This window comes from Lytechinus pictus, chromosome 11 (assembly GCF_037042905.1).
Source record: "Lytechinus pictus isolate F3 Inbred chromosome 11, Lp3.0, whole genome shotgun sequence".
NCBI lineage: Eukaryota > Metazoa > Echinodermata > Echinoidea > Temnopleuroida > Toxopneustidae > Lytechinus > Lytechinus pictus.
The window spans coordinates 29,051,906-29,196,084 of record NC_087255.1 but is presented as its reverse complement, the minus strand read 5'-3'; the positions used below and the strand labels follow the sequence as shown (position 1 = coordinate 29,196,084).

General features: G+C 36.5%; 5 protein-coding genes across 5 annotated transcripts; 2 read left to right on the top strand and 3 right to left on the bottom strand.

Annotated features, from left to right (window-relative positions):
• Window positions 1–33,138: 33,138 nt before the first annotated feature.
• On the bottom strand, window positions 33,139–39,051 carry LOC129272090 (uncharacterized). The gene is made up of 5 exons (XM_054909324.2): window positions 38,622–39,051; window positions 36,778–36,924; window positions 36,451–36,591; window positions 36,031–36,138; window positions 33,139–34,832 (listed from the first exon to the last, which is right to left on the bottom strand). The coding sequence occupies exons 1-5, from the start codon at window positions 38,682–38,684 to the stop codon at window positions 34,602–34,604; spliced, it is 690 nt and encodes a 229-aa protein (XP_054765299.2). The 5' UTR covers window positions 38,685–39,051; the 3' UTR covers window positions 33,139–34,601.
• A 3,330-nt stretch (window positions 39,052–42,381) lies between these two features.
• LOC129271650 (uncharacterized) lies at window positions 42,382–51,916 on the top strand. Its single transcript, XM_054908946.2, has 8 exons — window positions 42,382–42,745; window positions 45,501–46,217; window positions 46,928–47,239; window positions 47,857–47,992; window positions 48,351–48,515; window positions 48,999–49,147; window positions 49,552–49,628; window positions 50,196–51,916. Exons 1-8 carry the CDS (start codon window positions 42,616–42,618, stop codon window positions 50,442–50,444), a joined length of 1,935 nt encoding a protein of 644 aa, XP_054764921.2. The 5' UTR covers window positions 42,382–42,615; the 3' UTR covers window positions 50,445–51,916.
• LOC129271649 (alpha-N-acetylgalactosaminide alpha-2,6-sialyltransferase 3-like) lies at window positions 51,442–59,014 on the bottom strand. The gene is made up of 5 exons (XM_054908945.2): window positions 58,589–59,014; window positions 56,758–57,099; window positions 55,686–56,113; window positions 54,146–54,253; window positions 51,442–53,302 (listed from the first exon to the last, which is right to left on the bottom strand). Exons 1-5 carry the CDS (start codon window positions 58,658–58,660, stop codon window positions 52,876–52,878), a joined length of 1,377 nt encoding a protein of 458 aa, XP_054764920.2. The 5' UTR covers window positions 58,661–59,014; the 3' UTR covers window positions 51,442–52,875.
• Window positions 59,015–61,232: 2,218 nt separating this feature from the next.
• LOC129271645 (retinol dehydrogenase 8-like) lies at window positions 61,233–65,061 on the top strand. Its single transcript, XM_064106288.1, has 5 exons — window positions 61,233–61,360; window positions 62,361–62,626; window positions 63,049–63,228; window positions 63,510–63,603; window positions 64,384–65,061. The coding sequence occupies exons 2-5, from the start codon at window positions 62,362–62,364 to the stop codon at window positions 64,739–64,741; spliced, it is 897 nt and encodes a 298-aa protein (XP_063962358.1). The 5' UTR covers window positions 61,233–61,360; window position 62,361; the 3' UTR covers window positions 64,742–65,061.
• A 5,617-nt stretch (window positions 65,062–70,678) lies between these two features.
• LOC129272084 (serine/arginine repetitive matrix protein 2-like) lies at window positions 70,679–132,677 on the bottom strand. The gene is made up of 7 exons (XM_064107084.1): window positions 132,659–132,677; window positions 131,960–132,003; window positions 94,059–94,210; window positions 85,003–85,143; window positions 76,358–76,425; window positions 75,223–75,394; window positions 70,679–74,023 (listed from the first exon to the last, which is right to left on the bottom strand). Exons 1-7 carry the CDS (start codon window positions 132,675–132,677, stop codon window positions 71,137–71,139), a joined length of 3,483 nt encoding a protein of 1,160 aa, XP_063963154.1. The 3' UTR covers window positions 70,679–71,136.
• Between the last annotated feature and the right edge of the window lie 11,502 nt (window positions 132,678–144,179).

Below are 144,179 nucleotides of genomic sequence, written 5' to 3'. Positions count from 1 at the left end.
TTCCAACAAACTAGAGATAAATTACAACTGATTTCACATATTGAAAGTCATAAATACCGATCTTGACGAGACTATCGCTTGCCTTTCACTCTGTGCGGATCAGCAACGCAAGAATGATCAGAGAAAAGAGTGCTTTGTAATTTTGTGTCGATCAATATGCGAGCAACAGCGTGCGCCATCTGTGCACTGCCTCACGCACCGAGTGCATTATCTTAGCAGACTGATTTGCATTCTTAGCGGTTACGTAATCATAAGTCAGTCAGTCCTCATTTTTCTTCTTGAATATCTTTGCAATTAAAGGCTTCCTGTAGCCCAACTGAAGGCCAAATACAATCTCCAAGAATGGTCCCAGAAAATGTGAGGGGTTCATCTCTCGAATCAATAGGAAAAGTCCAAAATCAATATTAAAAACTGATTTTGAAATATTTTTGTAAACATGGCTCAAAATTAATGTCGCACTACCTTTTCCCTCTAATGTATGATCTGTCAGTCGCCACAAAGTTGTCCGATGCATTATCAAATGACAATATGTAAGAAGTACTGAGGTACTATTTACCCCCATGGTATACGTGCAGGTCAGTTGAACTAAAACACCCACTGGAATTTCCCGACATAGCGATAAAAAATCGTGCAAACTGGATCCCGAACATCAACCCTCATGGACCACCAGTATGCCTGAAATTTGCTTGCATTTAATCGCAATTCATGTCAGCGTTAAACCGAAGATTAAGGCCTATCCGTTCACGAATTGTATCCACTTGGAAGTATTCAATATAAAGTGGATAAGGCACAACAGTTTTAATACTGAACATGAGTTGAATTTCGTCAGCGGAGATTTTAAACCATGAGCTATCTTGGAATTGAACTATTATATGTTAAGCCTTATTAACTAGAGGAGACAAAAGTCAATACAGAGGTTTAATGTTTTATCTTTGTTTCAGTCTAATATAAACAGGTTCGCAGCCACGAAGATACATGCATGTTCACTGACCGATGACGTCACTGCAAAAGAAACATGAACGTCGGAGTGATCAGGTTTGAAGTTGTAGCTCATCATGATCGTGGAATGTTTGAGAAAAATATCAAATAATTGTATATTTAAAACAAAATATCAAATTTGTCCTTCAAGTACAGCGTTCGGAGAGTATTACGAGTGGGGCTGCCTGGGTAGCCCCCTCCACCAACCTCCGTGATTTTCAGTAAATTAAAAGATATTGTACTGTTATCATCTGAATCATCATGACAGCATGCATGAGTCAACTTCATGTTCTGTAAGTATATAAGGTGACGAAACCGAAAAATTCGTCTCTGATTCATACACGTTTGTGTATGTGGTAAAGACAGTCAAGAGTTTATTACTTTTCGATGCCTCAGGCATGTCAGAAAAAAAATATTTACTACAAAATTGTACACTGACACCCCCCCCCCCCCCCTCATTGATAATTTGTGTTCCTTTTCGTTCCTTGAGTAAATCTTGTATTGGGCTAATCTCCTAAATAAATTGAATCTCTCTTCCTTTAATACACTCTTAAAGTTATCACTTTTGTATATTAATTTCATTATTAACTGTCATGTTGGGTGACGTACTGCACTAAAAAAACAGTTTACCCAATATTTTTATTTCACCCAATGTTGCGTTGAAATTTACCCTCTAAAGTTTAAACTTGCATTTTGCCCGACATGGAGAAAAATCTAACAGCAAACATGCGTGTTCCCTTTCTACCCAATGATGGGTGGATTTTTAATCAATCTTTTTTAGAGTGTGACGTTCATTATTCCGAAGGTTCGATTACTCCGACACTGTCATAAGTTTCGTTATTAAAAAAAAATACCCTTACCTCACTTTCGGACTATCAAACCTTCGGAATAACAAACTCCGAGACTCGTTAAAGGACAAGTCCACCCCAACAAAACTTGATTTGAACAAAAAGAGATAAATCAATCCAACAAGCATAACACTGAAAATTTCATCAAAATCAGATGTAAAATAAGAAAGTTATGACATTCTAAAGTTTCGCTTAATGTCACAAAACAGTTATATACACACCCTGGTAGGTATGCGAATGAAGAGACTGATGACGTCATAAACTCACTATTTCATTTGGATTTTATTATGTGAAATATGAAATATTCTAATTTATCCTCATTGTCAAGTGAAACAGCGATTAATTCCTCCCTGAACATGTGGAATTAGCATTGTTTAATTCTATATGGTTCAGTCAAGTTGGTCCTTATTGTCAAATCTGGAAAAGATGAAATATCGTATAATGCAAACAATAAAAAAAGAAATAGTGGGTGAGGGACATCATCGACTGTCTCATTTGTGCATATCACTGTTTTGTGATAAATAAGTGAAACTTTAATACATGTAATATGTCATAACTTTCTTAATTCAGGCCTACATCCGATTGTGATGAAATATTTAGTCTTATGCTAGTTTGATTTTTCTCTAATTATTCAAATCAACATTTTCCTTGGATGGACTCGACCTTTAAGATTCGCGATATCGACCCTTCGGAGTATTCGAAATTTTGGGTAAACTGAGACCACAATCTTCCCAGCATGAACAGATTAATGTGGGTTGTCTATTATAATGGTTGGAGGCCCAGCACAAAAACGATCAACTGATAATTTTGGCGTGGGCCCAGGTAAGAGATAAATCGATGAAAATAAAGCATCTTTTAACGGTATTCTCCAGGAAAATGTCATGTTCGAATAGCATTGAAGAAAGCAGTATAAGGAAGAAATAAGAGACGCAGGATGTAACTTAAAATAGCCTCAAGTAAAAATATACTTTTTGAAATTACAAGTCGTCTCTAAGGAGTGTGTTCGTTTTCCTTCAAAGAAGAACAGATAGATAGCGATATAAATAGGTCGATAAACACGGACATTGAAAGATGTTGAGGTACATGTCTTTAAAATACGTCTTGCCTAGGAAATAGAAACAATTAATATCCCATTGATTGTGACTTTATCTTAATGCCATTCTAGCTGTCTAAAGAATGATGTTGATTATTGGTTGATACTATCATCCAGTGATCCATTCATTGATATCCCGAGAAAAACATATTTTTCAGAAATAATTTTGAATTATGTTGTATATATATTTTGAATTCTGTTGTATATATACGTTTCGAAATTATTTCATTGGCTATATGAACATCAACTTCATTGGAATTTCTTTTTTGCCCCATTCATGCCTTTGCCATGCATATAAACCTGATTTAAGGAACCTAGGAGGACAATTTAATCATGTTAATTGAATACAAATGATAAAGGGAGGCAAATGTAAAAGAGAAATCATGAATAATTCATCCATACTAGGAGCTATAGAAAGTTTGAATTTCGTATTGACTGATTTATAACATTACAGGATTTTTTGTGGACAACTCTGCAAAGTCATCATGGTCATTGACTTCGCTGTTAACACTAACGATGACGCCTTTGAATTTTCTCCCAAACATATTATAATGGGAACATTGCAATGGACTGCACATATCTGCCGTTTTGAAGAATAGACCAGTTCGTAGTTACTCATGGACAATTTTGGTCAAATGACCTTTCATTTCTTTCATTATGATAGGCAGATTTCAAAGCAAGATATTACGTAAGCTTGCCTTACATAGCAGGATGAAGAAATTGAATAGACCAGGTGACTAGAATAGCACACCAATGAACACTTTATGAAGGTATTTGTTGCATTCCTACTTTGAATGCATATCATAGCATGTTGCACAATGCACTTGGCAAACTGTGAAATACCAGTCGTTGTGGACGCATTGTTGTTTTTTCTGGATGTAAATGAAAAACACAATTCAAAAGAATATATGAATAATCAAGACATCAAAGTTGGTGCTTATCTCATTAGATTTTAAACCACCATGTCATTTTAGTACAAATGACCTTCCTCTGATCATGCGTAGAATATTTTGATCATGCGCAGAAGGGAACTACGAACTGGCTTAAGAGATCAAAACCATTGAACTTTCTCAAACATGTAGGTCAATTGCTTGTATATCTGAACCTCCTTCGATCGAAATATAACAAAACATATCTTGTATGTTTTATTTTTCTAAAATAATGTCCAAAAATTGGAAACTATCTATTGGAAAAACCAATTCAAAGGTGCAACCACTTAGTGGAAAATGAACTGTGCATTCTCATATTCTGACTATTACTTATTAATCACACAGTACAGGATTTATCATTTCTCTAGCGTGGAAATTTCATTTCGAAAAGCATGGCATCGATATTCTGAAGCACTTTTCCCCGGTTGACAAGTGGCTAAAATTACAGAATAGGGTGTTTTCAGAATAAAAGCAAACAAATAGACGTATTGCAATTTCGTCTTGAGAATAGTCATGACCAATAATTGTTCATTCATCTAAACGTCTTCAGGATTTTCAATCTTGTGACAGGCATCTGAAAGAGGCCACTTATTATTCGAGAAAATGTTGAAAAGTAATCATGCTCTGCATGCCTGGCAGGAGTGTGGGGGAAAATTGGCTAATCATGTATTTCACCGACCCAACTCTCAAGTATTCTGAAACCATTGACTTTCTAAATAATTGTTTGGTTAGAATCGGGCTATTGCATGCCATCTCTCGCACGTCAACTGTCCACAGAACATTATGAATGGCACCCAGCCCCCCCCCCCCCGAATACAGGGAAAACACTCGGAGAAGTCTTGATTAGGTTGATTAATTATGATTATTGAATTTAAAAAAATTGCCCGTTCGTTCAAGTTGTGAATCGATGAATAGAACAAATGATTGATAATCATCACTCGATTCACGATCGTCTAATATCAAGAATATAATAAGGGTTTTAGATAAGAAAACAAAAATGATAATCACGTTTGTGGATGGTGTTGGCAGGTAGGGTACTGAAATAATACAAGTTTTCACCTCGATAAGTCCCCAGAGGCGAGTGATAAATTGAATATTAATGATAATAATGATGATAAAAAGTTAATAATATTAATAATAACAATAATATCAATAACAAATACAAAAACAATTATAGTAATAATATGATGATGATAACAATAATTGTTATAATAATAACAATAATAGTAATAATAGTAGTAGTAGAAATAATAATAATAATAATCATCATCATCATCATCATGATAACAATAATAATAATAATAATAATAATAATTAATAATAATATTGATAATAAGAACAATAATATCAATATTAATAAACATATTAAATACAATAATAATCGTCATCTTTCTAGTTAACAACAATGTATATACGATACTGAATGAAAGGAAAAATGACTTGCAAATAGCCGAGACGATAGAGCACGAGCATAGAAGTCACACACCTGATGTTTCGCGAAGATAATCATCACAATTCACACGTTTAGTTTGGATTCGTGACGGGAAAGGTGACGATTCATTAGAGACGTGTTGCGATTAGTGCCACCGATTAATGAACGCATTCAATGCTTACCGCCACACAGCAAACCGACTCTAATCGTATGCCGTTGGAAATGACGTAATATATTGTGTCATTCTGGAGTAGGTTTCGCCAGTGGGTCTTCGACCGTAAGCTTTGATACTGGTATAAAATATGACCATGATAGTGCTGATGGTATTGTATACTATGATGAGTGAATGTGATGAATTAGAATTCCATGGATATATGAGGATGTAGGTGTGGTCCTAAGCAACGAGAAAATACGAGGACCGTAAAAAAAAATCAATTTACATTTGGAACTGAATTGAATCACATTTAAATGTATAACAAGGAACATTTCCAAGTAGCCAAAGGTTAAATTGCGATTTTCTTTAAACAGCCAAATAGAAGGCATCAATAATATAAGAATAAAATAGCATGTAAGAATTAAAAAACACTGATTGAATATAATGTTTCACAATAAATTGTAAGCATGGAGTGAATATGGTGAAGATGGCGTGGGATTTATCGTCCATTCTGCGTTGAATTAATGTACCTTTAATTATGAAATTCACCCTAACAATTCCTTCTCTTTCCCATTTTACTATAGGGAGTGATGATCATTCAAATGCAAAAGATAAATAAACAGTACTTAATGTAGGAGTTATCGGCGGTCATCAGCGGCCATCGGCCGAATTACGTTCATCAATTCAAACAATCCTCACCACGCGAAAGATTCCAAAAACGTCTTGAAAGTAATTCCAAAGCCATTCTTTTTAATCGCCTGCCCCCCCCCCCCCCTCCCAATCCTCTAGAGTGCTCCGTGCAGGAGAAACTCATCTATGTTGAGGGGAAGCTCGGTGTAAACATGCGAAAATAATACCACTCGGGGTGACGTGCGCAGGGGAAATGACCAGATTCATCGATGCCATATTTCGAGAAATGCGCAGATGTTTGGACATTCTGGAGGCGATCTTTTCCAGAATAAGGAAAAAATATGGTTCATTATCCGACCCAATCTCAATTTAAATCGTCGCAGAGTCTACAAGGATATTAATCAACATATTCATATTGAAATCACCTAAACAAAAACAAGTAATTAGTCATACTTCATTACCCTTTCGGCATTTAAACATCCTGCTAATATTGTTTTTACTTTTGCGATTTACTTTCCTATCGCTTGCTATCAATAATTATCTTCCCTTTTCCATTTCCTTCTTTTCTTTTCTTTATATTAATGTTGATTTTTTTTCATAGTTAACTCTTTTGTTTTCATAACATCACGTTTCCTACCTCTCCCCTCCTTCGGCATTTCATATTTAAAGGCCAAACCAGCAAGGAGAAAAAAATCCATAAATAACTATGTATGTATATATAAAAAATACCAAATGATGACATTCATGACCTAATTGATTACTGATGCTCTATAATATCGGATAAATACTTAATGAAATATAGCCCATACAATAATGCTGCAAACTGGTGTGTTTATGTATTATCATAATAAAAGGCCGGTGCTTCATCAACCAAGATGCTTTTATACAATACTTCGACATCACATATTGTCGCTTTATATAATCATCCTGGTCTAGTTTCTACGTCATTCTTGTGCATACATAACACAAAAAATAACTACTTACGGTAATCAGCCTAGATAGAATTGGCCCGAGGCGTTCCGCGGATGTGTAAAAGGACGACGAACTTCCAGATACAGGCGATATTTAGCTCGTTCTCGACCATTTCGAAATACTTTATGCCATCTCAGGCATATCTTATTTCTGGTATGAATCCATTGATTTTTTAATTTAAAGGGGAATCCAACCCAAATAACAACTTGTTTTTAGAGAAAAAGGAAAATCAGACAAGTTGATAGGTGAAAATTTGAACAATATCGGACATAAAATAAGAAAGTTATGCATTTTTTTTCAAGTTGTGAGTATTTGTAATCACTATACCCATGGAGACTTCAAATTGGCCATAAAGGTATAAGGTACGACGAATATTGCGGTAAAAAGGGTGACTTTAGACATGGTCAATGGGTTAATCATGATTATCATAATACAATTTAGGCGTCTAAAACGTTCGACTAAACGGTCAATTTATAAATTTCTTCTTTTTTTGTTGAAGAATATATTGATTTTTCTTGAAAATTGTATGTTTATTTTGTTCGAGGCTTCGCTTTATCGCAGATTTCTCAGCAATCGAGCCCATCATTACCGATTGTACCTTCCTTTTTACCACCAATAGATCTCTTCTCGCATGATTAAAGGTTTATAACAGATATTTTCCGAAGAAAACTTTTCTTGGACTCATAAATCTGGGTGATCAGATGAAAAGAGAATTAATAATAATCAGCTTTTATATAGTGCTTAATACATCGAAACGACTTTACCTCTCTAAGCGCTTTACAGAAACCCCGGTTATCATGGTCATCGGATCCTTGCATGCCCGCATACAATGTATGCACTTCTCCACTTCCTGGGGAGCATTCCAACAAGAGTTCCAAGACTCAATTGCTAGGCATACTGCTACATAGGCTTTCGTATCCCACCGGGTACCCATTTAACACCTGGTGGGGGTTTCATAAAGCTGTTCGTAAGTTAAGAGTGACTTTAAAAACGACTGGTGATCTGCCCCCTGGGTGGAGAGTGGCAAATTGTGGATTGACGCCTTGCCAAAGGACGCTAGGCCATGGTGGGATTCGAACACACGACCCTCTGCATTGCAAGGCGAGAGTCAGAACCGCCAAACCACGACGCTTCCACATTTGGAGAATTGTATTCTCCACATAGGCATGTGCCACTGCATTATGGGGGCGTCTTTATTTTCATTTCTATAACTTTTAATAGATGTAAGATAAAATATTTTCTCCAGGCTTATAAACAAACTCGAACATAATTTTTCCTGATATCAGAGGAAGGCGCGCGGATCTGAAAGAATTTTTATTTCTCGTTTGACGTATGTAGATTTCTGTTTAATCAAATAGCTGTTGGCGTCCCTTGTCTTTAATGAGTGCTAAAGTGTTATTATCGACGCTTTCTACGACTGCACGTTGTTTATGTACCCCAAGGTTCCCTAACGTTTTAATTCCAAGCTTTCTCTGTTTTTTTTTTCTTTTTCTTTTTTAGTAAAGTCGGTGATCACAAATTAATGGAGAGATTGTGTTCGTTAATCTTCACAAGAACAAAGGTAATAATGAAATAAATTAATCTCTAGGGTATCAACATTGTACCTAATGGATTGGTTTATTAGATATTATTGATAAAACATAATATGAATATTTCACTCCTATTCGAATAAAATCGAATAAAACAAACGTATGTATTTGAGTAATGTATAAATGTTGATTGTAATTAATGCTTTATTCAAATTTAGTATAACCATATCTCTCTTTTGTCCGAATTACTAGGATTTTAATTTTAAATAGCCTGAACACGAAAAGATGATTGTGTTTGTGTGTGCCATGTATTAGTTGATATATTAATGAATCTATATATTTTAATCCCTAATAAGATTCGTTGAATGACTGACTGCGTGACTACAAAAAGAAGAATGAGATTCCTATACATTTTCGTGTAATTTTAGGTAAACAAATCGTAAACAAAAGAGAGAACACTATTTGTTCTTTAAGGCTGAGTTAACAGTAATTATAGAAGTATACGATATTCTCTATTTGATATTAGCTATTCGCTATACACCATAATTACGGACATGGCGGATCACATGAGGGCAAGAGACTATTCTGATTTACCGTTTACCACTTGCGTACGGACTGGTATATAGGCTTAGAAGGCGTGGAAGTGCATCGGTGTTTTTTCTTTCGTATATTTGTAATTCATTCAATTGTGATATTTCATTTCGTACAATACGGTTTCTTTGAATGATATTGCATGATTTTTGTAATGAGTTCAAGTAATTGGTTCGAATTATTTTTTACAATTAATTTTTGAACTGTATTGAATGAATTTGATTTGAGAGAAGAACAGTAAACCATGTTATTGAATATTAACTACCCTGAGGTTTAACACAATAATGGTTTATCGAAGTATTTTTAAGACATTTAACCAGCTGCATTTAAAAAAAATCTACATGTCCTAAGAATCGTCTTTATTGCAAATACACCCCCACTGCATCACAATCACCTCTGTCCATCCGTAACTGTCTAATTTCCTTCAATCAAATGTAACATTGTTTGATGAATACATCCCTGCACGATTGATCACACCAATATATCATGACGAGAATGATCAAACTTCTCTCCTCTTTTTCAGAGGTTTTTTTTTCAATGTATCATTCATGAAAACAATCGCTTTCTCGCCTCTAGCGATCATGGGCGATATATCGTGTATAGAGGTTCGATGGTTCTATCGAAGGCGCGCAAAGGGGAGAAAAGTATGAGGCGCCGAATGTACCAATATTATATAGAACAATTCTCGCTACCCCAAATAGGAACAAAAATCTCATAATGCGCGAGACGAGATAATTTTCACTCCGTCGGGTCGTCATCATCACTTCCGGTTTAGAGTCATGCTCGCGCGAGGTTCGCGATACTGAGTTTTCCACCACGCTGAAATTGATGCCAATCAGCGTAATATGTACAGAGTATAATACTTTTTATTACATTTGGTCAGTTTTGATTCCATTTGAATTATAAATAAAAATAAAAAATATATTTCACGTGAAAATAATTTGTATTCATGTTTTTATTTGGTTATAAAAAAATCAAACAAATAATGAATATCTTAAAATTTTGCATGTAGCGACCGGCCTGACATCACGATCGTATTCAACTAGACACTAAATATATACAGCATTCATTTCGTTCAATTTTTCGTCGACCACAAAATGGATAAAAATCAGTTTCGGAACTTTAAAAAATCTTAACTGACAGATGAATACCGTGTCCGTGCAATGGAAAGCGTCGGGCAGAATTAGTGACTTTAGCAGAAAAGGCTGTAAAACTGTTAAACTGTATCGTGAAAGAGAGGGTTGTGATCATGAACTTTCCGAGCGAAAACGCCGTTGTGTTGTTGTGCATGACGGCACTGTTGATCTGAATGGCAAAACAGTGCATTGGACTTCCGAACAGGAAGTTGTAATACCGAAAAAGCTATCCCATAATGCAATGCACGTTACAGGGATTTTCCCGGATCTCGGCGAAATCGCTATTTGGGGTAGCGAGAATTATTTGTTATATAATCATTATTTATTAAATAATAACTATTATTTATATATAATTTACATTTTATTTGTAAATAACTACTATTATATGAAATATCATTTCTAATTATTTATATATAATTCCAAGTAATACTTCATTATTTGTAAATAATAATAGTTCGACATTCCATTATTTATAAATAATGATTATTTGTTTTTCATTATTTATAAATAATGATTATTTGTTTTTCATTATTTATAAATAATGATTATTTGTTTTTCATTATTTATAAATAATGATTATTTGTTTTTCATTATTTATATATAATGATTATTTGTTTTTCATTATTTACAAATAATGATTATTTGTTTTTCATTATTTATAAATAATGATTATTTGTTTTTCATTATTTATAAATAATGATTATTTGTTTTTCATTATTTATAAATAATGATTATTTGTTTTTCATTATTTACAAATAATGATTATTTGTTTTTCATTATTTATAAATAATGATTATTTGTTTTTCATTATTTATAAATAATTTGTTGAGTTTTCCATTATTTATAAATAATGATTATTTGTTAAATAATGAAAACGTCTACTTCATTATTTATGAAAAAAAATTTCGAGTGCACCATTATTCTCATTATTTATAAATAATCATTATTTAATGTTCGAGTTTTCCATTATTTATAAATAAAGATTATTTGTTAAATAATGAAATATCTACTTCATTATTTATAAATAATAATTTTGTTTCAATATCCCATTATTTATAAATAATCATTATTTATAAACAATTTTTACAGTTTGCCATTATATACAAATAATCATTATTTATATACAAATAACCATTATTTATTAAATAATGCCATTATTTATTAAATAATGCCATTATTTATTAAATAATGCCATTATTTATTAAATAATGGAAAACTCGCTATAACATGCAAATGTGGGACCGCCCATGATATGAATATTCATGATGCGATTTCCTTTTTCGTGATTTTTCTTCACAAATTTTTGTCCATTTCCTCTTCATAATGACATTTCTTGAAGCAATTTTCTAGGGATATGGTCTGATTGTAATATTCTTCATTTTCTATACAACTTCGTCTTCGTAGAAATATCAAAAAGTGTAATTTTATACGATTTTTCCTACAGTTCACAATCCCCATAGGCGCGCGTGTACGGTAGGGACAACCGGTGAATCGACGGAGTGCTCTTCATCGAAATACTACGTTGGTTGGTCCCCGGAAGTGGCGGGCGGAATTTAGCCCGAATCCTCGATGGAAGTCGATCAAGTGCATATGAGCTGAGAGAGTGAAATATCAGTGTACTTGTACAGGCCCTTCTACTTTTTATAAATATTTCTTGTTGCTTTTTTTGTTAAGTTAATTTTTCCTGGTGTAGAGATTGAAAGCGAGACAGCCACGGGACCAAGCCCAAATGACAAGCTTTGTCGCTTTGCTGTCTCGCTTTCAACTTTAGAACGTTTACACGCGTCTGCCCCCACCCCCCGAAAGAAATTCTGTGAACGGCCATGCTCAAAAGAGCATATGGCACATTGATTTATATGTACTTTTCATTTTCATTATTTTTATCACATTATCATCATGGCCTTACACAGAATTTTTACCGGGGGGGGGGGGGGGGCAGCTAGGACGCGCGTAAAGTTTCTCAAAAAAATCTTGAAAGCGAGACAGCGACGCGACCAAGCTCAAATGACAAGCTTGGTCGCTTCGCTTTCTCAAGATTTTTATGAGAAAGTTTACGCGCGTCCTGCTCCCCCCACCCCCCCCCCAGAAAAAATTCTGCGTAAGGCTATGATGATAATGAGATAAAAATAATGAAAATGAAAAGTACATATAAATCAATGTGCCAGGCTCTTAGAGCATGGCCGTATACAGAATTTCTTTCGGAGGAGGGGGGGGGGGGGGGGGAGACGCGTAAACGTTCTCAAGTTGAAAGCGACACAGCGAAGCGACCAAGCTTGTCATTTGGGCACTTTTCGGAGTTTTAAAAGTGAAATACGAAGGCTTTCGTGCACACTTTTGGTGAATTTTGTGATAATTTTCAATAGAAAAATAAGTTTTTAAAAATTTAGGGGTCATCATGCCCCCGTATTGTCGTTGCGAGCATTTTGGGGCCAGGGTGAAATCGCCCCAAACGCCTCAAACAGACACTCCAAAATGTATTTGAAGTGCATTATTAGAACTGAAACTTATCTCTACACCAGGAAAAATTAACTTAACAAAAAAAGCAACAAGAAATATTTATAAAAAGTAGAAGGGCCTGTACAAGTACACTGATATTTCACTCTCTCAGCTCATATGCACTTGATCGACTTCCATCGAGGATTCGGGCTAAATTCCGCCCGCCACTTCCGGGGACCAACCAACGTAGTATTTCGATGAAGAGCACTCCGTCGATTCACCGGTTGTCCCTACCGTACACGCGCGCCTATGGGGATTGTGAACTGTAGGAAAAATCGTATAAAATTACACTTTTTGATATTTCTACGAAGACGAAGTTATATAGAAAATGAAGAATATTACAATCAGACCATATCCCTAGAAAATTGCTTCAAGAAATGTCATTATGAAGAGGAAATGGACAAAAATTTGTGAAGAAAAATCACGAAAAAGGAAATCGCATCATGAATATTCATATCATGGGCGGTCCCACATTTGCATGTTATAGCGAGTTTTCCATTATTTAATAAATAATGGCATTATTTAATAAATAATGGCATTATTTAATAAATAATGGCATTATTTAATAAATAATGGTTATTTGTATATAAATAATGATTATTTGTATATAATGGAAAACTGTAAAAATTGTTTATAAATAATGATTATTTATAAATAATGGGATATTGAAACAAAATTATTATTTATAAATAATGAAGTAGATATTTCATTATTTAACAAATAATCTTTATTTATAAATAATGGAAAACTCGAACATTAAATAATGATTATTTATAAATAATGAGAATAATGGTGCACTCGAAAAAAATTATTTATAAATAATGAAGTAGACGTTTTCATTATTTAACAAATAATCATTATTTATAAATAATGGAAAACTCAACAAATTATTTATAAATAATGAAAAACAAATAATCATTATTTATAAATAATGAAAAACAAATAATCATTATTTGTAAATAATGAAAAACAAATAATCATTATTTATAAATAATGAAAAACAAATAATCATTATTTATAAATAATGAAAAACAAATAATCATTATTTATAAATAATGAAAAACAAATAATCATTATTTGTAAATAATGAAAAACAAATAATCATTATATATAAATAATGAAAAACAAATAATCATTATTTATAAATAATGAAAAACAAATAATCATTATTTATAAATAATGAAAAACAAATAATCATTATTTATAAATAATGGAATGTCGAACTATTATTATTTACAAATAATGAAGTATTACTTGGAATTATATATAAATAATTAGAAATGATATTTCATATAATAGTAGTTATTTACAAATAAAATGTAAATTATATATAAATAATAGTTATTATTTAATAAATAATGATTATATAACAAATAATTGTTCTATATAATATTGGTACATTCGGCGCCTCATAGAAAAGTATCATTTTATGTTCTTGGAAGACCAAATGGAACAGGGGAGTGAGAGGCTGAGAATGATATGGAGAGAGACGATGCTAGAGCGCATCTCATATGATACGATGTCTCTAGGATATATCCTGAACATTATCCCTTAGACATGTTAGACATGGGGGGAAGTCAGCTTAGGTGTCGCAGCTCCACCAAATGCAGCTTCCTCAAAGATTTAAGGGGAGGGAGCAGGCGGGGATCTATAGGGAAGGGAAGGGGGCACAGATATGCAGACAGGGGTCAAGTTTCATGCATTGCATGCGCCTGCAAGAGATAGACGAGTGATGCACCCTCTTGCCCTTTCTTTTTGAAGTGATAGTGATAGTGTTTTGGAGGGACAAACATTTTCAATTCTTTGTATTATAAAAAGGAGGGATCGGATATGATTAGGAGCTACGACCTTTTCTCCCCCCCCCCCCTTACTTCCTTTTGGGTCATCTAAACACGAGATTGAAAACTAAGTGAAAAAGACGTACCAACGCGAAGACAAAGTAGTTAATTAGATATGAAGTTGTACTATTGTGCGTATTTTGTGTGGGTGTTTATGTGTAGGGGAAGGCGGGGTAAGTTGTGACACCGTTTGTATTCTGCATGGTAAAATTGATATGACTAATAATCTTGTAGAAAGAATTAAGTACCTTGCCTTTGAATTTGATTATTGGGAAATATTTTTCACCTATATATAATTTTCTACCCCCACACTGAATGTCATTGTGACCTTTGGAAAAACTACGTCAAATGGCTCAACTTGCCCCATCTGTGGATTAAGTTGTGCCACGTTCTGGGGTAAGTTGAGCCACAAACTCTATGTACAAATTGTAAGCGGTAAAACCAGCATGTCAATTTTTTATTCAAAGTCTTTTCAGTTGCTAATTCTCAATAAATACTAACATAAAAGAACTGTCATGTGAATTTGCTCCTTTATGCCTGCATATCAATGGCTTTATAAGGTTTGATTTTTTTTATATTATACATTACCATAAGAATTACCCATGTTGGCTGGCTCAAATTACCCCAGTCCGAACTTCATGCGATATTTTCACACCCACACATTTCTTAAGCATCCATCATGTAAAAGACTAGAATGAGAATCCATACCTGGACTAACAGTATTGTTCTTATTTCTTTATTATATTGAAAGACGTGTGTGAGTAAAAAGCACTGATGTATTTCACACTTTTTTTTACTTTTTTGGCTGAAATTTGTATTTTTCCCCATTGAAAAAGTACTTTTTGTTTCAAAGTTTAAAACGATGTGGTGGGGTTAAGGGTTTTCATCATCAATACATGACACCACCACAATGTCTGACTCATTCATTATTGGCCTGGGGGTGGTGGCTCAACTTGCCCCTATGCTCAACTTACCCTGCCTTCCCCTATTGATAAATGGGAAATATAGATAGAGAGAGTAGGGAGTAAACAAGTGGAGAAAACGAGAAAGAAGACGTTTTTCGAAATTTTATTTGCTTCGTGAGTGTGTGCACAAATACACTTACATGTGTGTGTGGGTGTGTGTTGTGTGTGTGTGTGTGAGTATATCTGTGTCGGGTGCCCGCGTGTGGGTGTGGGTGCGTGTGTCTATCTGTGTAGGAATCTACTCTGTCTACGGAATTCGTGCTAACACTATTGAATTTATTTTTTTCACCCATTTATGGGTTTTTGGCAATCATATTGTATTTTTGCGCGCGTGCGTATTTGTGTGGGTGTGCGAGGGTGCAATGAGCTTCGGAGTGAGGGGGCAAAGAAAGCGAGTAGAAAATGATGAATAAGATGATTGATCGTTTGAGAAATGTGAGCCTATATTGGGGCAGGTGAAACAAGAAGAATGTGCCGTTGGTGAGATGAAATCAGGTGAAGATGATGAAGTAGGAAGGGTTGAAATAACAAAACACGTGAGCGTGAGTGGACAATGGTCGATCTAGCCTTGCGCGGCTTTAATCACTGGATGGATCGCTTATAACAACACCGGTAGTCTGCTAAGATAAGAACCGTCGGTTAAGTGCAATTGGATAAGGGAATATTTACCTAAGAAGTAATACTTGTGAAAGAGAAAGTTTTAAAAATGGCCATGTTGAAGATAAATTCCAGCCTGGCCAGAGTGTTTTACACATTTAGAAACTTTTCACTGCGATAATGAAAGTCCTATATACGCAAAATTGCTTGAAAACGTAAAACTAAAGATTGGTGTACTATATATTCTGATTTTTAAGTGGTAATATCCCCTGGCCCCCATCAAAAATGTTCCTCCAATCTACCACTCAAATTTAAGACTACATGACCGATACAAATTTGGTAACGAAAACTTTGGCATATTACCTGTGAACCCATACACTTGATTTGAATAAAATTGAACTTTGACATTCAATGTGTTGCCAAACGATGATTTACATTCTTGGAATTCGAAAAAAAAATATGACGGTTAGACAAACCTTTGGTTTAGTAAAGTTCAAATCTTTTCATAATCATCATTATTGTAACACTAGCTTCTGTTTGTGATAAACGGGAAAACAGGACATATATGTATAGACCGGTGGAATTGTGTTCAAAGATATGGGACATGTACTGAAATATATCTACACAACAACCAAAATAAAACTCTACTATTTCACTGCCTAAGGGTTACATCAGGTCACCTCCGCCATTGATATATTACAATAGTCATATAGGCCTATATCCTCTTTTCTCTTTCTATACAGCATTCGTCTGGTAATTTCGAGAAATCTGAGCATACTTTCTTGAAATTACACAGTAAAACGAAATTGACAACAAGAAGAGACGTATATATATGTATCAAATGCAACCTTTTTACTACATGAACTTTACTACTACCCGATTATCGATCGCTACGTCACTAGGTCAACTCGGGTCACCTCGGTCATCGCTGAAGAAGGCAGCAGTTATGAGCAGCCGAAGATTACGAGGTAATTCTGTGGATTTTTCTTTGTGTTGTGAGCAAAAGGTTAAATTTTACTTATTTACTAAACATGATTTTTTTTAAGAGAGTTGAAAGAAATATCCTAAAAATATGAAGTAATGGTAAACTTTTAAGCAATGAATATTAGAAATTGTATCCTCATGGTTGGATAATGTTGGATCTATAGTATTGTTGAAAAATAAATATTTCAGCTTGTATGCATGAGCAAGGAATCATTGATCGCGGAAATTCCAAACAGATAAACAAAGACAAAATAAATTGAACAAACGAACAATCAAGTCATAAACAAAATTAAAAAAAAAGAACTCAAGTTATATCAATCTACACGTTGATATTTCTTAATTATTTCAAATGGACATATTCAATCATCCCGCCTACGTCATGTCATTCGTTCAATCATCTATGTATACAATACTAATGCTACTCAGGGGCAGCTAGTACAATGCAATGGCGAAATGAGTCAAAACAAATTGACGGGGCATAACATGGCGTATGTGGGAAAATTTCTATAAAAAAAGTCGCGATCGAGCGAAAATTTTGGCATTTAAACTAAAAACCTCAATTTGATATGGACTTCGACATAATATTAAAAATGATACCACTTTCCTTTCTTTTTCTTTCTTTTTAGTTTATTTTAGCTTTTTGTTATCCTTTTAGTTTGTTTTCTTTGTCGTGGAAGCCCTCCCCACTCCCATTCGTAGATCAGTGGTACAGGGGACTTTGATAGAATTATCTGGATGTGAAAAATAGAGATATCAGGAAAATTCATAACATCAGGACCCAGATCTGACATTCCAACCCCCTTTACCTTCTTCCTTTTATTCTTCCCGTTTTTTCTTCCTCCTATACTCGTATTTTTCCCCTATCACTTCATAAATCAAGGGGGCGGTCACCACCCCCTCCCTCGCTGCCCCCCTCGTATGGCCGCCCCTGCAGTCAGGCGCCCCTGATATGTTGCCTTGGGTGAGGAATGGTAGACAAATTAGCTCCTGGAACATGATAAACATTTGCGTTTACTATCCCTCTTCACCTAGCAATCACAATGTGTGCAGGGTGTACATAGCCACTCCATAAGTGAAGAGTGATTTTCTGAGATGAGCACCTGACCAAACCCTTTTTCACATTTTGTTTCTTGTGGTTCTCATTAGCCTGCTTTTGCCCCAGTCACATCAATGAAAAGGACTCCAAACCGACCGATGGTATGTCATTGGTAATAACGTAATAGATTTGATCTTACCATTTCGTCTAATATTGGGCCATCTGGTTATTAGACGAAATGGTAAGTGGACCAAATAGAAATCAGACCATGTGGATAGTGTATAATCTGATGGTAGACCTAATTATAGTAGACGAGTTGGTAATTGGACGAATTGGCATTAGACCAATTGAAAAATAAACCATGAACGCCTACCATAATAATCCTACTATTTTGAAAATAGGGAAACATTTTAAGGAGCTATCAATTAGACCCCAAGACATGCAATAGGTGAATCAATATTGTTTCATTTCACTCGCACCATGTTGATTCAATATTGCGCAAATTTTCCGAACCATAATTGTAAAGGCCTACGCATCATCTGGGGCCCGTTTCATAAAGATTTACAACTGTTGTAACTTTGCCATTATGGCATATACCATGGCAACCTTGATTCTGATTGGCTGCTGAGCCATGTTACCATGGTAGTTGCCATAATGGCAAAGTTACAACAGTTGCAAGTCCTTTATGAAACGGGCCCCAGGTCCATCATCATGGTCCATCTTCATGCACGGCAGTGAGACATGGGCATTAAACTCATATATAGAGAAGAAAATAGAGGCCTTTGAAATGTGGCCCTATATCGCAGGATGTGCAGGATATCATTGAAAGAAAGGAAAAACGATGATGTCCTAGAACTAATGGATCTCACACGGAAAGAACTATTAATATCAATAAAGGAACACAAACTCTTATTATTATGGCCATACCAGAATAGACGAATCTTTGCCAAAGACAATCATGGAGGGAAAAATTAAAGGCAGAAGAGGAAGGGGATGTAAAAAGGAAAAGCTAGCTTGGAAATATTGAAGAGATGACAGGCAGAAAGATAAACGAATGCTGCGAGATAGCTCTGGACAGAGACAAATGGAAAACCATGACATCCAACCTCTTTAATTACACCGGTTAGGTTAGTCAGGTACACAATACACATAGTATAACTTTACCCCCATGATCCCCAACATATTCCGCTTACTCAGAGTTTATATAAAATAAAACTCCTTCTTTCTGGTTCCGTGTTAGTTGCTTCAATATTCTGAACAGGGCTTTTTCATCACATTTTGCTACATCCATAAAATTAAAAGCGTACCAAATTAAGAATATTATCAGCCTAGGCTTTAGGTGGTGTATCTGGGTCTTCAGTACCCCCCTGTTTCCAGTAAACATGTAAAAAAATGAAAATGACTATCAAATTGTGATCTGAAAGGCATGCTCCCCCCCCCCCCCCCCCGATCGATATCGCTCCTCGACTCCTGAAATCCATGAAATCTTTGCATATATTTGAAAATAATTCTTCAATCCTCCGAATTGTTGTTTTTCGGATTTATCAGATGGGCCTAAAATGATAATCGAAATGCTTTCCTCTTTTTTTGTCCAAATGACCACGATCAATCTACTGCCATGATTCCTGAAACTGAGGCTATTGGCGGAAAAAAACATCACCCCTGATTTCTCGTCTTCTGAGGATCTCGTAATGTTGTCATGGCAACTGTTTCGAAAGAGTATAGAAAGTGTTTTCCTCTCAGTATCGTTAATACAAAAAAGCGATGGAAATACTGGAGGAAAAACAAGAGTACAATGGCAACAGTGACATTGATAATTTAGTAGGTTGCGTGTTGTTCAAGAGACGGAACATCATGAACATGCATCACAGGATGGAGTCGACCAAATTCCACTTTTTCTTAAGATATTCTTGTACCCCGATAACAAGCTGATTTAAAGAAAATCGATATAAAAAAATCAAACAAGCCTATATTATAACCCGACGTGAAATACGAAAATAATAACATTTCTTGACTTGTAAAACAATCGTCACGACAACAATTAAAGGTGCGGGGGAAATCAAGGAACTGATGAAATTAGATATAGGGGACACGACAGTAGTGAGATGGAAAAAAAAAGGAAGACAAGAACAATCCCTCTACAAGATTAGAACATTAACTTGGATCCTTGTTATTTTGTAAACATACCGCTATCTCAAAGCCAGGTCTACACATAATATTTTACACACGATTCGGCCAAAGTTGCTCTTGAATTGCCCTTGAATCGCTCTTCATATTCATGTGCTTCATGGTAATTGCCTCCACCCCCCCCCCCCGCAATCGCAATCTACATTAAGATACGGCTTATTTGTCCGAATTACTAAGATTTTAATATAAAACAAGCAAGAATGATTTGAATGATATCCATCTTAATTTAATTTCTATTGAAAAATAGTATACATATTTAAAACCTACAATGTGTTGCCCAAATTGTCTAAGTGTTTTTTCACAACATATGTATCATTAATTTTTTTTGCAACGGATACAAATATTTATGTTTAGATATGGTATACAAATTGTTTTTGTTTGATGGAAGTGAAATAAATAAATTTGAATTGAATTTGAATTTGAATTGAAGTGCTCCCAAAAGAATGGTCCGATATGCATCAATTTGGGCCCAATTTAGGGGCATTTACCACGAGGGAGGGGTCAACTTCAATGTGCCCCCTCCCCCTTCCCCCAAACATCATGTATTTACTGCTATAAGAGTAGACACACGACATACAAAATACATACAGGGATAAGCTGATGGTGATGAGCCGTAACTAAAAAAGGCAGCATAGATTTTGCAACAGTGACAATTTAATGAAAAACCTGCGCGCCACTGTATGTATTGCTGACAGTGACATTTGTGTCTTGCTGCTTGCAAGTAAACCTTAGATGATTACAACTGATGTGAACTTCAAACTTCCCGTAAAAGCCATGACATTTCCTCGTTTTTTTTCAAAATATCGTAATTTTAATCTCTCCTATAGGTTTGAACTTAGAAGACCGGTAGCCTTCTTGATAAACGATATGGTGGTAATGCCATGAGGTAAATCGAGGCTAACATGTTTGTGTCCGAATGTTTTTTTTTCTTATACAAGTTGGCCTTACATTCAAATATTGGTGATATGAATAACGGCCCTTGCAAAGACCCTTCTCTAAACACTCCTCCTAGGCTTCTCCCGAGTGTCTGTCTCGTGTCAAGAAAGCAAGAAAGCGATACTTCTTGTTCTCAGTGATAGCGCTGATAATAGAGACAGGATGAGATATTGTTACGCGAAGAGGCAGGGGACCTATTTAATGATCATCGAAGAAAATCTCAAGACATTCCCCCGGTGGTCACGGCTGAAGGCAAACCTGATATCCGCTACTTCAACAACAACGAATATTATCAAACCACGGCATCGTGAAGGGTCCATAAGGGGAAATCCGAAGTCGGGACTCAAGTGCCTAAAGTAGACATTACATGGAGCCTTTACCCTTTTGGCGACAAGGGAATCTCCCCTGACAATGCACTGATTGTATTTATTGAATTTAGGGGCGGAGCATCAAGGGCCGGGAGGGGGCACAGACACCTCAGCTCCGCCCCCATGATTTTAGGCAACGAGAAATAATGGGGAATGGGTAGGGGAAATTACAAAGAGAAGGCAAACCATATTTTTATTGTAGGACATGAGGTCACATTGGTCATGTCATCTTAATCCCTCCGCTCCTACGATACCATAGACATTGATGGAGTCGCCCCTTTATCGTGTTTACAAAATTTAATTGGGGTGGGGGTTGAAGAGATGACCCCCCTCCCCAAAGAGGGCCATGGTCACGTTGGTTTTAATATATAGGCCTACAGATAAAATCAAGCAAGAAAAAAATAATTTTTCATCGGATGAAAAAAAAAGCAAACAAAGGAGGTCATGGGTGACGACCCTGAAGGGCGGGCGGGATTTTAACATTGTACGGTAGCTAATGCGAGAAGGTCGTCCCGTCCACTCCCCACCCCCCCCCCCCTCCCCCCTCACCGCCCCTGGCTGAACGAAAAAAAAGTAAAATATACGAAGCCTCATATCGAATCTCAAGATAAATCGACAATTCAGAATAAAATATCTTTAATTTGCCGCCGTTCCACACCTTTAAAAAAGTCGTAATTTGAATGATGATTTCAGTGAAAAATAAGGCTAATGACGAATTTTTAGCACGTGTGAAACCAATCTAAAATCTCGAACGCTAATCACAATCACGAATTCAAATTCTACTCCGGAGGTGAATTCTAGTTAAGGTTCACTCAAATTAGAGTAAGAATTTTCCGTGAGAAAGGTCCGATGATTCTTAGGAAGAATTGCAATCATCATTACAATGATGATTCAAGATTCACGTGTGAAAAGGCCCTTACTCTATCAAAATAACAACAAAAAATGTATTCAGCTCACCTTTGGCGATTAGTCTTTAAGAAGACAGTTGAATTGTTGGCCTATGCGTCGCATAATACAAATACATATACAAAATGAGAAGAGGTGTAAACTGACGTACAATTCCTGCTTTCTTATCATCTCGTAAGAATTATTACTCGTGCGCACGAAAAGAGTGACCAGACCCGTAAAAAAGTTGTTGAAAAACTATTTCTACTTAGCCTCTTGAACAGGCTCTCAAATTGGGCTCATTGAAGAAGGTGATTCGAGACAACATTGGTCATTCGATAACGCCTGGCAATCAGACTACCAACTGTGTTAATTTCAGCATCGATGAAGCTAGTCGAGAATTGACCAATCAGCGTCAAGAATTGAATGTCAGCATAATTCCCTGCGGATGAAACCCACACTCTATCAATTTCCGTCGCATATTTTTTCATATCCTCCTAAACATACATTCTCATCTATAAAATATCCCTTGCCCGCCGTATCCTAAAGTGAGCAGTGCAAACTACACTCTAAAAAATGTTGGGCAACATACGGTCCACACAACAATTGGTTAAAACTTTATCCAATTCTGGGTAGTTTTACACCAATAATATGTGCTTTGGGTGAAAACTACACAGTATTGGTTGAAAACTACCCAGAGTTGGATAAATTTTTTAACCAATTGTTGTGTGGACCGTATGTTGCCCAACATTTTAAGAGTGTATCCTACCTTTCGAGAAGTCAAAAGATACACTAGACCATGGGTGATCGTGCAATAGTATACAGTAAACGTGTGACTACTTTCAAGTGCATAGTCAGGTTCACATTCGAATTCTTGATCGAACGTACAAAAAAAAATACACGCAGAGCCTCCCTGACCATTTTGAATGTTGCTGTTTTTCATGTTCTTCAAATACATCAGTTCAGATTTGGCACTTGTTTGTATGAAAATGATCAGATGTATTTTTTTACAAAAGACACCAGACATTTCCATTGATTTTTTTGGTTGTTTTTTCGCTTGTTTTTTTGTTTGTTAGATTGTTCAGTTGTTTGTTTGTTTTTGCTGAAATTTGACAACAATGTCAGAGGCAGAATCAGAAAAATTGCAGACAGGGATGCACTTATCTATTATGAAAATTAAAAAAAAACGGACATATTTTCTTTCTTGCTCCGAAGGTGGCGCAAGAGGCGCCATTTTGGAGAAAATATGCATGGCTCACTAATTGGCTCACTATGTGTGCCCCACGTGCTTCCCATAGACCCCAAGCTTGGACCATTATCGTCCAAAGTTCCTCCTCAAATTACCAAATTGAATTAAGTACATTTATTTCCAATAATAAAAGCATCATACATTTTATAAACTTGAACAAAACAATGGAGGTAGCAACTCAGAAAGCACAGCTTGTGATGAGTGCACCGTGACATAAACAATAAATATACATAATACATGAAAGAAACTTACCTAAACAGAGTACAATACAAAACAAGGGGGAAAATTGGGGGGGGGGGGCAGGGCAACTTTATACAAAATACTAGTATGTCATTTGAAACAGAAAATAAATCGTCAAACCAATAATTCCACAACTAAATATATAAGGCAAATCACAAAATTTAGGGACCAGACGTAAGTTTTTTCTTAAGTTTTGTCTTAAAGTTATTCAAAGTTGATGCATTTCTGATGTCTGTAGGTAAATTGTTCCACTTTTTTAGACCTATAAAACGAATATTATGTTGATAAAAACAGGTCCTGTGTCTTGGCAAATGAATTAAAGAAGAGGAGCGTGTACTAAATATAAATTGTGATTTGTATCAAACAATTCAGAAAAATTAACAGGCATAAGCCGATTGATACACTGACAAATAAAAATACATTGCTGGTAGGTTGTAATTTCTTCTAAAGTAAGCAGTTTAAACTCAGAGTATAATGTGCTAACTTTAGATCTTGGGCTTGCTCCAGCTATGATTCTAATTATTTTATTTTGTTTTGTAACAAGTTTCTTTAGGTTAGACGGAAATGTACTACCCCAAACTAAGTTACAATAAGACAAATACAACATTCGCAATATATAAGCTGGTAAAGAGTAACTTAATCTGGATATAATACCAATATTCTTTGATATTTTCTTCTCTATATTCTGTATGTAAAATTTCCAAGTTAATTTTGAATCAATGGTTACACCAAGAAATTTTGTTTTTTCAACCTTAGGAATCTCAATGTTATTCAATTGTAATTTAAAACAATCAGTGTCATATTGCTTGTTACGATTACTGAAAACAATGAAGTTACATTTACGGGGGTTGACAGATAGCCTATTTGCCTGGAACCACATGCACAGTTTAGAGAGATTATCACTTACTTGTTCTTGCATCAGATTGATCTCATACTGAGTGCGAATCAATTCATTTACTGCGTAATTAATGATTTAGAAATTAAAAAAACATTCAACATTCAAACCCTTACGGGATGCAGATCCACACATCACAAGCCTTCATTTTAGGATTTGAGAGGAAGATTAATTATTCAAAGCAAAATAAAACCTAACAACAGAAAACAAAGGTCCAACAACCTCCCATCGTCAAGGGAATACTCGTAAGTAACGATTTTGACCTTAGCTCTGGGCAAGCTATTAAATATATCAACTACTCCAAGGTTTACAGACAGCCCATTTCTGGGGTGAATGGAAGTTGACATATTAAAGGGGCGGTTTACCTTGATTCTGAATGCTATTACGTATTAGGCCCGTTTATTGAAGAAAATAAAAATCGTTAGAAGAGGGTAGATATACTATTTATGATATCAAACTATATTAGGTTTATGGTTAATTTTACAGTGATATCTTTTCTTTAGGATGGCATACATGTGACAACATTCTATAAGAGGTTCAGCTAAATGCTGTGGTGGTGGTAGAGGTTAAAAAAACGCCTAAACTCTGTGTAAAAGCTCCGTGAATAAAAATATTTATCCATGATACATTTTGTTAACCTAATATTTTTGTCAAAGATCCTACATAATCGATTTTCAAGGAAGATTGGGCAGGCCTGCAGCCTGCAGGTTAAAATGATTTCTCAACTTTTTTATTTGGGGCTAGGCCTATACTCTATAAAAGTGGATTGAAAAAATTCAATCAACACTAGAGCACCTTAGGAACATGAGTGGTGCGACTGCATTCGAACTTTCGAACCCACAACCTCATAGTTCATGTCCCTTGTAGAGACTTATTGACTCAACAATTACACCATTTCACAATTATAAAACACAATTCATGCATGCCAGTCCATTCAATTAAGTCATGTATTCTATACCACTCTGGCTATGATCTTGTCAAACGCTTGAAAGAATCATTCACTGTTGAAAATAATATCCTAAGGTTATAAGTTAAATCATCTACCTCCATGGTTAAATCTTGTGTTTTTATCCATTCATCTTTCATTTAGGATAATCATGATCGCTTGCACAACCGATAGCTGTTATCACTATCCAAAACTACTATTAAAAAAATGATCCCCTCATGTATATATATTATCTGCATGATTATAACAATGACAAATGTTATGTAATGTTCACAATGATGAACAAAATCAAATCAATAAAAACAGACTATATACACCATATATTCGATCCCATTATCATGGCTATAGCTCCAATTGAAATAAAAATGAACGAAATTTGGGGGGGGGGTTCAGCATGGGTGATTTTACATCTTTCAATGATTTTTCCACTGATACAATTTCGTGTCATCAAGCGCTTGACCCTTCTAAATATTTATGTCAAAAAGCCACTGACTGACCAAAGAATTTTAATGAGTCGGGGGAGATCGAGGTTTCACAAACCTGGAATAATGAATACCTTTACAAACGAATTAGGACCAGCTCAAATTGAAAATTGAAATATGCTGATTGGATAAATGTACATGTAGATATTTTGGATGTATCTTATTGAGAATATTTTTTTTGCCATTTTGAGCCAGTGGTTTAATAATTCCACTTCTCAAGGTATCAAATCAATAAAACCATGAAAAAATCATCAATTTCATGAATATATCCTGGTATAATTCAAACTTAGTGAAAATATTTATGATGTTACATTCTTAGTTTAAATGATAGGTTAAACTTTTGAAGCATTTGATAATTTCGATGAAAAATAAACACACAAAGGGGATGGCGTTCGTACATTTCCTCCCCATTACGCCTGCATACGATACGAAATAACAAAATAAATTTAGACGAAGAAGCGAAAGTGCAAGAAATAGGTCCTATATAAATCTCTAATTAATATACACAACGGTTGAAAAAGCAATCTGGTGATATCTGTTTCTGTTTTATGCTAACTCCCGTAGAAACTCGGCAGGACAATTTAAAATAAAAAAACTCAAAAATTTGGTTCATAAAACTAACTGTGGTTTCACAAATTACATTCCATTCTCATAAGACGAAACTAACCCTTTCTTCGTTTTCTAGGAAACCGAATTATGAAATATATCTATGTATTTTTGTGAACAATCCAGAATCCCGGACATGCCGGATAAGGATGGTATGTCTTATGAAGAAAACCTCGAATAGATGTCCGTTTATTTACCCAACCAAATACCAGTATGAGTCCATTAACCTTTCTCACTTCTGGATAAACGTTTTTCTGTTATTCCGCTATAAATAGAGGAATTCTTCCAAACGTGTGGATTGATGTTCTTATTTGAACTTGTCCAAACATACATAACCCTTCTTGACTTGTAGTCCCACAAAGACATCCTTGTTGGATGTCTCAAGAAAGGCGCTCTTTTCATTTTCATTTGGTGTCAATTAGGGTCCGTATCCTGAACACGGGTTTAATCTAAACTCTGGTTTAAAGTTGTGGTTTAACTATGGACAGCCAATTGGGGCACAAATCCCTAACTTTACACATCCAATTTATTAACTCATATGACATCAACATTGTCTGCGAATGATAACTGAAGTATTTTAAAGACTTTTTCTTCAATATAAAAGCAAAAGGAAGCGAAATATTAAACATTAGAAATATACAATTTTTTAATCTTTTGGCTCCCCATAATTTTAGCACAGAGTTAGACCGTGGTCTAAGTTAACCTGACTTCAGAATATGGGCCATAAAGTCACGTCCATGATCCAGGAAGATTATATAGACCAATTGTGTGTATATAGGCTCTATCCATGGTATTTTTTTAAGGTTTGTAAATAGTCATGTAAAACACGAACAAAATCTACTTTAAATCAAAATAAAACAAAGACAGGACTTGACATATGGAGCTTGCAAATAAAAAAATGATTTTCATCATAGTTTAGAAGAGTGCTAGTTTTATGTTATAATATAATTCAAATTAAATTATTTGGGGAGGGTTTCAACTTACCAGAGTAACATTAATTCATAATAAATTGGAAAGACAATGATGATAGGCAAATGATCAATCAAAATGGAAAATAACGTCTTCATCCTGCTGCTACTGCAGTTTTCACATGAAGTTGGTTCAAAAACTTAATCCTATTCGATTACTTTGATGGGTAATCATCTAATGAAGGCTATGGGAAGTTTGAAATGTTAAATAGGAAAGCAGACGACATGAGTCCAGCGAATTCGAAATAAGTTCTGGCATTTCACTGTAATGATTGAGGTAAACATTCACGCTGTCAACATCTTTTTGAAATCACTCACGCTAACTCAATCTCTCCGTGAGTCTCGACCCCTGACCCTCACTGAGGGACTCCCATTAACACACATTGTGGATTTAGAGGGGGTCGACTCAATTACTGAACATACAAGAGGGCGTATAGGATACGGGTTTGTGCCCTTTAGTCCCCTAGAACACAATTTGAATTTCAACTTGAACACCTGTACAAAATATAAATTTACACAAACTATAAACCTTTATAAGAATAAACAAGCCCCCCCCCCCCCCACACTCATACAAACCATACACCCATACGAACACTTCCCCATACCATAGAAAATACACAAATTGTATTATTTAACAAATAATTGTGTATTTCTTAACACAATAAATTCGTCGAATTTCTATTTATCCTAATATCTAATCGATTTGACAATTTGCCCTTTATCATATTCATGATATGATGCCCTTACATTCAGTTTCAGTTTCAGTTTAGTTTATTTCATTTCCATTTTCTGATAATAAACATAACAAACATATATATACATATGTATAAATGTACAAAACAAAATAAGTGTTATAAGTATACTTCAATAATCAATTAACAAATTCGTAGGAAATAGATGAAATGTATACAATTTTTGTTCAAGATACATTTTGATGATTAGACAAATTATAGATTACATAGAGCCTATCAAAATGTTCGTCAGTATATTGAAAACATGACTGTTTATTTATATGTTTGTTTTCTTTTCATTTTTTTAAACTACTTTTATTTCACTTTATTACAATTTCATGAATTTTTTTCTTTTTGGGGGGTTCATTTTAATTTCATTCTAAGTATGTACTTCATTTTCTTATATCACGGGGGGGGCTGCCATTTTATCCACGCCAAGTTCCCCTAAATGTCCTTGTATTGTTACACCTCTGCATTCGTGATAAAAACTATATAGATGCATGGCGACGTTGATGACGACAGACGGTCAGCATGGTCAGTGCGGTCTTCCCGATCGTCGAGTAGCAGGGCATCGCGGTTCACCGTAGCAAGCTCGACATCAAGAGCCAAGGCGGCTGTTGCACGGCTGAATAAGCATCACAAACGCCCATTGCATACCATTGTCATCTGCTCCTCAATCACAGGTGTTTAAAATCTAATTTTCCAACTGCTTGTGGATACAGCAGCTGCCCCTTTCACAAGAGTAATTTTCAAGATGTTCACTTTTTTTCTCCACCGACTGCATTCACTCCATCTCTATACCCCCCCCCCCCAACTCTCCCCTCCCTCTCTTTCTCTCTCTCTCTCTCTCCCTCTTTCTCTCTCAGTCTTGTGACGTACTTGAATAACCGGGGGGGGGGGCAAAACAATTAAGACGAGCGAACTTAAAATTTGGAGGACCTTTCCACGTTCTCAAAAAAGAATTCTGTCAGAGAGGGCACACTTCCGCCCCCCCCCCCCCTCCGGTGCGCTAGTGCCCATGTTTCTAATCCATTCGAAAGTACATGTGAACCGTCTATAAATTCGTAATCATTGCCATAATGTGATTCTGCTGAGACATAAAAACATGATGCAGTTCAAGTTCATTCTGCGACTTTGTCTTTGACTTTCACGTATTAAAGGGCTGCTGTTGCTACAATCATGGATCTGTTATAGATTGTAAAAGGTTACGGATATGCGTTACGTTTCCTTTACTTCATGAAAACCATATGCTTAAAGGGGTTCTGTTTTCAATAAAAGAGGGAGAGTGGGCTGGAGAAAAATAATCATGAATATTCAACGAAAATCCATCATAGATGTGTTTGTTATGGTGGTGATATTTTTACCTGATTGCTAAGAAAGTATAAATGCTTGTTCCACTGAGCAAATAGAGGACCAAAGGCTTAAGGTCATATCCGAGGGACCTGGATAAATGCCTCACGAAACCTTAACATGCCAAATGTCACGAATGCATCATGTTGTAACCGTACCCGGGTCACCGTATTGCGAAACATAGTTACGTTCAACCATGGACCTACTACAACGGTTCAACCTATACCTATCAGATGAATTGTACGAAAATTGTTATTCTCTATTTATTTTGTGATGTTTTCTGAAACTGCAAGCAGCTCTTAGGTGTTTCGTGTAGACCTATCAATAACATTTTAAAATATATCAGTTTGGGGGAAGCTCCCTTCGCTTGCTCGCAAATTTTCTAAAATCGATATGAGTTGAATTAAACTAAAATTACAGTATTCAAGCCTTTATATATTTTCAATTGCAGTCTATGAAGGAAAACCATCTGGCTATTCCGTCTAGTCGCCTATATCGTTCGAAGAACATGATTACTTTTCTTTTGTTGTCCGGCGCCTCGTCTTTACACCTTACACTTAATTACGTAATCACTAAGGCCTAATGCGTAATCAACTTTAGTTTATAATTTTATCAATTACTTTACAATATTTAGACCAAAATTGGCAAACTCTTCATACTAATCAGTCCACACTGAAACGGAAATAAATAAATCAAATTAAATACGGACAGGATATAGCATAATCAATTTCAGCTCCGACACGTGACCTGCGTAATAAACTGTTTGAAACACAGGTTGATAGTTTGGGTTTCGTATTTTCTACTGTTATCCTAGAGCTTTTTGTTCTATCTTGTCTACAGGAAAGAGGTTTGAATTTACGAATTGGTAGATTTTAATACATAAGTCTCAAACGACTAATATAAAAAGGAGTACCAAAATGTACGCTTATGTTTTTTTCACATTTAATTTGATACTGTTTCTGAAACAATCAAGCACTTTACCTTTGCATTTATCTAAAGGTCTACATACATCCACCTCTCTATCCATACCCCCTTTACGAGACACAAAATTAGTTCAGATGGAGGAAATATCACTTTAAATGAAGATTGAAATGCGGGGAATGGGGAAAAAGACAGCACTTTGAGAAGGAAAAAAATATATTAATATTGTCCACTATCGGACTTAACCGCGGATACATGACGGCATTTCCAAACAAATGGAATATTTGCATTTTTAGGGCTACACACGAAACACGAATATCGCAAGAGAAAAAGACGCACAAAGACGAAGAAAGAAAAATATTTCAAAAAATAATGTAATTATAACAACATTATAAATTCAGTCATACTAAAATTTCATTATAAATATTCAAAGACACCCCAAAATATGAATTGTCTCAGAATTTCAGAGCATGCCCTGTCTCAAATGGTATTCGACCTTGGTGGCATTAGCAAGTGCATTCATTACCAGAAAATGTAACTAATTATACATTCGAAGGTTATGGAGTCCTATATTCACACACAGTAATATCGATTAACCTGAAAAATATATAACTGATATAGGCTTGTTCTGTGATATTGATTATTGAGTAAATCGTTTATGATTACTTTACCAGACTCGAGATTGTACCTACTTGAAAGAACAATCCCATCCAGTCAGTTCGTCCAGAAACGTCTCAGATAATCTCCAGTAACTCCTTGTTTCATCTGATTGAAAAGTCAACAAGACAGGTTGTGGCTAGGAGCACGAGGAAAGTACAAATAACCCAGTCAATCAGCAGTCATCGCCGTCACACACGAGTTCGTTCGCCCTCCGCAAATATCGGCCTCGATCTAAATGCACCCACGGTCCACAGCGAGATCGGTTGCCTCTGTAATGACAACTTCTTGCTTAATCGTTGATTATAAAAATGTCTCGAAACCCAGATGGGAACCTTACAATGATGTTCAGAGCCACGTCACAAGTATGATTTTTATCTATTTTCTGAGGATAATAAGCACGCTTGTTAGCATTCCGTGCTCGATGTGGTTTAATGTGAAGCAAGGGTCACCCGTGTACCCCCGTGGTGCTGTGTCTCTTGTCGGCTTTGATAGCTCACGGTAGGGGTAATTTCCTGGAGACGTACCACCAATCTCCAGACACGCGTGTTGGCATGACCCCATGCCACATAGATGAGGGGATAACATGTAGACTGTTCTCCAGACTGCATGCAATACCCATACAGGTGTTTTGCTTAAATATCAAATGTATTTTTTAATCATGTGAATTGTTACCCCATCGCCAGCAAACTGACACATGAACGTTTCGAAATCTCTTCAAACAATATGATTCAAATGCAGAAGGTAATAGTATGCTCCCTCACTTTATCATCATGTGCCTAAAATTCAACTCAAATCCCCTCGATCATCTCTCTACCCTCCCTTCTTTCCATTCCCTCTCTCGAGATGTATACATAATATATATATATATATATATATATATATATATATTGCAAATAAATGGATGAAGAGAACAATGGTAGGCGTAGCTTAAATCAAGGTTCCCCAGAGCTATCTACCCTTCAAAGCTGGGGGCCCGGGTTCGATTCCCGGCAGAGACATTTTTTCGGCATCACCAACTTTTCCAAAGGGTAGATAGCTCTGGGGAACCTTGATTTAAGCTACGCCTACCATTGTTCTCTTCATCCATTTCTTTACAATATTTAAATAAAAGAGTTGCCAAAGCTGTTGTACATGCATGTATAACTTTACACACACATATATATATATATATATACTGTATATATATATATATATATATATATATATATATATATATATATATATATATATGATGACGCCAAATAAGGATATAAATCTGAAGAAAAAGAATGTTAAGTCACAGGTACTAACACACACACACACACCCGCACACATTACACACCCACCCACGCGCGCGTATGCGCACACACACACATTATCGTCTCACTCACTTCTTCATCTTCAAAAGTTTTTATCGTTAATTCTCTGTCTCTGTTTCTTCTCTTGTCGTTCTCTTTCTTCGTGTTTCTTTGACACTCGTCTTATTAAATCTTCAATAACATTAACATAAAAAGTGACAAAAATGTCTAAAAATTACGATAAATTTTAATTTCAGTTCAGTGTTTTAAGAAAATAAATATATAGTGTATAAAACACAAAATCCAAAGTAAATGTACATTAACCTCACTGACGGCATTATTATACAAAATATTCTGACTCATTTTACGTGGGCCTACCATGCTCATACATTAACTTATACGTAATTATCTAAAAGCTGGTGTGGGAAAATTATGTGAGAAACCGTCGACTTTCATGTTCATGAGGAATTCGGAACCAAGTTGTAAAAGCAATAGGTGTTATGTATATCACTTTCCCCTGGCCCATCATACCCGAATCAGGTCAAACTGATTGTTAAATTGATAGCCTAGGTAATAATGGATTACGACGAATAAATCATGCTAAAAGTTAGTACCATGCAAAGTCTACATCCATAAAAAGATGTGTGTTTAAAATAGTGAGACATTCCTCTATGAATTCTGGCGAATTTAGCGTTTTTTGTCAGAGAGATATGCAGCATAACTATCTGTGACGTCACAAATTTGACATCAAAAGTTTTAACTTTCATAACCCCGTTATTCTTTGACGGATATTTTTCTCTAATTTCTTTCTGCTTTTATAAAAACTAACTTTTCGTTAGAGTAATAATAATAATAATATACAGTTCTTGTATAGCGCATATCACATTGTGAATAATGTCTCTATGCGCTTCCAAAGGAATTGGATATTATTACCCCAGCTGTAGCTTGGCAGCCGCAATTACTCAGATTACAGCGCACACGCATTTCAAGGAATAAATTCCTTCCAGGTACCCATTCACCTCACCTGGGTTGAGTGCAGCACAATATGGATGAATTACTTGCTGAAGGAAACTACGCCATGGCTGGGATTTGAACCCACGACCCTCTGTTATAAAGTCTGGAGACTATAATCCACTGGGCCACAACGCTCCTGAGTAAACATTCCCTTTAAGGACCAGGTTTGATATGAACGGGACGGTGTTATTATTAGCTGAAATTATTTGTGGTTTTTCAAAGGCTAGTTAAGGAATCGCTATACGATGGGCCATCTTTTTCAAAACTAAGTTTGTCCGTATAAAAAGCGGAACTTCCGGAGGGAGTTTCCATCTTGAACGTGTTGATTAAATACATAGACCCATCCTAATGTGTTCTATCCAGTCACATTAAGGAAGCCGAATCCAAAGAGACCAATCGTTGGGCAGTGGCAGTAATTAATAGCCTTGGTCGATCAGGGCCCCGTAAGACGAAGGTTAGCGATTAATCGCTAATTTTAAAGAACAATTCTTATTGGCTCCCAGTCAGTCTATTGAGCAAAATGCGTATGCAACAATTATCGTAAAAGGCCAATTGAAATGGCCTATTTCATTTAGCGATTAATCGTTAACCTTAGTGTTACGGGGCCCTGGGATCCGTTTCGCTTGTGTGGCTTTAGCATTAAACACTATATATACATTTAACGTAAGCTCTACGGCTCTATCTTGTAATAATGATAGTACCATCTGGCAGTATAACGATCTCAGTGTCCAGAGGTCGCCTCTTCTCTATTGAAGCGCCCTCTACCGATGGTTGTATCGAGGGTGCTTCTATCCAGCTTGTTTCAAGACCAAGACAGTGGTTGAGGACGAGAGGGCCTGCTGTCCGTTCCAAGAAGGGAGGGGATATGATGCCTTGAGAGAAGTACTGACGGGCCTGATGGTTAGAGAGCTGAAGTGGGATAGTAGGAAAATAGGAAACGAAGAAGGATAGAAGGTGTTGGGAAAGAAGAGGAGGAAGAGAAAGGAACAAACAGGAAAATTCGTGGTTATTTTCCTCCGTCATGGATCAAGCTGGTGAAGCTGCTCATGATACACAACATCCCTGATAGGAAAAAATGCCTTCTTTTACAGAGTGAGTGACTACTGTTACAGAGTAGATTCACAATGTTCACGGATTCGACCATGATTAGCTGTTTACATGCTCAAATATAGGAGTCGGAGAAGCCTTTAATAGTCCCACTCCTTAATGCGGGTGTTCAGTGTGATCCACACTGTTACCTTGGTCAAATCAATAGGATCCATTGTCAAATTAAACAGTGTGGAGGGAAATTCACACTGTGCCTACACTGTGAATTCACTGTGGGACACAATGTAAAACAGCGTATTCTTTCAAGCATGGATCAGGGCTCGAGCCCAGACTACACCCGTAAATAGCGTTTAAACCGAAAAATGTAACATCTGAACACTCTAAATGTGTACATGTAGCCTATATCTATCAATCTACCTAGATAATATTCTCACGTTCACGAGACAGAAACAACACTTGAGATGAGACAAATCCCTTCTGAGCGTTACACGATCCACCATTTATCCTATGCATAATGTGACGATATCAAATTCTAATACATATTGTACATTTATCTTCATCCTCATAATTCGTAGATCGTGCAAAGTTTAAGCCTTTGCTCCCCAGTAAGGAAGCAAATGGAAAACTGAAAATAGAATGGTTGTTAGGAAGATTATCTCAAATGATATGTGATTTTTTTTCTTTCTTTTTAAAAGATAAGAATGGAAACGTTTTGTTGGGAAAACGTCATTTCCTGCAGTGTGTCGCATGTTTTTTTTTTAAACTTACATTCAGTCATATCAGACTGCTTTCCAGCAAGTCCGTGAATATTAAAAAAATAACAATGTAAAAGTGAGACAATACGAAAATATTTAAAAGTATAACAGCAATACATAAAAAGCATACATATAAAAATGAAGAACAATGATAATTAAGTAAAACTCCATAAAACCACAGTGCGAAGAGAACATGCCTTAATTTGTATATGATCATGTTGCCCGTTGCCCACTTTGCGATAACACCCCCCCCCCCTTCCGGTTCTCGCCCAGGGCCAGTATAAGTTACAAATAAAATGGCCTACCTCGCTAAAACCGCCATTGTGTGCATGTAGGACCATATCATAGCTGTCTGTTTCTAGAGCTCCAACGAAGCATCGCTTTTTCATTGGAAGCACATACGTCGTGACACCCTGTGATGAAACAAAGAGTAATTTTATTAGCGGATTCAAATTCCAGTAGGATAATGATAATGATGATAATAACAATAATAAAAATAATGTAATAATAATATAATGATAATGATACTTATAACAACATTAATAATGATAATGATAACAATAATAATAATAACATTGATAATGATAACAATAATAATAATGATAGTAAGACTAACCATGCTAATGGGCGTTGGACGAAACTTACGTTCATATACAAATCAAACGTAAGTGAACAATGTAAGAGCATACCCCCGGCCCCCATCAGCTTTTATATAATGTACTCACCCTTGTAAAATCATGTAAGACCGTTGCATTATCCTTTGAACTTTGACTCGTAATCTTCTTGACTAAAACGTTATTTTTATGGTCGTAATGGAAGTCATCATCGAAGTCGGTATCCCCTATCGTTCCATGTGCCTGGAAATTCTAAGGAATTCAATTACACGATAGTTTGGAATTAGCAAATTGATCATAACAAGAAATGCGCATTTTTTTTTTTACGAAGTAGACTAAATTATGTATAACGATGATGAAGATGATGATAGTGGTGATGATGATGATGAATAAGAAGAAGTAGAAGGAGAAGAAGAAGGGGGGAAAGATCCAACTTACCATATCATGGGCTCTTGGATGCGACTTGTGTAGACCACAAGATGGCGCTGTGCATAAAATGGTTGCATACAAGACAGACACCGCAAAAGCGACCAGAGTGAGCAGTGTTACGACAACCGCTATAACCAACAATGAGCAATCTCTCGTCTGCAGGAAATATGAAATAAATTCATTTATTTATAATACGTCATATACAACCTTGAACGACATGGGAAAATTAGGATGTTGTAAATACACTACATTACAAGCAGAACGACACCACACTAACTTGAAGACAAAAATAATGAATAAAACATAACATAAACGGAACATATTTCAAGTTAATCAAACTTTACCCTCCGTCTTAAAATTATAGCCAAACTCAGGGGCGGTTATCCTCGGGGCCGGGGGGGGGGGCTTAGTGCCCCTCCCACTTTTTGAAGCACTGAAAAGGTGCCCTTTTTACTCAAGAAAAATGCCCCCTCACGAATGTGTACTGTGCCCCTTTCACCTGATGAGAAGGACCCGATTTATGTGTAAGCAAGTGCCATTTCTCGTATCTGCCAATTTCTACCAAAAAATGCCCCCTCACGAATGTGTTCTGTGCCCTTTCACCTAAGAAAGACCTTTTTATGTGTGAGCAAGTGCCCCCTTGTTTTCTTGTTAGTGCCCTTTCTCAAATCAGTGCCACGTTTTACCCAAGAATCGGCCCTTTTACCTGAAAAGGACCCGTTTTATGTGTGAGCAATTGCCCCTTGCCTTCTTGTAAGTGCCCTTCCTCGTATCAGTGCCCCTTTTTACCCAAGAAAAGTGCCCCTCTCGAACGTGTTCTGTACCCCTTTCATACTTGAGATGGACCCCTTTAAAGACCCCGTTTGAAAGTGCCCCTTTGCCTTCTCATAGGTGCCCTTTCTCATATTTTCACCTGAGAAAGACCCATTTAATGTGTTAAAGAGTGCCCCTTTGAAAGAAGAAAACAATATTCTAATTTTAATATGTTTCTATTTATAAAGAAAATAACTTGTAAGGAAAATCCTACGTGTCTTTTCAAAGTTTCATGAGTCATGTGAGTGGATGAGATAAGCAGTGGCGTACATATGGGGGGCTTGGGAGGCTCAGTACCCCCTCCCCAAATTGTTCACGACCAAAAAAAAAGAGAAAATGAAAGAGAGAAAAGTGAAATAATAAGGATGATATTATTTTCTGACTACTAGTTGTCAAAATTGGATTTTCCTCATAAAAATGTCAAAATTTTTGCTCGCTCGCAACTTCTTATAAATTTTCGTGATACGACATATCTAGCCCCCTCAAAGTTTTTGGCTCATTACGCCACTGTAGGTCATTATTTCTTTGTTTAAAGATAGTGCCCGTTGCGAAAGAAAAGGTGCCCCTTTTTCCCTGTGCCCCCCCCCCCCTACTTTCAACTTCGCTCCGCCGCCCCTGGACAAACTAATTGGTATTTGTATACTTTGGATATAGAAAGTTATTTCTTCTTTATATCCTTTTTTAAACATTTTCTCTTTTTTTCCTATTGACAAATCATACTGAGTACGTGGTTGCCCTCGCCCCCTGTAATGTAACAAATTATTCCTTTCTAAACAAGTGAAATTTCCATTGTTAAATGACCTATTCGTGAATCAATGAAAGATTCATTTTTGCGAAATGGGAAATATTCTGGTTCATACAAAAGAATACGACAGAAAGGAGTGTGTAACATCATCGACTCTCATTTAAAAATAAAATAACTGAAATTTCAAACTGTTCCAACGTTTGCCATTTTAACATCATAATAAATTTTCAGTGTTAAACTTCTTCCCGGGGCGAGCTGGATTTCCTCTTTAAAGAAAAAAAAATGAGCAGCTTACCGTTCTCGTTTCAGGAGCATCCTTCTCTTCCTTCGTGTTTAATGGAACACTGATTGCTGTCATGATTCTCTGGTTGGTTTCTCTCAATTTGAACAAACTCTGAATGCAGGAAAGACATTGACTTGTAGAGAATCACTTGTTTAGCTTCGTTCTCTGAACACTTGATCTCTCGAAGTTGAACTGATGTTCCACACAACCATGACGGTATCTTTATAGGTTTTGAACGCCTCGGTTGGTCCGATGGGGGGCCACAATTTATCATCCCCCATTCCTTAAAACCTGACGGCGTTTTTGCTGTTTCTCAAAGAAAACACACAGACAGGCAAATGAACCCAGTCTGTGTTTACAATTTTACAAGATACAAGTTAACCAAAGTTCTGAGAAAAACTCGAAGTGGTTCACCGTTTATTATGACGTCATAATCTCCATTGACTGGGTTTCCTTTTTTCTAGGAAGTGGAACAGAGTCAAAATGAAGCACAGGTCACAGTCGGGGACCGTGATGATCGTCTCGTTCTTCCAGCATAGTTTGAGGGTCAAGTTTGTTGATCAGCGATTGACATGTTGTCATGGAAACTGGCAGATATACCACACCGTGCTGGCGGGGGTTAAAAGGTTCATTGCCATGCTATCATTTCTAACATTATCCATGCTCGTGTTATGTACAAGAAGAAACGAACAAGTGAAATACTTCTCTGTAATCTCTTACCAAGCTAATATCAGATTTTTTTTAAATTATTCTAATTTCACATCGGCAATTCGGTCTAAAACTGCATCGAAGGACGGTTTCTGTTAAACTAGTGTCTTATTGATTATAAACAGGAAATGATAAGTGGAAGCATGCACTTTCTCTTGGTATGAAACTTGGCAAGCTTTCAGCTTTTACAACATTGCAGTTATCCAATAATATAAGGTGATCATCCATTTTTGTTTTGTTTTGTTGTAAATCATTATTGTGTATTTTGCAGGCACCAGTCCCATTCTTGATTAATGGTCGACTATAGTTTAAGATTGTGGCATTCCATAATAATTATACCATTGGACAGGCATTGCATTGCTTAATTAGACTTAACAACTTTATAGATGTCCCTGGAGACATGCAACCACGAGTAGGAATTACAATATTTCAGGTCATAGTCTTCTCTTCTGTAAATTTATCTATAGCAAAAAGGAAGGGTCTCGTGACAACCCCCCCCCCCCCCGCTCGCAATAAGATCGCGTGACGTGTTCCATAAGACAAATACAACTCTAACATGCCTACCATCATTATTAACAGTCAGTTATCGAGTTGCGAGAACGTTTTATTTGAGAAAGTCAACATGGTCAATGTCAAATGCGTAGCAAAAAATTTCGAGGGACAATTTTCACTTATCCATTATATTCACTTCCACAGGTCAGTGGAAGTGGACTGTCTGCTATTCTGCAACTAACAATGGTAAAGCTTGTTCATAGAAACCTAATTTGGGTATCCTTGACATGCTGATTTAAGTTGAGTTTCCCTTTCTATATACACTTCGTATAATGGATGACTTAAAGGGATACTCCAGGTTGAAGATATGTATATCTCAATAAATAGAGTAAAATTCACAAAGCAAAATGCTAAAAATTTGATAAAAATCGGATAACAAATAACGAAGTTATTGAATTTTAAAGATTTGCATTATTTCGGTGAAGTAGTTCTAGGCATGTCTGCATAAATATTCATTAGGTGGGCTGATGATGTCACATCCCCCACTTGTTCTTTTGTATTTTATCATATGAAATTATGTTTATTCAAAAATTTTAGACCAAGAACTAAAACAATTGGATTGACAACTGATTCAGTGCATTAGTTATTTATTGCTGTAACTTATTTAATCATAATGGAGACACATCATTTACACATTTATGAATAATGAAGCAATTGTGATTTCATGTAATAACATAAGAAAAGGGAAAGTGGGGATGTGACATCCTCAACCCACCTAATGAATATTCATGACGACATGCATATAAATGTTTTCACAAAATATTGCTAAAATTTAAAATTCAATAACTTCGTTATTTGTTGTCCGATTTTGGTGTGATTTTCAGCATTTTGCTCTGTAAATTTTACTCTATTTATATAGATATGAATATATTCAGCCTGGATTATCCCTTTAATATTGTATGGCAAGCATTACATTGCTAGAAATATCAAATATTAATATCATTCCCGTTGAGTTCTGATTGCAATTTGTTGGTGACAATGCAAGAACTTACCCGTATTATACAATACATGAATCGGCCATCCTAAATGGGTACTCCGGGCTGAAAATATTTATATCTAGATAAAAGTAAAATTCACAGAGCAAAATGCTGAAAATTTCATCAAAACTAATTTAAAATATAAAGAAGTTATTGAATTTTAAAGTTGAACAATATTTTGTGCAAAAATTTATATATGCACGTCGTCATGAGTATTCATTAGGTGGGCTGATGATGTCACATCCCCACTTTCCTTTTTCTTATGTTATCAATGAAATCATAATGCATGTGTGAATGATATGTCTCCCTTGTGATACAACTATTCACGTTCTTTTAAAAGGTTTTGATTTATCTACGATGTTGAATATATATTGTTTGTCATTACCAATTTGCATATTTAATCGCTTTTTTATGATTTATTTGTATTAATCTTGTATTCATGTTTTCTTATTAGTTGTATTATGGAAAAAAATTGATATTGAGATGAAATAAATCAAGAAATTCAAATTCAAACTTAAAAATGTCATAACTTCGTCATTCCTTGTCCGATTTTTATCAAATTTTCAGTGTTTCGTTTGACTGATTTTTTTATCTGTTCACATCATATTACCTTCACCTTACATTATCCTTTTAAGTGGATGACATGTTTTGGATTGCGTGACAAAATATTTTAATTGGACTTATGATCATTTTTAACATATCATACATTATCTATTAAGTGTGATGATGAATATAATTTGCATGATTATTATTATACCAGGACGGTTGTAGCACATTCCCGATTAGGTTTAGACTGGTAAAAGGTAAGGAAGTTGTCTCCACATGTACAAACTTACACCTTCTCGAACCTTACACACACATTTGCACACCCTCACATGCCACCTTTACATACACAAACACACACGCACACTTAAAAAACTGTTACAAAATCCGCCAGTCGCACTCTTTACTTTACAAACACAGTCAACCGTTATTGTTTAACAACTGCATGTAATGTGACCTTTGAAATGGTGGATGTAAATGAAAAACACAATTCAAAGGAATATATGAATAATCAAAACAAAAAAGTTGGTGCTTATCTTATTAAACTTTAAACCACCATGTCACTTTAGTACCAATGACCTTCCTCTGCGCAAAATCTTCTGAACATGCGCAGAGTGAACTATATACGAACTGGCTTATTTCGGACAATAGACCAGTTCGTAGTTACTCATGGACAATTTTAGTCAAATGACCTTTCATTTCTTTCATTTTGATAGGCAGATTTCAAAGCAAGATATTACGTAAGCTTGCCTTACATAGCAGGATGAAAAAATTGAATAGACCAGGTGACTAGAATAGCACACCAATGAACACTTTACGAATGTATTTGTTGCATTCCTACTTTGAATGCATATCATAGCATGTTGCACAATGTACTTGGCAAACTGTGATATACCAGTCGTTCGTGGACGCCTTGTTTTTTTTTTTTTGTGGATGTAAATGAAAACCACTATTCAAAAGAATATGTGAATAATCAAGACATCAAAGTTGGTGCTTATCTCATTAGATTTTAAACCACCAATGCACGTTAGTACAAATGACCTTCCTCTGATCATGCATAGAATCTTTTGATCATGCGCACAGAAAGGAACTACGAACTGGCTTATTTTTATTGATTCGCTGCGTAGGAATGTTTGTGTTCATATTTCGCTGCTCTCTCACTGCAGATCGTCCCCGTTACCATTGTCGTCGTCATTATTTTTGTCATCGATATCGTCTACGTTATCATGGATGCCTCGTACAAATTCAAGCTTAAGTTGGTGCTCGTAATGGTTTTGTTTGGATGTATTCTTCCCGTGACAATTCAATACATATCAGAAGTCTATGTACTTCCCTGGTGGCTTAAGCTAGTAGCGGGTAAGTAATTGTGTCAAGGCATCTCATTTCATCCGGGTTTCACATGGAAATTCATCTATTCGACATATTCGCGATCTGCATATCATAGCATTGCCATTGTTCTTAGGGTTGGGTTTTCAATATTGCAGAAGTTGTATTGTGTTTCTTCCCTGACATTCACAATAATGTACATATCGATATAAATATTTCAATATGGATAAACATGCAAAACAAACATCATAGATAAAAATAACAAAGTCCCTAAAAAATAGTGAAAATCCGCGGAATTACACTAGTTCAGTCATGACCATAGACATCACTGTTCTTCATTTTAATCATTTTTTTTTGGCATTTTCCCGATTCTGTTTTGTATTATATTTGTTGTATCATTATTATGTCCACATGCGTAGCTTATTTTATATTGGTGATATTGCCTCTTATTTACCATAATTTAAATGAAATGTATTGTATGATATCTGTGTTTCACTGTGACATATTTGTTAGAATGATACCTTATGCATGTAGAATGCCTTCTCTTGGATTACCTGAACTTTACCGTTAATCAATATACACTTATGCCTAAACCACTCAATCATGTCAATATCTGATTCAACCTTATTATTGGGTCCATACTCATGCCTTGAAATTTGATCTTTTATAACCCGACGTGACCTTGGCGTATCAAACATTGACTGAACATTGTATTACGGAGCTGCTACCACACTGCATGGCACAAATGAGTTATACAGACTCCCATTCACTCACGTGTCAAATCACAGCCCATCAAAAAGTAATCCCTCTGTAGATTTCGTTTTAATTCACTGGCATTAATCATAATGAGCAATACAATAAAACTGGTAATCACTGGTCTAAAGCAATAGACAATGGTCAGTTTGTGTGCGCTGTTATATTGATCTTAGACGTGCATTTGACTCTGTTAACACGAATGTACTGCTAAATAAACTCCAGTCTATTGGCTGTTCCAATAAAGCACTGATTCGTATCTAAATATGAGGTCGCAATGTGTCCAATATAATAAATCTATTTCTAGGAAAGAAAGTGTGTCTATCGGAATACCACAAGGATCCATATTAGGTCCGCTACTCTTTCTGGTCCTAATTAATGACTTGCCTAATGTAATAAAGAACTGCCAAGTTACAATGTATGCCGACGACACGTCATTATTTTTATCAGGATCCGATATAGATATAGATAGTATGAAATTGGCTTTACAAGAAGATGCAATTGCTGTTAACCATTGGTTTAAAGTTAAATTAACTAATTCTCAATGTTGAAAAGACAAATATGATGATATTGTGTCAATATACTTGGTCAAGACAAAGATTGAACAAAAATGATAAATCTGATTCAGATATTTCTATTACGTTTGAAGGTAAAGAATAAAGATGGTTAACTCTACTAAGTTTTTAGGTGTTGTAATAGACGATAAACTACTTTGACATGACCATGTTGAATATGTTTGTAAAAAAAGTATGTGCATGCTCTCACCTTACCGAAAAGAGCTAAACCATTTGTTGAAATAACCCCGGCGAAATTAATTTATAACTGTATAATCCAATGGTCAAATGAACTATTGTTGTGATGTATGTATGGGCTCTACGATATATTACCTATACGAATAAAATAACGAAACTTAAGAAACCTGCCGCCAGAATAATACTTAAAGGTAACGTCAAAATCCAATCTGATCAATTATTCAAAATACTAGAATGGCACTCCTATCCCCAAAGAGTAATGTATTTCAGATGTATGATTGTATTTAAGAATTTAAATAATTTACCTTCTGATTTCTTTAATGATAAATTTATATTTTTTCCCGAAAAACATAACGTAAATACAAGATCTGCCTCCAACCTAAAACTCGATGTCCCAAAATGTGATACTTAATACTATAAATGCTCATTCATTATCTCCTCAATATCAATGTTTAATTCCTTACCCCTTCATTTAAAAATCCTAACCACCCTCTCTAGCTAAAAAGAAATAACTCAAATCATATATTATGTCCGGCAAAAGTTAAAATGTCAATGGTTCCTGTGTTCAAATATTTTAGTGATTCCAACTTTTTATGCCTTTCTGTATTTTTATATGTATAATGTATTTACTTTGTATATTTTTATCATTTGTATATTCTTGTTTCCTTTTTATGCTTTTAGGACCGCTTTTAATACTAGCTTTTGCTAAGAGGGCACCCTATTGAGATATTGTTTAAATAAATGAAATAAAAAAATAATAAATACGTTAATTGGGTACTTGTCCAGCTGAAACATAGGTCGAATGGCCTGAAAAAAGGACTAACCATAAATTTGGTTAGTTCACAGGGAGATAACTGGACTGCATTGCGATAATAATCAAAACAAAATAAAACAATACAGTCAAACAACCAGGTTGTGAAAGACTATCAACGTAAAATTATATTTAATCGTGTGGAGGGGCGGGGGTGGGGATTTTTATCAAACGCAAGTGGCAAAAATGTAATTTTGAGTTTATTATAAAAAAATTCATAATAATAGTTCAACATTGAGACTTTTTTCCATACATTCACTCCACTACCAATGAATGTGGAAAATGCATTTCTAATCTTCATGTGGAATGCGGAAAATAATTTCTGGTTGCTTTCATTATTCTTGATGAAGAAATCCATGACGCATATATTATATCATAAAGCAATTTTTGTATTCCGTGTCAGTGTTCATATTTTAAGCAGAGTGAAAGTGTGTAATCAGAATTATGAATTATTATTTTCTCCTAACAGTACTGCTCGTGGCAACATTTGGAAGTATCTCTTTGGCGTTTGTTCGTTTATTGATGCACAGAACAACGCCACATCAAAGCCTCAAGAAACTTCTCCTGCACTTCATTGTCTCCGTTGCGTCTTCTTATAAAGCTCGATCAATGCTACCAAAGTTTCGAGAGACACTCGAACGTCCCGGTTACTACCAAGAACGTATCCTACTTAAAATTCTCAAGGACAATAAAGACACGGTGTATGGTGAGGACTTTGGTCTAGCCCGTTTGCAGGACATCGGTGACTTCCGCAGCAAACATCCTTTAACTAAATACGAACACTACCGTCCCTATGTGCAACGCATGATGGACGGGGAGGAAAAGGTCCTGACGGCAGCCAGACCAAAGTCTTTCACTCGAACATCAGGTACGACAGGGCAACCGAAGTACTTCCCTATTCTTGATAGACAAAGTCTCTTGAAGGATATCGGATCAATGGTAACAGGTCTTCTCAAGGAGACAGTACCTGGTCTTGGTCCGTTACAGAAACGGTTGCAGTACTATGTCCATCCAGTAACATCTCGCTCCAAGGCGGGTATACCTATAGAAACAGCTCTCACATTTCCGGCTGACAATGCTTTTCTTATGTCTCTTTTCAACACCCCACCGTCTGGCTTCACCATCACGACAAAGTATGAGGCCAATTATATCCACTTGTTGTTTGCACTCAAAGACAAATATATAGGTAAGTGTAAAGGAAGGAACCCTGTAGCTATTACCAATCTTTTTTTCCAATAACATTAAGTTAAATAATGTCATTTCTCTACCACATGGGCATTGTGATATTTGCAAATTTTGGAAAACGGACACAGTTGGGTAAGTTCAGATTTATTGAGATATCCTTATGCATAAGCCATCACAGATCTGAATTACTTTTCTTTTTGTAAATTGTAATTCAGCAATCCATGACAACTTTCTGATAATGAAATAACCCTGTTTTACACAGGCATGCAAGCCAGAAACTTTCAGCGTATATTTCTACTTCCGATGTGCCCTGCATAGCATTATGTTATTAAGGTCTATATCCGCAATGACTCCTCAATTTCTTTTCTTTTTTCAACTTTCCGCTGGGCTTTCGATTGCATTCGGGAACCTTGTCAAACCGTGGGTGCCTCAAGAACATTCGGGTCAGCGAGGAAATGCTCGTAAAATGTGGTATATGCTGGGGATTCAAGGTTACAGGACAATCTCGCACAACTTCCCGAATATGTCAGCTTAAATTCCCGTCAAAATTATAGTCGAGAAAAATAAATGGATTCGGAAAATCTGCTTTTGTAATTGTATCATTGAAATTATGTTAGTCGTAATTTAAACCTTGTAAAATCTAGAGTGTTACCTTAAACAAATGACTTCAGGAGAATGGAATGTTCGTGTACGATTTTCCCCTTCTTATAGGAATAATCGGCTGTAACTTCCTTTCGTTACTTGAGGTTCTTATCCTTCAGTTGGAGAATTGTTGGCAGGACATCGTTGACGACATCGAACGCGGAACCATCCGATCATCTCTTAATCTCGACTCTGGAGTACGTGACCAGATCTCTCTTGAGCTGAAAGGAAAGGGGGACCCCAATCGGGCGAAGGAGTTGAGAACAGAATTCCGAAAGGGGTTCCAGGACATTGTGCCGAGGGTGTGGCCGCATGCCAAAATCATCATGGGTGTTGACCCTCAGGATGTCCGGTTCCGACTTGCAAGAAAGTATACAGGCGGTGAGTCTAATCAAAGAAGCGTATTTTGTCTGCGATTTTTAGCCGACATGTGTTAAAAGCTACTATACATATTGGGGCCGATTTGCTGATATCAGTTTAGAAAGTGAAAATCACTGTCGTAATTCTTCACAAAATGCTTTCCGTGGAGATAAAGAAGGTGTATGGTCTGATATAACCTTCTTTTTTGGACATTCGACATTCCTCACGGGTGAACTCTAAAATTCAGTAAGGCAGAAATATCAAAAGTTTTTTTTCTGAATGTTATATTCTCTATTTTATTTAGGAAAAAAATAAAATCCTTTAATCTCGCAATCTTGTAGCTTTTCCAATGCAAGATTTATTCTTTTGAATGTTACAAATGCCCGACTTTGTCCATTGCTCCCGAGACAATTAGATAAGCCTATAATAGCTAACAAATCTACACGTAGAAAATAAATGAAAGAAAGATGGAGGCAGCGACCAGAAAACCGTGTTCTTTTAAGACCATGTAGCTAATTATCAAGAAGAAACACAAGTTAGCAAAATACGCTAACAATATTAATATGCTGTATTATAATATATCTACAAGATACTTCCATTGGTATTGCTATGATTGATATGATATGATTATCTTTCAGATATCCCAACATACTCTTACGTTATCGGAGCTTCAGAGGGATTCTTAGGTATGAACATGTGGCCTTTGGATAAGAAACTTGGTTATGTTCCATCTTTTCTTCACAACTTCTACGAGTTCATCCCTGTATCAGAAATGTAAGAATATGTGCATGGAGGTAGAACTGTAGAAAGAATAAGCCTAGTCTATCATTCACCAACAGCCATTGAATAATCGATATTGGACGCATATGCTATATGTACATGTTATATTGTTTACACATGGTAAAAGGCGTCATCACTTTCATTATCATTGCCACCATCGTCATCACCATCATCATGGTCGTCAAGATAATAAGTTGACAATAAATGATAAATCCTTATCGTCATCAACGTCTTTATTGCCAACGTATTCATCATTGCCTCCTGTACTATCACTATCACATTCACCATCAATTTGATCTTCACATTTTATTATTATTTTTGCTGTTTTAATTAAGATTTGCATTTTCTTTAGAGACGATGCAGAACCAACGACCCTCCTACCAGAAGAACTCCAGGTAGGCGAGTGTTATGAGATGGTCATCACGCAAACATCCGGGCTCTATCGGTATCGAATGGGTGACGTCCTTAGAGTGACAAGATTTGAACAGGCAACTCCAGTCTTCGAATTCAGTCACAGGTAAGAATCTTTTCTTGAGGTTATCGATGATGCCTCTCTCGGAAAAGGATACTCACGATCGTATTATACAAAGATCAACGGGTCAATGTATTTTGCCAATTATATGAATATAATAATGATTATAATAATAAACTAGAAAGTCAAAAGGGGCCTAAGCTTTCGATCCTAGCAGAATCTTCGTCGGATTTTGTATAGCGTAACTATTATATTGTCCAGAGCTCCTTTTTACTGAATTCTACGTGCAAAATGTTCTTAGGTAAAGATATACACTGTACGTTTTCACTTTTGATTTGATGATAATCTTTTCACGGAACCCCACCCCCCCCCCCCCTCCAGAGCTTAAAAACTAGTACAATAATTATCATTACTATTAGAACCATTCAAATTATAACTATTCCTTATTTCATTGAACGATTTATGCAATGCTCCACGATTTACAGTTTCATGTATTTTCATTTCATTTCCTCTTATACATTTGTATAGGAAAGGACAGATGCTGAACTTATATTACGAAAAGATTGATCAGAAGATGTTCTATGACTCTCTCAAAATAGCAGTCAATCAATGGAGTGATACGGAATTGACTAATTATGCCGTGGCGGAGAGTTCGTTGCTCGATACCTCCGATCAGGGTATGGTCTTTTGTTCGTGTGTAATGAAGTAAAAACAAAAGGGAGGTGCATATGTGTGTTACGTTTTCTCCAAATTTTGAAAAAAATCAGCATGACAATCTGATCAAAATTATAAAGCAATTTATTCTCAATGGTGAGAATAATACATTTCATATCTAGACTTTATTTTGAGTACAGAGCTGCCATCCAGTTTCCAAATAAGACTACAGGTAACACGAAAATCAAGACAGGTGTGCTCCAGGGGTGTGTTATGTCACCAACATTGTTTTTAACAGAATTAACATTCCGGAATTTGCGTAGATGAAATTTGTATGCATTGTAAGTGTACACATAAGATAAGGGGCGAGGGGAAGGATAATGACAAATGAAATATGTTATTGGATTTATATATTTTCTCCACGCAGGCAGTGCTTCACCATACTATATTATTTTCATCGAGTTGGCAGGCAGCGGAACCGTTGATGAGAAACAAAGGGGAATGGTAAGCTTATATATCAAAGCTCATTTAAAAAGAAAACATATCAGAAGTATTTCAAGATAATTAAAAAAACATGAAGGCGTAATATTGCATTCGAGTGTGGACAAACCCTATCCCTTGGAAAGCAGTCTTCTGTGGGTATTAGATGTATTTCCAACTATAATACAAGTCATCATGCGTACCTTGATATACACTTTCAACGCAGTACGAGTTTTTTCATTCCCCCTGCCATGCATTATTATTTTAAGCCTCTTGCCCCCCCCCCCCCATTTTCTCTATCTTTCTATGTCACTTTTCCTCCCTTTATCAATGCAATGATAATTATTACACCCATTACTCTTTCTGTTGAATATTCTGTTGATGTAATTGTCTTCATTACAATTTGGAGTTTTAGATTTTTCACACATAACGCGGAATCGTTTTGGGGGTAAATCAGACTAACTGCGTGTGAACATGGAGGAATTCACAGCATTATGGGAAAGACTGAAGAAGATGCTGCGTCATAGTCTTGGTTGTGAAATCTAAAGCTCCCTTATGATGAAATTACGATGAAACTTTATTTTTCACTAGATTGACACTGAGCTCCGGGACCGCTGCTGTGACTATGAGAAGCTCCGATCAGACAACACCATCGCTCCACCAAGGATCCACGTTCTAAGACCAGGAGCATTCAAGGAGCTTCAGGACTACTCCGTCACCAAGGGTGGAGCTTCTGAGATCCAGTACAAAGTTCCCAACAAACTTCTCAAGGTTGAACAGTATGACGTTTTGATGGGTCAGGTGGATCGTCCAATCACGTCCGATGAATCTGACTGTTAGCAACCGCACGTGATCGATATATGAAATCAAGCCATACTTGATTTTCAACCAAATCATCAACATAAATTCGATGATTTTATCATTTTTACTAAGCTACGTTAAACAAAGTCATTTTTCATGTTTGTGTGACGGTCCCTGGTCAAAGTGGAGTGTACCAAAATACTGAAAAAAAACGTATGTTTTCCTGAGCAGTGTGATGTGCTGTTACCCACATTTTAATTTGACAATGCAGTTGAAATATTCCATCACTATTCTAACCCTAACTATTACATAGGCCCATTTGAATCATACAGCCGAGGAGCTAGGAGTCTCTACCCCCACCCCCCCCCCCCACCACCAACTTCAGGATCTCGGCCGTCGAACGCGCACTCAAGAAACACTAGATTGGAAAGTTAGGTTGTTTTAAAAGACTGTTTCATTTTATTGATCATGTTATTGTTTATGCATACTTAATACTATATATATTAACTACACATTTTGAAAAAAAAATGTGCAAATACGATTTTTGTTTTCCACCTCAGACACTAATTGTTTACTGTTGAATGAATAACATATCAAAATGAATTTATCATGTTTCTGTTGTTTTAAAATATATATATATGTATATTTATCTCATATATGTTTTGATTTGATAGAAATGTTAGTAACACAACATGAAAGATATTTCAATCAGTGAAAGTAAAAACAAAAGTGATGAGAGGGACCTACATTTGAGGATTTTGGGCTCGAAACAGAATTGAAATTAGATTTGTGCATGGACTTTGGGTTTTTAGCAATTTGGTTCTAAAATGCATTTACCATGTTCAAGATATGCTATGCAAAGTTGGGAAAGAAAACATGAATGGTTGAATACATGTTTATATATTGTAGAACCTACTTCTATAAAATTTGATATATTATTATATCGTAACCTTAACATAGATAGTAGTAAAATAAATCATAGTTTCCGCTACTCTTCCTAACCACTAAAATCACCATATTATGCAACCACACTTTTCCAAGGATAAAATAATTGGAACATGCAAGCATATTCTCCTTTTTTAATGAAGAAAAATTTACGAGCGCAACTGTCTTTATAACATGAACATGTTCATAATATTTTTTCATAGTATTAACATGTTGACATACATGTAGGCCTACACCATTTTATAAGTCTACATGACAGTTTTCAGAAATTTCAAAAGTTGACTTGGCAAGATACGTCATATTGCACATTTTATGACAGTAGATAGTTATTTTGGTTATTTTCCAGGGCTGTCACGCTTTTCTTTTGTGACGACTCTTGCAACCATCCTATTTATTGTGTAACAGAAAATACCGCTTAAAATCGTTTATGTATGAAACATTTGATGATTTATTTACAAAATTATTAGTTCATTATCTTCATGTCAAATTCTAGATATGTATTTTCTTGTCCAGATATTTTGTTATGAAAAATGTTGCAAAAATCAATAAATGAAATGAAAATGAAATATAGGCAGGTTTATTCGTCGAAATGATAAGGCTATGTAAAGGTCAAGTTCACCCCCACAAAAATGTTGATTTGAATCAATAGAGGAAAATCAAACAAGTATAATGCTGAAAATTTCATCAAAATCGGATGTAAAATAAGAAAGATATGACATTTTGAAGTTTCGCTTAATTTTCACAAAACAGTTATATGCACAAATAAGTGAAATGCAAATGAGAGAGTTGATGATTTCATTCACTCACTATTTATTTCGTTTTTGTTGTTGTTTGAATTACAGTATTCTTACCAATTTGACACTAACTGACCAATAACATGAGACAACAATGGCGATACCACATGTTCAGGGAGGAATAAAACTTTGTTTCACAGGTCAATGAGGAGAACATTGAAATATTTCATATAATTAATACAAAAGAAATGGCAAGTGAGTGATGTCATCAGTCCCCTCATTTGCATACCGACCAGTGGGCCGTTCAAAAAGCTGTTTTTAATTTAAGAGCGACTTTAAGAACAACTGGTGATTCTTTCTTACGCGCTAAACCTTCGTCAATGAACATTTTGGTGTATACCATTTACCACAATTAACTTTAAAATGTCCTAACTTTCTTATTCTATATTCGACTTTGATGAAATTTTATTCAAGTCAACTTTTTGTTGGGGTGGGCTTGTTCTTTAATCAACCTGATGGGTGTTTCATAAAGCTGTTCGTAAGTTAAGAGCGACTTAAAAAACGACTGGTGATCCTTTCTTTATGGTAAATGATTTTCACCATTAAATTTTCAATGGCGATTATTCAGCGCGTATGAAAGGTTCACAAGTCGTTCTTAAAGTCGCTCTTAACTAACGAACAGCTTTATGAAACGGCCCCCAGATATGAAAACCAATATTTCGCACTATAATCACGTATACGGCACTTCAAAGCATCGTCGGAAGAGCATGTGAATAAATGTATCTTCTAGATCAACTCTTTTTTAAGGATCGGGGGAGTTTTAAATTTGACAAACGAATAGGTACTTCCCGTCTTTTTGTTTTAAACCTTCTCAGGAGTGGTCTCTTGACTTTATTATTGCTTAATGGTTTAGGATTATTGTCAATCACTGGCTTATTAACATAATTTGCAAATGACCCGTCTTCTTTTGCCTTCCTGTACACATTCAGGTATGGCGATTCAAATTCACTGCTCCAGTTGAACGCACTTTTTGGCCATGTAGGTGCGCGGAATGTTATATGATTGTGCTGTGCCCATTTGGCGTACAACTTCTTTTCTGTTAAGAATTTGTGACCGCCTTTGACCAGATATTCCCGCTCGTTGTAATAGCTGCATTCTCGGAGTGGACTCTTGCTCGTATCGAAGTAGTGATAGTTGACAGGAGACTCCGGTTCTCGTCTTTATTTGGTTTTGACAATACAAACGTCGAATATACAAGGGGGAAAAGATGTAAAAGAAATCATAAAACGATTATCGATTGTAAACAACAATATTCCAAATGAAATAGGATAAAGTATATTTTCTCGCCAATTTTCCAAACATGTTAAGGTTTGCATAAGTAAGTTTGATTACTTACCTTTAAATTTCATTTGATATCATTCCAGTAATTTGTATTCACTAGAAGTGAGATTCGTTTAATCAAATGCGTTGTCATACAATTTCGCCAATTTTGTTTGGTTTTTCAACTTCGCCCCGAATACTAATTGAAATTTCCTGAAAAATACTGATTTTCACTTGCAAAATCTCCATCCTGAAAACGGATTTTATTGAATAGAAAAAATAAATTGGAATCTGGTAAATATCTGATGTAACATTAATCCTGACTACCTGAAATTCCACACAATTGAAAAAACAAACGTTGAAAGTGTCGTTACTTTACTATGTCGATCGGATTTATTTTGATATATTTCGCTCTTTGGTTTAGTTTTTGAAATAGTTAAGATTTGTAAAAAAATGCACAATGGGATGTTGAAATCAAATTTAATTTTAACGAAACTTGGCGAGAAATCGCATTTATAAAAAGTAAAGAAAAGAAGTAAAGAACAGTTATTATACAACTTATATAGAGTAGTTATATGAAAACAATATTTGGTAATCCCCGAAATATTTAACTCTCAAAATTAAGTTGGGTACTTTATGCAATTTTCAAACATATCACTCTCATAGTCTGATTCGAGAAGTGAAAAATAATTGAATAAAATTTAATAAATGACGAATTCATGAGAAAAGGGATCATCATACTTGCAGTAGTCTGCGTCCGAAACTCCGTAACACACAACACTATCACATACATCAAGAACAAAAAGAACTGACATATATCCAGTGCTGAACCATGATTCAATCTCCGTTCTAAAAAAAAAGAGAAAAATAATAATACAATTGTAATACTAGTAAGTGATCAAATGCCAACGTATGGGTTGCAGTAATAGCACGATTGTTGAAACAAAAAGGGAATATTATTTGAAACCAAACAATTAAGGGTAAATGTAAGGCTCTATAATCATAGGTGTGCGATCTCTCTCTCTATCTTACACACACACACCCTCACATCATCATCCCTCACACACACACAGACCCTAACAGAAAATCTTGTAATTTGACAATCTGGGACTCACTCATCATTAAACGTCAAAGTGGGGACGTGTGATGCGGTTTCATACCTGACTCAAAATTCGAATTTAATCCTCTAAGCGGGCTCATTTTCGGACAAAACTTGGGCAAAGTTCGCTACCCGGGAACGCTTTCTATCCCTTACAGACATAGCTCTACTTTAATTGGCCTAAAGGGATCTTGCTCCATTTTTTAAGAAATCATGTCTTTATTATATTACACGGTTTGAAATGAAGTGATGGATTGATTGACACGGTTACCTGGACCGGTGACGTTCCCGGTAGTAGGACGTCCCCGGTTGGTGGGCAAAATGCAAGGAAATATCTCCATAGACAAAATACACAGCAAAACTGTGATGTTGATTGGTGTTTAAGGAGGGCCGCACCAGTGATTTTACTGCGATGTTGATTGTTGGGTTTCGTTCAACACCTTTACGTGTTATTACAACGCCTTTCATGCCTTTGTTTATTACTTTGACAAAAATTGGTATGATTTTCAATATCTAAGGGATAATTTTCAACACCACAAGGTGTGGTCGACTAGGAACGCCAATTGTGTAAGTTTAAACACCCCTATTTTAACCGTGGGTCTTACTGTAATCGGTTGCACGTCCGGTCCTGATCTCTATCAGTATATCTGAGTTGGTCGTGTTTTTGTGGTAGGAAATCGTCCTTACAAATTTGCGCAGACGTAATGTCGACATAGTCGATATCATTATTTCCAACAAAGAGGGAGGATCACGAAACTTTTCATATACCAAGAGATGCAATATCATGACACTACATCTTTGCCAGTTTGCCAACGATAATTTCTCGCCACAAACATATACCCCGTTTAGATCTACCACCAACGCGAGGAAACATAGGAGGCTACCGCGGGTCGTCCTTTGTGCACCTCGTGTTTGATACGGAATTTCATGCCGTGTTCGCTCCAGACGATTGTCTAGGGTGATACTAGAGAGAGATAACAGGGTAAAGAGCAACAGGGCAACGGTCCTATTAGATATCTCCATGAATGAGCTGAAGAAACGTTTAGCATCGAAATTGAAAATGTAACCCAACTTGAGTCATGCTCTTGGTTTCTCTGTTTTTTTCATTCCCCTCGGTGGCTCTGAATTCTTTAATGTATATTTCTAACCCCCGGGTTTCTAACAAACTGTCAACTGGCTTACCTGTTTAACCCAGTTTCGTCCATAAACATCTCATCCATTTCGCCGATCATATCGTCGCTCTGGAAATAATATTGCACTTTGGGGAACAGCTTGTTCAAACTCCTCACATGTTGGAATACCTTGTTTGCAGTCCTATCAATTGTTTCGTTGTAAAGCCATGGAACGTAAATAATAGAGGGTCTTGTTCTTGGATTCGACAATATCTCCCTCGTTACTGTCTGCGGGGTAAGGAGACCTCTTTTGATATTGCTGTGTCCAACCACACGTACAGTTGTGCGCATGCCTACATCTTTTACATGATTTAGCACTGGCGCCATGTTTTGTCGAATGACGCATTCTGTATTGTCGATCTCCTTTCCCATGTTGGACCCGAGAAGATGGCCAGAACTGAACACCAACGCACATTGCTTACAATGGAGATCTAGTTCCTGTAAGTGAAATAGGAAGGGGAAACGTAAGAAACTAATTGTACTTGATGGGAAACATAAGATATTAAGCATGTTGAGATGACAAAGCCCATGGACCTATGCAACGCCATAACTGAGCGGCGATTGCTTGCGAACGTAGCGAAATGTTGCAAGAAAGTTTGTAAACAGGGTTCGCTGTTGCAAAGAGTTTTCTTATAAAGAATTTTTAAAGTTTATGTTCGCAAATGTTTGACGCACATTATCAATGAGTTTGTTAATTGCGAATCTATTTTTTCCGCAAACTGTTGATAGAGTTCGCAATACAGTCATAAGCATTTGCAAACGTTTGTAACACGATTTCGCTGAGGTGGAAGTTCGTTTATATTCGCCAGTGATACGACCAAACGACCATATGGATCCTGTATAAAAATAGACCCACTGATTAATAATGTGCGTCTAAAATATGCGAACATAAACTCCAAACAGATTTTGATGTTGCAAACAAACATCCTTAAGAGTTTGCAGTACTCGTCAGAAAAGTTAATTGGCGGATCCAAAATCTGTTAGTAGCTCCATGGTATAAGCATTCGCCGCTTAGTGAGATACACTCTTTAGGAACCATGTGGTCACTATACAAGAACACAAATGAAAACTCGTACATGTACCTTACTGGAATCTAGCAGTAAATACTTGTGTTTCCGCGAAGACGATGATCCAACTGTGTTTATTGAAAGACTAGATACATTTTTAATTTGGCCATCAGAGTTTTTCAAAATGATTCCAACTTTTAAAGTCGTGTTTGGTGTTCTGGAATCATTCTCGGAGTCATCGCGAAGATTCAAATCATCCTGAAATTCGCACCTATTTAGCGAGTCGGTTTTCGATGCTTCTGGTAAGATGGGAACGTAGTCTAGAATCAGTCGGTGTTCTACGCTGCCTGTGAAGATAACTAATATCAGTAACATCAAGGCGGACGCTAGGAGGAGCAGCGAATTCAACAATGCGATCTGTAGAGAGAAAGGGGAGGGGAGAATAATACCTCAGTCACATTTGCTCTACGGTGAGTCGAAAACGGTCGTCTTAACATTTTTTGTACCAGCTACATAATATTATTCTTGGTTTGATTTAAAAAAAAATGATAAAACGGCTGTTATTGACTCGCCGAATTGCCGCCGTAGAGCAAATATGCTGAAGGAAAACACGCCATGGCTAGGATTTGAACCCACGACCATGTCATTTCATACTTACTGGAAATAACATCATGTCCTATAGTTTGTTCACAGGGTCGAGCACAATTTCCACTGCTGAATTTGATAATTTTAACAGTGTGAATATCAATGTTCACACCATCCAAAATGTGGACACACTGTGAACACACGCACACACATTAACGCTGTGTCCATAGTGTGAAGTTATTTACACAGGCCCTACTCATTTTTAAGTATTTTAACGATGTGAATCTTATCTTCGCCTAGTCACACTGTGATCTTTCCTGCAGTCATGGCCCTTGGAAGCTGGGGGTACTGGGGTGAAGCACCATAAAAAAAATCATTGGGGGTGGTGCGTGTATTATTCACCATGGAAAGCACCCCCAGGTATTCTGGACGTTGTGTACTAATGGAAAAATGTAGCAAAAAAATCATTTTGTAGTGAAACCTTTTTTTTTTTAGCTTTTCAAATTTCTTGGGAACAATTTGACCTCCATTTTGTGCTGAAAACCTTGTTTTTTGTTTGTTTGTTTGTTCATATGACAGGTTCACGGTTTTGAAAGAGAAGCAAAGTGACAACTCCCCCCCCCCCCCTGAAAGAATAAGGATAGAACTATCAGTATATATCATTACACAACCAATCATACTTTTCAATAACCCCCCCCCCTTCTTCTTTTCTTATTTATCCATTGTTCTCTTCAATTATGATCAATTGCATCTCCCACCCGCCCTCTTCATCAAACACACACATCATAGTCTATGGGGAAAAGAGTTCGTGCTCAATCTGCAAATTACAAATCTGAATTTCATGTTGAGGAAGATCTGCAAACTCTAGAGCAGATGTATGATGGATGTATGGTAATGTTTTTTTAATCATATGATATTCATGCCGTTTCTGGTAGGCAACATTCATAGTACAAGCCACACAAACTATAAATGCGAAAACCCGACGGTGTACATACAGTGGTAATTCAAAGTAAATGACTCAAAAATCATTTGTGGCTATTCAATACTTTAATCAACATAATACCATGAAAAGTGTAATTATATGCAATGAGATATTAGCAAGTCACTTTATTTTTTCACATTTTATACTATTCGCCCCCCCCCACACACACACACATTTTTCCAAAACCATATACAAAAACGTACGAAATTACCATCTGTTTGTGATTTTTTTTGGGGGGGCTGGCATGGTCAGCCGCCTCACCCCACGTTTGGCTCCGCCTTCCACTTTTAAAACCGTTCCGCGGCCCCGGTAGTGGAATATAAAAGAATATGAACTTACCTTGTTCATATCGAAATAGTCAACTCCTAGGCTATAGTAAAGTCTGTTGGTTGTCCAAGATGGTCCTGTCATAAAACCTTATAAAGGAAAGTTTTGGATCATGTCCATGCTCCTGAATTCTTCTGCAAACTATCGCTCATGTTCTGACTTGAATCGTATTACAAGTGAATTCACACTGCCCAAATCGCTTCATCCTTAGTCCAATGGGTAATAATACATCTTCATCATAACTTAAATAAAAATGACCACATATGCCATAAATCCGACATATTGTAAGCTGCAGTGTCATAAACAGTGGACTATTTCATATAAGTACGAAATATGCAGACTTTGAACCTCAGTCTCTATGACGGCAAACTGTCAGGCGATATTAGTGTTATCGATAATGAGGTACTGTCGACAAGATAGATATTCGTGCAAATATTTGATACTTGGGTGCAGGCCTCAGCGCTTTCTCCTCATACCACGGTCGTACGCATGATTTTTTTTTCAACCATGGGGGGGGGGGCAAGAAAATGTGAATCGTTGAGAATATTATACAAGTGAGGGAGTATTAAAAGCGAACGTACGAGGTGTTCACGGGTGCGCCTTTTCTTGATATTAAACTTGGTATTGAATAATTTGGTTCACTTTTATTTGGATTTTGAAAAGAATGTACCGGGAAAGTTGAGTTGGGATGGGGGCGGAGTAAATGCCCAGTCCCCAGATAAATGCTAGCTATGGCCTACCATCCTGGATTCGACTTGGTAGATTATATCCAATCTGCAAGCAGCAGGACAAGCAATACAGATTTATCATAACATGATATTAAAAATGACAGAGCATTTTTTCCCCGCCACTACAGTAAACATCACTGGCAGGCGAAGAATTGCACTTAATATGTAGGTCTTAATCTGCGTTGCGTTGCTATGACGATGTATGGATGTTTGATATCGCATTACACTGTCGCTGAACTTAAAGGTTAGTTCTGTGATTTTGGCAGTTGAGATTTCTCTCTCTATTACGACATTCTGGCATATGAATAAACGATCGTTTGATTAGAGTATGCATTGATATCCCGTTATATTTGATACGTAAAAAGGGGACTGCCTTTGTGTAAATCAAATACACACATAATTTACTTTGGACTCGCACCCGATCTGCCTTCGGACTTCTAGGCCTAAACTTTGTTTGGAATCTTGCATGAATACCAGAAACTCCAATCTAACAGTAAAGGGGAAGTTCAACATGCTAAACTTGAATGCAAAAATACCAGAAAAAAAAATATTTGAAATTATTGGTAAAGTTGTGATGAAGATCTTTCAAAGATTAAGAAAATTAATATAATTTTTCAGGTTTTTTTTTAAGACGTCGTATACGAGCAGCTGCGCCATTATGTTATGTAATATAAAATGAATGAATTACAATTTTTATGGTCCATGATGCGTATTACAATTTCTCTTTCATGAGCGGGTGTGAAATGACATGTCAGTTGATATACTGAACGTGCAGTAAAAACCATTATCAAGTTTTTTTTTAGAAATTGATAGTTGATTGATATTTTAGATCACTATACATGGAAAGCTGCATGCTTGCATGACGCCACAAATCAAACATTGAAACTTCTAATAACTTTTTAAATCTTTAATGGATTTTCCACAAATCTTCACGAATATGTTTTATTATTTGTTTCTGTTGTTACAATAAACTTTTTTTGCCAGGGTGAATTTCCCCATTTCTCTCCCTCTCTCCCCTCCTCTCTCTCTTTCTGTTCCTCTCTCACCCTCTCTTTCCGTCTCTCTTTCTCTGTATCATATCTATCTATCTCAAGGGAATGAAAGGAGGTAGATAGATAGATAGATAGATCTCTGTTTATTCATTTTTTATTTCGGTCTCTATCCATCCCTCCGCCGCCCCAAGTATTTGTTTGTAATCTCTATGACTATCATACAAATTCATGTAACTACAACATTTATTTTAATCAGTACTACCAGACTTTGTTAAGAATTGTAAATATGTGCGGTGCCCCTTTATTTTTACAGAAGTGGGGGAAGAAAGGGGGTGATGGCCGTGGTGAAAGGACGAAGAAGAAATATAAATAAAGGAGAGGTATATGCCGCGTAACTTTATAATTCCCTGCCCTTGGCTAAAGTACACAATTATCGTCCCCCCCCCCCCCTCCCCATCAATCCTGGCGCCAACCCAGTTGTAGAATAGGCTTCAGTTTTAGCTTCTCGCTCCTTGTCTAGAACATGGACCTACTACTCTGACAGGTCCATGTATACTTTTGTATAGAAGAAATGATGAAGAACTTGTAGCACTAGCGTACCTACGGGGGGGGGGCAGAGGGGGGCAGACTGCCCCCCTGACGAGTCACAACCCATGCATTTTTTTTTGCTTGTCAATTTTTTTCTGGTACGAAATCCTTTCTTTTTGGTTGAAGACCTTTTTTTTTTTTTTTTGCTTGTCAAATTTTTTGGCGGACGAATTCGCCCCCCCCCCCCTGTGGAAAATCCTAGGTACGCCACTGACTAGTAGAATGTGCGACAGAACAATTCAACAATAACGGTCTGTATGTTAAGACTAATACAATCCATTCAGATGGCCATGGTCATAATGGTAGTTAGTAGTTCAAGTACAAAGTTCAATTGAGCAGTCCCTTGTATAGGTCTACATGTGTGTGTCGTTGGCATGCGTAAATTAAGTAGGAGTTGGCCTGTCGTATCATATTCTGCCTGATTTGTGTCAACGTACCATTTTTATATTTTTCCTACAGGTGTGTTTTCGTTGGAGGTAAGTAGAATTGGTCTGACAGAGTTATTAATTAAAGATCGATAGAAAATTATAAGGTTGCAGACAGCACTACACACCGGGGGAATGTCTATCGTACATCAATAGTATAGCGCAGTCCTATACCCAAGTGTCTGGTATAACTATAATCATTATATGTGTGTGATGCTTGATCCCGAAAAGTTTGTGAACCATATAGGGTATATTCCTCCCAGGTCAAGGAATACAATTGTGTTTATTCAGATAAAATGCTTTGATAACGTATGTATCAATTTTTTTCTCAATGGAACTAGAAGGGAAGGCAGGCCAAACAACGCTTGCCCCCGGGCTTGCCCGAGTATGCATTCGTTGTTATTCTGACTAGTCTTCTCTCGAGGAGATTGTGTTCTGTAATGTGGATTATAATTTCAGGCATAAGCCTATATTGATGCATCATGGCATGAGTTTCTGAAAACAGTTCTCCGACAATATCACATACTGATTTTTGCGTGTGTGTGAATTAGCAGGATTTGAAAGTCCATTACAAAGAATATACTCGAGTATCATCTAAGATTTCAATTTAATCATGTTTAAGAAAAAAGTGCGGTAGCCGTAGCGATTTTTTTTTATCTATTCATTTATTTCAGTCGTGGATTCTTTGTTAAAATTTGAACTGATTTTTTTAAATACTTACCGCCCTCTTTCGGTATTGTTTTTCTCTCGTTTAAAAGGGTAATCATTGTGCAAATATCTTACAGATTTAGTGACTGGATTTCAGAAATCTACTTACAAGAATTATGCCCTATATATCAGCACATTCCATTCTTCAACAACAAAAATCCTATTTATAAAAAAAAATTATAATAAAAGGCAGATATTTCGATCGGGCATCTGAATTTTTTTAATCAAATAAAACAGTTTAATTTCATGTCCTGTGAATTTGTGTCTATTTTTTACGAATTACCTGATGAGTGGATATAGGGAAGAAAAGGTATAAATTGAAAAAAAAATCTCTTCTGAACAGAATGGCGTCCAGAATCGCTTTGATAACTGGCTGCTCCTCCGGTATCGGGATGGAAACGGCTCTACGACTCGCTCAACGATCGAAAGATCCTATCACCGTCTACGCAACGATGAGGAAGATGACATCGCGTGATGACATCGACCTCCGAGCCGGCGATAGTCTGGATAAGACCCTGTTTGTTCGAAGGTTAGATGTGACGAAAGAAGACACGATCGTTGATGTTGTATCACATATCAAATCACTACATGGCAGGTTAGATATACTAGGTGTGTATACTAGTATTTTAAGATATCTACCTTGCTGTCAATTGGATTTTATATTGAAAAGCGGAAAGAAAGACAGAGAAAGAAAGAATAATATACCAATGACGGTCAAAAAAAAATTATTAATTTTGTGACGTCACTTCTCCGCCATGTGCAATGAATGGTAAATGCCCGAAGTATACTTCTCAGAGAGTTTTACGTGATTTTACATTTGCAATCAGTTCACCATCAGATCCAATATTCATACACGATTGTGTGTAAAAAAAAAAAAATATATATATATATATATATATACTTTCAGTCATAATGAACCATTAGAATGATAGGAAATCATGGATTTTTTTAATTATTATTATTTAATATTCTTTTTGGGTGGGCTTATTTTTTTTTTCAAATATCGAAATTATACCCCCGTATTTTCACAGTAAACAACGCTGGGATAGCGGGGCCTTGTATACTGGAAGCAACAGACCTAAACATTTTCAGGAAAATGTTCGAAACCAACTTCTTCGGCGCTGTTCGCTTGACACAGGAAGTACTTCCCATTATGAAGAAACAGAGGTCAGGCAGAATCGTCAATATTAGCTCAATTGCTGGGTTTGCAGGTAATTCCAAAAGATATCGTGTTCATTATAGTCTTGGTCAGTTAACACTTACTTTGATTAAAAAAAAAAAGACCAGACGTGTGTTTCCTGAGTACTCTTACAACAATTGTGTAGAAATTGTATGTCGTTTAGTGATTAATTTTATGATAATTGCAGTTGATAAATTTGCATGTTAAGCAACATGCCATTTTTACACAGCATACCCTTCCCCCCAAGTCCCCCCCCCCCCCCCCGATCTTACAATCACTGAAGAAAGCGTTTGTATTCTCGTTTACTTACAGGTTTTCCATTCTATGAACTGTACGGGTCTTCTAAATTTGCCTTAGAGGGTTTTACAGAAAGCTTGGCAATGATCTGTAGACGATTCAATATATGGTAAGCAATGGCTTTGCAAATTGCTTGCATAATGTTGTATCATATTTTCGTTTGGTGTTATTTATATGTCTTATTTTAGCCAGAAACTAAATCTGCTAAACTAAACCATACGATGTTGTAATTGCAATATATTAAAGTTACTTTCATTGATTATTCTTTTTCATATGCGTTTACCAGCGGAAGCTATTACACGGTAACACTGCCAAAACCGAACCAACCAAAGCTACTACGATATTAATATTACAAATGACAGACTGTGGATTGGAGAAGAGTCAATTTCTTTGTTGTGACTGAACCATAAACTCGGTTGGGGACATAGGCTTGAAATCATTAAAGTACAAATCACCTCAATATTAGGTAAAAGATGGGCAAAATATATCGTAAAATCATCTGTTACTTAGAACTGGCTCTATCTAAGCCATAATACTGGATAAACATTCTAAAGCAGTTCATTAATTACTTAGATCTAGTTTGTAGTTCACTTGATTATTTTGAAATTAATTCCACTCAGTTGTTCGAATTTTCCCCAATTCGTTTTGATGACGAATTATGGTTTCCTATAGCCTAACCGTTAAAAACGAGTTTGTAGTTCTACGCCTAGTGTCGGTTACTTACAACTCATTATCAAGCTTATTTCATGATTCATTTCAATCTATAGACTAAAGTTTAATCTGTGATACAAATGTCAACAGGATCGAGAGTGCCTTTTCTCCTGTATTGTTTTTAACAATGATAACCCCTTTTCATTGGTCGTGTTTGTTTTTGGTGAATTTAATATAGGGTTACGTCGGTCCAACCGGGTCCGGTTTTAACCAAAGTAGAACATAATCCGGATATATCCGATGACCTATTAGCACAGATAGGAAATGAGGAAGTGGATGAAGAAACTAGGAATGTCTTCCGGGATCGCATCGAGCTGAGAAAAAGAACCCTACAGGACATCGCCCAGCCGGTTGACGAGGTCGTCGACCTTATCGAGGGCATCATCGACGACGAGAAGCCCCTCCTGCGGTACCAGACGAGTGAGTCTTGGAGAGAGATGGCGAGAATTCGAGCGCAAGACCCCACCGGTGACGCATGGATCGAGTCATGTCTAAATCCCAACACTTACCATTTACATAATGATAGGGATAAATAGCACATCAAAGTGGAATTCAGAAAATGTGAAAATATACCAACTCATGTGCCCTTCGTTAGCCTGCGGAATAACACGATTCGATCTTCCATATCGAAGTATTTTAATCTCATTATGCAAAACGTTTACCTCCTCTAAGTCGAATTTATCCTCAGTCAAACAGTTTTATGTGGTCCCGAAAATTCGGCTGTTACATGTGTAAGGCCAATTAGTTCTTAGTTTTAGTGTGTGACGTCATATGTGAGCAGCTCCCCATAAATTAAAGGAAACCAAACCCAAGAAGATAAGCGATCTTATTGATAAGAGTAAAATGAGAGGAACAATTTAAAAAAAGTTTCATCAAAATCGGTTATGAAATAAGCAAGTTATGGACGTTTAAAAAGTCTTGTTGTACTATCTATGGGGATCCTCAAATTGGCAAACGTGCTTCAAAATGGCTGATTTTGTGGACAACTCTTCATTTGTTTTGTACACAAATTTTCAGATTTTCCCCTTTATTTTACATATTTCACATTACCTTCTCCTGACCTTGACATATGTGGTGTGAATTATATTTTCCCATGACATATGTTGTGCTCAGAAGGAGGCAAGATGCAATTTGAAAGATAATGAGGAAAATCTGAAAATTTGTGTACAAAACAAATGGAGAGTTGTCCACAAAATCAGCCATTTTGAAGCACGTTTGCCAGTTTGAGGATCCCCATAGAAAGTATAACAAGAATTTTTAAACGTCCATAACTTGCTTATTTCATATGCGATTTTGATGAAACTTTTTTTAAATTGTTTCTCTCATTTTACTTTTTCCAATAAGATTGCTTTTTTTCTTGGGTTTTGGTTTCCTTTAAATTCTTTTAATGGAGCACGACGAATACAAAATATTTTTCGGATAGAATGGGGGTAAAAAATGATCCACAGCACAAATAAAACCACTTTCCAGTTTGTGACAATATTGCATTTTTGTTTAATTTATATCACACGACATTATGGAGGAGCGCTGTACGTCTGTGACGTCACAAAATCAAAAGTTTACTTTCTAAATGCATAGGAGCTAATCTGGTTCCTAATCACACGCCTCTCAGAGTAAGATGAGGGGCTGGTTCAGATGGAATGAGATTTCAATCTTTCAAGAGTGCACTTATACCTGTTTTGGAGTGAAAGTGTGGATTTTTTTTACTCTTTTACTCGAAAAAAGGTAAAAAGCATTATTATTTACCTTTTTGGAGTGAAAGTGTGGATTTTTTTTTACACTTTGACTAAAAAATTTGCAAAATTTCAATCTTGAAAGATTGAATCTCATTCCATTAGGACTGCTCCCTCATCTCACCCTGAGAGGAGTGTAATTAGCGACCAGATTAGCTCCTATGCATTTAAAGAGCGAAAGGGCCATAATTATTCTTAGTCATAATTCTCATTCAACCTTCACCAATATTTTTTCTCATTTTTTGTTAGGGTGAACTTCCCCTTTCAAAACATGAAATGAATGCTTTCATGAAGCAGTGCTTATAACAAAGTGGCCATAGGCTCTGTTCAAAGGCATTTGCTTATTAAATTTATACTGGGAGTGAATCACGTGGTATTTAATGATACTGTTTAAAACAATGCTGTTAAAAGATCAATGATCAGAAATATTAGGAATGTTAGGATACTAAAAGTGGCAATAAGTTGTAAATTCAAGTGATGTGATTAATTTGTCCACATTGAATACTTTTTCCACACATGTATTTATGCAAATATGTATAAATTATCAGATATATTTTGTCAGTGCCTCAAAGCAAGCATACACTTTTAAAGGACAAGTCCACCCCAACAAAAACTTGATTTGAATAAAATGAGAAATATTCAACAAGCATAACACTGAACATTTCATCAAAATCGGATGTAAAATAAGAAAGTTATGATATTTTAAAGTTTCGCTTCATTTCACAAAACAGTTATATGCACATCTCGGTCGGTATGCAAATGAGGGAACTGATGACATCACTCACTCACTATTTCTTTTGTATTTCATTATATGAAATATGAAATATTTTTATTTTCTCGTCATTGTCATGTGAAATGAAGTTTCATTCCTCCCTGAACACGTGGAATTCCATTATTTTAACATTTTGTGCTTCAGGCAAGGAGGTCCTAATCATCAAATTCGTAAAAATTGAAATATTGTATAATTAAAACAATAAAAAAAAAAAAAGAAGTAGTGAGTGAGTGACATCATCGACTCTCTCATTTGGATGTAACTGGCTCGTTCATATAACTATTTTGTTAAAAATAAGCGAAACTTTGAAATGTCATAACTTTCTTATTTACATCCGATTTTGATGAAATTTTCAGCATTGTGCTTGTCCGATTTTTCTCTATTGACACAAATCAACATTTTTCTGAGGTGGACTTGACCTTTAAACAAAATTATCACGTTGCTTAAGCACGTCACCCCAACAACTATTTTCGAACACTTTCCAAAATAAACGATTGTTTAAAACTTTATTGAATACGTGTAGTTGTTAGAGTGATGGGCTTTAACAACGTGTTACTTTTTAATGATCACCAACAAAATAAATATAATAATTTGTACTTATTTGAATAAACATTTGTGTTAAAATGAGCATGAAGAGACTGTAATTTTCAAAGAGAAAGAAAGTAAACACACAGAAGCCATGATACTTAAACAATATATTCAATTTCATTTATTCGTTGTTCAAATGTTTCATCGTCATCTTGCATGCTTTAAAAACTCAGTCGAAGGCTGTCCAGTTCAAGTATTCATCTAAAATAGTTAACATTCATCATAACTACTTTTTACCATATATTATATGCATTTAATGAAAGGTGTATCATATAACTATATTACAACCATTTTTTCTATTGCATTTCGATTGCATTAAAAGCAATACTCGTTGTGCAAGCCAGCAACTGTAATTAATCAAATCGTCATCTGCTACTTAAATCCTATGGAAAATTAGTTAAACTGTATGTACAAAAATATTTCTTGTTACGTTATATACACATACAGGCAGCCAAAAGGTTCATTTCTTAAATATGTAAAATGTTACATAAATTTGTGTATTGGAATGTCATACAAAAACATAAATAAACTTATGAAACTTGAAGAGAGAAATCGATATGATTGCATAATTGGTGTGAGTAGCTTTCGTTAATACGGTGAGGAGCATAGATATTTTAGATGTAAACATTGACAATATTGAGAGACAGATCATGCATAAGATGGTCTATGATAAACAGTATCCACCGATATAGCGTTAAAAGAAGCACAAATGTTATTCGCGAAACACACTTTTGATCGTTAATGTCGCAGTCACACCAACAAAACTGACCCCAGACCAATCAAATCTATTGCGTTATGTTGAATGGCAAACCATCGGTCTGTTTGGAATCGCTGTTGTTGGTGTGACTGCACCCATTTAGGGTCAACAATCATTCAATGTGATTTGCGCCCTCTCCCCTATCCGTTCAGCTTTAAGCAAGCTTCATATTTTGTTGGATAACTGCAAGCGAACAAAATAAAATATAAGCATAAGGCACGACAGATTTTAGTTTCTCTTCATGAAAATGAATAATCCGTTGCATGGTAGTAATCGTTAACAAAGTAAAACAAGCTCTACATGAAATGATGAGTCAAAAAAATTCTTGGTCAAATAAAGGATTTCCCAATTCTATTCGGACCAAGTTCAAAAATGATAGAAACTTTAATTGTACTATATCCAAATGAAAGAATTTGAAATATATAAACTAATTACCTCATTTTTTTTCTTCATCTGAATATTTCAGCATTCTTACCTTTAATTCTGTCAAGAATTTTGGAGGTAAATTTTCAGCGTATTTTGTTTTCATTAGGTTCAAATTTTAACGTCTCGTAAAATTTACACCAATGCAGTTCAACTTTTGTTCGGTTAGAAATTACATGGATGGCACACTGTGACCAAAGTGAATATTGTGAAGTAGTTAAATGGTTAATGTAGTTTTTAAGTAAAACTCGTAACGATATGAGACAAATGTGCTTACAGGATGGTTAGGGGTTTGCCAAAATAACAATAGTATTAGTATACAGTTGGTTCAAGAACAATAAATTTAATGCTGTCGATGACAAAGAACTACCAGGAAGACTTTGTCGAAAATTGGTGAATCAAATCAGCAGTTCGTCCTGGACTCTGGACAAACGACGTATTTGCCATTTTTCGCCAGCTCCGAAAATTAAGACGAAAATGCAGTTCCGGTTCATTACTTTTTTTCCAAGATCTCCCAGCAGTTCTTTGTCATTTTACGGGCATTTTAATACATTTACTATTTTCTTCGAACCCTCCGTACAGTGTGGGACAAAAACTCCCTATTTACTGGGCGACAACACGGAATAATAACATTTCTCAACTGTTCTTTGTAATTTTACGGGCATCTTAAATACATTCATTGTGTTTTTTGGACCCTCCGTGCATCGTGGGACACAAAACTCACTATTTCCGTGGTCTTCACCAAAAACTGGACTAAAATATCTTGATCGGGCTTTATTTAGTTTATCAGGGCCCCGTTGTACAAAGAGTTACGATTGATCCGATCAATCGTAACTCTATGGAAATCCATCAGTGTCATTATTTTTTCTACAGGAAATTTGCAAAATGTCCTTTGTAATCAAAGGAGAACACCCCAAATTGTCAAGAAATCAATGAATTTATGGATATGCATTCATATCTAGAATTTTTTTTGAACAAACATGCATTTCATATGTTGACTTTGCTGGCTTGCCATAGTTACGATTGATCGGATCAATCGTAACTCTTTGTACAACGGGGCCCTGGTCAGCAGTGAGAAACAAACTTTGACTTAGTAATAAAAACATTAACTCTTCTGTACCCAGGTTCGCCACTCTTTTTATTTATTTTCCACTCGTGGGCTGGATGGCCCTCTTCAGCCAAAGGCTGTTCTTCTGAGGGGTCCAGTTGTTTGGCTGATCTTCCAGCAAGTCCAACATAACACAATGTTCATGATGTTTACCATTTCCATTCGAGCGCCTGACAGGAAGACAGAGCAAACATTTTCGAAATATTTGGTATGACTCGGCTGTGGATCGAACTTACGACCTTCCGTTCTTAAAGCGGGCACTCTACCACTCATCCAACATGCGTTGTCGTAATAGTTCGTTAGCACATGTAGAATAATATAACGAAATATACCTGTTCAAATTCTCAACCTTATTACCATTGGTGTATATGGGTGTGTTAATGTGGTAAGGAATCTTAAAAGGGGGAATGGCACGTTGCAAACAAACTTCACTGCTACCTTTTATCAAACCACCTCTTTGAATAGCTCCTATCAGACTTATAGGTCCTAATTAAGTACATGCTATTAAACCTGTTGGAATTGCTGGCTATGTTGGGTTATTAAAGTTAGATAGTATTTCCGATAATAAAAATGAGGTAGCCATGTTTCGATGTATCTTGAATTATAACCTGAATAATGTTTTGAAAGAAATTAACGAAAAAAAAGGTTGTAAAATGGAGTCTACACCCTACGTTTCCGTTAACATAACACTATGAAATACTATTAGACTACACTGCCCACCCCCCCCCCCCATGATAGAATGGCAAACCTGAAATTTTGTCGCTACTTGAATGACTCCAGTATATCATATTTATTACGAAGAACAAAACAATCAAAAGAAGTATTTTGTTTCATAGTCCGCATGTTAAAAATTACTTAAATTGAGGCGCGAACAGTATTTTCATGCTATACGCATAGCACTTTCCTTCAACATCTAAAAACTACCAAAATGTCAGTTGTTCACTTTTATCATGGGAGAAGTACTCTATCAACTCAGATAGCCCTGGGGCCAGTTTCATAAAAACTTGTTATGATAATAGTTAAATGCTACTGAAATCCTTCAATCTAATTGGATGATGGTAAGTTTGTTATAAGAATGGTTCATTTGTTTTTATAACAAATCTTTATGAAACTGGACCCTGATGATTGTAATCGATCGTCGACTGTGAGAAGCCAATCAAGGCCATTGACGCATATTCATTTTCTTCAACAGAATGATTGGTGTAACGAATTAGTATTGGCATTTCAAATTGGCAAATGTTTGTTTACGATATGAGACACTGGTCGACAAGTCATGAAACAAACTACTTCGGAAACCAAAAAAACTATCAAACTATCCCCAAAGGGTAACATAACAATTTAGGTTGCTTAAGATAAACTGCACTGGTGTGAATGATAATACGTTTTTTCTCTGAATCATGGTAACATACGATCTTTTAAATATATAGACAGAAATCGGTAAATCAAAGCACAACTGGATTTTGCGTTCACATTTTAAACAAATATAGTAAGCTGCAAAATAAAAAATATAAAGTCACATTCAACAGAGGGTAACATATATGAAACCTTTATCAAAATTTCTCTGGTGATCTTGCTTTATGTTCTCCATTTCTTCTCCAATCAGACAGTACGTCTTGGTCACTATGCGCCCTCACCGGTGACCTACGTGCCTCCCTCCTGCTTCGCTCCTCCCTGCAGTCAAGTAGAGCTGTTTCGGATCCCGACCTGGTTTCGAATCTAAGGATCTTTTCAGCTTGCTTGGAATGTGGTTTCTGATGTCTCTTGTCTAACTTTTCGAAATCTATAGGTCGTACATATCTACCCTGATGGAATGTTTGTTGATATTCTGGATGGTCACGAATGGGTTCGTCATTTCGTGACAGACACTCTTCACTGAATGGTCGACTGACTCCACCGAATGTGTCGTGCTTCCTGAGCCGATGTCGTGGTGAAGAACTTGCTGATCTTCCTGTTCCGCGGTTTCCAGGCACTTGCAGAAAATCTCTCCTTCCGTCGGGTGATTCGTGGTAACCCCGATCGCCTCTATCCATACTAAGGCTCTCCATACTTCGCCGAGGCCTTGTTGGAGATTTGGATGCCCTATAGTGAGCGTTGCTTGATCCACGGCCGGGGGACACACCCCTTCCTGGTGATTCCCCTCTGTTTGGACTGACATCATGGAATCGCTGATGCCTTCTGCTACGAGGACTGCGTGACCGTTCTTCTGATCGAGCCGGACGAGCAAAGTCTTCAGGAGGGGGCCTTCTGCCAGGTGACACTGGTAAAGGTTCTTTAGGCCGTGCTGGTAATCTGTCGTCCCTTTCTGGTGTGTGTTGTTCATCTGGTGTTTCGTATCCTCCTACAAGGATGGTAGGTGGCTCGATGGTTTGTCTGTCCCGTAAATCCCTAAGATCTAATGAATGTCTAGAAGGAATGCTCTCCCTTCTCGTTCTTTCTCTCTCATCATCAACCTCACACATGTCTGCACTGAAGGCGGTGACTGCGCATTCCTGAAACGAAGCGGCCCCTGCTCGCCGAATCTGGGGCGATCGTTTCACCAACCGGAAAGCGCTTCGTCTGTTCTTGACGTCCTCTAACCTGGGAGGCAAGTCGAGAGAAGGAGTCTTTTCAGGTCGATCATAATGTTTGAAAGGCGTGATTGTGTGGGACTTCGGATCACCAGTTGGTGAAGGTTCTCTTGACGGTTCACGAGACGGTTCGCGTGATGCTTCTCTAGATGCTTCACGGGAAGGTTCCCTAGAAGACTTCGACTCGGGTGATCCTTCTGTACTATAGACCTTCTTTCTTTCCTGTCGTAAATATTCCTCTTCGATGCTATCTTGAGATATTAGAGACTTTGTTCTACCGGTACCAGGCAAGAGAGTAGTCAGCCGTTCTTTAGCGGAGCTTTCTCCACCGGCTCGTAATTCGAAGCTGATACTCCTAGGCTCATTACTCCCTTGACTACATATTATCTTAGTTGGATATTCTAACATGGAATCACTATGCTGCTTGTTATGAAGCTGCAATCTATGGCTCCTATATGGACGAGACCTTCTAGAATTGGTATCAAAGAGAACATCTTGTTTAATAAACTCTTTGAACAAGGCATCCGTTTTCTCATCTATACTGTAATCTCTACCCTTAGGATAACAACTAAGTCCATCCTCCCGAGATCTAGCTAGAGGACTAGTACGACGGATCTTCCTCTCTCGCAGCGCTCCTCGTCTGTCGTTTAATGTTTGATCGCTTTCTTTCCCTGTTGTAACAGTGGATTCCGTTCCAGATGTTTCAGTTTCTTCTTCAGGAAAGCTAAAACTGCCAAAGATAGCTTCCTCTCTTCCGGCTACGAATTCTCGTCGTTTCGTTGACGCAGTACGGCGATCACCTCTGTTGCGTGTCATAGGCTTGTTGTCCTCGCTTGCTCGTCCTACGACAGCGTTAACCATTGGCTTATCTACCGTCGGACTACTACTATCACTCGACATGGTAAAAGTCTGTGCACTTTCAAAGCTTGTGCTTTCATGATCGCTGGCCGCGAACATTTGGCGACGTTTCCATTCTGTCTCCGTCTTTTGTTCTATGGATGCATAGCCACTGTCCCCATGCATTCTGCGAAGATTTCTCGGTCCATCTTTCCCTGAACCACCACTGTCCCTGTCTCTTTCGGATATGTCTGACTCTTCTGCGCTAATACTACTTACAGCTTGCTCAAAGCTATCATCTATACCACTTTTCCCGTCACTCTTCTCCTGTCCACTACTCTCCTCTTCTAGAGTTGGACTCCTCAGGAGGGGAGGAAGTATGTTATCTTCAACATTCGCTGCTGCGACAGTATCGTATTCAGATGATCCCGATTCTTCAGAAGAATGCTGCATCTCTAGTGTTGACCTCAGCTGCCAGAGGTCCCGATATTCACTTGCACGCGCGGTTTGATTCTTGACCTCTTCCCTTGGACTGTGTGCGGGTTCCTTTCGCCGGTCAACGTCATCAGCGGGTTGGTGCGAGTGTCGTTCTGCATCTGGTGTGTCTTTCCGTCTCGTTCGAGATGGTGAACGATCTCCTTTGATAGGCACTTTGTCATCTGCGCTTCTATCACGCTCCCTCTTTCCTCCAGTCTCCCTAATAGGACTCCTCTGCCTGTCATCAATTAGCCGTATCTGGCTGATATCGCCTTTGCTGTTCTTGAAATCGGCTGACTTCAGCTCTCTCTTTGCCGCAGGGTCATTGACCGGGTGGTTATGGACTTGGACATGTACTGTGAGAGAATCGCCAGACTTAGTGGCCTCGCTCTTGACAACCTCTCCGGGATTAAGGAGAGTCCTCGGTGACTTTCCTCGGTATCGACCAACCCGCTCGAATTCGTCAGCCGGAATTGGATGCAAAGGACTGACGTCACCATGTCGTCTTATCACAACCTGTGAGTTGTCGGATACATCACCGTTATGGTCGCAGTATCTGAAAGAAAAATAATTTAAGAAAAAGCTCTCTTCAAACATCAGCCACTGTGGTCTCTTTACGCTTAGAACATAAAGAGATTTCAATTAAGCTCATTTATGATTTACAGCCTTTACCAAAATAATACAACACACGTATCCATTTAGTGATTATCATTCATACCACAATACTTGGCAAGTAAGGGTATTGGATGTGATTATTAGGAATATAAGAAGGGGAAACCCCGTCTGTGATGTTAGGTGTTATCTCTCTTTTTTATGTCAATGACCGAATGACTGATTACGAATACTTCGAAAGGAATCATATAGCAAATCATTTACAAAGAACTTATTTAAGCCCTACTAAATCATTATCCTGCCTTATTCCCGGCAAACCATTGCATAATTTCAAAAGAAGATTTAAGGAATGCAATGTGCTGATTCTTTATATATTTCTGAGAACTCACAAGAACAAGGAATTATCACAAATAAAGAAACTACAAACCACGAACTACAGATTTTTTTTTTTTTTTAAATCGGTGGTTATATTGAAGATCTAAAGTAAAGTGGAGAAGGTATGTTACATAAATCATGCTTGGCAGGGAGCTTATCTGATTACAGTCACACCACAAATACCGATTACAGACGGATGAACCATATTGGGTAATTATCGGTTAGTTTGGAGTCAGATTCGATAGTGTGACTGAAAGCCGATCGGAGAACAATGAAAGCCAATCGGCCATGGACACCCATCCAATATACATGTATAACATTCACTGCATGCAAATTACTCTTGGGTTGCATCGCCACTTTCTCTAAAAGAACTGTTTACCAATCCAAGCTTATTTTAACTGAATAATATCGTGAAAAAAAAAACAATTGGAGATAGATTTGTCATGCTCCAGACGAATTTGCAATGCATAAAGTTTTGTTCATAGAAACATTGCTAATTTGTATAATAATGTTGTGAAAGTCATCCAGACGGAGTCCGGCAGCATCTCCGCATGTGAAGAAGTGGATTTTGAGTGCATCGCTAATAGCTTTTGAATGTTCTCCGAACTGCAAATCTAGGAATGCTCCCGTCCCTTTGAGTACCTTGTAGAAAATCAGAACCGCGTTTGTTTGCGCGGAAATCCCGCAAGCGGTCTCCCATTAAGAACTGTCCTACGTCATCGTAGACAATTAACAAGGTACCTTACATAATATTCCTATAGTGTTTACCTGTTATCTCTGTCGGATACGGAGAAGGAAACCTCTCTACTCCTCGATGTATGATTGGAGCAGGGTGTTCTGGGTGTGTCCATCCCCTCCAGGTTCTCACTGTCACATTCAGTGATCTCACCCAGGGTACAGGTAGGGGGTATGTAGGTCGGTGGGTTCCAACGATTTTCTCCTGCAATGACAACGAAAGACACATGAAGTAATAACGGCTATCATGTGGTTATAACGTCTGTATAATGAGATTGATGATTATGATGAGGAGGAGGAGAAGGAAGAGGAGGAGGATGATAATGATGAAAAAATAACAATCATTGTTAATGTTGATACAAATTACCATTGAATGATGATGTTATAATTGCAATGAAAATAACGTTTATAACAACAGTAATAATAGTGATGTTAATCGTTATCATACATTATGATATTGAAATATGAAAAAAGATAGCTACAGTGGAAAGAGAGTGTAGATACACATTGTACTATTTACTATCAGCACTGTAATGAAAAATAGTTTGGTTTTTAAACTTGTAGTTGAAGCATGGAGCTATTATTGAAGGCTTTGTCATTGATTCAATTGAATGTAACCAGCTCCATCTACGACAAGTACAATCGTTTTTTTCTCGGGCGTTGACTGGGCGTTGTGGCGTGCGCCTGTAATCCAAGCTGTGGGGAAGTTACAAATTGATGCAGAGGTTCGAGCCCTGGTCACGTTTTTCGGATGGTGACGTTAAAGATCGGCCCCAGACGTAAATAATCATTTCTGATTGATACACGTCTGACAAAACTTAATTACACACACACACACTCGGTAAAGATTTCCTTGTCTTGAAAAGGTATTACATCTTATAAAATAAGAAGGCAAATTTAATTCTACTGGGCCAAGTTTTTTGTTATGTAGGTGAAATAAATCTTCAATATTATTTCAAATTCAATGATAATGATTAATGCCCCAAAGACATTTTGAAAAATCTTATCCATGCTAAAGTGTGAAGCAAACAACATATTAAGTCTTCTCAACAATATTGATCATTATATTTGTTTTATATAATGACCGCTGCTGACGCAAAGCGACATAAAAGACATTTGCGTAGAGATTTTATTATTTTTTTTATTTTTATAATCTTTGTTTTCTCACCTTCCTCTTCGATGTGTTTTTCTGAAGTTTCTCCATCTCCGTTAGGAGCCCCATCCTCCTGGAGTAACCTGTAAGAAGAGGGGAGGAGGAAGGAGAAGTGATGAGGGGAATGGAGAGAAGAAGGGGAGATGGGGAATAGAACCAATAAGAGTATAAGTGTGTGAGGGAGAAAAGGGATAGAACAAGAGGGGAGGAATGGAAGGAATAGTAAGAGCAAGAAATAATTTATGGGAGAAAGGGAGAAAAGAAGATTGTACGTTTAGTTTTTATTTAGTTTTTACATCGTAATTCGTTAACTCCGGATTTTGTCTTTTAGGGTCGTTTGTATAGATAGGATTACGTTCAACCCCATGAAATTGTTGATGTGAATAAATAGAGAAAAATAAAACAATATAAATTGGAGGTAAAATAAAGTTATGACATTTTAAAGTTGCTTTTATTTTCACAAAGGTAAATGACATCCAAATGAGAAGGTCGATGATGACCCTCGCTCATCATTCTTTTATTTTTTTTAGGGGGAAATTATACAATGTTTCAATTTTTACAGATTTTACATGAAGGGCCAACTTGACTGAACTATATGATATTAAAACAACGGCAATTTCAAAATGTTCAGGATGGAATAAATCTTTGTTTCACAGGAGATAAAACTAAAATATTTCATATAACAACATACAAAACAAATAGTGAGTGTGTGATGTCATTAGTCCCCTTATTTGCATACTGTCTAGGCTGTGTATATTACTGTTTTGTGAAATTAAAACTTTAAATGTCATAATTTTCTTATTTTACATCCGATTTTGATGAATTATGCTTGTTGGATTTTTCTCTTTTAGTCAAATCAACTTTTTGTTCGGGTAGACCTGTCCATTCAGAAAGACGGGAATTTTCTTTGGGTACTCATACAGCCAGGAGGGTGTTTCATGAAAGTTGTTAGCACTATCTAAATTGTCAGTGCTGACTATTTCAGTGAATTCCTTGCTTTTGATTGGCTGAGAAGCTCTGTCCTCTGACTGTTACTATGGTAACTGTCGGAGAAAGACATATTATCAGTGCTGACAACTTTCATGAAACGGTCCCCAGGTGTCACTTGCCATGACATCTCAACAAAGATTAGTAAAAGTCTTTTGTTTTTGTTTTTTACCTTAATTGCATCCAACAAGAAAATACCGAAAAAGCTTTTAAATAACGAAAGTTCTTAAAAATTGTCAGTGGTAGTTTGGTTTTACATGCACAATCATTGGTGAAGAATCTATATTCATTGGCATCTAAATTGCCCCCCCCCCCCATTACAATCCACATCTATCATTGTCTATGCATGCGCATCTTGAAAATCACACATGGATTTAGCAAGTATTAGCGCAAATATGATAAACCTTTATACACTTAAGGTGAACAATAGAAATATGTATTCATATAGGTACCTGGGTGACTAATTCAAGGGGATTGGGATTTTTTCACAAAAGGAATGGATTTGTGGATGAATAAATTCTACAAGCGTTGAATATGTGAAGTCTAGCTGAACGCATTTCGAAAGACATCGTCTTCCAAACAGTGATAGAAAGAAATCGATATCGCAGTCTAGTGAACAATAAGAAATCGAGCACACACAAACTATTTACATAAAAAACTACGTTTCCTCTTCCGTTTCCCCTTTTCAGAAGAAGATCATTATTCTGTTTGTTTCCTTTTCTCTGTTTTAGATGATGAAGGTAGCGCAGATGACTCGGGGGTAGAGGCGACTGTACTTCGGTGTCTCTTAAAATGCAAGTGGTTTTCGTTTTACGTCATTATAATAATGGGACCTTTAGGTAGCCAAACGGCCAAAATGATATTTAACGCACAGTTTCTTTACAAGGAAGGCATCTTGACACGGTGAAGTAATAGCATGATTAGTTATACAGACGAGGGATGTCAGCCAGCTCTATGACTTACATGCATCACCGGTAATTGGGGCAGGTTGGAATAAAAAGTGTATTTATTAGGGCGCCCTCTTAGATCAATATGTGTCGTGGGGGAGGGAGGGGAAATTGAATGAACAGGCGATGCGAGAGAGAATTAAGGGCATCTGTTCATTTTATATTGTATAAATTGGTGGTATGCCTCAAACCGAGGAGTCTGTACATAACGACTTAAACATTGAGCAAATAAGCGGCATATCAATAGCTTCCCCGCCAATATGAGGCTAGTTGTGCAAGGTAGAGATCCTAACGCATCTCTTGATTGTTTAGACATAGATCTGAAGGAAGAACGAAACCATGAGAGCATTTCATGCAACTAATTATTAGTCATTGATTTTCACTGATACATGTTATAAGTAACTGAGATCCTTGTATCTGATTGGCTCTGATACGAACAGTTAATTACATTCTTCGTGAACATGTTGGTATAAAAAGAAAGGAAAAGTCTAAACAATACTGAATATAAAGGGCCAATGCCAGTTTCCTTTATTTTAGAGTTTAACAACATTAGCTTGTTACCTATGATATAGGCTTGTGCCAACAGGAAGACGCGGGGGTGTCACTCATATCCTCCCTTCAAATTTCCAGCTGCTCTTACCATGTATACAGACACGAAGCCGCATAAAACCCGAAAACTGCTTTTTAATGTTTAGGTTGGTGTACTTAAGAAGGGGAAAACTTTATATCGATCAAATAAAGGATGAAAACTATATATCATATTTCTAGATATATCAAAGTACACAGTGTCCCACATAGAGTTCAAAATGTGGACTAGAGTAGTGTTCACATCATCCACTATGTGAACGCACTCTGAAGACTCACACTATGGAGGTATATCCACAGTGTGTAACCCACTATGTGAATATAATGTGAACACACTATGTTAAACACTGACAATACCAGCAAACCAACGGTTTACCAACAAACGCATGAACATTTTAATACCACGCAGTCTCATCAAATTTGGCTTATCATTGTGAAGTGGGTACTTAAGGGATATGTATTCATTTTATATTTTATTGTGTTATTATATCTGATGTATTTTGTTTGTATTTTGTTTGTATTTATGAATGGAAAATAAATACAATACAATACAATATTATTGTCCATCATTCATACATGCCAATTTTCTGATCCCCAGTGGAATGTCGGGATTACATACAGTCTTTAGAAAATATTTATGGTTTCTCTCATAAAGATAATTTAGTCTATCTCTATTAACGTTGACATCTGACAATCATATTTTTTTCCTAAATTAATTCTTATATGAATGCTCTATCGTATGAATCAAATTCATTTATACTTTGTAATAAAAAATGAGAAATAAACTGAAACTATATAATATATGCCTTTTAATTTTTGTGCAAAGTGTCATGATCTAAAATGGGTTTTTTTTTTCATTAAGTACATTTTTGAGGAGGGTGCCTTTTTAAGGATGGGATTGTTTTATTACCCCCTCCATTCTTTTTACTTGATTTCGTCTGACTTGTTGTGCTTGTGTTGGTGTAGCTGTTGTTGCTTAAATCGTGTGTATGGGGTTTTTTTCTTGTCAAATACACCTCATTGGCATGAAATTAATATTAGAGTAATCTCTAATTTTATTCTTTTTCATTAATCATGCATTAAAAATCAGAACTTTCTCCCTAAACTTCGGGCCTACATGGAAGTCCCCCTTTTTATATTTGATATCACTGCCCGGGTAAATATCACATAATATCAAATAACACGCGAGTAAGTCATGTTCATCCTTATTCATGTTTCTCACGTCGCAGCAAATGTGTTCACGGGAGAACCGATCATTATGACCAAGAGGCGTGCTTTGTTACGTCACAGACAACCTCAAACTTCTCGAGTTGTGTCCCCCGCTCATTAAACAGAAACATTATCCTTTCTCCTCTGGGTTACATTGGTGTCTTTTAGTCTTGTCTGAGGCAAAAAGAAGAAAAAAAGACGACTGCTTCCGGGTATATTCCCACCTAGTTCTTCGTCTTCTTTACATTGTGTTTGCACTTTGAAGCGCGCCTGGAGGCCGTTTGGTACGTGTTCGGTGAAGCTCGTGGGCATCATACTTCACGACTACGACGAATGATGACGGAAACGAGTGAAAAGATCACTTTGGAGTTACCGCATGGGCAGGTTTTCACAAATGGCCTTTCCTTTCTTCTGTTAGGATAGGCGAATTTCAAAGCAAGATTATTATCTAGGCATGCCTGACATAGCAGGATGCACAAATTCAATAGACCAGGTAAATAGAATATCACATCAGTGTACACTTTATGGAGGTGTTTGTTGCGTTTCTACGTTGAATGTATTAGTAGTTTCTATACTATATTTCTATACTATAGTTGCTAATGGACGCATTGTTGCTTTCCACTCATGCCAGTGGATCCAATGAAAAGCACAATTCAAAATGACATACGAATACGAATAGTAAAGACATCAAAATTGGTGGTGATCTCATTAAATATTAAACCCCCATGCCATATAAGTTCAAATGACATACGTCTGAACATGCTCTCGTCTATACACTAGGCCTCGACGATTTAAACTGAATTATATTCGCCGACGGAGCGTAGTATCCCGTGCATACGTAGTCCAAACCGAGTGAACGCGCAAAACCGAGCATTTCTTTGTTTTTCTTCGTCTGTTTCTCTTCTTTTTTATTTTTTCTTGTATCAATACTTATAAATCATAGGTCAGAGGGGCAGTCCCCCCCCCCCTAGTAGTTCCATCCTTTGTAAAGTTTATGTATTTAATCAAGGATGGATAAATAAGGCGTTTTAAGCTTATTTCAATCCCAAGTTGTGTTAGCCATCTTTCGTCACGCAATGAAGCATGTATGTCTAACTTCTAAAAACTCGTCTAGTAATAATGACCTTATCACGTTTAACATACTCATTTAAAGGCTTGGTCCCACTGCACTTATGGATGCAGAGAGGATGGATGTAAAACGAAAAAGAATATTGCCATCCGTTGTGTACTCTTTGCATACGTGTTTCATACGCTCTATATCCATCGAGCACCCGTCCACTGTGATTTCATTGTTTGCCCATTTTGTCCATTGTCTGGCAAAAAACGGATGGAGCCACCCCAAAATTTTGCTTGTCCGCTGTATCCACTATGAGTACGTTGTGTGTCCGTCAGCCAGTGGGACCAGGCCTTTACACCCTGGTCCGTATTCTTAAGTCAGGTTTAATTCAAACTCAGATTTAAAGTTGTGGTTTAAGTAAGGATAGCCAATAGTGTCATAAATCTATAACAGTATATTTTCAATTTATCAGCTCATTTTTCTCTCAAACAGCGGCGTAACAGGGGTAGGTGGCCAGGGGGGGCACGAGCAAACATTTTCCCGGTCATATCATGGTATGAACAGGCGTAGTGGTGTAATGAGGCGACGATTTTGAATAGGCCAGATATTGCGTATCGGGCAGAAATGATCTTTTAAAAAAGTTGCGAGCGAGCGAAGCGAGCGAGCAAAAATTTTGACATTTTTAATACAAAAATCCAATATTTTTGTAATAGATTTTGACAAAGAATAATATATTTCATTCATCTCTCTTTCTATTTTTTTGTGGTCTGTACCCCACTGTGAACAGGATTCTTTGCGGCAATAGCGTGAAGAGTACAAACAAATGAGGGGCAGAGTATGGCGAATGTACTAAAAAGCTGCTTAATATAAGTCCCGAGCGAGAGAAGCGAGCGAGACAAAAAATCACCTTTTTATTAGAATCTAACTTTGAGATATTTTTTGACATTATATTCAGTAAATAAAATCATATCCTTCACTTTTCCTTTGCTTTTCTTTCCTCCTTTTTTTTTGCTCTTGGTTGTAGAACTTTTGGGGCCATGGCCCAACCCTTCCATACTCATATACGGCAGTGCAATGCGGTTGGGGTCTTGACATCAAAGCCATTTAAACCTCGCAGATTGCCGCTATTTTTAATCAAATCGCGGGTATATACAGAATATAGCTTTTACACAACACATTTATTCAACCCAGTTGCGTATTGAACCAAATATTTTGAGGGGGCAAAACAAAGCAATGTGGGAAAATTTGTAACAAGTCGCCAGCGAGCAAAGCGAGCTGCAAAAAAGTGCCTATTGAAATTAAATTCTTATTACGTGATAGATTTTTCCATCATATTCAGCAAATAACACTTTTCACTGTTTCCATTAATTTCATTATAAGATGTCTCCTATAATTATTTCCTCTTGGGTGTGGAACCAAGACCCCCGCTCCTATATGCCAGTGATTGAACGTAAAGCTTAATGTAGGAAGGGTCCCTACGGGGGGGGGGCGCGCTATAGAGCCATTTGAATGTTATAGATGAAGAGCCCATACTGCGTGGGGTCTGGGGCAAGGCCCCGGTAGCTTATTTGCATAAAATTTAGCAAGCTTATATCACAATGTTGTATACTGTCCATCTTTCTTCCCGCTCTTTACTTTCAATCCTCGGCAGCCCGGTCGTGTTATTAAGTTTTTTTTCTTTTCCCATTTCTTTGTTTTCCAATTTAGCTTTTGACTAATTCCATTCTACCTTCGTTTCCCGCTATTGTTTGCCACTTTGTCATCTTTTGAATTATTTCCCATCATGCTATTGCATTACACAGGCCTATTTCGGAATGATTTGTTCATTCTCAAATGTTCTTTCGTTCCTTATTCCGCTTAATTCCTTCCTTTTTTCATTAATTTTTTTTTCTTCGTTTTCTTTCCCCTTTTCCCTTTCCCTTTCCTTTTCCTCCTTTCCTTTTTACATTTCCTTCCCCTTTCCCTTTCTTTCTCCCTCCCTTTTCTCTTTTTCCCGTTTTTTTTTTATTTTCCCGGTGAAATCCGCTAGGGGGGCAGCTCCCCCCCCCCCACCTGTTACGCCACTGCTATCAAATCATTCTTAACTGTTTCGGAAGGATAAATAAGATTGCTTTCTTCACCATCACGAGTTAGGAAAGAGCACATTAATCATAAGAAATATGCAATGTAATTAAAAAATCTTGAAAATTTTGACTTTCCATAATTTTAGCACAGAGGTAGACCATGATTTAAAATAAACCTGACTTCAAACACATCATATTTCTTAATCAGACACAAGGAAGATTACGTTACAGCACGCATGCGTCTTCTGCTTTATCGATAGGGACTTTTCGCACAACGACGGAGGCGGGCCTTAACGACGTAGTTGATTTTGGAAGAGACTATGCAAGTTGTATGACATGACGAAGCTTTGATTTTTCGCAACCACAGCGGGGACATTAGATCTGCGGTTCATGTGCAAGATTCTAGTTGCTACTATGGTAACAGCGACATCTCCGATTTGGGGCGATGTTTCACAACCGTCAAGAGCCACATGGGCATCGTCATAGAGCTCAAGAGCGCCTCTGTAATATGGAAGCAGCAGTCAATCAGCGCTCTTCTTGATAGATTCTTATATCATTATACTCTGTACAGAGAACCTATGCCCAAAAATTCATCCATGGTTTTCCCATTAAAACAAGATGTTCATCATAATATAGGTCTACAACGGATTCAGGTTTTGAATATAAAAAGAATCTGATAAGAATCATCACCTCCTCGGTATAATTAATTTCCTAACAATGTAAAAATAATTTAAATCGAATCCCCCATTTCGGGGGGAAGTAAAACATAATGCCAACGGGGTAAATGTCCTTCACATTGTGTGCGATATTAATTGCCGTTTGTGTAGGTGGGGCCAAAGCAAATTGTTAATCATTACCAGGCTTGGGTAAAGTGTGGAGAAACAAGTATTAAATGAAAAATGAAATATAAACCCACTTTCAATGATAAAAACTTAGTGAAAAAATGTCTGATATAAACTTTTGTTCAGATTTAGTTATGTCCTCAGATCCAGCTGGCACAAAAAGGGTAAACGTTGTGCTTACTAAGTGTTGAAATTTCAATTTGGGTGGCAAAATTGTTACAAAATGCTTGAATGTATCCGTTCTATTTCAATTGACTAAAAGTGCATGGGAAGTGTATGAGAAATGTTTTGCAGGGTGAGTTTGATTTCGCCCTTTCCCCTTGACACAGCGTGAAAACGAGCATTTCTGCGCAAACAGATTTCTGCGAGCTTTACAAAAATGGACAGTGCTCACTCAAGTGTAACATTCTGACAAAACTTTTACTTTCATTGGATAGATGAGACCCAAACCCAAGATTATATGTGGAAAAATTACCCACATGTTGTATATTTTTTAATTCCCAGGGCTTTTTCAAAGTGTAAACATTTTTTTATACGCACTGTAGATAGACGCTTCCTGGAACGTAAAAATATTTATAATTTGCCAAAGCCCTTCATGACAAAGCAGTCTTTGTAAAAATTCATTGAATCAAACATCCTGGACTCTGGACAAACGACATATTATTTGCATTTTTTTCGTCAGCTCCGCATCTAAGGACGATCTGCTGTCAAGGTTCACCAATTTTCGACAAAAGACCTCTGAAGCTTTTCATTGTGATTAGACGGCCATAATCAGTAGATTTACAATGTTGCAGAATCTGCCCCCGTTCATTCCATTGCGATTGCGAAAACTCGCTAATATCTTCTGGAAAAAGTCGGTGTTGAACTAACATCATGAAGTCAATACTGGTGTACGATGCTCGCTGTTATCCCAAACGTAGTCAAGTGATGTGCTTTTAACAATATTGTAATATTATAGTGCAGTCCTTACCGTTCTGGTGAACCATCTGCCGTGATGAAAGCTTTATGCTGCTCTGCTCTGCTCTGTGCGGCTGCTTCTAAGATCTGTCTTCTTCTTCTGGCCCTCTCAGCTTCCACCTCAGATGGCAGGCGATTAAAAAATGCAGGTGTTCTGAAAAAAAAGTTTGACACTTTTTTTAAAAACTCACAGATATAACGATGATTTGATCTAGATATTAGGTGTTTTTAGTTGCGCATTAATGTTATAGGTGATAAAAACTTTGGCTACTCCCCAAGATTGACTTGTTTTAATAGTTTTACCAGATTTCAAAAATATATACAAGTAAGTGAATGGAATGGTGCGACAACCGACATAGATATGAAAAACTATTAGAAGGTCATTGAAAATCAATAATTTGCACGGTATCTGTTGTTTTTATAATCTATGGCTGTTGTTCTTTTCATATGCCATGTTTACATTTTGCTGCATACTAAAATGAATAGAGAACAAACGACTCCTAAAAATAGAAGAAAACGAAACAGAATATGAATTTAGTTAGCTATACTATTATTATTTATTAGAACAGATTTATTCAGGTACATACGACCAGCATGAATATATAGAAAATTTCAAGTAAAGGTTATTATAGACAAAACATTGGATTACAAATATTATCCTGAAAGAACTAAAGGGTATAGGAAATTCGGTAATAGCATGAAAAGTAGGGAAAGATTATGATGTTTGAAATTCTACAATTAAATACATTTCACTTGAATTTCATCTTTATTGTTGGCACTAAATAAATAGGATCGGTTGTTTCAGAAGGATCGTTAAACTCTAGAACAAAGAAAATCATTGCATCAAGAAAATCACACGAATGCAGCGACTTTAAAACTAGATTCGAAATCGTTTTTGAAGGAAAGCGCGACAAATCATTTTGATCGGATAAAACGAGGCTTTATAAATCGACGACTTTGACAGGTATTCAGCCAATTGGTTCCAAATTCGAGACAAAATGTTTCGACTTTGTTGCGTTCTATTTCTTTCCTTCGCGTTGATTATTTCCACATATTTGATAGTTTCATATGACTGATCGTGACTCTCAATGTAAGTTGACAGATGCATTCGCATTCTCCTCACAGTCCATCACTCTTTTCTTCTTCACTAACCATTGTGTTTTTCTATTAAAGATACCATAGCTATGACGTCAAATCGTGTTGAATAATTCAACACGGGATTCAACAGCCACACTCTATCTGATCGTAAGAGGGGATACGATACTCACTCAACGTCGAAACTAATTCCCTGATGACGGAAATTAACGGTGTTTCTACAAAATCGCAAATGATCAACCCTTGTATTTTGAAGAATTTATTAATCACCGTGACAGCTACACCAGTGTGCTATAATTCCGATTAAAGTGTCGTTTATGAAATAAAACGGACACAAGAGACAGCGGCCAAGAAAAGGAAAACGGATAGCGGGAATCATCCTCTCGATTGAGCTGAAATATAGACTCATTTCCAAAGACATATTTTTCATTCAATGTTGGTTTTCTTTTCTAATCAAACTTAATTTCCTCTACCATACTTGCCATACATACCGGAATGATCAAAATATACTATTAGCGAAATACATAATTCTAAAACCTGATGTTTTTTTCCCGGTTTGAATAATTAAGTGATACTTGGCAAACTGTATATTGACACCTATAATAACGAAATGAAAATACACTCAATACAAGGTATGACTGCTTCATCGTAGTTCCGTTGTAGTTTCACATTTTCAATTTTTTATTTTACATTATTTTTTAATGAAAAATTAAAATCTACACATCCTGTTATCATTAATATTTATATCAATTTTTAGTCATTTTTTGGCGTACGATAAACAGCATGATTATTAAGAAAAAATATATAGATCACTACCACCTGTATACTATTGTTACGACACATATCCCCCGCCTCCCTATTATACCTCACCCAAAATTAATTAAGATACATTGTTTAGAAATGTCATCAGGTATTGAGTTGCGGTCATGATTTGAGGGTAAATCGAGTGTCAAGACTTGTCAGTGGAGGTCAAGTAAACTATTGTTTTAACGTCCTTATTTTCTCTTATTTTATATCAATATAATAAAAACTGATAAAGGGCTTTGACATCAAGCCTTATGTAAAAATTCTTGTTTGTCATATGCTGTCCAGCTGCAGATTCATCGGAGCAAATTGGAGGGTTTGTCAGGGTAAAATATTAATCTTCACTTGAATTAATCCCACTCTTTGTATCTATCCCCCCCCCCCTCTAACTCTGTCTTTCTCTCTCCCCCATCTCTATCATATTCTCTTAATCCTATTTCATTCGCTCTCTTCTCTTAATCTTTTCTCCTTTTTTCATTTCCTCCCTCCCATTCTTACTAATAGCTGCATTTCTCTCTCTCTCTCCCTCTTTCTTCAAAATATTTTTTTTCTCTCATCAGTCGAGATTGTCGATAAGTCATATTTTACGGTGCACTCTTGCAATCAATCGAAGGAAGAGTGGTCGAAAGGTCATCTAAGTCACAAATAGATTTGTCAAGTGTCTCTTGATAGTTTTACGTTCATAGTTGCGAAGGCAAAAAAGATTACAATCATTCTCGCACTATATGGAGATTTTTTTTCACTGCAATTTGATCGGCTTTTAGCGACCATGACAACACTAAGGCTTTTTATGGATTTCCTTTTATGGGGGTATGTTTGTGTATCCGTCGTCTGATAATGAAATTGTTGAATGAAGAAACAATAAACTCGAAATAAAGGAACAGAGGCATCACGAGGTCAACTTCAGAAATAAAAACATTGATATTAAATATCATCATTTATAAACAGTCCCCGTCATTGGTCTTTAGCTAATGTGGATGTGATCTTCGATAACACCGCTATCATCATCATCATCATCGCTATCATCATCATTACCACCATCATAACCACTACCATCATCATCATTACCATCATTTTCATCATCACCATCATCATCAACATCATCTTCATCATCACTATAATAGTCAACATTACCACCATCATCACCACTACCATCATCATTACCATCATTTTCATCATCACCATCATCATCATAACCATTATCATCATCGTCACGATCACCACCACTATCATTTTCATCATCATCACCATCGATAACATCATCGAAATCGGAATCCAGTTGTCATAATACTATCTACCGTAGATGTGAAAAGACCGATACGATTTGGAAGTAACGTTGGAAGATCCACATTAGAGATGTAGGAAGACAAATAAGCACGTGTGATGCAGCGCGTATGGGTTGATGAACACCAGAGCATAAAATAGATTAACTTCTCCATAATTCAAGATACCTGCAGGATGTGCGTTCAATCACGTGTACGAAGGGGGGATAGGGAACGTATGAAATTGGATTTGAGGGGTAAAGCGAATGCAGGTCAGGTGTGTGTAAAGGTGGAAGAAGAAGGCGGAGGAAGGAGTGTTTAGGGGCAACATGGGGAGCGAACTCGCATCCCTAGCCCTCCTCCTCTTTCTGAAGATCACACACTCAAATGCAAAGACTAATTTTGACTCAATAGTGCACGTATATCCCTTGCATTCTTTCCTATAAGCACAAACACAATCACGCAAAACCAACTTTATGTCCATGATGTCTGAGAGTAAGAGGGTAATAAAAGGAGGACTGTTGAAGGGGGCAAACTGGTGAGCTAAATTGTCCCCTATCCTTCCACCTTTTTTTGACAACTCGAATACGAAGGCCAATACCTCCATGAGAGACAATGGCCAGGGAGGGGTACTCTTTCCCCGTACCTTTCTCCCTTTTGCGCCAATACACAAAACAAAAACACGTGAGGGTAAAGGTAGACATGATCCTTATGCTTATCGTGTGTTACTCCAAACCCCTATCAATTAACATAGCGGTTTGTCAGCAAAAGAACCAGGGCCCCCGTAACATAAAGCTTAGTGATTGATCGTTGATTCTGATTTCTGCGATTGATTGCATTGATCATTCAGAATGATCAATCTTAAAATATATTAACAATTGATATAGGAATGGTTATGCATAGCTCCACGAAAGCTAATGAAAGCTTAAACCAATGATAACCAACATCAAGTTGAATACAACTTTATTGACAGTAAAGCTATTCAAACCACACGACTGAATGAGGCCTATTATCTTAAGACCTGGAGCTAATAAACATTGCTTCATGGTTAAGACGTAATATTCATCACGACATCAATTTCAACATCGAGTGCCGTACAGCAGATAATTGTTCTCCCAGACGAAAACATGATTAAATCGAGCGTTACAAGGCTTCTCGCGTTCATTGATACAGTTACACCAATAAAACGGACTCCAAACCGACCGATAGTATCGTCATTGGTAATAACCCAATAGCTTTGATCGGTCTAGAGTCGGTTTCGTCCGTGGGACTGGGCGTAAAGACTGAAACACCCAGTAGTCGTACTTTTAAGAGCATTAAGGGACATAGCATTGTAACTTTTCTGTCTTACATGTGTAAAGAAAGAAATAGAAATATATGTGACTTTCTGGTCCATTAGAAAGAGAACGTAAGGTACTTATTGCAGTCGGCATTATTTGCAATATCATCATGAGAATAATATTGGTCACTATCATCATCACGGTGAACATCCTCGTCCGAAATGTAGCAAAACATTGATATGAGTAGTTTTAACATATTCTAATAGCAGAACATATTCTAATATCAGAACATAGTCTATATAATAGCAGAACTAATAGTATAGAAGTGATAATAGCAGTAGAAGAAGAAGTATTAGTAGTAGTAGTAGTAATAGTAGTAGTAGTATAAAGTAGTAGTAGTAGAAGTAGTAGTAGTAGTAGTAGTAGTAGTAGTAGTAGTAGTAGTAGTAGTAGTAGTAGTAGTAGTAGTAGTAGTAGTAGTAGTAGTAGTCAGTGGCGTAACTACGGGGGGGCATGGGGGCACGTGCCCCCCCCCCCCCCCCCATCGGCTGGCAAAAAAAACGGGGGAAAAGAGGGAGAAAGAGAAATAAACGTAGTGGGGAAAGAAGAAATTATTGAACATTATGAAATGTTACATGTATATTAAAATCAGTCATTAAACTGTCCCTTTTTGTGATCTGAATATAAAACAATTTCAGCTCGCGCTTCGCGCTCGCATCATTTGGTTAGTGAAATACGTATAGTCCTAGTGAATTCCTACAAACAAGCCTTAGAATGCCCATCTTCAGGTCTGAATCTCCTGAATTTTCAGCTTGCGCTTCGCGCTCACAATATTTGATTATTGAGATGCGTATGATAATCATGATTACAATGACTTCAAAAAGTGATTCATGTATTTCGATGTAATAATAACAAAATCAGCAAGCGCTTGGCACTTGCATTAGATGACTATGGTGAGACATGTATACTCTTAATGGATTTCTAAAAAATAGTCCTTAAAATGCCCGATTGGGGTCAATATGTACAAAAATTTCAGCTCGCTTTTCGCGCTCGCATTGTTTGTTTAGCTAGACAGGTACATATCATAATTACAAAAATTTGCAATGTTCTTTTTTTTTACGTCTGAATATCAAAAATTTTCAGCTCGCGCTTCGCGCTCGCATTATTTGATCAGTGAGATACATATCCGTTTAATGGCACAGTCCTTATAATGGCTATTCGGTCAGTTTACCTGGCAATTGAGCGCGCTTTGCGCGCCCACTAAGTGACTCAAATTTGTTGCTGGTGCCCCCCCCCCCATGCCGTGACCCACGATACGCCATTGGTAGTAGTAGTAGGCTGCCTGTCATATAATACTTCTCCAATTTTTCGCGGATGTTGAACTCATCATTTTTACTCCTTCGCTGAAACTAGCGCTCACAATCAACAATACTATCAGATAACAAATATCTATTTTTGACCCAGTACATATATATCTCGTTTCGTTGTTATGCTCAACAGTCTAATTCTGGCTTTCAAAGGGAAAATCCCTAAAAATTCGAAATTGAAATGAAGGATGTCTGCTCTTGAAAGATTGGCATCCTTGTGGTTTTCGATGCAGTTCTTTTTTTGAAAAAAAAAACACGAAAATATTGTGGCCTTTGTTGTGTTGTAAATACAGTTAGATTTTCATAAAGCAACAAATGGCATATAGCTTGGTTGGTGCTGACCATATTTCCCATATACGCCAAAGTTCCCCTCTTCCACCTCTTCCTCTGCCGCCCCCCCCCCCCCCCCTTCTCACCACTCCCTCTCTCCCCCTCTTTCTCTCTCTCTCTCTCTCTTTATCTCTCTTTCTGTCTCTACCTTTCTATCTACCTCTCTCTTCCTATCTTTCTCTCAATTCATTCGATTGCAGAATCACACTTTGCGTTTTATTTTGACATATTTGTCGCCTGCGCAAACCCATCTCTTATGTCAAGAAAATGATGTACTCATGCATGATCCTGAAATCCAATCGCTGCCCACCGTTAACAGACCTAGAAAATCGCCGCCCTTTCTTTACTTCATGATATTCATACGTCCCCCGAAAAGAGTTTTCTCCGTGTTTGTGATTAAAAAAAAAAGAGAAGCATAGGATTACTCCCGCTCTGTAGCTTCTTATTTTGGTCGACCAAATGATATTAGACGTCAACCAGGCGAAAGGGATTATACCGTGTCATGTCTTACAGCTCATAGTCTCACTTCAACGCGAAATTTCTAGATATTACTGGTTTTATGAGGTCTAATTCGATTTAACGAACTACTGTAGATGATATCGTTGACGATGCCGCGATCTTTTTCGCTTCATTGACTCCATCAATGTGCAAAAGTCATTTGCATTAACCGTGATACTGAACTAGATCGATGGATAAGATATCGGTTGATGGTGCAATTTTCGAAAGGAAAAAAAATATTGTTGGGTACCCGTGGGTGCAAGACTATTTACTAATAATTGGACAAAAGAAGGGATCGCTTGTATCTTCTGAAAAATATCGGTCTCTGGGGACATGCACCGATGTTAATAATTGAAGACAGGGAAAGATGTGAATTGAACGGTATCACGGTCCGACTATGGAGGATGTGTGAGGGAGAGAGGGGAGCCAACAGAAAGGATGGGTGTGGATGAAAGAAAGAAAGAAAGAAAGAAAGAAAGAAAGGAAGGAAGGAAGTGAGAGAGAGAGATAGAGAGAGGGAAAGAGAGGGAGAGAGAGAAAGAAAGAAAGAGGACAGCTATTCTCAAACCGGAGAGACCGAGAAAAAGAGGGAGATTTAAAAGAGAAAGGAGACAACCAAAAACGTACAGAAAGGTATATGGACATTCTGGGCACGGACACACACTAACCCAACTACCCACACACACGCACGCTCCCAGCTATTCTCAAGCCGGAGGACCGAGAAAAAGAGGGAGATTTAAAAGAGAAAGGAGACAACCAAAACGTGCAGAAAGGTTCATGGACATTCTGGGCACGGACACAAACTCACTTACCTACCCACACACACGCACGCTCCCAGCTATTCTCAAACCACAGAGACCGAGAAAAAGAGGGAGAATTAAAAGAGAAAGGAGACAACCAAAACGGGCAGAAAGGTTCATGGACATTCTGGGCACGGACACACCCTCACTCACCTACTACACACTCGCACGTTTCCACATAAACACACACATACATCATCGCACTCAACTGAACAGCGGTCATCGAGTCGACAAAATCAAAATGAATAGTTCCTCTGACCATCAAATGCGTGATCTTACTAACGTGAACACTCTGAGCGCCCCTGCGTTTTTCCACACCTTCCACAGTCAAGAGACAATTACTCAATTCTATAAGTAGGTTATGATAGAATGCAACATTGATGCATGTACAATAAATATTATGATTATTATCATTACCATTATTATTATCACTGTCATTATTATCAATATTAATATTATCATTATTATTATTATCATTATCATAATATTAACAACAATAATAATAATAATAATAATATGCATTTATATAGCGCCATCTATCTAGGTATATTCTATTCCGATGCGCATTGTTATTATTATTACCACGGCTTTAGCACTTTCAGTGCTCAGTGCATTCAAGGAATTAATCCTCACCTGGGTTGAGTGCAGCACGATGTGGATAAATTTCTTGCTGAAGGAAATTACGCCATGGCTGGGATTCGAACCCACGACCCTTTGTTTCAAAGTCAGAAGACTACTCCACTGGGACACAACGCTCCACTTTATTATCATTATTTTAATTATCATCATTATTATAATTAGCAGCAGCAGTATAGTAGTAGTAGTAGTCGTAGTAGTAGTAGTAGTTGTAGCAGCAGTAGTATCATGAAATATCTGGCACAATTAAATGTATTTACCGATAGAATATTCTTTTCAAGAATTCGTTTATAATTAATTTCGAAAGGCCATCAAAATTCTCCATAATCACGATGTATTCAAATTATTATTTTATGAAGAGCTATAATCATGTATCAAGATATATGTATGTTTCAAGGTATATACTTGTTTTAAGTTATATGTATATATCAATGCATATGTATTTACGGTATATGTCCCAAGGTATTTATGTTAAAGGAATATGCAGAGTTAGGGGCGGTGCAGATTTTTTTTTCAAATGGGTTGGGGGACACGACAATAAGGTTGCGCTATTATTTCTCAACTGAATAATAGGGATCTTATTTTTATTTATTTATTTTTTCATTTTCTTCGTTTTAGGGGGTATTTTTTCCTCGCTCATTGTGGGTGCGTCGTGGTCTAGTGGTTCTGACTCTCGCCTTTGAAACAGAGGGTCGTGTGTTCGAATCGTAGCCATGGCGTATTTTCCTTCAGCAAGAAATTTATCCACACTGTGCTGCACTCGACCCAGGTGAGGTGAATGGGTACCCGGCAGGAGTAATTCCTTGCATGCACTGAGCGCCGGTGATGGTAGCTCGAGCTAAAGCCGGGGTAATAATAGCAGCGCTTTGTATCCTCTGGCAAAAAGCGCTTTATAAATCCAACTATTATTATTATTATTATTATCCTCACAAAGCGGAGGTCGCTCCCCTTAATGTGACGTTTTAGCTGTGTAATGTGGAGTTTTTTAATGTCTTACCTGTTCAGTCCTCTCTTTCCCTTGACGCAGTATTTACAGAAGAAGATGACAGCGATAACCAATGCCAGACCGCCGGCTACACCGGCTACTAGGATCACTATAGTCAGGTATGGGTTCTCGTGGAGGGCATCAGTGAATGAACCACTGCTTCCCTATTTAAAAAAAAACAGAAAGAAATAGAAAACAATTTTGCATATTTCTTCTAAATGATTAGGTTATTAAAATGAACATGAAGAAAATTTATACACTGATCAATCTAGTCAGCATGGTTGTAGGTCATTGAAGAATTAACAAATATAATCAATATTCTAACTAATATTATTTCTGTTTATGGATAGCCATAGATATACAATAATTGAGTGTTACTTTATTTTTTTCCATGTTACATTGTGTATATTGGAATAGCTGAGTGGATCACATGGGCCACAGCATGGTTATAGACAAAATGTTGACAACTTTCGTCAACAAGAAGGGCCGTGTCACAAACCATTAATATTCTAGTCAAAATTGACCATGCACTAGTCAAAATGGCAACGACGTTGATTTCATCAAAAATCTCGTAACAAGCAACTTTCGTTCTCGCGCATGCTCTGTTCGCGAAGTAAAACTCTGAACATCGACTTTGTATACCGTGGACACAAAACCTTGCTTTTATGAGGTTCTTACGTTATGTCCACTTGTGGACGTGCAAATCGAAAAATTCATTATTTTTAATCTGTACAGATTGTTATGTCGAAACAAGTATGTATAGTATTTTAGTTAATAATATCAGTTATTTGTTTGCAGAGCTTAACTGAAAAAAGAAATGGAAAACGTTCTTATTCATCAGGTCTAGATTCAACAAAGAATGCATCTGTTAATGTTTGATACACGCAATAATATTGAAGTTTGTTCTTGTTGTGCTTAGAAGTTAAAACGCAAAATAGGACGCACGCAGTCAAGTGGATCTAGGACACAAATCAAGAAAAAAGACCTCTTCTAAGGACTTCAATCGAAAAAAAATTTGAAAAGCAGTTCCTTTTCAAGAGTACATACGACACAACTTGACAGGTCTTAAGCTTCGTCACACCAGTGAAACTGAATCAAAACCGATCGAAGCCGTTATTTCCAATGGATTATCATTGATCAGTTTGGAATCGGATCAGTTAGTGTGGCTGTTCCATACCAGGTCCCCCCCGTGGTGGACCACAAACCATACTTGTCTTTCACCAAAAGCAAACAATTTGTTTTGTACACATCCTGTCAATTACCTCAAGGTAATCTAGAGTTTTCGTTCCGCGTCGAACGACAGATTCAAGAACAAAGTATTGAAAGTTCAAAACAAATCACGTTGAACAGCTGGGAGGTCTTTGTCGAAAATTGGTGAACCAGACTAGCAGTTTCGTCCTAAGTTTCGGAGCTGACGAAAATTTCAAATCGTGTCGTTTGTCCAGAGTTCGGATTCAGCAAATTTAGACAAAGACTTCTTGGATGCTCTTTGTTTGAAGGGCAATTGACAAAACTTGTTGTAGAATCGTAAGAGCGTTCTGCGTAGCGGAACTCCCTGTTATATATGTGCAGTTTGTTACGAATGACATTTAGGTTGAAAACTGCTTGTCAAGTCAAGTGCAAGTCATAAAAATAAACACATTTTTTAGTATACGAACATGTAACTAAAGGATATTAAAAAAACTTGTTGCATATAATTATTTTGTATTTTTCATGTTGCATGAATCTCTGGTATAGGCCTACTCAAAGACGGTATGCCACGTAAGATTTAAATAGCGCCAGCTATCGTCTGAATTAAGCAATCTGTCATATCTTATTTGTTGAAGCTTTATTCGTTGCCAAATAAATTAATAGCACAGATATTTTGTGCCAACGAACTTGGTTTTACAATGCGCTTATAAACTTCCCCTTTCTTTAACTTAATAAAGTGGTCATCGTAGTTACTTTTCCGATCTCACAAAATATGTTCTTTCGATCAAAATGTATTTGTTTCAAGACAAATGATCAATCACATGAGCCTACATGGATCTTCCTGTAAGAGCTTAATCCTTTTAATGATCTGAAATAGTTTGCTCAAATCGAATATGTCTGTTTTTCCTATCGTCATTTTGGATGTCTATTCTTTTCCTATCGTTATTTTAGCCAACACACTGTGAAATATAATGTTATCACCACATTGTTCAATGATGGCCATTCAATCATTATAACGTTACTTTCACTTCTGAATAGTGAGTATGTATATTTTTCTCTTACTTTTATCATTGGCCAACAGGTATTCCACATTAAAGAATGTAAAACACAAATTCCCCAATTATCTCATCGAAAGCATCGAAATCCCGCTTTGTATCCTTTGGAAAAAACGCTATATAAATCCAATTATTGTTATCATTTAAAAGCTAATAGTTCACGAATCATTACGGCATTATTTTGTTTTCAATCACCTTCAATTCACTTCCGCTTTAAAAACAATAATGTCCATATTTTTTCTGGCCAATGTCAAATCAGAAAATAGAATGACGAAATCCAACAAGAAACGTGTATATGTTTCCTCTGGCTCCCACTTTACAAGCCCAAGATAGCTCGAATGACCTTCTGTGTCCATGAAACGTGTAACCGTGGAGGGTGGGATTTTAATTTCGTTTTCATATCGTATTTTGTCTCCTGTCTTCACGATCACTAAGCTGGTATCAAACGCAATTATAAAACATTTCAAATTATTTTAGCTATCATATTTTTTTGAGAATTGAAAATTTATTTTGTCATTATTTTTCGAGTATCTTGTACATTTAATCGATATGACAATGACAAGATGCAACGATCAACCTTAAGAAAACGAAATTTGAGTGTGTGTGTGTGTGTGTGTGTGTGTGTGTGTGTGTGTGTGTGTGTGTGTGTGGGTGTGTGTGTGTGTGTGTGTGTGTGGGTGGGTGTGTGTGTGTGTGTGTGTGTGTGTGTGTGTGTGTGTGTGTGTGTGTGTGTGTGTGAGAGAGAAAGAGGTTTATTTCGTTCGTTTCTTTGTTCTATTTTTTTTTTTGGTTGGGGACATTTTCTTTGCTGATTTCGTTAGTTTTCTTTTTCACTTTGAACAATTGGGTTACGGCAGATCTTTACTCTCAAACGTAATTCAATAGTGATTTACAAGCTTTATTCGAACGAATTGTAGATAAAACGACAAAGGAAACGGATTCAAATCACAGAAAATGACGTGAATAAAATAGCGGATGGATTTTTTTTACAGGTAACAACATCATCATTGTTTTGGGTTTTTTGACATTTTCTTCGGGGAGGGTTTTAAAAGACTTTTCGACCATTCACACGTTTATTCTTGTCTACTCCAAAGAAACCATAATGAGCAGGTATCCCCCACCCCTCTCCCTCTCTCTCTCTCTCTCTCTTTCCCGTGTTATAGTCTCTGACGATGATAAATATGTACGTCGAAAGGGTCACTTGTGTCAAGATTCGTCAAGTACACTCACTCTTAAGAACCTCAACATGTCGAACAGGAGAAGCAAGAGTTCCTTTCTGTCACTCACACTTCCCCTCCCTACCGTTCCTTACCCCCCCACCTTATCCCACTGCAGCCTATGTTTATCACTGGTTGTCAGTCTGTCCCCCCCCCCTCCCCCTCTCCCTCTTTCTATTTCTCTGTTTAATGTAGTTTTAGACTGGGATACAGTACGGACGTCTACGTGAATAAAAACAGAGCAATCTTCCATTCATCATAATATTTTATAAAACTGTTATAAATAAAAGCAATTTTCAAAAACAAAAGCAACAACACACATTCACTGGCGCAATGGAGGTGAGTTTCGGGAGCGGATAGCCCCCACCCCCCGGCCCACCCCTACCGGTTAAACCACTGAAAAATAATGGTACACTAAATATGAATATTACAGTTTATGTGGCACGCAATGTTGTGTGAACGTTCTTCACTGATACACCGCTAGGCCAAGACTTCAACAAATATAATTATGCTAATGGAATCACATGGTAATTGATAATTATTGAATCGCATGATGGTAATCATTTCAGAAGAATGACTAAAACATGCAGGTAGATCCGAGTCTCATGCGTTCTCGGGCATTCGGAAATATCAGTTCTGCTTTTACGATATACACGATTTCATTAATTTAGCTAATCTTTCGAATGGCGTCATGGTCGAAGCTATCGCCTTTTAAGGCTATTGGAATGTCGACCATATTGGATGATACGAAAGATGGCAAATTGCAATTGGATAAAATTCCATGAATGTTACCGAATACACATTACTCTCCTTAACGTTGTTCAATATTTGCACATTTCGGTATTAACCAAACAGTCTTCTGAGAGGCCGAGACGAAGTGGAATTTAGTGTGATTTGCAGATGATGATGGTGATGTCATAATCGCATGCCATTCAAATTATGGGCAAAATTACCTTAATTACTATAATTTTACATTATGATGTCAGTCACTATCTGCGACTGCTGTAGGCTGATAGTCTCCTTCGAAATGTATTAATCTCCTAGTCATGCTTGTTCCATCCACATATGTATCCTTCCTCTCTCTCTTTCTTGGTCTTTTTCTCCTTTCTCTCCTTCCTCCCTCCCTTTCTTGGTCCTTTCTCCTTTCTCTCTCTCCCAAAATCCCTTTTTGATATTTTTCTTCTTCCTCTCCCGCCCCCCCCCCCCCTCTCTCTCTTCTCTATCTCATTTCTCTCTCTTTCTCATATTATCTTACCTACTTTAATGCCTTGTGTTCGATGATACGCTGCTTATGTGAAAATATGACTAGATGAATAGAGATGTCTAAGACTAAAGAAAAAAATTGAAGATAAAACAATTATTTCTTTTTTAATCGTTGAAAATTATCTACATTGGCCTTGCAGAGCAAATAATTTCTCGTCTTTCTGCCATGTACATGTGGATTTGTGCTAAACTTTTTTTTCTTTCTCGGGAATGTTTCTCACCTAAATGCATGATCTATTGCCTTGCATCCATTGTTTAGACATTCCTTCCAATGCAGTGTCCATGTATCGGTAGATATTTTTGCCGTGCAGACTACCGGTTCACGTCTTCCCATAAAATCCCCTTCACAACTCTAATTTCGCGCGATATTCTTATCATAGTTCAACACCGACCAACTCCTTGTTCTGACGTCAAAGGCTTCTTGGAGATCCTTGTTCAAATTGTGATTTATGATTTTAAGATTTCATACGTCTTCGCCACGCGATAAAACATGTGTCGTGTTAACGTTATCAATTGAAACATCTTGTTAAAAACATTAAACAGTAGCCGCCAGCACGTCGCATGACGAGATAAATTGTGGGGTGTTGTCAGCGCCATTGCCCTTTCAATAAGTGAAAATACTGATACCCATTCTGATAAAGATAAACCAGTTTTGCCATTCATGATAAGGCCTCTAGATAAGCTGAATGTTTCGAGAGAGAAAAAGTTCAATAGCGATTAAGCTTCCCATCCTTCAGATGCCTTTTGTGCCTTAAAGATAATCCCTGCGTTGGGAAAGTTTTCGAGTTGCCAGGTTACAGAATGGGGTATTGGATATTAAGGGGGTCTTATTGAGGTTGCATATAGTTTGCGACAAGTTAACACTTAAAATTTCGATCTGGTTGAAAGAACTTTGCACAATGTCTCCGACATGTCCGAAGACGTCTCTTGAAATCAAGAGCTCTCTGATTAATTGTAAAATATTACAAACATTCGATCATTTCGAAACGGATTCCAGGTTCCACGTCTCCTCGACGACTTCATCAGTTGAGGAGATCTTTGAGGGGTTACAAAGACGTCACAGAGGTTTCACTGCAGCCGTAGAAGCATCTCTGAAGCAAAATGACACCTGGCTGAAGGGTTCCAAGACATTTGTCCTGGTGACAACTGTTCTGTTGTGAATTCCACACACTAATGGAATGACGAACGTCAACCTTGGATTTAACACTGTACCCTATCCTAAACCTAACCCTAAACCAACATAAAAATCCTATTTCAACCCTAACCCAATATCTTAGACAACATAGAGCCAAGTGCAATAGTCGCCGCACCAAAAGTCATGTCACTGGATGGATGTTTCTCTGAATTGTCTGTTGGATGTTGTGCCTTGGTGAGAGCGTAAAATAATCATGTCTGTTATTTTTGTAGCGGAGACGTTTAAAATACTTACATGTATATATTTGGAGAAAAAAAATAAAGACGTTGCGGAGACGAAAGTGAGATGTGGTATTTAAGACGACAAGGTTCATCAGAGCCATGTATCACTATGATCAAATTCATTATCTTTTTGCATATTTTAAACTATAGGCTACTATGGTGACTTAACGGCGCGCCGCGGTATCCCGCCGGAGGAAGAGAGTAATTTTAAGATTTGATAGTAACTTCACATCTACTTTAGATACTAGTAACACTGTCCAATTAGAATAATCTTTACTGTCGATAATTTTCTTATATATAATATGTGATGTTGTTGGTCTATTCGACATCACGTGACCTTCCAATAATGTATGCTGATTTCGAAACTACACGTCTGTCACAAATAACATGCAGAAAATATTCACTCGCATAGGTTTAAAAGAGCAAACAGGTACAAAAAAACAAGATGTGATTGGGATTTCGTTATGCAGCAAGGCTTCAGATAGCTAACAACTTTCATGAGCAAGATTACAAAATGTTTTAATAAATGTTTATCCTGGTCTATATCGTTTGATGACAAAACTTACAACCATTCGCGATGTTTCCCTGCCTTTACCACAGTACTCGCTGGAAAAAATCTGAGTACTTTTGGACAGTATAAAACAAATATTTACGAAATCAACGAAGCCATAGGTCATAAGAGAGTCACATTTGGTATACTTAGGTAACGTAACCTGGGGATCGTTTCATGAAAACATGAAAGGACTTGTCAGTCATTTTATCCGACAAGTACTGTTGTATCCGACAGTTTCCTTGGTAACAGTGCCTCTCAGCCAATCAAAGTCAAGGAAAGTTGTCAGACCTGACAACTTGTCGGACGAAAATGTTGATGAAACGCTCCCCTTACCAAAAATGATTGTTTTTCATGCAATTTGTTAATTCTTATATGATCTGGTTTACACCATTTGTGACTGGTTCGCAAGTACGAAAATTACAAATAGCAAGTGGAATAAAACGTTATCAATGTAATAACGACCTCTGACCCCAAGGCATTGTTTGAAATATCAATTTCTTGTCGGAAGGAATGAGACAGTTATCCATCATGCCCTCTGCAGCACTCCCCTTGAAAATATATCAAACTCAGCTTTTCCATACCCTAATAAAATACCTTAGCACCGCCCTTGATCATTGATAAACAATAAGACAAATTTTGAAAGATGGATAAACAAATACTAATACTATGCCAGTTTTAGTCATTCGTGGGTTTTTAAGAAGGATGTAAAGATTTTAAAATGAAGAAAAGGCGTGAAATTGATATTGATAAACACGACGTGCATTTAGTGGATATGTTTCCATGGTCATATATTTTAAAATCAATTTCGTGAAGAAACCATACATTCTATTTAGATTTCGGGGCTTGATTGTTCTGGCTGATTTAATACATTTATCCTGCGTCTTTTTAACTTTTATATTGACAGTTTTAGTATAAACAGAATAATTTCGGGGGAAAACCCCTTTTGATTACCCCGTTACCAGAAACAAATCCAATTTATTATTTTTTTTTCCATTTCAACATGTTAGATTATGGAGAAATCATATACTTGAATAACGTCCGCCATGTGATATCCCTTTAGCGTATTGATATAAATGATTTTGTAAAAATGGTTTAGCTGCAATTTCAAGAAATTCTGTAACATGACTTGTTGATTTATAAAGAGGATATTAAAAATAACAAATATTTTGTGTTTTATTTAAACAAAGTTTTGAATTAATTTATATAAATTAAGGTTCATTGCTACGACTCACCATTTCACAATCGTCAATGGTTCCCTCCGAATCCATCTTATCAAAGATTTTAGTTCTTGATGTTCAATTTTCAAGATTTTGTTCAAAAATTGTGGGTGTTCGAGAAACAGGTGTTGTCGAACAGCAGTAATAAAGTATTGTTCACTCCGTTCTTGCTCCGTAACAAGTATGTATTAAACGCAAGCAACACGTAACACCTCTTAGTCAGTAAGGACCTGGCCGAATTTCGGCACTGGCTCTGTCTAGAGTCGAACCTTGGAAGTCAAAACCCTATGAAGTATGTATGAAGACTGGATACATGTATATAGAATGGAAGAGACCACCTTTGCTCTGGGAGATGTCCAGTGGTTGTTCTCCGGGCGATTCGCTTCGGATCTTTGATTATCAAAGATTGATGTTTCGCTCACTATTTCTAACGGAATTATTTTGCTAACGAGGGAACGTGATTCTTCAATGATGGCCGTGCGTCATCCACATTATGAGAGGATCTTAAAGAGAGTCAGCATCGCATCTGCAGGTGCGTGTCCAGAGTTTAAGCTTTATAGTTTTATAGGCCTTATAGGATAATAATAGATCATGATCGTATGTCTGTGTTCTTTTTTTCTTCATCAAAGAAATATATTTTAAGGGCTCAAGGATTATTGATGGCATTGTAGTCGAAAACAGTCGATCAAAGAACTATAAAAGATAACCTCTAAGTATTCTCAGACGATAACATACAAACAGATATTTGAATTAGCAGAAACATTGGTGAAATTAAATTGATTCATTTGAGGTCATGTATGGCTTTGTACATGTTGTAAATATTCGATAACACCATATCATATTGTTCGGCATTGTCATACTTTTTCCCCGTGTCGGCTTTGTTCTGCTGAATAATAAGTTCAACGAAAATGGAAAGCGCTCAACTTGCTGAATGCGCATGCGTTATTTATTGTTGAGAAAATGTATAAATGTAATTTGGACCCTTTAGAGGCTGTCGATTCTATCTTTCACTTCCCTGCCCCGACCTACTATCAAAACTCAAATGGAGAAACTAACTACTTAGTTGTGTGTGTGTGTGAGAGAGGAAGTGTGGGTGTGAGGGAGGATGTGCGGGTGTGTGTTCGTGTGATATATCTCCGTCTGCCTGTTGGCTCCGATTAACTCCACGTAGCGCACCCATCCCCATCTTAATCTTGCCCTTCGATAGTGCCACAGTCACTGCAGTTATATCGACTCCTGACCAACAAATTAAAGCTGTTACGTGTGTCCTGCGAAATTGTTAGATCGGTGTGGAGTTCATGTGGTTACTCTACACAAGAAAACACAGGACTGTGTATAGCCATGATAATAGAAGGGAATTGCGTTACATTTATCCACAATGACTGATTAACATTTGACATCTTCCTTTCGAGAATGTATATTGATGAAGTTGCAATAGAGAATCGCTTCTGGCAAGTTTCATTAGTACCAGATTCACTTCAACTCATTCGACATACACGAATGAAAATATACGCCTTAGATACATTTATCATCACCCATTACTTCGTAGTGACGTCATACAATACATGTTTTGTCTCCGTCATTAAATGAGTGCAAGTGCGAGGTCTGTGCGTACTAGCACGCAGATGGTGAACGCACGTTAACTGTAAGCGCGTGATGGTGACAGGCTAAGAACGAGGTCAGGTTTATGTTCGGCTAAGAACAAAGAGTTGGGGTTGAAACATTGTTATTTGTTAAAATTACTATTCGTCTTCCATTCCGGCGCCACTGGTAATCCCTCATGCTAAGAATCTTGCAATGTCATTTTGTCACAAGTAAATAATGTGATCTTACACACACACACACACCCTCACGCACACACGTAGACATATTACACCTGCTGGAATTTCGCGGGCCTTTGATCTGTCACTTTATAACTTTGATTGATAACATACATGGTTAAACTCACTAAGCACGTAGTATTGTGTGGTACGGTATAAAGTAATATCATTGGTAAAAGTGCGTTACTCTGTGTACCATCTGAGATAAATTGCGAAAATAATAGCATTGAATTGGATGTGATGAAACTGGTAAGCGTACCCGCGAGGAGTTGAACTTCGTCAAAATGATTAATGAGTTTGACGATGAAATCAAACGTCATTTTCATTGAAGTTTATACAGCCTCTTGACGACTGCTTCTAAACATACACTGTACATTCACAACTCGCATTACTATGTTGCTTTGTAACCTTCCATCATTATTTCACTCTATAATATTCACACACGAAACCTAAGACAATATCAAAGTCCGTATTTGAAAAGCCATGAAATGTCTAGGCCTCTTCTTGCTCAAAACGTTCAACTGGATTAGAGGAAATTCCGGCATGATCGAAATTATTTGAGCAGCCGTATTAGTATAAAATCTCCATGCCAATGAGTAATTCATTACCCTGATTAAGTACGACATCCATAGATTCCCTTATATTTAACAAAAATTGACCGATTTTTTTTTTCTTTTTCCATCTTTGGAATGCCCTTTTAAGTTGCCCCGACTAACCAAATTGAAATGCGAGGCAGTTGGGTGATCTGTAAGCCGAGGAAAGAAGTTCCGACTTAATTTTGACAACATGAGCTCAATATGTTCTATGATTTCCCCTCGGAGCTCTGTTATACATTAGAAGATTACTTGCTAATATCATTCAACCAAGACTTGATAGCATGATTTAACACAGAATCTCAAAGCTAGCGGATTCGACAATCGCGGGCGAGTAGGCCTTATTCCTCTTTACATAGATTGAATGTCGGTGCAGACAGTGGTGTAATGGGCCAAAACAATTTTGAGGGGGCAAGATAGGGCGCTTCAGGAAAAATTGGTTGCGAGCGAGCAAAAATTCTCACATCTCCATTACAAAAATCAAATTTTGTGAGAGATTTTGGCATGATATTAAAAAAATAATAGCATTTTTTACCCTTCTCTTTTTCCTTTTCTCTCTTTTTCTGTCTTGGTCTTGAGCCCCCATCTATACGCTACTGGGTGGAAAAAAAGGTGGTGTTCGGGAAAAAAGGACCAAGAACAAGAAGGTCAATTTGTAATTGAAATTACCAATAAATAATAAAAAGCCTTACACATTTATGGGTGAATATAGTCTTGAACTTCATTCGGGCCACTTGCGTAACTTTGGCGACGATCTCGGCATAATACTTGGAAATTCCATTTGACTTTTTATTATTATAATTATTCCTTACTACCATTGATGGCAAAAGGTCAATGCAACAAGTTTTTTTAGCCAACTATTCCTGGTGTCTCCTATCATTGTTTGGATACAAATATAATCAAAGATATCTTTAGAATTTGAATAAAAAGTTTCCCGAATAGTTCCAGGTATTTCCAAAATGCTCTAAGTTTGTTTGAGATTATTAGAGAAAGGGGGTTGAGCAAGTTATTGAGCAAATTGGATAATGTTCGCTTTTTATCATTTAGAATAATTCAAACTTATGAATATTTAAGATTGACTAATAACGTACACACAAGTTTTCCAAAATTATATTGGTCAAAAAATGTCAACCATTATGTAACATCATCCGTTCTACTACCCAATTACGAGGAAATAAATTCACATCACTTGACGTATGTAAATGAGAAAAAGTCCTAACTAATAATAGGAAAGTATTATGCTTATAAATCTATTCATAACATGATGGTACCCTCAATGCATAAAAGTTCAAATTTAAAAGAAGATAATAAAAACATATTCAGTCTTTTTTTTTTCATTAAAAATGTAATTCATTCATGCATGTCATACAATTTAAATACACTGCTACCGGTGAAATGTGATTTCTCTCCAATCAGGAGATGTTATGACTAACCTCGTCCCTCTACTGTCATATCTCGTAAACATGTTTTCAATTATTACTGCGAAATAGCAATGTGCAATTAATGGAAAAGCCCATCCGGATTTCGAATTGTTTGAGCAAAATATATGAATGAAGATTTGACGAAAAAAAATCAGTGAATCGCACGTTATGGAACACTGGCGTGCACACAGATGGGGGAGGGGCTTGGTGGCCATGGATCCCCACCCCCACCCCAATTTCCATGACCAAGAAAAAAGAAGAGGAAAAAGGGGTGAACTATGATATCATTTTCTGAATATCATGTCAATATTTGTAACAAAATTAGATTATGTCATCAAATACGAATCCCATACGATGTCACACATCTTTAGACAAAAATGAAATTAATATAATAGTCAAATTTGAAGTAGGCATCTGTTAGTGTTCGTGAACAGTGATAATAATCAGCTTTATAAGCATTGAAACGCATGAAATATGCAGATGGGTCTGTCTGCATTCTTCTTCTTCTCCCTCCCCCCCCCCCTCCTCCTCCTTCTTCTTCTTCTTCTTCTTCTCCTCCCCATTCTTCTTCTTTTTCTTCTTCTTCTTCTTCTTCATCTTCTTCTTCATCTTCTTCTTCTTCTTCTTTTCTTTTTCTCCTTTTTCTTGCCCTCCTCCTCCTACTGATCTATATTTTAACTAATTGTTTCTGAGTAGGCCTAGTAACTACCTGTTTTTAAAGATGGGGAAATAGCCATTCATAGAGAGTCGCATATGATACAGGCAGGAAACGATATCAAAAGGTGTAATTTAGGAACCACGTTTCTCTGAATAAAGTTTACTTGGAACCATTACAGAATAAAATCAAGCATCGTTACATTGAGTGGCCTCGTGTGGTGAAGACGTTAAAGGCTCAATGAAGCAATGTTGATAAACAGGAAGAAAATCCGAACTGGTCATAAATAGATCTTTCTCACGTCAGTAACGTTACTTACAGTGCGATAGTACAGGATAGACAATCAAAGTACACTTTTTTGCTTCTCAGATTGCCATGGCAACGCACCCATGGGATGCCGCCAGTTATACTCGTTTAACAGCAGACGGGCACTCAGACTGCAGGTGAAGAAAATCTATACCTTGAAAGTATACGATTACCGCGCACCATTGGGGAAAGAGGAAAGTCTTCATGTTTAATAGTAAAACATTGTATACGGTGGCACTGCAGTGGATAACTAGGAGGGGAGGGGCACATACCACTGGCGCCCATTTTCAGGGGTGAAAATAGGGAGAAGAAACGCAAGAACAGCAACATCAAAAAGAACAAACAAGATCAGCAACGAGAAGAAAATATTAAGAATAAGTACAACAGCATCAACAAGCAGAACAACTTAATTTAGAAAAGAGACAATAACAACAAGAAATAGAAGGAGATGAACATCAAGCAAGAGAGCATTCAAGAAGAACAATTAGAATAAAGGAAAGAAGATGAAAAGGAAAAGGAAAATGGAATATTTTTTTTTTAAAGTACAGCAATACAAAGAAGCAGATTTAAAAAAGAAGGATTCAAAAATACAGCAAGAAAAACAGCCTTTAAATAATGAATAGATGAAAAGAAGAAGAAGAGGAATAACAAAGTCAAAGATTCCATCAGCAGTGCCAGATAGTTTCAAACCTTTCGAACAGATTTGAATTTTGACCGACAAGAGAAGCAAAAGAGGATTGGTATTTAAGATATATAACTAGCTCAGGCATGAGTGATAATTATAAGTATCTTAACATAACTCTCCTCTTTCTCTACGGCTTTCCTATATGCGCTTAACATAAAGTTGGATAACATATTTCTCCTTGGCACAAGGGAATGGCCTCGTGGATACAGCAAAATGTAAACATAGCTCATGGAACATTGAATAACAATCTATCGACTTGGCACCAGATACTCTTTCCTGAAAAAAAGTAAATTGCTTAGTCCAAAAAGTGAAGAATGTCCAAACATTGTGTGCGAGCAAGTTAATAATCTGAATTCACTATACCCAAAAATGCATATAGGCCTACTGCGCGTATTAAAATAATCCAAATTACGAATATTCATATGACTATAATCAGGTAATTGATTATTGCAATTTAATTTTACCGGAATATACGAAGGATCAATTCCTCTTTATTCTTTTTTGTGTCTTTTTTCTTTGTTTTTATTGATAGATACCTTACTTGAACTTCCACCACCACGTATGATGTTAAGACAAATGGTACGAATTACATTTTGTTTTCGAATGATTTTTATTGATGTCTTAGTCGAGTATACAAATTATTCGTCAATGGACGTGGTCAGTTTTGATAACACCTGAATACCATGCTGAAAGAGCTGCTTTTCTTAACTGACTTTACTGTGTCTGCTCACTTCAAATAAAAAAAAAAGAAAGGAAGAGAAAAGGGAAAGTGTTATATATAACTATTTTCGGAATACTTATATTCAAAACCTATTTTAAAAACCTCGATTTTTGTATTGAAATGACAATTTTTTGCTCGCTCGCAAGATTTTATAAAAAATTGCACCCATGTCTGGTCCCCTAAAGTTTATTATGCCACTGGTACACGTAAGATATGAATAACAAAAATATTAAGGGCTCGCTCTTTCATATTTTGGTAGATTTGAAATGGTTATATTTCATGATCTTTAAACCATTTAAATTCGGATTAACTTAGTTTTATAGTAAGCACTGTATATATGTACATTTTGTTTTTAACCTCTCAAGAATGTGATTAGCTTGAAGAAGTGCTTTAATTTACTTAGTGTAATGTGTGGATATTCTACTTGTGGGGTTGGGTCAAGGCCCCTGTAAAATACCGAGTATTGTTAATTTTTGTTTTTATTTCTCTATCCCATTGGCAAAATGCTCTATCGGACATTAGAACACAAATATTAGCGATTTTTCTTTATATCAACACAATGTTAGATTATCAGTACGGATCAAGGTCATTCTTATCATTAGCAACTATCTTAGCAACTTACATAAAAAGTTTTCAAGCATTGATTGTACAGTTTTCCTCCTAAGACGAGGTTTCTCTACATGATCATTGCCAATTTGTGTCAACTTTTTCTTCTTCTTCTTCCTCTTTGAGGATACCGTAGAGGATATCGTAGCCTGAAGAATCATATATAACTGAGTCCCAATTAAAGAAACAATGAAAATGTGTTTTCAAGACCACGTACTTCATTATAAGTATATCAGGGAATAACTGCTTAAACTTAAAAAAAAAGAAACATGAAGCCCTTCATACAAAAGTATTATGTTATTGAATATCAGATCAGCAGAGGTGGCACTGACCAAGGCCAATGTAACACAGAAAATGATTGAAAACAAAATAGATGAACTCAAATAAGTACGTACACTCAAAAGATTCATGAAAAATGGGAAAAATATTTTTGTAATTACTATATTTGTATAATTTCGCAAAACAGATATATGTAGGCCAACATGTTTTTTAAAGATGACAGACTCGGTGATGTCTCTACCCCCACTTGTTTTCTGCAGTAGTTTTGGCCTACAATAGTAGCAGCAGCATTAGTAGTAGTAGGAGTAGTAGTAGTAGTAGTAGTAGTATCAGTATTAGTAGTAGTAGTAGTAGTAGAAGTAGTAGTAGTAGTAGTAGAATTAGTAGCAGCAGCAGCAGCAGTAGTAGTAGTAGTAGTAGTAGTAGTAGTAGTAGTAGTAGTCGTTTTTGTTGTCGTTGTTGCTGTTGTTGTTGTTGTTGTTGTTGCTGTCGTAGTTGTAGCAGCAGAAGTCGTATTGGTATATGGTAGCCAATTTTTAGGTGAAGATATACTTTTTGTGGATGTTTATCCATTTGGTTGAATTTCTTTCTTAGCATTCTCTCTCCTTTTTCTCGTTTCTTCCCCCCCCCCCCCTCTCTCTCTCTCTCTTTAAACACACCTCCCACCCTTTCTAGCAAACCACTATTTTTCGTCTTATTTATTCATTTGACGTTTGTTCTTTCTTTAATTTTCTGACTCATTTCTCTTTTAGGTCAGTTTCCCCATCTTCGTTATTAAATGGGTGAAGATCCAAGTTATCACTAATCTTCTAGCATCGTGAGAGCAGGTGCCATCGAAGGCTCCATGCCCCGGGGCTCCCTCCCGACACCTTCTGCCGACCAGAGCCGATAGCAAGCCGTTTTCCTTCACTCCAATAATTCACCACGGACTTTATCCCATCTTACCGTGGGTTTTCTCCTAATGCCTCCATCTGTTTCCATGGTTACTTACATTGTGCTAATGACGTCATCAACTATCTGGCTCACCCTATACCATTTGAAAGAAAGAACAGAGCGATATAGGGAGGGGAACGTGTTCCGGTCTGAAAAACGATATGTGTCTTCTTAAAAGCGGGCAAAATGAATGGGATCGAATTACGGAGGTATTGAAGGATTGATAACTTCTCTCATTTTTCTTTTCCACCATCCCTTGTATTTTTCCTGTGCTTGCTCTTTCTCGCGACGGACAACCATCCTCTCTACGTATGTTTTTTAATATATCAAACAATGGTGAACACTTTTGCACCCTGCATATGCCCCACTGGAAGCTTTTTCTAAGGTACAACTGTGCACCCTAACAAGTTCTTTGGCACATGGAGTTGTGGAGTAGTTTGCTATACTTTGCACCCTAAATGGTGCAACGTTGTACAATTTAGAAAACGTACAAATTTAAACCCTTTGGAATGAAGAAAAATAGTGTATACACCCTTGAAGGTGCAAACTTGCATCACTTAGGATGCAAACAATACAAGAAGCTCACGACGGACCGAGTTCAAAATTAGTAGGTAGGATCTTGATGTCACAGGCACACCATACTGGACGATGATTTATGAATGAAAAATGTAATAGGTCTGATCAATATAGATTTTATTTGTAAATGTGACTGTGACATAGAGTTAATAGAACCATGCCTCCCCCCCCCCCTTCTCAAGTATACCATTAGTTTCATTTCTTTCTCCGTAAATACAAGGGAAACTGTTGAGTTCAAGTTTATTTAAAAGGCAATTTAAAAAAGTTAACATAGGATAAAGAATATTGATGAAACTTACCGTTAAGCCGTCCCGCGTTGCCATGGTAATTTAAGATTGCAGCCGTCAGTTCTGTAAGAAAGGCAAAAAGTAATGATTAGATAATATGCATTTCTTACTAAGTTACATCGTATCTTTATGCGTTTCTTTTTCTTCTGATTGAATGAGAGCAAGAAAAGATTAAACTTTAACAAGTTCAAGGAAGGAAAGAAAGAATTACCGCATTTTATAAGGTTTCTCAGTTTATGTAAGAAAAAAAAAACATTATCCACGGAATAGTACGTTAACTTAATCAAGGTATAAAGCAGCATTTAACGACCAACCATGAACACTCCTTCCCGTCAGCCCCTACGCGAATTAACTGCGTGAGGCCTAGCATGTAAAAGTAAAACACGTATACCCAACATACCCGCGTAAACCCGATATGAAGAGTAATGAACAATGTGACATTTACTCCTCGATCGATGGTCAACATTGCCGACACCTCTCCCCTTTTTATGTAGACCTTCCGTCAAATTAATGTCTAGTGCCTCAGCCTATCGCCCACTCGAGGCCAATATACGCCCACTGGTTTACCCCGAGCTCCCTGACAACTACACATATCATGAAGGGTGGTTTAGGTGAGAGACAACATCAATAATACTACAAAAACGCCAAAATGACAATTTGTAGACCATGATTATCATTATTCTGTTCCATCCTCGATGATTCTCCTCCGCTTCCGGTATGAGAAATTATCAATAATATTCTAAATATCCTTAACGATTATCTGAAATCGCAGCGCGGGAAAAGCTTAGTTTCATAGGTGTATAATATCGGGGATATTCCATAAAGTTATTCATAAATTAACTTCTGAAGTTTTCCATGACAAAGAAAAAGAACAATGCAGTGGCATAGACACATTCAAAATCTTTTCACTTTCGCTAATCTCATGACTTGGATCAACCTGTTACATCATCAAAGGCATATAAAATCGATTCATATCAGCTGCGGATAGTGATTTGTCGAGCTCTAAAATAAGATTTAAATCATACACTCCAAACAATAAGTTTCGAATTTGCACCTTAAAATGGTGCGACCCAATGCCAACTGGAACTATATGAACACGTGTGGGGTGCAACTTTACACCCTTTTAATGTGGGAGCACCCTGTATGTTTCTAACACCTGTAAGCGTTGCTCCAAGCAGCGGCATAATGAGCCAAAAATTATGAGGGGCCAGATATGGCGTAACGGGCAAAATTTATAAAGATTTGTGAGTGAGCGAAGCGAACTAGGAAAAATTTCGACATCTTTATTACAAAAATCCAATATTGCGATATATTTTGATGTAATATTCAGAAAATAATATATATCACCCTTCTCTCTTTCCTTTTCTCTTTTTTTTTTTTTTTTATCTTGGTCGTGATTTTTTTCTTTTTTTTGGGGGGGGGGGGGGCAAGTGCCCCCACGCCCACAATTTGTACGCCACTGGCTCTAATTTTTATATTGCTGAAGGTGTGAAATTCAACATTATTCTCAAAGGTATATTCTGAATGAGAATTTAAGACAACACTTTCCTATAATGCTAGGTTTCTTTCATAATCATTGCAAAGATATTGCAGCCAATTAATTCGATAGAATTCGTTATATTTTTGCAAAAAGCTATTGCTCTGTTATTATCACGTCACGACTATTTTTACAACTTTTTGCCTTAAGATGTAAAACAATTTTTACTCGGTGAGTCGACAACTCTATGGCACTCAATACAAGTTAATTTAGTTAAGGCAGTTTTAACGAAACCGTGGCTTTCAGAACACCACCCATAGAGATTTATTTTCAAATCTTACACGATTTAATTCATACATTTATGAACAAAAAGTTAAAGACTTCCAAGTTCAAAATATTATAGAAAGACAAATAGAGAACCCAAACAAAGGTTACACTATCCACCCAACAAACACTGAGCAATTAAAACAATAATTTTTGTGAATCCCCCCCCCCCCCCTTTGGCTTGGAACCATCTCCCATCAGAGGTATTGAACAGTACATCTCTAGAGGTGTTTAAGTCAAAGATTGAAAAGAGCCTCCTACGATAGGACTAGATATCATCGCGCCCTCTCTCACTTGCTGCAGTGTATACATCCAGATCCAGATGATTCAAGACTAAATCATAAATTCGACCTGTTTCATTCATTAATATACCTATTATTTCTGAAAAGCAGTAGTTGTTCAGTTTACATATTCAAATGACCATATGACTTAACCAGAGGTGTAGTGAGCCCAAAATTTTGAGGGGGCTCAAAATGGTGTATCGCCTAAAATTAATGAAATGTTGCGAGCGACCACAGATTTATATTCAGTATTTTTATTACAACAATCCACTGTGTAATAGATTTATACATAATATTCAGAAAATAATATCATATTTCACTTTTATCTTTTCCTTTTCTTTCCTTTTCTCTTTTTTTTTCTTGGTCGTGAAAAAGTTGGGGGGGGGGCATGAGCTCCCCAAGCCCCTTCATCTGTTACGCCAGTGGACTGAACCAACTATTCTGCGATAGCCGTTCTCACCTTGTTGCTGATCGTGGAATGATTGTTAAGAGTGCTTTATACTTTTTACACAGGTGAAAAAACAATCATATATCAAACTAATGGGCGTTACATTACCTAGGGGGATCTGGAATTCATTTTCCTCTCATTCTTAAGTGATAATTGAGTGCATTATTTTCTTGTTGATAACGCGAGCAAGACATTAGCCAATCTATGTTCGTCATAATATCACTTAGGAACTCTCAATTACTTATAACATATAGTCAATAATATTTGTCATTTATTTTTGTTTGTTTTTACAGGGTTTTTTTTTCGGTTTTGTTTTTTGTTGTTGTTGTTTTGGAGGAAGTTTTTTGGTTTGGGGTATTTTTCAAATGTTCTGGGTTACGCTTTTCAGCTACCTTCTTTATTAGTGGTCATAATTCTTTTTGTCTGGTTTTTTTTTTCTCTCTCTCTCCCTCCCTTGGTTCTGGTCCACATATTTTTTTTCATGGTGTTCTACAATCATCTCTATATTTTTACCATCTCGTTCATGCACAGTCTCTCCCTCATCCCCTTCCTCTCCATTTTTCTCTCTGTCTCTCTCTCTCTCTCTCTCCACCCTCCTCCTCCTCCCTCTCACCCTCCCTCCTCTCCCATTTTTTTTCCTTCTTCTTTCTCTCTCAACCGATCAAAAATAATACATGCATGTACCAATTTATCATTTCCTCATTGAAACTCCCTCCTTTGAATTATTTCTTTACTTTTATCAACGTTTTATCCCAAAGAAATAAAATATTCTTCTGGTATTTTAACATGGATTAGATCACTCAAAGTCACTACTAACTACTGACAACTGACTTTACTGACAACAATCAGTCAAATTAAAATGAATCAATTAGGGAATTGGCCGTGTGGGAAAATTACACGAAAAACCCTTTTGATGCATGCCTACGTTGAGACGAGCCATGTACCGAAGAACCTAATATTATTATATTGCCCTCGCGTGACGACGAGAGTGAGTTATTATTTTATATTCACTGGAAGAGCTGATAAACGAAGAGAGGTATCAATATACGGGGGCGTCAGTTAATGAATAATGAATAGATATTCAAATTAATTATTCAGACAGACAAACTCTTGTCGTCACATACGCCCTGATTATGTCAAGTTCCAAACACCATAACATGGAGTAACCCCCCAAAAAAATAATAAACCGGCGTGTTTCGTATTCTTTTAAGTTAATTGTGTAGTTCAATCATGACAATGTAGCATACAGAGATAATAGACGCCCCTTAATCCCTTTTTTGTCTCTTGAGCACCCTCCCTCATCTCTCTCTCTCTCTCTCCCCCTCTATTTCTCTATCTTTCCCCTCTTCCCTCTCTCTCTTTTTAAATGATAAAGATTACTATGAGCCTATTCATTATCTAACTATTCTTCTATATCATACCGATATTTGAGCCCTCACCTCTCTCATACATCAAAGTGAATAACCGTAAAATCTCTATATTACCATGATTATATCATATATATATAAATATATATACACACAGATATATATATACATATATATATTTACATATATATATACATATATATATATATATATTTACATACATATATATATATATATATATATATATATAAATGTGTAAAGTTATACATGTACAACAGCTTTGGCAACTCTTTTTATTTAAATATTGTAAAGAAATGGATGAAGAGAACAATGGTAGGCGTAGCTTAAATCAAGGTTCCCCAGAGCTATCTACCCTTTGGAAAAATTGGCAATGCCGAAAAAATGTCTCTGCCGGGAATCGAACCCGGGCCCCCAGCTTTGAACGCCGGTGCCTTAACCACTAGACCACATAGACGGGTTAGTGGCTAGGGCGACCCCGATCCGATTGACCGTCAGATAGACAAATTTTCGACACTATACCAATTATAATTTCCTTTGTCGGGTGAAGGTGGGTTTCGAACAATGACAAGCCGCCATGCTTCAGCTGGATCAAAGCCAGGGGCGGAAATCTCTCCCAAAAGGTAGGGGGGACACAGGTGCGGATCAAGCCTTTGCCAATAGGGGGGCGGAAATTTGTTTCAGCCATATTTTCCCCGATCGGCAGCTCGAAGATGATTTTTGTTTGTTTCTTTGAAGGGGTAGTCCTCATTAGTCACTTCTTAGCTTTATTCTCATAAATTGATATATAATATCATAATCCTTATTTATATGATGCGAGCGCGAAGCGCGAGCTAATTTTTTGGAAATTTTATGTATTTTTTCCTAAAATTTGGACATTCTGGGCAATGTTTGTTATTCTGAAAAAGATGTGTATGCAACTTAATAATTACTACGAACGCAAAGCGCGAGCAGAAATGAACTGATGGAAAAGATACCTGTTAAAGTAGCATTTAACAATCAAATAATGCGAGCACGAAGTGCGAGCTAATTTTTTTTTGACATTTTGACCTAAAGAATGGAAATTCTAAGCACTTTTTGTAAGTAAAGCAGAATAGGTATACAAGTAAACAATTGATGCGAGCGCAAAGCGCGAGCGGAAAATTTCGAGATTTAGTCCTATAATATTTACTGAATGAGATACTCTATTCATGTTTTGTAAATCATGAAAAGGATGAGTATTAATAATGCGAGCTCAAAACGCGAGCAGAAAATTTTTATATACGTTTTGAACTGGTACCTGTTGAAAAGGTAAATGTTAAGGACTGCTTGCACTTAGCCATGAAGGCGTTACATATTTCAACAATCAAAAAATGAGAGCGCGAAGCGCGAGCTGAAAAATTTTGAACTTTCTAAAAAAAAGAATGGAACATTTTAATCAGTTTTTTGTAATCGTGAACAGGATAGCTATATAATTTAATAATTGATGCGAGCGCGAAGCGCAAGCAGAAAAAAAAAATCGAGATTTAGACCTAAAAATGGGCGACTCTGTTCATGTTTTGTAAATCGTGAAAAGGATGAGTAATATGGGGTCTTCCTACATTAATAATGCGAGCACAAAGCGCGAGCAGAAAAATGTTGATATTGTGATCTGAAACTGGATAATGATTTAAATAGAGAACAAGTTGAGTATCTGAATAAACATAGGCATTCTAAATACATCTTTAATCATGAAAATCAGGAAACTTTTATATTCTGATCTGAAAAAAGAGTAAATTTCAGCTTTATATTTCAAGCACGTTGTAGAAAAATTGTAAGGTGGATATGGATTGCACTTAAAAAAGAGTTGATATTTTTATTATTATTACTCTGAGTTTTGACATAGGACCGGGACATCCATACGACATGTCATCATATGAAAATGATGACTATCTTCCTATTCCTCTTGCTAAGCGAGATGAAACAAAAGGGACAATTTGATTATTAAATTAATATCATATTTATTAATGCCTCATGAGGGCGCAAAATCTGATGATATTATGGCATAAAAACTGAACATTTCACTTTTGTAATTATGAATAAGATGCATCAGTTAATATATTTTCAACCATTAATGCGAGCGCAAATCGCGAGCTAAAATTTTTAATAAACTGTCATGAAAAGGGGATTTTAAGTAGTTTGTTGTATAATCAATATTGAAACATATATAACTCGCCAATCAAAATGCGAGCGTGCAGCGCGCTAGCTGATACGTCTTAACAATCAGACCTGCAAAGGGCTATTTTGAAAACTTTATGAAATATGCGAAAATAATAGGTACCTGATAAATCAAAATTTGCGAGCGCGCAGCGCAAGCAGCAAATGTTAATATTCAGACCATAAAACTGACATTTTTACAGAGCACTTTTAAAAAATCAATTTGTAAATCACACAAAATAATGAAATTTCAATTTCCGATGTGAAATATTTTTTGTATATTGACTTCCAAACTTGACATTCGAGCTCCATATTAAACAAGATATGTAAATCAACTAACAGGCAATGCGAGCGCGAAGCGCGAGCGAAAATTTTATATAGTGGCACGAAAAATTCTTTTTATTTTCCAAGTCTTCCCCTCATCTTATTTTATGCACTCGTCGTCCTTCTCTTCTTTTTCTCCTCTCTTTTCCCTCTTTTATTCCTTCCTTCTTTCCCTTTTTCTTTTTTTTGCTCCGCCAAGAAGAGGGGGGGCGGGCCCCTCGCCCCCCTGGTCCGCCTAAGGGGACAAGGGGCGGGGAAATTTGACAAGCAAAAAAAAAAGGTTATCATCCCAAAAGTAAGGTCATCTCGTCCCAACTCGTCCCCAAATACATGTTTTATTTCGATTTAGAATGATGTATTTCTTACCATCATAAAAGACCAAAAATAGTAGGGGGGACATTTGATATTGTGTCCCCCCTACTATTTTGAGTAGGGGGGACACGTCCCCCCTGTCCCCCCCTGGGATTTCCGCCCATGATCAAAGCTATTGCTTTGATACAGTACACGTAGGGGACCCCGATCCGATTGACCGTCAGATGAACAAATTTTCGACACTATACCAATTATAATTTCCTTTGTCGGGTGAAGGTGGGTTTCGAACAATGACAAGCCGCCATGCTTCAGCTGGATCAAAGCTATTGCTTTGATACAGTACACGTAGGGGGAACGTCTATCTGACGGTCAATCGGATCGGGGTCGCCCTAGCCACTAACACGTCTATGTGGTCTAGTGGTTAAGGCACCGGCGTTCAAAGCTGGGGGCCCGGGTTCGATTCCCGGCAGAGACATTTTTTCGGCATTGCCAATTTTTCCAAAGGGTAGATAGCTCTGGGGAACCTTAATTTAAGCTACGCCTACCATTGTTCTCTTCATCCATTTCTTTACAATATTTAAATAAAAAGAGTTGCCAAAGCTGTTGTACATGTATAACTTTACACATTTGTATACGTTCCCCCTACGTGTACTGTATCAAAGCAATAGCTTTGATCCAGCTGAAGCATGGCGGCTTGTCATTGTTCGAAACCCACCTTCACCCGACAAAGGAAATTATAATTGGTATAGTGTCGAAAATTTGTCTATCTGACGGTCAATCGGATCGGGGTCGCCCTAGCCACTAACCCGTCTATGTGGTCTAGTGGTTAAGGCACCGGCGTTCAAAGCTGGGGGCCCGGGTTCGATTCCCGGCAGAGACATTTTTTCGGCATTGCCAATTTTTCCAAAGGGTAGATAGCTCTGGGGAACCTTGATTTAAGCTACGCCTACCATTGTTCTCTTCATCCATTTCTTTACAATATTTAAATAAAAAGAGTTGCCAAAGCTGTTGTACATGTATAACTTTACACATTTGTATACGTATATACGTATATATATATATATATATATATATATATATATATATATATATATATATATATATATATATATATATATATATATATATATATATATATATATATATATATATATATATATATATATATATATATATATATATATATATATATATATAATTTATAATATATATATTATACAGATATTGCCTAACTAGAGTTTGAATATAACACTTCCTCTCCCCGACGGAGTTATATTTTTCCCAAGGGAGTTGAAATGTTATTCATTAAAAGATCGACCAGACAATATCTGTTATATCATATATTCTATGTGGATTCGCCATCAGAGATTGGATTCATCATCATTTCTGGCTCTCGGAAAGTCGTTCTTACCTGGCACGTGACCAATGGGGTTGAAAACCTTTCTTTAGAAAATAAGCATCAAGATTCTTTAAAACTTACCAAATAAATTTGTTTTGAATAATGTATGAAGCTCCTGATCATTACAAGAAGTAATAAAACCCATTTGGCCACGAAAGGTTATTTGATTTCCCTTCTATAATTCATGCTTGCACGTGGTTATCAAATTCATAATTATGAAGGATTATAATTATTACAAACATGTGGGGGAAGATTTTTTATATTCTTCCTAACTAAACCTAATCTATATGACTCACTCTAACGGTCGTAAACTTCCAACCACGGAGTCAGGTTACCTCGGAGTATTACGTGACAAGTATCATGTTTATGTATGTCAATCCAATGTTATACCTTCGGGTGGATTACGGTTGGGAGGCGAAAGCAGCAAAAGTACTTACAGTGTTTTACCTCATGTCGCCTTCAAAACTATTTCATTTCGTTGTTGTTATAAACATATGATATCCTCATTAACCACGATATTGTTTTAGTTCATAATCCACACGGCAGCAATGTAACATATTTTTTTATTCGAGTCACGTTACAGCTATCATCTGTAAGCTCGAGGTGGATGACCATTCACCGTGAACCCAACGTAATAAATTCATTGAGTATTCTCACATTAAAGGAGAATGAAACTCTTGGAGCAAGTTAGCTTTTGTGAAAGCAGAAAAATCAAAGAATAAGATCAACAAAAGTTTGAGTAAAATGGGACTAGCAATAGAAGAGTTATGAGCATTTGAATGTCGAGATCACTAATGCTATGGAGATCCTCCCATTGGCAATGCGACCAAGATCTATGATGTCACAGATGAACAACTCTCCCCTTTTGGACACTGAAAATATACCCCAAAACATCTCTTTTTGCTCATTCTAATCATATGACAAACGATTCATCAATGATATAATGTTGTGAAACCTCTGTACTTGTCCTCTCATAAAGAGAACACCTCAACTTGTGATATACTCTATAAAAGTGAGAATATAAGTGAAAAAAGTACTAAAGTATGAGGGAGTTGTACGTGTGTGACATCACAGATCTTGGTCACATTGCCAATGGGAGGATCTACATGGCATTAGTGATCTCAATATTCAAATGCTCATAACTTTCTTATTATTCATTCAATCTTCCTCAAACTTTCAACAATATGTTTCTTTGATTTTTCTCTTTGATATGGATTCAGCTGGTTTCAAGGGTTTCATTCTCCTTTAACGCGACCGTACATAAACTACTCAGTGCATCTGTGACGCTGTTCGATAAAATCGAACAATTTGACAACCATCATGACTATGTACACAGTAAAAACGCTGTTTAAGAATTTTCACAACACTGTTTACTATATGAACCTTACAGTATTTGTTTAAACGTTTTAACAATCATGTTTAATTTATTGAAGATTAGATATTAAAAATTAAACTTTGTTGCTTAAGATGTAAACACTTGTTTAAACTGTTTAAACAATTACTGTAAGGTTCATATAGTAAACATCGTTGTATAATTTTTTTTACTGTGCATGGTTGCAATCAATTGGTCTACAGTTTTGTTTTCTTGGTTTGAAGAAAAAGTGTTGTTTAATGTTCGATGAGCCTTTTATCATGTTAACGTTAGTAAGGTTCTCAGATTTGAATGTTTTCAAATAGTGCTTGTTTTCATCAAGCAGTTTTCACTCTAATGTTTTTCTTTTTAATGGCAACAATTAGTTTTAAATATTGCAAAAATAAAATCAACACATTCTTGAACAGAATGACTGCTAAACACCAGTTTGGAATCGTTTTGTAAAAAAAATGGGTTTGAAAATATTTAAAGACTTTGAATTAAATAAAAAGGAGCGTTTTAGTATCAGTTTTTAACAGTTTTGTACAAAATGGGAAAATGGATTGAAAAAAGTACTTGAACACCGCTAAATAAGGATCAAATTCTGGATTGCATAAAGATGACGATTATACCTTTAAATATGTAGTGCAAATACAAGGACTTGCTTTCAATGTTGTGTGTTTATTTTCTTAATAGGTTCATATCTACTGTAGAAAGCATGCATGACAATAAAACTAACATAAAAGGAAATCGGACCCATTTTGATTTACAAATAAAGCACATCTGTCGGGATTGAGATCTCCCAGGATGGCAACTCTCAAAAAAAAAAAAAAAACAGGAACCAGGGATTCGGGACACTATGGGGATTCAGTCCGCCCCCTCCGCCCCACCCCCGTTTTTCCAATAAACCTATAAATGACATCTGGGCCCCGTCTTACAAAGAGTTACGATTAATCCAATCAATCGTAACTGTATGGACATTGTCATAACTTTTTTTCTACAGGAAATTTGTAAAATGTCTTTTGTAAACAAAGGAGAACACACCAAATTGTCAAGAAATTATGAATTTATGGATATACATTCATATCTAAAAAAATTTAAACAAGCATGCATTTTAGATGTTGACTTTGCTGGCTTTCCATAGTTGCGATTGATTGGATCAATCGTAACTCTTTGTAAGACTGGGCCCAGATTGTGTTTTTTTTTATCTCGGGCAGCCCCCCCCCCCCCCCCCCCTCCCACACACACATACACGATTTAATACATTTCTGCTTCCCTTGCTAATAAAAGCAATATGTAGAAATTTGCGAGTCACCAAGTGATTATATTCCTCTCTTGGGAGTCATCAAACATCAAATTTTAAATCTAATTAACGTAATGCAAACTTGGAAATGTATCATGGACGTTTGGATCAGTGACCACTCCTTCCTACGATCAAAATTAGCCTAATATAATGTATGAAAAACATAACTCCTCCCAATTTATATTTATTCATATATGAATTTGTCTAGAAGTATGATACAAACTGGCTAAAAAATTGGGGGATTTTATCATCAGAATCGACATAAAGAGGATGGGGCGTCACGGGGAAGAGATCATTCTTGAGGTGGGGTCAACATTTGTTTCCAGAAAAATCAAGAATAAGCGGAGATAAAAATAATCACACGAGGCAGGCATGGGTACCAATACAAATCCCTTTCAACGGCATAGCATGTATTCATTTTGAAGCCAAACAGTTAAAAATAATTACGAGAAATCCTATAAGAAAAAACGAATTTATCATGATATCCCAATATAGATCTAGTTCTGGTATCAAGCTCTTCTTTAGTGTTCATAGTTATCTTTTGTTGACAATGTTTACGCAATCAAATTTTGTAATATAATCGAGGTTTCTTTAAAAGTCTCATATAAAAAAAAAGATAAAATAACATATTCATATCTTCATAAGAAAGCACAATTACTAAAATAAATATGTTTAAAGATGATTATAAGATATGTCGCATTTTTATTATACTAATTATAAAAACAAAAAAATAATTTGAGAAATGTTTACAATACAAAAAGCAGAGATAGCCTCGTACAGATGGGGGGCTTGGGGCGCTTGCCCCTCCCCCCCCCCCCGAAAATAAATCTTACGACAAAGAAAAGGACAGAGAGAAGGCTAAAATTTGATACTGTTTTCTGAATATTTTACTAAGATTTATCACAAAATTTGTTTATTTGTAATAAAAATTTTGAAATTTTTGCTCGCTCGCAACTGTTTATAAATTTAGTATGACACGCCATTTTTGCCCATTTCGCCACTATTCGGCAACAAATAGAAATTGGAAGGGGCACAATTTTAACGATTGCCCTGGACACTTTCTTCCATCGATACACCACTTTTCTTTCAAAAAGGAATAACTTTGCCAAACGATCAAGTTCATCATGCCTACACTTTTCGAAGGCGAAAAAAATATCCTTTGTATACCCGATAAATCGAAATCTTTGACAGGCATTTTAGCCTCAATACCAATTCATTTGAAACTATTAAGAGCGTGGGAACTGATCGCCTTTAAGAACAACACTCGAGGGGCAATAATGGTTGACGGCTTCCTTGGAATAATAAACCTGAGCCTTCCGACCTGGACGCAGGGAAATCCCGCCATCTCATCTACCCATAATCGCTTTCTAAACTCTGTCCCGTGATCCCTGTCCTCTTTATGGGGGAGTTGACTTGATACGCGAGAGACGAGGTGTAATGAATCTCTTTCATTACCTTCCTACGCATTGTCGGAGTGGGTGTATGAACGAAGGGACAGGATGAATAGTTAAGCTTTCGGTGGATGACGACTCGGACGAACAGAGCAGGCCTTGCCTTTGTGAGCGGAAGAAAAACTCTTAAATGTATCGAATCATTAGCTTTAAATTTTGAATTACTGAAATGTTGATTTACTCCTGAACTTTTTATTTACCCATATGCACTTTTTATCATTTCAATCCGAGTCATAATATGAAGTTTACTTTCTTTCAATATTTCACCAATTATTTAATCCATTTCGCAAATGAAATTTAAATGAATGCTCATCCGTTTATTGACGCGATGTAGAATAAAGCTAATTTTGAGCACTGACAAAAACGCGGTCCAAAATTAATATAACAGTTTTCTGTTTAATGTTCATCATAGATATTCAATAGCAGATCTAAAAGAACATTTCAAAACTGGTTAACGGTAATGATGATCGCTTCATAATGGATAACAACACCTTTGCAGGAATTGTTCATGATTACCTTTCTCTCCTTCTCTTACATTTGACTGCTACAGTGCTAGTTGCGCCCTTTCTACCCGCTTATTGTAGCCCATGTGATATTCTGACATGCTTCTTATCGATGTGGACTCAATAACCTTCCCAAGAATTTCGAATGTTGTGGTGATAAGTATTGGTTTGGATTATGTCCTGAATAATATGCACTCACTTTATTTCTCTTTGCATCATTCCGTCCTTGTTTTGTTATTCTTCTTGTTTTTTCTAACAATTATTGTTGTTGTCTTGATTTTCTTCTCCATCTTCTTCTTTCTTTCTTTCTTTCTTTCTTTTTCTTCTTCTTCCTCTTCTTCTTCCTCTTCTTCTTCTTCTTCTCCTTCTTCTTCTTCCTCTTCTTCTTCCTCTTCTTCTTCCTCTTCTTCTTCTTCTTCTCCTTCTTCTTCTTCCTCATCTTCTTCCTCTTCTTCCTCTTCCTCTTCTTCTTCTTCTTATCCTTTTTCTTCCCTTTCTTTAACCTTACTTCCTTTCTTCTTTTACATTACCATCATATTCTTCTTCAAAGTGCGGGGGCTTGACCCTCTCTTCCCTACCCCCATACCCCCCCCCCCCCCCCCCGGTTCTGCGTCCCATGTGTATTACATTACAGGATGTACAAGATAGCAAATCAAACATGACAATAAAGTGACACAAAAAGCAATGAACCTATTGGAAAAGAAAATCGGAAAATCATGTTAGAGAGAAAATGGAAGACGGCACTAGACGTAATAAACATGAGAGAAAGAGAGAGAGAGAGAGAGAGGGAGAGAGAGATAAAGGAGGAGAGAGGGGGAAAGTAATGCAGTAATGCACGTTCACGATGTAAACATGTTTGCAAAGTGACATAGCAATCGCTCAAAAAACGATGACAAGCGATAACTAATAAAGAAGCAAAACTTGAAGATTAGAATTTATAAAAAAAAAAAAAGAGGCAAACGTTAAAAAAGACTTCTCGTGAGTTAATCCATGCGGAGAAAAGTGCATTAAAATGTCATGTTGTTGATCAACCAATATTTGGTGTCAATTCGCCCGGGGAACTGCTCTGCTGTAGGCGACCTTTGAAACTCAACATACTGGCTCTACTCTACGATAGAGAAGAATAGAAAATGAAGAAAATTTCAATGCTATCCATTTCTGCTCAAACATTGTATGAGATTTTACTCAGTTAATGTAAGAATCAATCATGTTTCATGAGTTTAAAGAGTGTTAGTAGAAGTTGTAAGAAGTAGAAGTAGTAGTAGTGGTAGTTGTAGTAGTAGTAGTAGTAGTAGTAGTAGTAGTAGTAGTAGTAGTAGTAGTAGTAGTAGTAGCAGTAGTAGCAGTAGCAGTAGAAGAAGAAGAAGTAGTAGTAGTAGTAGTAGTATAGCAGTAGTAGTAGTAGTTATGTAGTAAGACGAAGAAGATGATGATGATGATGATGATGATGATGATAATAATAATAATACTAATAATAATAATAGTAATAATAATAGTAAATAATAATAACAATAGGCAGGTACTACTGCTTCCTCTACTATTTCATCTTCTTCTAAATGATTATCTCTTGACACCAAGAGTAGCAGTACACCGCACACACTAATTTCAGGGGGAAGTTGTAAAGTCTTCATCTTGCTAATCCTTGTCCTCATGACAACCCTCTTAATGACCAATGTATACGTTCCGTTGCTACATCCATGCTAATGGACTAGGCCAGGGGATTGATATCCATTACACAGAAGCCAGAATTAAAACCCGAACTTACTGGAGTTCACCTAATAGTAGTCTTATCTTTTTCGCTAGTTTACTTCTTGCGGTTGTTTACAGCATATGTATAGGAGGACGAGTGAACGATAATACGGGACTAAGCAAAATGTTTACCAATGTAGAAAAGGTGTAAGGCCAATTCTAATGTAAAACGTGGTCTTAACACCACTCATGCACTCTAAAAAATGACGGGCAACATACTGTCCACACAACAATGGTTAAAACTTTATCCAATTCTGGGTATAGTTTTAAACCAATAATGTGTGCTTTGGGTGAAAACTACACAGTATTGGTTGAACACTACCCAGAGTTGGATAAGTTTTTTAACCAATTGTTGTGTGGACAGTATATGTTGCCCAACATTTTAAGAGTGTAACTATCATTGCCAAGATTATTGTAATTTAAGGAGAGCTTCTTTATTACCAAAGATATGGGGGAAGTATTTGAACTCTATAATGATTCTGATAAAGAATTCATTCATTCATTTTCATTAATTTATTGATTCCACTTTTAAAACAAATAACATAATATACATAACAAATGTATTCGTAAACATAGTGTATCAAAGATCAAATTAAATATCTAACATAAGTATTTAAACATAAGGTACACTACAAAATGTAAAAAAATATTACCTGAATTACCAGAATAAAAAAAATTACCAGAATATTCTGGTAATCATTGATTTGTTATTGTTTATGTCTTATCCCTCTTATTTTCAATCTTTCAAATCTAATAAAGAGGTAACATTAACAATTGATATTTCCAAAGTTCATTTTAAGAAAGTGGGATCCCATTAAACAATAATTCATTTGGAGGGGCTGGTTGAGGTCATTTCTTGCATAAAACCTCATATTTAGTATAAAGCCAATTTCTTCCGGTATCAAACAAGAACAGGATATATGACAAAACCTGGATACGATAACTGATATTTGAAAAAAAATAGATAAATCTATTGTAAGCGTTTTTAGTGGTATGATTAACGTTTCAGAGAGGGCAACAGAGATGACCGAAAATCATTTTAAAATTTCAACAAAGCAAATTTTTTTTTAAATGAAACCGTCACTACACTGTAAAAAAAACCTGATTTTACAAAAAAAAATAAAAGAAGATTTTGCAAAAAGCAATAACAGAATCATTCTGTTAATTCATAAAACAGGAATTTTTCTGCAATTTATCAGAACAGGTATGTTTAAAAAGGGGAAAATTTGTAAAGTTCCATACACCAAATACCAATTTCCTGTAATTTCACATGATATAATGTAAGATAACGCAATCCGGTAAGATAACAGGTGTTCTCGAGACTCTGCTGCAGGAACTTCTTTTATTTTAAGGATAAATTTTCTAACAGTGTACACACTGAGTAGCTTTGAATATTTGGATGATAGTGATAACAGTCGGGCACAATTATTTCACGGTGATGAATTATAATATGCCGAACGTTAGGCAAGCTTTGATCATGTTAATATACCGTTTATAGGCAGCTAAATGTGAAATACATTTTTTAATATATTTATTTCAAAAAAATATTCGCTGATGTGGTATACATGCATGCATAGAGCAACAAAATAGTGGATAAAGCTAGATATGATATTGTGAGAAAAAAAAATCAAGATATCATTATGTATATGGGGGAGGAGAGGATGAATTTCGAAGTATGACAGGAGAAGAGATGATAACGATGAGGGCTTAAACTAAGAAGAAAGAAGAAAAAAAAGATGTGCGTTGCCTGGATAAGACTAACCCATATATCGCGCTGAAGGATGATACAAACGTCTACGTTGCCATGGAAACGCGAGGTCAGCATCACCTAAAGGTTTATTCATCCACTCTTAGTGTCGAGTAAAACCTTTTGGGAGGAAGCTCAACCTAAAACAACGATCCTCCGCTCCGCTCGAATTATTCAAAGATTCCCCTTCTTTCCCCTTTTGTCTCTCTTTGTATGTGGATCTATATTTCTGCTTGACTAGATATGAGTATATGGTAGGGATGCGGATGTAAGATGATGAATCCTTAAAATGTACTCGCCTCTCAAAAGAATAGGACTTGACAGGTCTTTTCAACCATTTCATTCTCATTTTGTTTCTTTTATTTATTATACATACGCTCCGTCGAGGTCCGTCGTGTATTTTGTGCGTAATCTCAACCTGGTCCTTTCTTGTACTTGTAGTCTGTCACGTATAGAGTAGGCCCGTATCGGAGGGGGGGGGAACCTTCATCCCACTCCACTATATGGGGTTTTATTTCGAAATGACCCTCCGCCAATTTTTTTTGGCTAGTCTTTTTTCACGGGACAATAGTCTATTTAAGTGATTGTAACACTTATTTTTGAAAGCTGGTCACTTTTATTAAGTGTCCCCCCCCCCCCCCATCACCCGTTCTAGTATATGATCCATGATCTGTCCCTGGTATACCATATAGTCTCATGCACTGTGCAAACCAAAATAATTATATCCATTTTTATGATTGATCTTTCTTTCCACCGTCTCCTTACTGCGATTTTAAAAAATCCCAGATTTGGAGCCATCTACATCCCGTTATTGCATTTACTCTCACTCTCTCTATCCCGTCCTTCTTCATTTTCTTGTTGTTGTTTTTACTTATGCCCTTTTCTATGCTTTCTATTCTACTCCTTCCATTTTCCTTCCTGTTATCAATATACTTACATGAAGAGGCATCGCCAGGATATTTTGATGGGGAGCAGGACAACCCTAAGTGTCGCTTTTTTTTTTGCTTGATACAATAAGAGGGACCGAAATTTATCTTTTTTGTACGTTTTTCTTCTCTTTTCTCTCTAATTTTTGTTTTCCTACTCTTTTTTCGCTTTTTGAGAAATCATGCCATGTTAGAACTTCATCGTCCTTTGGTTTCCATTTATTTTATATCTCTCAGTTATTCTGTTCATTCTTCTACACATTTTATATACCTTCCAAGATAACAATTATTTTTAAACCTTCTGCTCAACCATGTCTAGAATTCTCACTATCTAGGTATATTCTATACACCCAAGTAATATCTTCTTCAATCCATTTTCTTGTTCAATAAGAAAAATAATATTGAGTAAAAAAATGCCGCTGTACAAACATGGTAACGGTTAATTAACCATTGTCAAAGCATGATGATTCACTCATTTCTTCAACCGTATTAAAAACCAAATGGCCTGCGCAACGAGCAGACGTTCGAAACCCATTTTCACCGTGCACAAAATCAAAGATCGATCAAATGTAATCGTCGTCAAGGCAACGGCTAATGTTTTGGTTCCGCATCAAGTCGACCAATATGAGAGTGCTTCCCGTCGAGTAATTCTCCATAAAACATGACAGAAACAAGGTTGTTACAACGTGACGATAGCACTCCACAAGAATAAATCCGATCACGTTTGACTCTTATGACTAGTGTCGTCCAAATAGTCAAAATAATGATAAGACTAGTTAACAAGATCACACGAATACTAACAGTGGTGTAGTGATTAACAAAATTGAGGAGACACGTTGGACATGGGGCCCAATGACTTTTTTAACCTTTTCTAATCGAAATTATAATTTTGTGACAAATGTTGAGGAGATGTTCAGAAAATAACATTCTACGCTCTCCCTTGACTGATTAGCATGAATAAGTAGATATTGTGTAATCATTATTTTCATAACCCATTTGCTAACTGAAATAATAATGAATGAATAAATAAAATAAAATCGAGTGAGTCTTAAGGCCATCGCACACCTTACGATTGGTCTGCAATCCGATTTTGGAATTAAACCTAGTAGAAATTGATGCTAAAATTGAGACATGGAACATTTTTATTGTCTAATGTTCTGAATCATCGTACCAATAACTATGTTCAAATCTGTGAATCTGTAAATCTGCGAATTTGGACATCATAGCAATGATACGATTGCCTATGATTTGAAAGTAATTTGGCCTTTACTAAAATAAAATAAAATAAAGACTTGTAATCATCCAAATTTGTTTTATTAGTATTCTTACTGTTAATTTGAACCTCAAATAAAAAGATACTTTTCAGTCACATTTTCAGAAAATGAGCAAAATGCCATTTGCTCCAAAATCGAATCGTGGTCCAGTCGTTAAAATGTGCTGTGGCCTTAAAAAGATGCGATATCTTCCATGATATGGACATTAACGAATGCAATTAGTATTACATTTTTATCCAAACATGTAATGTCAGTGTCATGAAACATTGAGCAATGGGATATGAGTTTCTGTATGTTGTGGATTACTATTAAAAAAAATATGTGTTATTTATGAATTCTTCGTATTGTGGCTATTGTATGATTGTCGGTATGTTATATGAACAAAATACCTGCCCAGATGAATTTATCAGTTGATCCCGGCAGTTGATTTATACTGTTACATTTTTTTTCATCGAACATTATATATTACATGAACTTTTCATGAGTTGAACTGAATGAATTTAAAAAGTATTATTAAAAACAAAGAAATTGTCATTTTCAAGGGATTCATTTTTTTTTCTTCTTTAACAATTTATTCATTCAGTTTCATTTCATTCAGGAATGTGAAATGTTTTGGTATACTATTTTATTTTATGAATAATATGATATGTCTTTACGAATGATTGTTAATTTATAAAGTTGCATTTTGCAATGTACAATGACCTTTTTTATTTGAACTGAATGAATTCAATAAAAACTAATACAATATAAAATCATCATAAAATTTTGGTCAACAATCAGGTATATTTTGGCATCAAAGATTTTCTTCCTGCATGTGATTGCAGTCCCTTTCTTGAAAAGTTGGTCATTAGTTCACAATTATTTCCAAAAGGGGATATTTCTTACGTAAATTGCCATCCAGAATAATATCCAAGAGGTTATTAACCACAAACAACTTATGTTATTTTGGAAACCATCTCATCTGTAACAAAGCACGAAAAAGTCGTTAAAGCCTACGATTTTCCTTGGCTGTTTTTCTTTAAATAAGATATAATTAATCATTGTACATGTTGTAAGTTCTTTGTGGTAGCTGTATATATTTCTGGGTGAGGAAAATAATGTAGCAAGCCAGCTCATTACGGGTATCTTGTTAGCGATGAACACATGGGTGCAAAGCCTTGCCCTAGCTCATCATAATCCAGTGGACAAATAAACGAGCATTATAATGTCCCCCTCCTCCCCCCCCCCCCTCTCTCTCTCTCTCTCTCTCTCTCTATCCTTTGTTTTTCTTCCTTTTTTATCTATCTTCCTGTTTTCGCCTTACTCCAAACGTGAATCCAGATAATTGTCATAAAGTTAAAGGACAAGTCCACCCCAACAAAAAGTTGATTTGAATAAAACGAGAAAAATCCAACAAGCATAACACTGAAAAGTTCATAAAAAACGGATGTAAAATAAGAAAGTTATGACATTTTAAAGTTTCGCTTAATTTCACAAAACAGTTGTTTGTACATTCTGGCTGGTATGCAAATGAGGAAACTATGACGTCATCCACTCACTTTTTCTTTTGTATTTTATTATAGGAAATATGAAATATTCTAATTTTCTCTTCATTGTCAAGTGATACAACGATAAATTCCTCACTGAACATGTGGCATTAGCATTGTTTAATACTATATGGTTCAGTCAAGTTGGTCCCTATTGTCAAATCTACAAAAAATGAAATATTGTATAATTCAAACAATAAAAAACAAAATAAATAGTGAGTGATGGACATCATCGACTGACTCACCTAGTTGTGCATATCACTGTTTTGTGAAAAATAAGCGAAACTTTATAATGTCATAACTTTCTTATTTTACATCAAATTTTGATGAAATTTTCAGCACTATGCTAGTTTGATTTTTTTTCTATTTATTCAAGTCAGCATTTTCCTGGGGTGGACTTGACCTTTAAAGAGTTGTAACATTATCATGTTCTCCTCCTTAAAAAAGGAGGGAAATCATATTGGTTTGAATTACTTTCCTTTCCATTTCTCATCTATTCGTACTCAACCCTATCGCCATCTTTCTCCTTTTGAATTCTTGTAGAATATAACATTTTTGGTATTGCAAACTCATATCTAACATATTCAAACGATAATTCTTGTTTGATAAGGGGAAACTATGAGAGAAAAAATCACCGCCTACACGCATTCATTCTCCTCTTTGATGTCTTTATTTTGCCCACAGAATAGATAAACCCATGCCCTGGGATAAAATACATTATATGCCTGCACATGATAATACTACCAATCGATGCATTCATGAGGCGAAGCAATGCATCACGCGTCTTTATGAACATAATATCCTTGAGCTCTGTCGGGAGTCACGCTAGCCAAACCATGATCAAACCTCATGTCACTGGTGTATGTTTGGAACATAGTTAATGAGTAATATATTCAAAATGTGATACTGCCCGAAAAGAGAACGGGTCTCCTAAAACACGTATATCAACAATAACCCCACCCATTTTTAACATCATAAGAAAAGGAAACCCTGACGTTGCTGTTAATAAAAAGACAAACACAAAGGAACATATTAATCATGTTAATGAAACTTTCAATCTCAGATATTTGGGTGGGGGTGTCTGGTAAATGCCCTATCACTTTCTAATAGATACTCGCTGCATTTGATATCAACTTCCAGAAAGTGGAATAATAATAAACTTACCTTGATGGTACTGCAATCAAACTCCTCTGCTTTGTAAAATGATCCTGAAATTAGAAAGAGAAAATAACCTGAATATTATAAACGATTGCAGATGGGTTTTTTTTTTGGTAAAATGAGAGGTGAAAATATAACTGAACATTTGAAATTATCAAAATGATATGTCAAATGAAGTGACACTGTCTTGTGTCACGATATCGAAACGACGGGCCAAATTTTGATGATGCTGTCTTATTGATGCTATTTAATGAACTGCAGTTTGTGTAAAGTAAAAATGTGTTTAATAGTCCAACAATTGCGCTTGTATTTCCTTGATTTGAGGTTGTTAACCACGTTGCCATCTATCGTGACCCCCCCCCCCCCTTAAAATGGATTGGGCACTCCCCCGGGGACCGTTTCATGAAGTTGTCAGCACTGACAACTTGTCTTTCTCCGACAGTTACCATGGTAACAGTCAGAGTCACAGTATCAGCCAATCAAAACCAAGGATCTCACTGAAATTGTCAGCTCTGACAATCTAGTCAGCGCTGACAACTTTCATGAAACACTCTCAGGTGTCTCTCTCTTCGGTTTATTCCCAATTCGTCTAATGCCAATTCGTCCAATTACTAACTCGTCTACTATCACTTGGTCTACCATCAGTTCGTCCACTATCCATACGGTGTAATTGCCATTTCGTCCATTTACGATTTCGTCACTTACCAGTTGGTCCGATAGCCATTTAGTCCATATACCATTTGGTCTAATTTGACCAAGTGTAAATTGGGTGAAATTAATGAAAATAACATGGATATTTGACCAACTGGTTATGAGACAAAATGGTCATAGACGAACTGGTGATTAGACGAAGTGATTATTGGACCAAATGGTTTTTTGGACGAATTGGGTGTTAGATGAAATGTTGATGGACGGAATGGCATGGGACTAAATGAAGGCGGACCATGTGATGAGTGGACGAGTTGGCAATTTACCCTCTCTTCCCCTTATCCATCCATCCATCTCTTACAAATCCTCGTGTGAAAATCCAAGACGTCATTTTATCTAGTGGATGCGTTTAATCCAATCAGAGTCGTCCTTGGTTGTGAAAGCTATCGCTTCGTCCTCATCGGAATAGATTAAATCGTCTATCAAAATACTCGATCTATATACTCAATTCCCGGTAATCAATATTAAATCAAAACTACTTTCAATTAATGGATGCGCCTCATGAAAAGGAACGACTGCAGTCTTTAAATGGGAAATGAATTAAACAAACAATACTATTAACTCGTCCATTTCTCTCTCTATCTTTCTCTCTCAACCTCCCTCTCCATCTATCTATAATATATTCACCTATCTATCTTTTTATCTTTCTATATATATATATATATCGCTTTCAATCTCAATCAAGCGAGAGAGAGAGATGGAGAGAGATATATACAGAAAGATAAAAAAATAATGATAAAGATAAATTGATATATTTTAGATAAATGGGTAGATAGATAGATAAATACATTATATATATCAATAGATAAGTAGATAGAAAGAGAGGGAGGTTGAGAAAGAGATAGAGAGCGAAAGGGACGAGTTAATAGTATTATAATGATGATTTATTTATCGATTTATCAATCCATCTATTTCTCCTTCTCCCCCACACACAAATTGCAATCTCATTTGTACTACGGGATTATTCCATTAATCGTAAATGGTTGCGACCTTCTCTTTTTTTTCAATCCAACGGCATAATGCATAGACCTTGTCCTTGAAATTGATCAACCATTCATAAAAGCATATTCATTGACGATGATTAGTTTGGGCAGTGTGTATACTGAGAAATATAAGCAAACGTGTGTATCGAAGAACATTTACACTTCTTTATAAATCGCAATGTCAATATAACACCGTACAATTCGCTTTAAAATATTCATTCTTAAATTATCATTAAAGATTTTGGATTTGCCTTTTAAAAATCTGAGCTGCAAAGTCTCATTTGTCACCTTTTTTAATGATATATTGTAGAAAAAAGCTCTAGAAAATTGCACGCGAGAATTAATTAGTGCTTCAAGAAAGTGAAAAACAAACGAAATACCGTCCCAAACACCATTCAATACAACTTATGCTACAATTAGACCCTCACGTTCAGCTACATAAATCCTGAAAAAAAGTTTGCATGATCTTTTTGTCCACCTTCCTTAGTGTTTTGTTATTATCTTTATGAACATCGTAAAGAGGAATACACATCAATCTTCAAGATATTTGTTTACCACGACCTTTGCTGCAATGTTATACTGTAGCCTTTGTCTTTAAATGACCATCAAAAACGTAAAAGCAAAGACCAAATCCTTTAACAGATAAATTCATTAGGGGCCCGTTTCATAAAGGACTTGCAACTATTGTAACTTTGGCATAATAGCAACTACCTTGGCAACATGGCTCAGCAGCCAATCAGAATCAAGGTTTCCATGGTAGTTGCCATAATGGCAAAGTTACAACAGTTGCAAGTCCTTTATGAAACGGGCTCCTGAAGTGAGCTTGTCAATCATTATATATTACCAATAAAAATACGTTTTCTCTAAGGTACCTATAGTCGAAACTGCAAGGGAGCCATTACATAGAACCTGTTACACTATCAAATTTGCAGTTACTGTTTGAAGTTATTAGAATCATTTGATTTGATTTGCTAATAGTTAATTTGTTATATTAATTGTGTTTTTTGTTATTTTATCAAGTCTTTATAAAATGGGACGCTGGCCAAACTATAAAAGCCAGTGAAAAACATGTGAAGTTCAACTAGCATTAGCTCTCTTCTCGCTCTCCTTATTGATTTATTAAGTCGACCGGTTCATTCATTGTTCATTTAAATAAGAGAAAATTTGTACCCCTTAAAAGCGAATAAAAACACACTTTGCCTTGAACTTCAAACTTCATAGTCATGCTTGCAAGTAGTTTATTGAAATCATTACAAAAATAGATTCCAAGGGAACATGACTTTGCCAACATCAACCTTTCTGCTTCCCGCAGAAAGATCGAAAAAGATGCCTTTATTCTTGGGTATACTACTTGATAGAGAGAGCGAAGAAATGATACAGTATGACATTTTTGCATTGTGTGTAGGCGTGTTTGGGTAAATTGCAAGTTAATGAGGTGTGGGTAGATAGCGGGTTTGACCTTTACATAATCCTAACAACCAAGTGAAAATTTGAATTTGTCCTTCGTTATTAGAATTTTGACTCTTCCAAATCTAGACGCAAGAAAATTCCGAGAAAGTAGAATGACGATTACCCCCAAGCCGAATATCAACACCAAAATATGCACTGTCTATTTTGTTCAAAAAGAAGTTCCGTTCTGTTTCTTCTTTTTTTATTTGGAAAGAAAATGTATTGGCATTCCAAACTCTAGAAATAGACCCGACTTTCGTATTAAAATTGGACAGAAAGAAAGATGAATTTTTCGATAGCTGCAGGGATGTTATAAAAATAGCCTTTTAAATGATTTCAGGAAAGAAGTTCGGTTCAATTCTGATAGAACATGTAGAAAGCAGAAACATCATACAATACAAAAAAAAGTGAAATGCAAAAAAGAGAGAGGGTATATTGTAGGAACGGGTTTTGTTTTTATGTTTTGGAGGGAACTTATCGCATGATTTAATGGTGGATAATAATATGAGTAATCGTTCCCATATTTTATCATCTGATCACCCAGTGTAACCTATATTGTAAAATAATTGTGCCACACCTAAAGATCCATTATAGTTACCCCCAAAGAACAAGGGAAAGAATGACTTTACTTCGATAAATATTGTTGTGGTATAGGCGATCCACGCTCTATACAAGCAGGCTTCTTAGAGGATCTCTCATTTCCAAACAAGCTTTTTTTAATACCTTAGTATATTTTTCATAATTTATCTGTTGTTGATTTGTAATTACAAATGATTTATACTTGCATTTGCTTATGTATACGATGTATATGATGGAAATGAAAAATAAACTTGAACTACAACAATGGAAAATGATTATGAATTTCAAATGAATTAGATTAAAATTCATGTTGTGTGGATATAACTACTTGCTGATTTCTTGTATAATACTCACTTAAAATGTTGAGCTAAATATGCGCTAAAAGTATATTCATTACAGAATGTTTTATGGGTAAATTTTGACATGCACAACATTGGATAGATTAGTATCGCCTTGAGTATCAAATTTTGCTGGTGAGTGAGCCTTTTATATCTTACATTTGTCATTATTATCATCATTATCATATACCCCTCAACTTTGCAAGAATAAATCTATATAGTTTTGAGTGCTTTGTATCATGAACAATCCTGTTTCATCCGGACATTGTCCCTTCAAGATCATACATCCCATTCAAAGACATCGTTGTAAATGGTAATTGCATTTAGAAAGATTATCGAAAAAAGGCCTATCGGCATCAAGGAATAGAGATGAATTCTAGCAGAGATATTCGGCGGTCTGTTTGATATTAAACCCTCAACCCATAGGATTTGATTGAGAAATACCCACTAGAGGCTATGGTTTATTCAACCCACACACTCGATTTGATCTTGTTGCATATCAGTGATTTAAGGAGATGTTTGACTCTTGGTGAAGGGGCCTGATAATCTTTTGCGAAATTTGTGGATTTTTTTTCCATTCCCAATTGGAAGAATCGAAAGATTAAAATTGCTGGAATATTGGAAAGGGATTTTTAGTGGGAGATGAAATTCGTCTGCCGGTGTAAGCCCATCCGACCAGATTATTTTGGTGACGCCTTCAAATTAAGTTACTCCCGCAAATTATATGGGTATACCTGTTGTTGTCTTTTTCTTAACAAAGATTCAGCATTCTGAGCCACATTTTATCATATATACTACGCATATCTCAATTTTTGTCAATCCCGACAAAATAAAAGTACATGACACTATTCCAATTCAATACTAGATTATATGACTGTGTCTGCCTAAAACAGTTGTGATATTGAAGATATAAAAAAAAAATGTCCTTTACTGGAAAAAATTTAAAATTTTACATTTGCGTTTATTTTGATCGGGCGCCCGGTAGAAAAAATAATAATTGCTTCTGCTTTATACAATCATGTATTAAACAAATTCACAAGCCTCGAATTCGAATAGCTTGAATGAAGTATAACGTGTAAAATGTGTTAATTGCACTGATCAAGAAATAACAAATGAATGAACAAATGAATCAACAAATGCAATTAGTAATAATTATGTATAGTATACAAATTAACTGACAAATAAACAGAAAAATTAAGAAATGTTCAAATGCATGAAAAAAAATGTTCATAAGTTTCAATGAAATCTAAAAGTTCTCTCCACGACGATTCCTCTTTGTATGTCCCTCTCATTTTCCCCCTCTCCCCTCTCTGACATATTCCTCTGTTCATACAAAATGGCTCAACATGAATGCGACTTAGCGTTTTAAGAATAAAACATTTTGTGTAAAGTATAAAATGGCCTCCATAAGGATCTCAAGCAAGAGGAAACAAACATCCACTCCGCTCAAACCATCCTAGCAAATGATCAGATAAGAAATTCAATAATAAACATTAAGAGGAGTGTGACTAAGCGCTTGAATGAACATTATACCCCCCTCTCTCTTTATCTTCTCCTCTTTTTTTCTCTCTCTCTTTTTCCCATATTTTCTGTCTGCCCCTCTCTACCTCTTGTATTTCTACCCTATAATAGCAAAAAGCTAACAAATGCCGAAAGTGGCATATGTGTGAAAGAGCAGACGGTATCCGTCAAGTTCACTGGGCACGTCAGTACAAACGACCAACCATCAAACTTGCCTGACCTTTCACCACCAGGCCGAATGCGCATGAATGAAGTTCAACCGAAAGCGGAGCATGCTATTGTTATCTCAGTAACATAAATTTTGTAAGAATGTCACTTGATCCTTTTTGTCATCCAAGCGTTGATTTGTTCAGTGGGGTGAGAGGGTGCCGGGGCAGAGAAGCAGAAGGAATTGTCCGCCTGACATTTCGGAGTGTGGTCTGACGACGCTCGTAAATGTCATAAAGACAGGTGATATAAGAAATCCTTTTAGCGATGATCATGTGGAAATATAGCCCCAAAGGATTAGTAGATAGGGAGAATGCTGGGATGGCTGAGAAGGGCAAGAGATGTTATGCTTCAGGGTAAACTTTCTTTTTAGACTGATCGTTTCACATCTATGTTAGATGTCAATGTGTATTGCACTGTGTAAGAAACATAAACAAAGTGAATAGCAGTATACTAAGCTTATGGTGCATCCACAAGGAACGAAACCCAAACCAATAAAAGATCTTCCATTATTTCCAATGGCGTACCATCGGTCGGTTTGGAGTCGGTTTCATTGGTGTGACTGTAACATAATACACTGGCTTGCCCGTGATGATTGGGTCTAGATTTTCTTAGAATACAATGCTAATTTCAAGCATTTTTTATGTTTGAAATGCACCAGTTCTAGTCCCACTCCTTCCATTACAAGTTATAGTTTGATCAATGTACTAGAAAGGTTAGACTTTAGCGCCTATGATAATCTTACCAACGTGCTTCACCTGTAGCATATACTGTCTGATGCAGATCCCGTATAGATATCAGTAGATAACTATTATTTTCAGTATGTTTTATTTCAGTTCTCTCGCTAATATTTTGGAAATACAGAAGAGGTTTGAAGTGCGAGACATATTTTATACCACTCGTGTGTTAGGTATACCCCCTCCCTACCCATCCTTGTTCTCTGAAAACAAATGGTAGACTATTGGCAGAGAAAGGGGATAAATGTTATAGCTGCATATCGAAATTTAGCTCAAAGAGTGCACAACGCATAATAATGGATTTCTTTCAAAAACTTTCAAGTTGAATTATAAGGGCAATTGGGGTCTGTAGAAGCAAAACACTATATATACTCTGAATTCATCAGGGATATTAATGACATTTATAGCATTATGCACGTGCTTGGTTTGGGTCTACGTCGAAGGGGTTCCAATTCATCGCCTGGTGGCAAGGTATGTTATATTGATGTATCTAAACTCTACCTGCATTCTAAAAATGGCGGGTTTCACAGTCGCATTTCCCACAGTGTTTGCCTTGCAGTCGATTTATCACTTGTTTCACTTCCCGCCATTTTATTCCCCATGGCGACAGTCGGGTAAAGAAGGAATGGGAAAAGGGAAAGACAACTGATGGCTTTGGGGTTTGTGGTGATGGATAAAGAAGGAAAGGGAAGAGAGATTATAGAAAGGGTAAGGAGATGAGGTTGAGAATGAAAGGAAACGAGAGAGACGGGGAATCGGGAACAAAGATTTAGGGAAAGGTTGGCGAAGTGTGAGCTTGAAGAGAAATAGGAAGGAGATGATATACAGAGAAGTAAAAACGATAGGTTATAGGAAGAGATTGGGGGTATATAGAAATGCCATAAAAGAACGATTTCTTTAAATTCCCTATAAAAGTCTAATGTCACTCTTGTAGTCGTTTAAATCGTGCAGAATTCACGGGTGCTTAAACCTAAATATTCTCGGATTTTCAGTGGAAATATAGAAGTTTTAAGATTGCAATTCTAACCAGTCCATGTAGAACTTGTGTATTTTTGACTAATTGTTGAGTTATAAGAGAGTATAAACTAGAGTACGTATGTGATTGTGGTGACGATATGACAGCGTGCTACGTTTAAAGGTTGAAGGGAGAGAGCGGTGAAAAAGTAAAAGCAAAACAGATACACTTGTAAAGACGATAGTGTACATTGGGTGAGAGAGAGAAAGAAAGAAAGGTGGGAGATTGAGGGTGTATCAGTTGACAGCGGAGGCGGCATGGCTAGGAAGATGTACAAGAAAAGAAAAAAAATTGAGAGAGGGAAAGAGAAGAATAATTTGGACTTACATGTACATTGTATGTTTGACTGTCATTGATGATATGTTTTTGTAGAGAAAGACAGGCAGAGACAAAGAGAGAATGGGGAGAGAGGAGCACAGTTTTACGGCGGTAGTTAAGAGTGCATTACCACATGATTTTTACCGATCGTAACTGCCAACATATTGTTGAACAAGTGGGCATTATTCACATTTAGAAGCACCGGTTCTTCTCGCTAAGTGCGCGATAACAATATACTCATCGATGCCACAAGTCTTTATATCGGAGCACTTGTAGCGTCAGTGCCGATTTTCAAAGCCGTTTGATTCCTTAAATGATCTTGAATATATTGATGTAAACTGGAAATAAGTAAGGAATGGAGTCACTGAAGTCATTCCTCATGGAAGTGCAGTACTTTAGGATAATAAATAATCAGATGAAATTTATTTAGTTAAATGACTTCAAGTAACCTTTGACCTTTCCCCACAGGCGTTTTACTATTTAATGCTATAAATAGAAAAAAAATGTCATGTTTATTGTAATTATTACGAGGTGATACGCTACAGGCAAAGACTAACTAGTAGCAGTTCAAACTCATTTTGTTGAATCCCTCAAGGAAGTCCACTGGGACCTTTGCTTTTGACAACTGATTACATAATTATCAGAACCACTGTAATACTACTTTGTATTGCACAATAATTCTACAAACCATGAAAGAAATACACGGAGAAACCATGAATCTTGACCATTCTTACTCTTAAGAATTTTGATATGAATGCAAGCTTATCAATAATTTTAATCTCTATCATGCCTTTGACAAGATTGAGAAATAAATAAAAACAGGTAATAATCCGGCAATGACATAGAAATTCAAACTATACTCAGATAAAAGTGAAGGGAAGCAGTATCAACAAAAAAAAGCATAGAAAATCGCTGTCTGATACTGTATATTGTGCGAGTGGTTTGGAATTACCAATCATAAAGAGGTCAGGTCCCTCGTATTAGCCCTGATTCAAAAAAAAAATTAAAGTGGGTGCTCAATATCTTCTGTGGGTAAGGGACCCTTGGGAGGAGCAAGTCGATATTCTGTTCGACCATGCGTGTCGGAGTGTACCATTACCAGTATTATGTTACCTCATTAAGGACCGAATAACTGGATGCCAAAAAAAGAAATGCGGATGCAAATAAAAGTTAACTTCAAAGCGGATATGCTGAGCGGATTTAGGGCGAGACGCATGGGGCCGTCTGACAAATGGTAACGATATATTCAAATCTAACGTAACCTAAGATTGATCCCAAATTAAGAGGTAAAAGAGATGGGAAATGCAATCAAACTCAATTTGAGATTGATTTGGGTCGATCTCAAATCTTGTAAACTGGCCATGTTGTGCTTTACAAACGGTGATATGTGTATGAAGGAAAATGTTTTTAGCCTTCTATATATGGCACATGGGAAATGTAAAACCCGTTTACATTATGTACTTCCGTCACATCGAATATTAATTAAGATTTTGTCTCTTTCATTATCGAACAAACAAATTATCACATTTTTTATATTTACAAAATTCTTTTCAAACGGCAAAAAAAATATTATTGCAACATATCTCTTCCACGTATGCTTTAATACACTCATCGGTATATAATGTGAAATCATTATCTTGATCACAAAAAAAGTGTAGCAAGGAAGAAAGCGAGCTCAAGTAACCTTTGAAAAGACGTCAACGGTTGATCTAACCCACGAGATAATTACATCAAACATGGCCACAACTAGGACACACTGTCTAAAATGTAGATGTGACATTATCAACGATTCAACCTTTAGTCTCTGCGGCAAACGATAAGAAAAAAATAGAAACAAAAGAAAAAGGCCCAGCAATCCCAAACGGAGTAATACTTTTTCCATAATGATGCCCGCTAGGAACGGTGTACTGTCTTGTAGGAATGGCGATGCTCGTCATTTGGCGGGCGATAGTACAACACTATAACGCCGGAGGATAGTCATTATTATTCACCCTTTGTATAAAGTTGTATGAGACAGACCGAGACATTACTAGTAAGTGGCCCTGTGGTCACGTTGTTGTAGAAACGAACTTATTCATGACGTCAGTATATTTCCAGCTTCTTTGGACATTCATGAACTTTTTCTCTGAATAGGTCTTTTATCCATGTTTTTCATCTACTTGCTTTAATTTCCAATTTTTTCACCAGTCTTCTCATTGCATTCCATTCTTTTCTTCTCCATCCTTCCTTTTCCCCTCCCTCCCTCCTTCTCTCTTTCTCTCTCTCTCTTTATCACTTCTCTTACCCCCCACATTGATATAGAATACTCAATTATCCACTAACTATAGACATTTAAAATTTTAAAAATATGTCTTGTAAATACGTTGACGAAAGGTGACAATGATCTCAAATTATTGTTTGTTTGTTTTTTATTTGGATGTTTACGCAGCAAGACATGCACTCCGTTCTGTCATTATTTCATTCTTCGAATAAATTGGTTGATTCAGCTTGAATGTTCGATATCTTCATTGCGAGAACCCACTCCATCATGGGGGAGTTTTGTTTTATGTTAATAGCATCCCTGATAGCACTCCATTCCTCCCGAGGAGATCCTATATTTGCACTAGCCGTAATTGACCCGGTTGACATGGGCGGAACTCCCAGGGGGGCAGGGGGACGCGTCCCCCCTACCATTTTGAAAGGGGGGACACAATATGAAATGTCCCCTTACTATATGTGGTCTTTTATACATCATTCAAAATTGGTAATAGAAAAAACATTTTTTTCCCAAGTGTGCACCCCCCCCCCCCACCTTTGAATGTATGGAGTTGCAGTGAACACTTATTTCATGAGAAAGTATGTAAAACCAAGATTAAATGTCACTTTGTCATCCTAGACATGCAAGATCTACATGTAGATCTAGTACAGTTACATAAACTTAACTTTGTTTAAACCTGAAATCTAAGCTGAAAAAACGATCACATTGAATACCGACAAAATAGATAAGAACATGTGGGACAGTGTATTAATATTGTTTGAAAAAATCTACATTTGGCTAGAATTCAGCCAAATTTATACAATATTTTCTTCAATAATCCTTTGGTACATAAATTATTTTTTTTAAGTTACATAAATTATTCATTTTTATTGGATTCTGTATGAAATCATTTCGAAAACGTGGCACAACTGGCATTTTTCTTAACTCCAACCCTTACCATAAACAGTCAACCACAATTTCAAATAATTTGAATATGATATTTACTTTTTTTCCTTTTTCCGCTCCATTTTGTCCATCTCGAAGTCAAGCATGCGAGTAATTACAGGTCAAATACTCAAGTTATAGATAACGAATGGATGTTATCTCAAACAGGAGAATATAATTGTCGTTATGCTCGAGGGAAAGGAAGAAGTAGTGAATTCGCTCAAAATATTTTCAGAACATAGCTGAAAATAGAGTTTGATTTCATCTCAGTGTCTGTATAGAACCTGCAATCAATAATTGAAGAAAATAAAATTATTTTTATCCCAGTATGTTATTCAGAATTTTTAAAGTCTACGGTGCATACATCACTTTTTTGCGCTCTGATCTTTTTCGACATGACCGGGACACTGGTGTCCGCGGAAAGATTTCTTCTATATCTGGTTTAAATCAATATTCTCCTTACAACGACATAGCTAATACATGATATTAAAGCGCTACTTATCGACTTGCCAGACCACCTATATATCGCAAAATCTATTACCCAGTCTGCGCATGCGCAATTACGAAAGCTGTAAAATAGTATACAGGAAATGAAGGGCAAGGTAACAAAACATAATTTACACAATCTGATATTCATTTTTCCATTTCGACAAAAGTCGATGGTTTTATCGGTAATGGATATTGCAACAGTTCACCGGGCTTCTTTATGTATGGCTTTGCTGTGACAATTGTTTTCCCGAAATGCCTTTTTTAAATGGCCATTAATTTCAATACAGAGTTTTCGCTCATCGACGCACGGAGGATTCAAGATAAAAATATTTGTATTGAAAAATGTCCGCCATGACAAAGGACAGCGAGAAATTATTTGTTGAAAATTTGTGATTCAGAGCATCATTTTTGTCGTTAATTCTGTACAGACGACTTTTTTCGACAGCTGTGAATCTTACGACGAAACTGCTGTTACGATTCACCAATTTTCGACAAAGCCTTCTCGGCTGTTTTTTTTTTTCGTCATTTGACGGTATTTTCATTACACTTCCTGTACTCTTAAATCCCCCGGACGTCGTGAAGTTAAAACTCTCTATTATCCTATAAAAATCTCTTTGACAAATTTAAGGGCGGTCTTTAAACTTTTAATTTTGCGGGTAACGGCGAGTCAGCCGAGGAAAAAGACAAATAGACAGAGGGAT

Coding starts and splice junctions, on each gene's coding strand:
- LOC129272090 (XM_054909324.2), bottom strand. CDS start 38,684: ATGACAGCAATCAGTGTTCCATTAAACACGAAGGAAGAGAAGGATGCT. Junction 36,592..36,777: donor ATCCAAGAGCCCATGATATG/GTAAGTTGGATC, acceptor TGAATTCCTTAG/AATTTCCAGGCACATGGAAC. Junction 36,139..36,450: donor TCTTACATGATTTTACAAGG/GTGAGTACATTA, acceptor GTTTCATCACAG/GGTGTCACGACGTATGTGCT.
- LOC129271650 (XM_054908946.2), top strand. CDS start 42,616: ATGGATGCCTCGTACAAATTCAAGCTTAAGTTGGTGCTCGTAATGGTT. Junction 49,148..49,551: donor GCTCGATACCTCCGATCAGG/GTATGGTCTTTT, acceptor TTCTCCACGCAG/GCAGTGCTTCACCATACTAT. Junction 49,629..50,195: donor ATGAGAAACAAAGGGGAATG/GTAAGCTTATAT, acceptor ATTTTTCACTAG/ATTGACACTGAGCTCCGGGA.
- LOC129271649 (XM_054908945.2), bottom strand. CDS start 58,660: ATGACAGGACCATCTTGGACAACCAACAGACTTTACTATAGCCTAGGA. Junction 57,100..58,588: donor ACTATTTCGATATGAACAAG/GTAAGTTCATAT, acceptor TTCTCTCTACAG/ATCGCATTGTTGAATTCGCT. Junction 54,254..55,685: donor GACGAAACTGGGTTAAACAG/GTAAGCCAGTTG, acceptor CTTTTTTTTTAG/AACGGAGATTGAATCATGGT.
- LOC129271645 (XM_064106288.1), top strand. CDS start 62,362: ATGGCGTCCAGAATCGCTTTGATAACTGGCTGCTCCTCCGGTATCGGG. Junction 63,229..63,509: donor CTCAATTGCTGGGTTTGCAG/GTAATTCCAAAA, acceptor GTTTACTTACAG/GTTTTCCATTCTATGAACTG. Junction 63,604..64,383: donor TGTAGACGATTCAATATATG/GTAAGCAATGGC, acceptor AATTTAATATAG/GGTTACGTCGGTCCAACCGG.
- LOC129272084 (XM_064107084.1), bottom strand. Junction 94,211..131,959: donor TTGATTGCAGTACCATCAAG/GTAAGTTTATTA, acceptor TTTTTTAAATAG/GGAAGCAGTGGTTCATTCAC. Junction 85,144..94,058: donor GGAAAGAGAGGACTGAACAG/GTAAGACATTAA, acceptor CTTTTTTTTCAG/AACACCTGCATTTTTTAATC.